Source organism: Pteronotus mesoamericanus, unplaced genomic scaffold (genome assembly GCF_021234165.1).
Source record: "Pteronotus mesoamericanus isolate MK-2021 breed Mesoamerican mustached bat unplaced genomic scaffold, CSHL_Meso_final scaffold_99, whole genome shotgun sequence".
NCBI classification, from domain to species: domain Eukaryota; kingdom Metazoa; phylum Chordata; class Mammalia; order Chiroptera; family Mormoopidae; genus Pteronotus; species Pteronotus mesoamericanus.
Window position 1 is genome coordinate 14,754,866 of NW_026555330.1, and position 122,413 is coordinate 14,877,278.

The following is a 122,413-nucleotide window of genomic DNA, read 5'->3' on the forward strand; positions in this document are numbered from 1 at the left end:
TTTCCTGCGCCCCGGCCTGGGGACTCCTGTTGGCACTGAATTAGTGACAGTGACCTTGGTTGACAGATGAGCCCTGAATTCAATTCTTTCTATCAAGGTACTTTGCACTGGCAAACACTTTTTTTCAGTAAATATCTGCAAGCACAGCAGAAACATCTCCCTTGGCATTTTAAAAAGAAAGAAAACAAAAGCACTGTGTGCCACTGGGCCTCGGGTGGAATTCACCAATTCGGTAGAGCTGGAATATCTGCTGACTTGGGAGTTCCCAGGCCCTTGGGACGCCCAAGTGACCTGACCTCATCACGGCCGGAAATCCGACCTCCCCAGACATTAACTTCCGGAATATGAGCGTCCGCTTGGGCGGGAGCTGCGCAGATTCCAGAGTCCTCAGACACTGGACTTCCGCCTCCGGCCCTGAACCCCGCCCAGCGCAAGCAAGCCCCGCCCAGCAAGACAGTGTACACGTCGAGTTTGAGTCTCCTCAGTGCCCGTAGTTCCTGAACTATGACCGTGTCTCCGGGCTGGCCAGAGGCCATCACGCATGCGTCGTTCCTTTGAATGGGGACCCTCCTCATCCTGGCAGCGGCGGCAGGGGCGTTGGCAGTGGTCCTGGCCCTGCGGCTATGGCTCGTGCTTCACTCACGGGTCATCGTACCTCGGAAGTCTGTCAGCCTCATGGTGGTGGCCGGGTCCGGTGAGTAAGGGGCGGCGACCATCGGGCCGTGGTCGGGACTACAAACCCCAGAGTGCACTGCGGCACCGTCCCCTGGCCGCCTTAGCGCTTTGTGCGCATTGCACGCTGAGAGTTGTAGTTTCCCTGCGTCACCGGACCCGACCCCCAGCCCGGCCCAGGGGCGGTGGGCGGCTGCTGCCTGGCCCGGCTTTAATGACAAAGGAGTGCCTTGCAATGCTCTGTCATTAAGCCTTTCTTCAGCGTATAATAGTCTAATAAATTCTTCGTGAACAGAAAGGACGCAGGTGCCTTTTGGTGCTAACGTGCAACTTCCCTGAAAAATAGACTGCTGGTTTGCACGATCAATCTAGGCATTTCGTGTTTAGTTTAGGAATCACGATCCAGGAGGCGAGGCGGACTGTCACATTTATAAGCATACACAGCCCGCGAGGAGGAAACATCTACGTGCCATCCGTAGGACACCCGCACTGAGCACGTCCTGCCACAGCGAGAACAGCAGGCTGTCCCGGCAGGTGACCGCCTGTAAAGGGGGTCCCCAGCCCCGCGGGCGCTCACGCCTTGGAACGACAGCTGCGGCAGGGAGCTGCGCCACTCGCTGTGCGCAATTAGGAATGTAGAGGAATCCACAGAAAATGGCGGGGAACTTGCCAGAGTGAGATGAGAACTAGGCGGCCCGCGTGGTAAATAATTACAGCGGCCAACGCTCGCGCTCTGGCCGGGATCGGCAGGGGGGGCGGGGCGGGCGGCGGGTGCCACCAGCGCCGCGCGCCGAGCGGCGCCACCGACGAGCGCGGCGGGCGGGCCCGGGAGGCCGCCGGGTCCCTGCGGGTCCGGGGACGGGCGGCCCTGCCCCTGCGGGGAGGGGGCCTTGCGGGCTGTGCGCGGATCCGCGCTTTTGAATGAGATCGCGCTCGCGCTGCGCTGGTCACAGACTGACGTGACTCCCGAATAAAAGGGGCCGGGGGCGCGGGGGCGGGGGGCGACAGAGCAGGAAGCTGTAGTCGTGGCCCCGGGGGAGTGGGCGGCCTGGAGCAGGGGTCGTGGGAAAGGCGCTTTGGTTTGGGGTGTATTTTAAGGTAAACTGGGAAGGTTTCATTCCCAAAGAGCACATCTTAATCAACTGAAGTCGGAGACCAAGCCCATCCTTTCAATGACTTTATTCAGTAGGAAGGCGCCGTTTGCAACGTAGGTGTTCAGTGAAGGTTCCCCTTATTTTAAAAATGGAAAAGACAGCTAAAGCGAGTTTAACGGGCGTTGTAATCGCAGTGGAAGGTGTTGTGGATGTTCGATTTTTGTCCGTAATTTTCCGAGCTGAGAACAAGTAGCTACGTGGCGCACCACACACTTGCTCGAGACTAAAAACGGGAGTAAAGTGAGTGTGAACTGGGCGTGTGAATCGCTTGCCCCGGTAAGAAGGTGGGTGACAAGCTGAAAGCTGAAGTGTGATCCTAATTCCTCAGGCTCTCAGTTGCTCCGTGCTGATCGTGTTTCTGTTTCTAGCTCCTTCTGGAATCCAGCCGTCCTTCCCCTTCTCCTGTGAGACAGCCTGTCTGTTGGGAGGACCCAGGTGCTCCATCTGTGGGACATTCCTTCCCTTTTGTTCACTGTGTCGCTCCGGGGAGCTCTTCCTGACAACCGCGGGGGAAGTGGTGGGGGGCGCGGCAGCGTGGGGAGCGGGGTAGGGAACGAGGAAGGTGAGCACCGGGGCAGGCGAGCACCTCACCTGCCGGAGGCCGAGAGACTGGAAGGAAAGCAAATAGGTCTGACCCGGCTGACGAGGAGTTTGCTTGGCTTACGCAGCATATAGTTAAAGTGGCAGGTGGTTGTCCTTTTGGGTGTTTGTTCCATGAAGGAAACTCAGTGAACACAGTTGATTTTTTTTGTTTTTAATTCATGGTTTTGAAATGAAAACATTGAAATTTTGGAGACTGTACGATTTCAGAAATGGAGTGTGCAGTGTTGGGCGAAGCTGGTAACTGTTGGAGGGCCGGCGCTGTGCCGAGCCCCGTCGGGGCGAGAACTACAGAGGCAGCGCCCATGACACGCACACACACACCCCCCCCCCCGCCACCAACGCGACTTCCCAACACAGGCACCTTCAGCGACCGTCCCCCGTTTGAGCCCGCTCTCTGGCCTACTTTGCCCTCATCTCCTTGCTTCGCCTCCGCCTTCACCGGGGGTCTCCCCAACTCGCTCCAAGGCTCAGTGTTTCATGCCCGTGTGCTCCCCCTCCCCCGTTGTAGTTTTTCTATCTGTCCTGCACCCCTCGGTGTCTCTCGGTGCGTGTCCTTCCCCCACCCAGGCTTCTTGATAGCGCGACACTCCTCAGACCTTCCTCGGCACCTACTGCGAGCGCTGCTTTCGTTTTTATACATTAGGGATCCTCTTCCCTACATAAAAGTAGTATTCACACAAGGGCACAGGCTACTGTTTCCCGTTGTTCCTTCTGCTTTTGAGAAATGCACCGATGGCAGCGTGAGTGGTCGAAGAGCTCGGCCGCATGGCCTCCTCATCTAAGGCCTCCGCTCTGCTTCCAGGCGGGCACACCACGGAGATGCTGAGGCTGCTCGAGCGCTTGTCCAGCGCCTACTCGCCCAGGCACTACGTCGTCGCTGACACGGATGAGTTCAGTGCCCAGAAGATACATTCTTTTGAACAAAGTCGAGCTGAGAGAGACCCCACTGCCACGGTAAGTGATCGTTTCTATTTCTAAAAAGGTCTCGAGTTGTGTATTGAGTTTCATGTTCCCTGGAAACAACCTCATGGCGCCTCAGTTAAGACGTGGGGCGTTGGAGGAAGGAGTGGAGGGTGACATCCAGACTTTTGTCCCGCGCTATCAGAAAACGCGCTCTATGTGCGTGAGCAGGACCCCAGGAGGGAGTGGGGTCTCCCCGGGGAACATCTGTGACCGTCCCAGCACAGCATGGGCTGTGCGGCTGGGTCCACCGTTGATGTTCAGGGGGAGCCTGGTCTGGGGTACAGGTTTGGGAGCCACGTGTGTTTACGGGATGGCACTTACTTAGAGGAAGAAAGTGGGTGACGTTACCCCGGGACCGAGTGTAGTCAGAGTGCAGCACAGGGCGAGCCCTGAGCCCCAAGGTGCCCTGCCTTTCCATGGCAGGGGAGCGTCACCGTCACCGAAAGGTCAGCTGCCAGGCGACGCTGACCGCTCCCTCTGGGCTTTCTTCGCATTCCTGGCAAGGAGAGAGTCCCCTTCTTCCCAGTTCAAAAATGTCTTTTGAAAGTATGTAGTTCTGTCTCTTACAGTATTTCAGTCTGCCTGTGGGAGGAGGCCTTCAGGGTCGTTTTCCCCACCTACCAGGACTGCAGTCAGAGCCGTACCAGGCTGGGGGCAGAGGCGCAGTGCCGCCTCGCGCGAAGTCCCCGCGGGGCTCCGTGTGGGAGCAGCGCCCAGCCCAGCCCCGTCCCTCCCTTCTCCCGGTGCGGCCGCAGGTGCAGCAGCGCGCCCTGGCCCTGCACTGCGCTCGCGGGGCTCAGCTTTGAATGACTCCTCGCAGCTGAGTCGCCTTGGCCTCCTTGAGGGGCCCACACACCCGCGCCACTGGGAACCGGGCCCTGGCGGGGGGCCGCAACCCTGCCACTGGGAGTGCCGCTCCCGCGCGGCTCCAGGGACGGGCCAGCCCACAGCGTGACTGCGAGGCTGCCCTTCCCTGAAAGTGACCGCCTCCCTGGAAATCAGCAGGCGCGGCGTGGCGGCCCGAGCAGCAGAGGGACTCCCTCTCGGCTGCTTTGTGGCTTAGGCCAAGGCGCAGCTACCAGCGCAGTCCTCCGTGTCGCCGGCTTGCGGGGGTCGCGGGGGTGCGGGCACCCCCGGGCGTGCCGCTGCGCGCAGGCGGCAGGCAGGTTCAGCCCCGGGCTGCGAGCCTGTGTCCTGAGTCCGGCCGCAGCACCGCCTCCTGGGCGGCGGGGCCTCGCTCGGACCCCTCACGGGTCCTCTCTTCCGCTGTAGCTTTTTAATGGCATTTAAAGGCTTTAGGTGCAAGATTCGCCTTATTTATAAGTACACAAAAATGAAAATAAATCATTAATTTCTACACTTAAGATTTTTTTTATTTGCTCTTAAAGAGAGGGAAGGAAAGGAGAGAAGCATCGTTGCAGGGCGCCCGCACCCCAGGCGTGGGCCCCGGCCCAGCGGAGCCGCGGCCTGTCGCTCTGCGCGGCGACGCCCCGCCCGCCGACGCCCCGCCCGCCGAGCCTCGCCAGCCAGGGCCCTTCTGGGCTCCTTCAAGCCCTGCCGTTAGCCCTCGCGTCTCTGAGGAGCTTCACGTCTTAAGGGAAACAGGTTTCCCTCGGGGGAACCTCTCAGTCCCGCCCGAATGAAGCGACTAGGAAGGCAAGTAGCAGAAAGCTAAGCAAAATGCTAAAACCCCGGACGTTAGCTGCGAAATTACCTAGATGAAAAAATACCGTGAAAAACCTTCTAAAGAAAGTGTGATTTCCCCTGGGATGAGCTCTAAAGCGAAGAGTGGCTGAAGCTATGCTTCCCAAAGATCAGCCTGCCGCCCCCGCCAGAGCCAGTACCCCCGGGGCCGCGTCCTGGCCGGCGGGTCTCCCCCACCAGGAGGCGGGCGCCTCTCCCTTGCTTCCCAGGCAGTGCCTCCTCTGTCATCCACCCTCTTGGCAACGGCTGTCGGAGCAGCGCTGACATCTTTAGGTCCTGTCACCAAAGGAAACGGCGCGGTGACTTGGAGTAGGACCTGAGAACGTGAACGACGAACGACGGGGCTCCATTCACAGGCAAAACCCCAGCTGGGGTCGGGGAATGGATCTGAGGGTCGAAGGTCAGAGCCACCTCCCTGGCCCAAGGCCACCTGCCCAGACTGCCTGCCCCCGCGACGCAGCTGGGGGGACCTGGACCAGTAAGACACTTGCTCCCTCACTCAGAGCAGCGACCCAGTGCGGGATCTGCGCGAGACAGGGCTCGCCCATAGGCCTCGCCGCACCTCCTGACTCAACGCAGCCCGCAGTTCACAGGCTGGGTCCTCAGTGGCTACTTAGTTTCTTTACTCTTTCCTTTCCAAACTGCATGTATGTTTGTTCCTTAATGTAACAACTTTGGACCGTAAGGAATTACATAAAGTAAAAAGTGGGACTCCCCAGCCCCACCTGGGTCCCACGCTCTGGAGGCCACCGTATTGCCAGCTCGCGGGTGGGGCGGCGCCCTCGTCAGGCGTGGGCTTGCAGCGATCCCTGCGCGCCCCCTCCCCGCCCCGCCCCCCGTCGTGGGCTGGGCTTCGGCCTTGGACCCCCGGGCCTGTGCTGGTGGCCGGGAGGGGTCACGGAAGGACTGAAGCGCTGCTTCCCAGCTTCCCACGGCCTCGGGAGGTGCTTCCTGAGGCCCCCAGGTTGTGCAGCATTTTTATATCTTTACAAATTTCCTACCGAAAGTGTGGGTGCTACTATAATTAGAAAAAAGCTTGAAAAGAAAAAAAGCCCAACCAAGCGATGGGCTTGCCCAGGCCCAGCCGCGCCCCCTGCACTTGCTGGCTGGGTCCCGGTGGTGACCGGGCAGACCCTGCGAGCACGGGGCGGGGAGGGCCCGGCAGCCCGGGCCCTGCGAGGCCGTTCCTCGCTGCTCGGAGGGCCGCCCGGGGGGAGGTTCGCTCAGGGGAGGGACGCGATCTGCTGGCCGATTCGGACGGACCGCTGGGGCGGGAGGGTTGCAGGGAGGCCGGGGACAAGGGACCCCCCAGGAGACCGGCGGCAGCCCGGCGGCGGCGCGGGCGGGTTTCCAGCCTTTGCTGAAAACGGAGTTGATACGATTGCGGGGAGGGGGGGGCGTGAAGAGAAGGGAAGCAGAGCGCGACAGCCTGTGGTCGGAGCGGTCGCGTGGACGGAGCGGCCACCGCGCACCTGGGGAGGCCGTGCCCGCTCTCCCTCCCCGGCCCTGCTTGGCCGGGCAGGCGCGGGGCGGCAGGACCGCGGCCCAGCCGCCTCCGCCGCGCGCTGTCGTCCCGCGCGCCGCCGCCAGGGGGCGGTGCGCGGCCAGCATTGAGCCGATCCGGGCGGGCTGTTAGGGGGCGGAGGGGAGGTCTCATCTTTGTGCAGAGCCCTGGACTGACCCCACGCACCCTCTCTCTCCCGAGGGCGCACGAAGGGGGAAGTCCCGGTCCCGGGAGCAGGGCCGGCCCGGGAGGAGCGGGGCTTCGCCGCAGGGCAGCGGCCGGAGGTGTGGGTGACGATCCCTGCGCGGAATGGGCCTCCAGAGAACCAGGGGGAGCGGAGCCGGGACAGAGGCGTCAAAGGAGGTGGCGCCACGAAAGCCGGGGTGGCAGGAGCGGCCAGTGCCCTCCGGTGTCCCACCGGCCCGGGGGCACTGGAGGGACCGGCAAGACGGCGGGCACCTGTGGCTTCGGACAGAAGCAGGGGCAGGGGGAGAGCGGACTCCCTGGCTGGGGTGTTGGGGGTCTGCCCCAGAAAGGCGGGGAGGGGGGTCCGACCGGGGAAGGCAGCGTGGGGACAAGGGAGGAAGCGGAGCGGGCAGGCCACCTGCGCACAGGGAACCGGGGAAGAAGTGGGTTGCACTGCCAGACAGGTCAGACCAGTTGTAGGGACCGGAGTCTCCCCGGATCCCGTCGCAGAGTGGATTCAGTGCGCGGCCTGAGCGACTTAAATTAAAGGCTGTGCAGAGCGAGTAGAGAGGTTGCCCCTGGTGCATGGATGATGGTTGATTTTTGGTCTTGTCCTCCAACATTTCCTAAGATGACGATTAGAAAACAGTGAAAGTTATTTTTTAGAAGCAAAGCTGAGAAGAGATAAAAGCCTCAGTGGAAGTAACAACCTACTGATAGGAAATCGTTACTTTCGAAATAACCCAAACACACGTCGCAGGCGCCAGTGATCTGGGGCCGGCCTTCCGGCTGTGGGAAGCAGGTAGCTGGCCCGCGGCTTGAGTCAGGGCGTTGCGTGGGTTTGCGCCCGCGGGCCGCGCCGTTCGGCCCCCGCGGGCTCCGCGCAACCCCGCCGGCGGCCACCAGGGGGCGCCCTGACTCCGCGCAGCGCGCCGGCGCCGGTCTCCTCGTTCCCAAGCGGTTCTAGGAGCGCGTCGCAAACTAGGTCATTGCGGCTGTGGGGTCTTCCCCGTTTGTCGATTAGGTATCACAACCCGCTGCTGAATATACTTCCATTTTTAGAAAGCGATTAATGTATATGGGCACTTTTCCTTTTATAATAAACCTTAACTCTGTTCACTTTTATGTTGAGGTAAAAAAGAAAGACACCTCTAATTTGGAAGCTTATTCTGAATGAGTGAATATCTGAGTAAGAAAATCTTCATAGTTTGTTGCAAACAGAGATCCCGATGTGGCCATTTCAGTGAATAAATGATTATTTTCAAAACAATACATCACATAGACATGTGCCCAGTTCTAAAGTATTTTCAGTGGCTTACCACCTGAAATGCCTTCCTAAATCTTTTCTTTTTTAAAAGATTTTATTTACTTATTTTTAGAGAGAGGGGAAGGGAGGGGGAAAGAGAGAAGAGAAACATCCATGTGTGGCCGCCTCTCATGCGCCCCCTGCTGGGGACCCAGCCCGCAACCCCGGCCTGTGTCCTGACGGGGAATCAATCCAGCGACCCTTTGGTTCACAGGCCGGCGCTCAGTCCTCTGAGCCACAGCAGCCAGGGCCTTCCTAAACCTTAATTGTCCCATCCTCCACGTCCCCAGGAAGGGCAGGTTAGGCTAGACTTCTAGGCTCAGATCTGAATCGATGGAGCTGAACACACACTGCACTCGCTCCGGCCTGCTCCCGTGCCAGTTCAGTGGCACGGGGCTCCTGCCATGGGCCGCGCTACTGCACACCCTCGCCCAACCCTGGCTTCGCGCCGTGGCTTCATGACCAGCCCGAGGACAGAACAAGACGGCCTCCGTCGGCCTCTGAGAGACACGCAGCCTCTCTTCCCAGGAGCCCAGCACACACCTGCCCGATGGCCTGGTCAGGCGATGTTCCCACCGAGCAGCCCGTCGTGGTGGCCGGGCTCGGGGTCGTCCCATGTCATTTAAGCCCTTCCGGGCCCACCCTGGGAGCTGGAGGTCGGGGGCGAAGGGGGCGGGCTGAAATCCCACCCAAGCCCTCGGGCTGCGGCTGTGAGAGCCCGCAGGGGAAACCAGGCGATTGGGGGCCACGGATGGGACCGAGGCCGGGAGAGGACGAGCCTTGTGAAGGCTGTCAGGCTCCCGGGACACACCGCTCGCTCCTCTGCCCGAGCCCAGCACCTCCAGGCAGGGAGGGCCTCCCCGGGCGGCAAGGGGGCCGCGGGCGCCGGAGCAGGGGCTCGAGGCTTTGACCTGCCAGGCCGGTCATGCCATCGCTGTGGCTGGTCGGGCGTCCCGGCTCCTGCGGGACCTCCGTGCTCCACAGCGAGACCCTGAGGCTGGAGAGCCAGGCCCCCGGGGGGGCGGGCTGTGCCTCACTGGGAGGGCGTGCGTGTGAGAGCAGCGTTCCGGCGTGGCCCCCGCCGGCCGCCGTGACTTCAGAATGACTGGCGGGGCCATCCGATATCCTTCAGTGTGTGTTACGCTTTGCATTAATAAAAAACAGTTATGAAAGAAAGCTGAAACCATTTTTGGTTGAATGAAATTTTACCGTTTCAGTCTTGTCTTGTTTCCAAGAGCCTGCAGTAGTGCAGCGTTTGTTCAATAATGTGCGCGTTGTGCGATCCCGCGGGTGGGGACGGCAGAGAGCGGCTTCATAGCCCCCGCGTCTGCGCTGCTGTGGTTTATGATGCTATCGGGATTCCTGGGTGGAATTATTTCCATCTAAATCACTGGAACCCTCTATTTAGTTCATCACAAATCTCAAGCCAGATATGTTTGTGGTTTTTAGTGGTGAGGTAATACTGGAAGACACTTTGAAAGTTACAAGTTGTCACCCACTGTTAGCATTTAACTCAGGGTTTCACTTCAGAGAAAGCAGAGGCCTGGAAAACTCATCTGCCCACGGCGCTTTCTGCCCCTTAGGCATTCTGCCCTCCGTGTCGGTCCTCCCGCTGCACGCTTGTTACGTGCCGGTCAGAGGTGCGTGTGGAACCCTGCAGGCGGTGGGCACACGCGGTACAATGGGGCGTGGTCCCTGCCCCCCTAATCAGGGGCGTAGGGAGGAAGGTAGATGGGCAGGCGGGTGGACGGATGGCTGGACAGATGGACAGATGGACCAGTGACAGGGGGTTTCACTGACTATTTGATAGAGAAGAAGAGAGAGCCTCACTCTTCGCTGCTCTTTTCTGTTCCCGCCGCTGAGGGGAAGAGGCGGGGCCACGCCGCTGGGCAGCCACATCCTGCAGGGTGAGCTGGGCCGCAGGGAGCTGCGGGGAACAGCGCCACCCGGCGGCTGCCAGGCGGGAGGGCAGCGGCAAAACGGCAGAGCTTGCCAGGGGGCCTTGGGGTCTCGGGTTCAGCAGCAGCGTCTGACTATTTCTAAGGCTCTGTTTTTATTCTCTTTTTCCCCAGGAAGGCACGGGGCCAGGGCAGATGGGGCTGATGTGCACACCCCCGTGCGGAGCTGGGGAAGGGGGCCGCGGTGGGAGGAGGCGGCAGCTCGGGTCCCCAGGGACTGCGGGAAGGGCGCCCGCCAGGGGCGCTGGGGCTGCAGCCGTGCAGGCTGGTGAGCTGCAAGCAGAGGCGGGAAGGGCCCGGGTCCGGGAGGGCGGCGGCCCAGAGGGCGTGGGGCGCCGGTCGGCCGGGCGTGCGTGGGCACGCGGGGCCCCTGGGCCGTGAAGCGGAGATCCAGGGGGCCTAGACAGGGCCCGCGGCACAGTGCAGACCTGGGCCCTGGCTCCTTCGCCCGCAGGCCGCCGCCTTGGGAAAGGTCCGGGCCCCCATCTGGGACGTGCGCAGGTGGGATTAGTTGGCCTCCTGCAGCCCTGAGACGAAGAGTCGGTGCCTCCCGGCCCCGACCCAGGCTGGACTCGGATCCTGTGGCCGCAGGCGCCGCCTGGTCCGAGGGCGCTGGCCGCGCCTCCCTTCGGCCCGTGGCCCGCTCACAGGCCGTGAACGTGGGCCGGGGCGGCCCTCGGGGCCGAGCTGCGGACTCACAAAGCCCAACGTCTGCCGCGGGCCTTCCTCCCGATGCCCGAGGCCACGGCCAGGCCTGCTGGGGGCTCTGACACTCTGTCCCGTTCCTTTGTCTTCAGTCTTTTGAGTGGCCATTTTTTTTTTCCATTGACGTCTTTATATGCTGCTATTTGATTATTTTCTACAACGGTATAAAGTAATAACAACCCCTCTTAAGATGTTGCCACAGCCTGGCTCTTGGTGTTTCCTCCAGGTGACACGGGACATGAAGTCCCCACACCAGCTCCTGTGCGGCGAGCCCAGCCAGCCCACGGGCCCGGGGCTTGGTCCCTGCTGCCTGTCGGCTCTGTGGTGAGGGAGCGGCCCGGCGTTGCTCTCGAGCCAACACCCGCAGCCTCGTCCCCATCCTGGAGCGACGGTGGGTGGTGGTGAAGAGCGGCAGCAGCTCCACGCTGAGCCCCGCATTCCTGCTCCGGGTCCCGGGGGAGGGGCACGGCCGGCCACCATGATCACGTGTGGCTGGGAGCGGCCACCCACGCAGCCGTCCCGGTCACGCAGCCGTCCCGTTCTGGGGCTGTGAGTGCCAGATGCTCGCGCACACCGCCCTGCCGCACAGCCGATGCCTCAGACGCGGCCTCGCGAGCTTCGGAAAGGCTCTCTTCTGCGGGGGCAGCGTGCTCCCAAGGCCCGAGGGGGACGCGATGGGGAGCGTGTGAGGCACGCAGCCCTGCACTCCCCGGCGTAACCCGGGTGGTCGCCCGGCTCCCAGAAGGCCCAGTCACTGTCCTCTCCTGCTCCCCAAGCCTGTGGGTGTCCCTTCTACGTGAGAGAGGGTGCCCTGTGGACAGTAGGACTTTGTGGAAATGATAAAGTGTGGCCTTTGAGGGTGGGACCCTCCGGTTTCGGGTCGCTGGCTCCTCGGAGGCTGACCGCTGGGTAACGAGCGCCCCCGCCCCCGCGGGGAGCCCCGTGTGGCAGAGAGGCGGGGCACCCGGCCAGCTCGGCGCGGCCCCGCCGGCGTGCCAGCCAGCACCTTCTCGTTCCATGAGAAACCCACCCGGAGCCACCCCGCTGGGCCACTCCGTCCCCAGCCCCCAGAGGCTAAGAGCCGAAAGCGCCGCGGCTCTGAGCTGCCGAGTGCTGGGTGGCCCGAGAGGTAACGCGTGCCCTCAGACTTCGCCTCCAGGAAGGGGCGCTGGTTCCTCCGGTTCCGGAGGCGCGTGCTCGCGGCACACCCCAAACGTGGCCACAGGGAACCTGGAGAGCGGAACTGCCCCGCAACGCCGCCGCCGCGCAGCCCGTGGCAGCCGGGTCCTGGTGTCCGCCCTGCAACACCAGTGTATGTACACGTGTGTGCACAGACACACGCGTGTGATTTGTTACCACACACTGGGTCATATGAAACAAACCGCCCTGCAACGTGCGATTCACTTTAACCACTTACATTGGCCTCTCTGTCATACACATTTGTGTCATCTGTGTCATTTGTCACGGCAGCTCCTTGTGTGTCACTGTATGGACTTCTCTGCTCCCCAATGGTCGAGGCGTGGGCTGCTCTCCGTGTCCGCAAGCACAACAGTGACACAGCAGTGACAGGCCGCGCAGCCGGCGGGCCGACGCTCTCTGTGGCTGCTAAAGCGCTGCATCGACAGCGGACGCAGAGTGCGGGGGTCTGCCCAGGCGGCCCTCCCCACGGGCGCTGGCGACGCGCTGGCCCCGGAGGGCGAGGGTCTGTTTCGCAAGCCCACAGCGACGCCGGGGACGCAGGCTTCGCCAGGCGGCAGGGCAGGCACGTGCCACTGTCTTCCGGGCCTAGTGGCGAGCCCGCCGGCTGCGGGTGTGCTGCCTGCGTGTGCCTTCTGTTTGGAGTGGCCGGTCCCTCTGCCTTGTCCATCGTGGCCTGAGGTTGTGCCTTACGTACTGATTTGTAAGAACTCTTTGTATATCAGCATGTTATGCTCTACTTAAAACATCTCTTGTAGGAAATTTCCCCCAAGTTACCGTCAAAACTGACTAACATTTTTGAATCCTGTTTAGAAAACTTTCTGTCATAACCCAGTGTTGTATAAAGCATGAAAAAGACTTTTTAATTTAAGAGCCGTTGGAATGAACATCAAGAACAATCGAGAACGCATGGCACACAGATGTCGCCTGTGTGGCTTTGCTGTCGGCGGCCCAGCTGATTCGGGGTTTTGCTCTTTCCTCCCAGGCGTCCGCATACTACATCCACCGCATCCCCAGGAGCCGCGAGGTCCGGCAGTCCTGGCTGTCCACGGTGTTCACCACTTTGCGCTCCGCCTGGCTCTCCTTCCCCCTGACCTACCGCGTGAAGCCAGACCTGGTAGGTAAGGCCGCTTCCCCGCGGCTCTGGGGGCGGTGTTGTGGGCGGACCCTGCTCTGCCGGCCTGCGCCGGGAGCGATCGCTGGGTGTGCGCTGCTGACAGAGGACAGATGTGGTGGCGGGCGGCCGGGTGGGCGCGCGGGTTCCGGGCGGCCCGGCCCCGGCCTTTGGCCCCCTCGAGCGGCGAGAGGGACTGCTGGGCCCGCGCGGGCTTTTATCTCATTTTAGGCAGTTCCCTTTGGGACCTTTTTCTTTGCCTTAAAACGAAAGGGTTGGATTGGATGTCTCTCAGTTTCCTTCTAACTTAGTCTAAAATTTTATGAGAGCTATAAACTGGCCTGTAAAAAGTAGAAGGATGTTTCTAAAGGAATAAGGGGGAAAAGAGAGAGTATGGAATACTTATTTCCATTTTGAACGGCATCAGTTTGAACACTTCGAACACTGTCTGGTCGGCTGCCCCGCCACGGCCGGCGTCGCCAGCGGAGCCCCCTCCTGCGGTGAGGCCCCCCAGTGGGGACCGGAGGTCACGGCCAAGGGCCTCTCTACTCCGTGGGGGCCAGGCGCCCCTCGCTGGCCTCCTGAGCCCGGCCAGGGCCCGCCCAGTCGTCCTGTGACCTGTCACAAAGCACTGTCTCTTTCTTACCTCTTTAACAATCGGAGGGAAAACCCCGTTTAGCAGGGACGGCGGCACCGGCCCTCCCCTGACCGCGCGTCTCGCCGGCCCGGCGCCCCTCGGCCTCGCCTGGCTGATGCGCGTGCCCGAGGCGGCGGCCTCTGAGCCCACTTGGCCACCGTCCTCATTGCCACAGGGCGCGTGCGAATAACAGAGCAGCTCGCGGCTTAGTCACTGGAAAGCCCATCCGTCCCGCGTCCAGGGGCGACGTTTGCTGAGCCCCGGAGTTCATGAGATCGGCGACGCTGTCCCCGTTTCAGGGGTTGCACACGGGGCTCGGGGGCACGGAGCCGCCGGTGCAGGGTCAGTGCCCAGGGGGAGAGCGAGGCCGGGCCCGGGCCCCCTCACTCCAGGGGCTCGGCCTCCGCGTGGCAGAAGCCCCCGCCCCACCCCTGCCCCCCGCTCTGGCCCGCGAGGCTCCCCTGTGAGTCCCCGCGGAGGCCCGACACCTTGCATGGGCTCTGTCCTCACTGCGGCGGTGACAGGGGCTCCTTAATTGTGTGCGTCTGTCGCAACGCAGACTGTACGTTGAAAAGGGCACATTTGACTGTAGGTAAGTTGTATCTCAATCAATATACATTTTAAAAAGATACACTGGATTAAAATAGGTATAATTGCCAAAACTATCAGAGCACTTGGCTTTCTGTAGCCTTCTATACAGCGCTGAACGCTCTGAGTGCAGGTGAGTTGGGGGACTGTCGGCTTCCTCTCCGCCTTTGCTGACGCCCCTCCCCAGTTCTCCTGGCAGCAGTGGGGGGCATGGGCCCGTTAGCCCTTCAGAGCCGCGGCCGAGGGGCCCCACCGACCTTGGTCCCCAAACCCTCCCTGTGCTTCCTCTCCGCCAAGGGCAGTGTGCACGTCGGTCGCGCAGGGGTCTGAATTCTAAACGTTCTTTGCAGTTCCCTGTTTTGCACCTCAGAACCCAAGGATTTGTCCGCCGCTGTGTCTTCTTTAGTTTCTCCCAAACGCAGGAGTCTCTGAGGGAGTCGAGACAGCGGCCAACCTCCCCCTCCCCTGAAAATGCACTAGGAAGAGGCGCCCGCCCGGGGGAGGGCGGGGGAGCCGAGGCCGTGGGGGGCGCTGAGCCTGCAAACTCTCCGCGGGCCCCGGCGTTCCCGCGGCTCTTCCCGGAGAGGGGCCTGTCACGCGCTGTGGGGTGGCCTGGGGAGAAGGGCCAGGACCGGGCGCTGCAAGTCAGCACGGGGACAGAGGCGCCGCCCCCGAGCCGGCCCCTCCCGGGCCTCGCGCCCGCCCCCGGCCTCCCCGCAGCCCGGCCGTTGAAGGAAACGTGGGCAAGGGGCTCCGCACACATACAGGAAGCCTCGTTTCATTTTTAATCGAGTGAAAAGTAAATTTCAGGTTCTACATGTATAACGAATGGGGGAGAAATGGACCATTTCAGCCTGGTGCTCGGCCTCTGCCTGAAGCTGAAGCTGCTCTCATTCGGCGAGGCAGCTCCCGACGCATCTATGGCTTGTGCCCCGCGCTCCGCGTGAAAGGGGGCCGTGTTTCCCTGCGTCATTTTTTTCCGCGTTTCATGCCCGGCCTGAGCGGTGAAATGTCTAAGTTCACGGCGGCAGCCAGTTGACAATGGATCGTGGGTTATTGTCCACAAGCATTACTGTGATTTTTTTTTAATTGGGCATTTTCTGCGGTGAGTCACAAACTGGGTGGCACTGATTACCGCTGTTGGCCTAGTATATCACATTTTTATTGGCCTATTGATTGACATGTGTTTGAAACATTAACGAGAGTCAATTAACTTGTAGATAAGGCAGAGGGCCCTGCGGGAACTCCATTTCCCCCCACTGCTGGCCTTTGGTTCTCTGTGCGCACCGACCTTCATCTGGTTTTATATATTCTGGTGATCAAAAACCTTTATGACATGTGCAAAGGAAACTTAGCTAGACAAAGAAAGGTCAGCTGACCCCAGATGCCTATCTCTAAGTGGAATTAAGGGAGAGTAAGGTTTTCAAGCCAAGTCAAATAAGAAGCAATTGACCACAATCGTCCGTTGCTTTGTGATTTCCACGATGAATGGAACCGACCGGTAGCGTTTGGTCATGTCTGTTCAGTGCCTGCCCCTCTGAGCAGCCCCCGCCCACTCCGTGGCCGCCGCCAGACTCGGGGGGCCGTTCCGTGGGGAGCGGACACCGAGCCTGTCCCCTGGGCGGGAGACTGGTTTGTGTGGAAATCCTCCCACGTATCTGGTTTCTTGGGGCTGACGAACTGCCTTCCCAACTGTGTGGTGAGCGGCCAGCTGTGCCCAACACGCTGGCTGGTGACAGCCTGGCGCTGCTTCCTTCCAGAAGTGACGTCTGTAATTTAGACGGCACGGCTTCTGGTTCACATTCGGGGTGACCTCAGCGCGTGGCGGTCAGAATTGGGCTGGGTTCTGTCAGCCAGAGATTGCTTTAATTGCTTTTGTTTTTCCCCTTTGGGGGACTCTCCGAAGCTTGAAACCGGTCTTTCTCTCCCTTCTCAGCGGGTCCTTTTCCACTTGGCACATGTGACGGGTTTCCTCCTGCAGAAGCCAGTATGGCTTTGCCTCCGCTTCGCTCTGTCCTTTCGCTTTGCCTGCATCATCCCCAAGTTGCCTTGGCTCCAGCCCATCCCAGCGGCCTCTTCCTCCCCAGGTGGAAGCTGGCACGGTGCCCTAAGGGTGGCGGGGCAGCAGAGAACCCCGCTGTGAGCGCAGGGGTGGGGGAGGGAGCCTGGAGGAAACAGGGCTGTGTTCCCAGGCGGTGAACCTGCAGGGACCCGGCCGTGCGGGCGGGGCCAGAGCTGGGCGGGTGGCAGTGTCCAGAGGCTCGGCAACTCCGGGCCCTGGTTCCCTCCTGGGCCGGGCCCTGTGCAGAGGCTCTCAGGGCTGCCTTCCAGGGCCTGGGGGCGGGCAGAGATCTGTGTTCCCGGCCTCCGAAAATCAATCAAGCGACCTGTTGTTCAGTACTTTTCAAGCCTGGCTGTGGTCTGGGGGCAGAGGGAAAGCGGAGTGCACAGCGAGCAAGATAGCACAGTGGTGGGGGGGGGGGGCTGCAGCCCGTCCCCAGTGGGCAGGGTCCCCAGTGGGCAGGGTCGGGAAGGAGGCGGCCAGCTCTGGGGACCCAGGGCGGGGAGGGGGGGGGTGTTCAGTGCCTATGAAGAGGAGGGGCCCGCTAAGAGGGCAGGAAGGAGGAGCCAGACAGGCCTTGAGAGCTCAGTGGTGGCCGCTCAGGTCCCTGAAGTCCTGGAGGCAGAACAGGAAAAGCGCTTTGCTTAGGGCCTCTCAGTTACCCCTGGCACCCGCCCACCCCCTCCCCGGACTCGGGACACCTCTGAAGGGTTAAATGCTGTCTCTGCCAAAGCGATCAGGAGAAAATGGCAGAAGCTCCTCGCTCCTCCTAAGCAGAGTGCAGTCGTTTCCTTTGCACCCTGAGATGAGACTCACACAACAGGCAGTGAGCCCTGCCGAGTGCTCAGCGTGGTGGCCTCCGGCGCCTCCGCCCTGCTGCGCCGCCTGCCCCCGGATGAGGCTCCAAGGCAGTCTCACCCACAGCTGCTTTACTTTCATGCCCAAGGATCATGGAACCGCTTAGGGTTCTTTCTTACTAAATTTAAAAAAAGAAAAGATTACAACTTAGTGTTTGCTGACAGCCTGTGGGGACAAAATGCCGTCTTCCTCGTCGCCCGTTTTGAATTTCTTGTCCCACCTACGAGTCGAGGGAAATGCGCCTTCTCAGGCCAGCATTCCATCTGTGGGAGTTTGTTTTCCGGTCACTTCCGTCCCTCCTGGCCTCCTGGTATAATTCTTCTTTGTGTAGCCTGATACCTCCTGGTCATGCTACACAAATAAGAACTATAAGAAACAGGAAGACGAATTTCTCCTGCTGGTGTTGGACTGAGCGAGGCTCCGTCAGCCGCAGGGAGAGCTCCCCGTCTGCCCCGGCCGACCCGCCGGGCCTGCCCCGCAGCTCTGCCCTTCCCCAGGGCCCAGGGGCAAGTGCCTGCAAACCTGTCCGACAGGACCTACAGCCAGGGACAAGGACACTGTGACCGCCACAGATTTACTAAAGAAGGAGCGAGCACACTACACATTTGCACGCTGTGCGGCTTACAGAATTTGCGAGCATTACTGTCGAGAGTGAGAAGGTGGCGATTAGAAACAAGTAGGATGGAGCTTGTGCGAGTATTGCACGCGCTTCACACAGCGGGAAGCCCCCCGCTGGTGGGACGCAGCCAGGCCGGGAGAACACGCGGTGGCCGGCCGTGCCCCCGGGCGCGTGAGCGCAGGGCCGTACGGCGCGCGTGTGACGTCAGAACGGGCCCGCGGCGGACGTTGCCGCAAAGAACGGAACGTGTGGCGGGGCGGCCGCGGGCGGGCAGAGGGCTGTTCCGTTCGGTAGCAAACACCGCTCTGCCTTCTTAGGCTCCCGGTTTCCCACTGCTGAAGCCGTCCCTGCAGAGCGTGGGCAACGCACTGTTTGACATGCACGTGCAGCCGACAGTCCGTGGAAGCAGGTTTGCTCTCGTAGGCTGAGCACCTGCTTTCCCTCCTGCCAGCTCCCGGGGAGCGCGTAGGTTCTCCGGGCGTCTGGAGTCTGTGACCGTCCCCTCCTCCCCACAGCGCAGGCTGTGAGCGCTGTGGGGGCCCAGACCCAAGCCTCCCGGCCTCGTCATCCCTGCCCACATGGCTCAGCGCTGGGTCAGGTGCCCAGAGAGGCCCCCGGTGCGTGAGCGGGCGGTTCTGCTTTCCCACCGTCGACCCCACGGACAGGCGAGCCGTCCCCGGGGTCAGCGTCGCACCCTGGCCCCTCCCTCGCTATGCGCCCGGGAGCCGGGACTCGGAGCCCCGCCTCAGAGCCGCGCCTGCGGCAGTGCACGTCTCTTCGGCCTGCGGGGGGCTAAGCAGCGCAAGCAGCCCGGGGGGCTTCCTCTGTGGCCGGTCCGCCGGAGCTCCCGCCACGTTCTTACGGGAAATGGCGTCACTGAAGTATTTGCAGTTGCTAAGAGGACCTGCGCCCACTAGCGTAGCATTACTTTCTGGTGCCTTTTTCTGGGATTATACAACCTAGATATCAGAGCAAGAGGTTTTCCTGTAAAGCTCTAGTGTTTGGAGTTATTGATTCCTGGATTTGGTGTTATTTTATAGACTTGGTGACAAATAGCCCTGACCAGCATGTGCAAAAGGTCACCGTGTCGATCGCGGTCAGAGCGTGTGCGTGGGCTTCCGACCAGGGCCCGGTCAGGGGCATGTCAGGGACTGCCGATCGGTTCTCTCTCACATCCGCGTGTCTCTCCCTCTCTCTCTCCTTCCCCTCTCTCTAAAAATAAAAAATAAAATCTTTTTAAAAAACCCTCATTGACAAATTAGAAATTGTGAATGTTTATAGGTAAATTATTCCCAAGCACGTCGTTATTCTGCTCTAACCGCTGGGCACCGAGGCCGGAGCTGGGCACGGGCCGAGGACGCGCTCACAGGGTCGGGCGGCGGGCGAGGCCCAGAGGCCAAGGCCGGGGGCGGGGGCCTGCGGCCTGGACCCTGAAGGGACTGGCTCGGGGCCAAGGAAGCAGCCGTGCGACGGAGGGGAGGCAAGTTGCCGCCCAGGCCTCATGGGGAGGCGAGCGCAGGCGGGCGAGCCCTGTCCCGGTCCCGCCGCACAGGCAGGGGTGACGGTCGCGCCTGGCGGAGCAGCTCCAGGAGGCGGAGCAGCTCACGAGCCCCGAGAGCCCAGAGCGCAGGCCGCGCGGGTCAGGGGCAGACCGGGCACCGCACGGGGACGGCCCGCAAAGGCCGGCTCCCACGGGCTCGGGGGCCCGGGAAACACCAGCACTGAGGCACTGGGTCGCCTGCTGGTGTGGAGGACACCGTCCCGGACCGACGGGGGAGAAGGCTGCCTCGCTCAGGTCTACCCTGTGTCCCTGCCTCTCTGAGTGCGCTCTAGGGCGGAGTCCCCAGCGCAGCCACACAGCACTGGGAGGGGTCCCCAGCAGGGCCACACGCTCCGAAAACTTGGCCAAGCCCGAAGGCCAGAAAAACCTCGGAAACACCTTCGCTCAGGCGGGCAGGGCTGTTCAGTCCTGCACGCTGCGGGCGGGCCGGGGGCGGCCGCGCCGGGTTCCGTAAGTGAGCGGCAGGCCACAGACGCACGGGAAACAGCTCGGAGGGCGCAAGCACGCCCGGGGGGCACGTGTCCGCCGAAGGAAGGCCACAAGCCAGGCGGGGCTCGCGGGGACCACATCCTTCAACCACAAGGTCCAGCCAGCGTGTCTCCAGTCGTGGAACTGTCTGCTGTGTTTCTCTCTTGCACACACATACCCCGAATTTTGTTTTTTGCTTGCTTGCTTTCTTTCTTTTTAGAGGGAGGAGAAGGGCACAAGGAAGAGAGAGAAGGATCAATCGGTTGCCTCTCCTGCGTGTCCGGACATGACTGGGACCGAACCTGCAACCCAGACATGTGCCCTGACCGGGAATCCCAAGGGTGACCTTTTGCTTTGTGGGATAACGCCCAACCCACTGAGCCACACGGGCGAGGGCCACAGCCAGAATCTTATAAGTGTTTCTATGCATCCTCGTGACTGAGAACTCAGGGACCAGATAATCCTCCACGACAATGCGTCAGCCTCTGTTTACACTGGAAACTGACCCGTGCGTAAGTCGCCTGCGCGTGGCCAGCCGGCGGTCAGCTGGGCGGGACGGGCCGCGCACGGGGCCCTGTACCAGCCGGGGAAGGACCGCAGCGGACTCGTCCCTCACAGACCGAGTTCTGTCGCTGCTTTGAATTCAAGCCAGTCCTCCCTGTTTGGGCAGGACAGTCCCCTTTCCTCATGTTCACCGTGTCCCCGTTTTACCTGCTGAAAAGCCTCTCTAACCGCCCTCAGCCCAGTGGTGGGTCAGTCTGCCACCGACTCTGAAAGCACGAAATGCTCCTCACAACGTCAGGGTTCCAGGCGCTGGGCCCGGCCGGCGGGGGCGGGGCTTGAGACCCCGCCGTGTGGTTTTACCTCGTCGCCTGATGTCCCTGGGCCCCCCAAACGCGGGGGCGACAGCGTCCGCCTGGCGGGCCGCCGCGGGTCCGGGTGCAGCCCCTCCGCTGAACGCCCTCTGAGGAGCCTGCCTGTCAGGGTCGGGGGCTGCCCTTCGCCTCCGGGGACGGGAGCTGGAGGCCGCCCGCGCGCAGGGCCGGTGGGGGGACGCGGGGCTGCCGGGCGGCGACACCTCCCTGACAACGTCGCAGCGGACACAACGGGCACAGCGAGCGGCCCGGAAGGCAGGGAGCGGCGCCTTGACCGTGTGTCCGGAGGGCAGGACGGCTCCAAGGCCCCGGGTCCTCCGCGGGGCGCAGGGGCGGCCGGCCTGGCCGTGATCTGCAGCGATGGCTGGGGCGGCCTTGGCTCTGCCATCCAGGCCAGAAACAATAAATCAAGTCTTAATTTGATGTCGTATTATTGTCCGTGACAGAGCACAGGGCAAGGACTCGAAAAGCCAGTCCCCCGTGGCCGCTCAGCTCTCCGCCAGCGCCGCCCCCGGTCGCCGGAGGAGCTGGGCCTGGAGCCCGCAGCAAGCAGGGTCTTCCTCGCGGGCGTTGAGGCGGCAGCGGGGCGTCGCTGGGACGTGAGAGGACCCGGGGGCCGGCGTCTGCGTGTCCCTGCCGCCTGTTTGCCGGCCCTCGGCTCAGGCCCTGGCGGGGGCGGGGGCTCCCCAGGGGCCGCGGACGCCCAGGTGGCCACGCGGGGCAGCACAGCCGGCCAGGGGCGTCCTGGGCCGCACAGTCCGAGCAGGGAGGCCGGACCCCTCCGCCCCTGGACACCCGCGAACCCCGCTTCGGGGAGTCGGGCTCCTCCGTCGCTGTCCACGTGGGCATCACCCGGGCGGGCCAGGCAGGGCGGAAAGATGGCCGGACGATAAAGAGAACGAAGCACGTGCGGATATGGACACACTTTTCACAATGCCCCCAAATATAACAAGAGCCCCATGTGCCACACGAACATGTTCTGTAGTAAACATCAGCGCACGTGGGGGGACACGCGTGGCGGGGAACGCACCGAATGTTGACAGACCGGCGAGAGCCCGGGGCCGCTGCTTCTCCGCGCTGCTCTCCGGTTCTCGCGCGGAGCCGGAAAGTCAGTCTCGCTGGAAAGAGAAGCCACGTGGATCCTCTGCCGCGCTCTCAGACAGCGCAGCGGTCCCCAAACCGCGCCCAAGCTCAGCGCCCTGGGTGCTCCGTCGCCGGCCCTTTTCTGCGCAGTCCCTCCTCCCTCCCTCCCCCGCTGTTCCCGCTGCCCCTTGCTCTCAGCTGTAAACCCTTCCCGGTGGCTCCACTCCCCGAGCCGAGCCGGGCAGAGCTCCCTGCCCCCGCCCTCCTGCCCCGCCCTGCGCATTTGCCCAAAGGGCCGTGGGGGTGGCCGCCTCTGAGGCTCCCTCGCCGTCCCTGCAGCTGAGCCCAAAGACCCCGCTCGTCCCTGTCCTCGCGGCCTTGCAGGCTGCAGCAAATGCCGCTGACTGGGTGCTCGCCTGCGGCACCCTTCAGGGCACCGGAGGGTCACCGTGCGGTGGCAAGGCCAGTGGTGGCGGTGCCAGGCCCCGTCCTCCGAGGGTCCGGCGCCGCACACGAGGCGCCCACTGGCGCGCCGCTCCATCTCGCGGCCTCTCACTGGGCCGCGTGCTCCTGCCTGGACAAGTGACTTCCAGGGAATTGGAGGCCCCGGCTGGTCACACTGGGGCCACACGTCCTCTCCTGAGAGTCGGGTGTGGAGGCAGCTGCCCCCACACACTGAGAGCAAGAGCCGGGGACACAGCGGCCCTTGGCCGCCGGTCACAGCGCAGCGGACGGGAGGCGCCCTGTGGTTCCGGCCCCGCGGATCTGGCAGTGGGAGCACCGGCTGCGGGTGCCACAGGCAGAGAGACGCCCCTGCTCGGGGCTCCGGGTGGGGGAGCGAGGGAGCCCGCACCGCCCGCCCACCCTGACATGCGCGGCGGCTACACGCTGCCCCCGGACGAGGAATCACTCAAGGCGTAGAAATGCTTAGACAGTCCCTCCTCACGGGTGGCTGTTTTTAATGCAAAATGCCTCATTTCGATTAGTGTTCTGTATTTTAACTGGCCCTTCAACTTTTTTTAAGGTGCTGTGCAACGGGCCCGGCACGTGCGTCCCCGTCTGCGCCTCCGCCCTGCTCCTGGGGCTGCTGGGTGTGAAGCGGGTGCTGCTCGTCTACGTGGAGAGCGTCTGCCGCGTGGAGCACCTGTCCCTGTCCGGGAGGATCCTCCGCCCCTTCTCCGACTACTTCGTGGTGCAGTGGCCAACTCTGAAGGAGAGATACCCTACGTCCGTGTACCTGGGGCGGGTCGTCTGACGGCGCGACGTGCCCCGTGCAGCCCCGCGTCCCCGCCGCTGACTGCACTGGGGGAGCCGCGTGTGCGCCGGGCAGGCGCCCGGGACCCCGGGGTTCGGGGGAGAGTGCGGGAGCCCAGGGAAGTAGCTGAGAGCTCTTACGAAAGAGGCGCGAATAAACCATTGTGTAGTCACACCTCTGGGTACCGACTTTCTTTTCTACATCGAAGAACCTATCGCTGCCTGCAAGGTATCTTCTGACTTGTTTTAATCATATTTTTTCCTAAATCTAAATATAGAGTCTGTATCATTTGCAAAATTGCTTTTTCTTTTCCAACCAGCACTCTGTGGTGTAGAAAGGAAGGTATTGCTTCTCCTTTGTTCCCATGCACGGGCTTCCTTTCCTGTGGGACCCGCGGCCCTGGGGAGCCTTCCAGTGGGAAGGAAGCAGCCACAAGGCCGGGCCCCACCCCCCAACTCCGACCTCGGGCTCCCGGCCAGGACCCTGAGCAGAAACCCGCCCCTTTTCCTGTCCTTCAGTTTTGCTGTGTCGGTACTTGGCCTCCATCCCAAATACCTTTTGGAATCTCTTGTTTAATTGAATAAATTAAAAGGTGACCATTGCTGTAGCATTAAAAATGTGGTTCTGTTGATCTGGCATCCAGACTCTCGGAACAGTGTTCAAGGATGTTTCCAGAACACGAGGCCCGGCCCCACGGGGCTCTGCTGCTTTGAGACGCTTGGGCTTCGGTGGGCGCGTCACGCTTGTGAGTGCTCGCTGAATGCCAGGGGCCCTTCTGCGCACTCTTCAAGTCCCTCTATAGTCCCGGCAGCCGCTCGGGGAGGCGGGGACGCGCTGTGTCGCTGGTCCTGCTCCCAGGGACGCCCTGTGCACAGCTGGCGCGGGTCACACACAGCGGGGTCCCAGCTGGCGCGGGCCTGGCCGGGAGCTCCCTGGGAAACGGGAAGCCCAGCCTGCGCCCCTACGCTCTGTCCCTTGAACAAGGCAACCCAATGAGAAGACCCTGGGTCATATTGGAAGTGTTTACTTTTTCCTCTTATACCCTTTTAACAAGTGGGGCATGAACCTAACAAAGAAATGCTAAGGCATCACTGAAGAAACTGACTTTGAGTGAAAAGAGCTGCCTGGCAGGACATAGAGGGAAACGCTCAGGCAGCCTCCGGGTCCCCCCACCAGCCTCCTCCTCGGGCGGGGCCGGGCGGTCTGTCCGCAGGACATCGTCCGGCTCCTGGCTGGAGAGCCGCGTGGCCGGAGCCCACGGTGCTCAGGCCGCAACAGCTGCAGGGGAGACGCCGTGACTTGTTCTAGGGGTCTACGTCCCAGACGTTCTGCGGAGCCTTTGCGGGGGCCGCGTGTAGCCTGAATGTGAGAGAAAGACACGCGTGTCCTGCCGTGGAGCGCGGGCATGCCTGCCGGGCCCAGGCTGCGGGCACAGGCGCGGGCCAGGCCCGGGCCCCCGCGTGCTGCTGTTCGGGGCTGCCCCGGTTGACCCGAGCCCTCGGCGCGGCCTAGCGAAGGGGGCAGGCCCCGTGCTGGGGCCTGGGAACGGCAGCGCCCCGGTCCCCACGCAAACCAAAGGAGACAGAAGCCAGCTTGTCCTTCCCGGGTCCTCTTGGCTCACTCAGGGACGCAGCTTTTATGGGAAGAGACTACTCACAAAAAGTTCATTACCTCAGTCTTCAGACAAGAGGCAGGGAAACCGCACATCCTGCCTACACCTACTTCCCCGGAAGATTTTTATCTGCGGCCAGAGCCGTCCTCCGGGGCCCGGGCGGCCGGCCAGCCCAGAGTCCGCGCTCTCCCAACGGCGCGCCCGGGAGCCGCCCCAGGAAGCCGCAGCCGAGAGCGGGGCCCTGTCAGCAGGAGGGAAGCTGTGCGATTTCAAACGCAACAGGAGGGGGCCGGCCGGAGAGCAGGCGAGCCCAGCTGGCCCCCAAAAGCCGCCCGGCGCGCGATGCGTGGCCTGCCAAGGCCGGTGAGGATGCGGGGGCACATCCGCCTCGCAGGGCAGTTGCTTAGGTTGATTCACCGCTTTCTTTCATCTGCGACGTCCCAGCCAAAGCAGCTTGAAAGCGGCGTGTCAGGCAGCCGTTACCCAGAACAAAAACGCCGTCGTGCGTGTGAAGGGCGGTCATTCTTCCCCGCACAGCTCGGTGTTCGGGGCCCCCCGTCCAGTCCCTTGGCCACCACCTGCGCGGCCTCCCCAGCACCTTCCTTGTTTCGGTGGCACAGGCTGGAGGAACTGAGGCACAGAGGTTAAGTAACGCATCCAAGATTTTACAGCTGGAAGGCGGCGGAGCTGGGATTTGAACCGCAGCGTGGCCAGGGCGCCGAGATGGAGGGCGGGCGCCGGGGACAGGCCTCTGGGCCAGGGGCGCTCAGCTGCGAGCTGCCTGCCGGCTCTCACCTTAGACACTGCCCTCCTGCGGCGCCTTCTCCTTCCCAGTGACCTTTCGCCTCCCGCGAAAAGTCGGCCGGGACTCAGCCACTTCTTCCCGAAGCGCCTGTGTGGCGCTGTCCCCCCGGGGCCAGGTCGGTGCCGACTTGCGCGCCATCCCTGTCGGTGCCGTTTACGTAGAAACACCCGGGAAGGAAGGAAGAGGCGGCTGCTCCCGCGGCCGGCCGCCCCGCCTCAGCTCCGCCCGAGGCGCGGGCGTTAACTGGGTGGAACGGCTACGCCTCCCACCCCAGTACCTGCGCTGGGACCACGGGTTCCCCCGCATGTGGTCTCAGGGCCTCTTTGCACTCACAGGTTGTGGGGACCCACGGACCTCCGTGTGCGTGGGCCGTGTTTGCCTGTTTACCACACAAGGAATTACGGCAAAGGCTCTGAACAGAACCCACAGAGACGCGTCCCATCAGCCGCCAGGGCACCGATGGCACCGCCTCGCACGGAGCGTCCAGGGACCTCCCGCGTCGTGAGGCTGCGTGGGGAAGGGCAGGCAGCATCTTAGCGCTCTCAGGAAGGCAGCTCTGACTCCGCGGACCCCTGAGAAGATCCGGCCCCCGCAGGGCCTGGGCCAGCCTTCGGGAACAGCCGCTCCACAGAGCGGCGTGCCGATGGCCTCCTCTCCAGCAGCCGCGACGGTCAGGGCCTGTGTGCTCACTCCCTCTCGCGGCGCGAGACCGCCTCCCGGCGCCACGGCGACACACCCTGCGGGCCTTCCCTGCGGCTCTGCTTGGGGTCCGCGGGGCCGAGGCCACGGTGACAGCCAGGCAGGCTCTGCCCCCAAGGCCTCAGGTGGCCACGTTGGGCGCACCTGCGGGAACCCCCCTCCCATCAGCACAGGCTCAACTGCTTAGGGACCGTCGTGCGTCGACCAAATGCCTTTGGCCGCATTGATGTCCCACGATGAGGGGAGTCGTGTCCCCTGCCCCCCCTGCGTGACACGCGTGGGTCCTGCCCACACCTCAGCAGAGGGGACTGTGCGGGTGTGCACATCGCCCGTGGGTCGCGGCGGGCCGCCTGCGACGCGGCCAGCCGCAGCAGGCCGGGGATGTCAGCTCTGTGTTGGGAAAGTCACTTCCAGCCTTTCACTGAGACCGGCACGCCCCCGCCTCGGAATCCAAGTCCTCTGGCTCCGTGCCTCAGTTTACCAGGCTGCCATGAGGCGTAACACGGGCGCCTGCCTGTAGAGCTGCTGCGAGTGTCAAGCTGGAAGACACAGTTGCCACCCTGGCTCAGAGCCCGGCACGCGCTCGGGCTCAGCAGCCTCGCGTCTCCGTAACCACGGGGCGTCCGCGGGATGGAAGGGGCCTGAAGGACGGGCCTCCTTCCACTGAGAAGCCCCTTGCCCCTTTCAGTCCGGCGTGAAACAGCGTCCCCACACCCTCCTCACTGTCCCTCGTGGGAGGGCCCCACCCACACAGAGCCAGGACGACGAGGCCGGGCCTGCTCCCCGGCTCTGTGTCTGCATGCCTCTGTGCGCACGGCGCCTTCCCAGGGGACCTGGCTGCCGAGGGCGGGCACGGCCTGACTTGGGCGCTTCAAACGCTCGCCCTCTGCGTGCTGGACTCAGGGACGCACCTGAGGACCCTGCCCCCAGGCCGTGGGACCCAGGCCGCCCCGAGACCCCTGTATCTGCGCCCTCCCGCCGCCTCTGAGCAGGCTCGAGGCGCTGAGGTCCAGGCGCCGGACGTGGGAGGGGAGAGGCCTCCAGATGGCTCCAGCCCTGTCGTGGGGTCACCGCCAGCCCCTCTGGTCCCCGCAGCCCGCACTTGGGCACCAGAGAGAGAGAGAAGCCCCCTTCTGCGCCCATGAATTCCTACCCCAGGGTCCATGAGCAGAATTAACGGCTGCTTTTTTCCATTAGCGAGTTCTGGGAGGATTTGCTACAAAGCAATAGGTAATTAGCACAAGAACCTTCCAGAAGGAGCCAGTCCCTCCCCGTGCAGTTCCTTTGACCTGCAACTAGGAGAGGGGCCGACTTCTCACCCCCAAAGCAGAAGGAGGAAGAGGATCGCTGGCCAGGGAGGCAAAGGCCCTTTGTTCCCTGCTCCCCAGCGGCCGGCGGCGGGATGCAGAAGCCGGCGGGTTTAACCACATGCACATGGATAAGCAAACGGCTGGACTCCACTCCAAATCTCTTTTCCTTTCCCGTATGACGGAGGGCTTTTTTCCACTCTAATAAACTTCAGCATTTAAACAGAAGTCATGTGTCCCATGAATGACGATCCGCAGCAAGAATGTAGCGAAGGAGCGAGCCGCCGAGCACGAAGCCTCAATTAACAGCCAGGACATTCGACTGGAAATCGGAACAATGTTTCTGGCAAAGAACTGTGAAATCCTTTTCCTGTGTAACTTGGAATCCTTTTCTCCGCCTCACCCCTCCCCGCCCCCAGCACAGTCTATTGAGAAGAATGATTTGAAATTCAATGGCTATCAAGAGAACTTTGTCAAGTTCTGAGTTGACTGAAGTACAAGAATCTTTCAGCGACATCGAGCGGGGCCACCCTCCCCAGCTCCGGGTCCTCCTGTGACTTGCCGAAGCCCAGAAGACGCAAGCCGAGACCGTTCCGCAATCCACCGCGCAGCAGGAGGGGCGGCCGGAGGGTCTGGAATGACAGTCTTCTCTCTCGAAAATGAAAAGGGAAAAGAAGTTTCACTCTTCAAAGGAAAGGGAAGGAAAACAGGACTTTTATGGAAACACCATATACAGAGTTGGCAGGAGTTCAGCAAGCATAAAAAGAACCTAAAATGTCCCCTTGTTCAGCTCCAGCCCCTGGCAGCCAAGTTCAAGGAGGCTCCATTTTCAAGCCGATTTGCCGAGTCCTCGGGACCCGTGAACGTGCCAGCCCCCCAGCTCCCCGCCCCCGCCCCCCCGTGGGCCCTGACGCCCCGATGGGAAAGCCGAGTCCAAAGAGCCAGATGCACCCGGAGCTTAGCGTCCATCACGATCTCACGGGAAACGACGCATCGATGGCTGGAGTGGGGAAGGGTCCGAGGTTCGGCTCCAGGGGCATCGCCGGGGCGGGGCGGGCGGGGCGGGTCAGCCCTCCTGGACGCCGGGGACCTGGGGGCGGGGGTGCACAGGGCACCTCGCCCCAAACTCGCTCCTTGCTCCCCCACCTCACGCACGGCGAGTGTTTCCACAATCAGAAGCTTTGACACTCCCCGCCACGGGAGAGCAGCCGCGGGACGCGTGGACTATCCGTCAGGCGAACCCAGGAGGTGTTCGGAGGAGGGAAGGACGGACACGGTCAAGGCACCTTAACTTCACGTCCACTCACGAGAGATTCAGCCTGCCGGCCGGAGGCCCAGGCCACAGCGGCCTTCTCTTGGAACTCAGCCCGGCCGGCCTCCGGCGCCTGCTCTCAGGGACAAATGTCACCTTGGCCCGTGGCAGGGTGCGCTTCCCGTCATGCGGTAAATATTTGAGGTGACCAGCGTCACGTTGACAAGACCATCTCGGGGACTCAGGGACACTGACTCCCAAAGGCATCGCTTTCTCCAAGGACACAGGCCCCGCCCCCTCAGGGGACTGATAGCACAGGTGACAGCAAGGTCACCCCCAGGACAGGACAGGAGGTCGAAGGCGGGGCCACTGAAAGCCCCTGCCAGGAGGACTCTGTGGGCAGAGCCCCAGGTAGGGCCTCGGGGGGACCCACGGCGGCTTCCTCCCCCCAGGTCCCCACACGAAGGGCACGGAGGATACCCTCCTCCATGAGCCTCCAGGCAGCACATCAGTGACAAGGACAACACTGAGAGCTAGTGACGTGCCAGGGCCCCACACGGGCACACTGCGCCCTCAGACCCCCGAGACGCACCCCTGGCACGTCCCTCCTCGGGGGCAGCAAGGAGCCCCCGCCCACGCCCACGCTCGCTTCTGGCGCCTGCTGTCTGGACCCCTGGCCTCGGTGGCCCGCCCTCCCCCCGGGCCCGCGCAGTGGGGGCGGGGGGAATGGACCCCAGCTCGGGCCCCGCAGGGCGGGCAGGACGAGGCTGGGTGTGCTCACCTTCCCGCCCGGGGCCTGCGGGCGGCTCTGGGGCGGGCCTGCCCAGGTGGGAGCCGTTCTCATCACCTTGTCTGCTCACGGAGACGAACGCCGAAACGTGGAAGCCTTGAGTGCTGGCCTCGGGCCGCGGTGGCCGGCGTCTGAGCCCGGGCACACACCGCTGCCCTTGGGAAACCCCAGAACGAGGGCCCCTGGCTCCCGTGGGGCACCCCTCGAGTGGCCTCCACTCCGCATGCGTCACGGGAGCCCAGTGGTGACGTGGCGACGCCGCCTCCAGAAACCCCCTCCGTGGGAAGCTGGCCCAGCAGAAGAGCCTTCGCTGCAAGACTCTGGCCGTCCATCGCAGGACCCCGCTTTTGGTTCCGAACCTCCGACCCGCCGCGGCCAGCGGGCGGCGCCCGAGCTGGGTGTGGCCCTGTTCGGCGAGGGTTTGGCGGTCGGGTAAGCAGGCCTTCGCTGTTTCCTTTAACTCGGAAACCAGGACATGCCTCTTAAGGTGTTGGGGCGCGCGCCGGCCCCCCAGGACGTCCGAGGCGCGGGGAGCGAGTCTACCTGAGCCCGCGGCACCGCTAGTCATGATGGACATCCTGCGAGCGGTGGGTCATTTGAAAGAGCAAAGTCTGAACCACGCTACAAAAAGAGCCTCACCGTGGTTTTAGAAGGACTGTCTGACCTACTTAACACCGAGCCGTCCACTTGGTGATGGCACAGGTACCTGAGCTCGGCCGCAATCTGAGCGGCGGGCAGGATCGGCGCCTGGTACGTGCCGGACGCACCCTGCCTCTCGAGCCGGGGTGGGCTCCGCAGCCGCGGTGACCCCGGCCGGCGTGGCACCGTGAGCCGTCCTGGCCTGCAAAGCTGGTGCAACCACGATCGAGACCTGGGTTCTGGCCTTGGCTCAGCCGACGGCCGGGTCTGCCCTCTCTGAGCCCTCCTCTGTCCCTCCAGGCACAGCACCGGCGCCGCGGGCTTCCTGCGGTCAGCCGCCTGGACCCCCGGCGGGAGGCCAGGCCTTGGGCTGGCGGAGCTGATTCGCGCAGGAGACTGAGGGGCGGCGGATCGCATCGTGCGGGCGGCGCCACGGGCTTCCCGCTTCCTTAAACACCGCCTTCCCCCAGCTCCCTCTTCCTTACCAGCTGCCCGATTTCTGTTTCTGTTTCCTTTCCCCTTAAAAAGGAAAAAAATAAAATAAAAAGAACCCCTCTGCCCTTCCCTTCTCAGGTCGCCCGTCCGATGCGTCTCCCTGGGCCAAGCCTGTTTTCATTCACTGAGCGTTTGTTTCGGGCCCACAGTTCCGCGGGACTGTTCTTGGAGCTGCAGGGGACCGCGGCGGCTTGACCGCCCACCCCTTCCGCAGGCCCTGAGCGAACCTGGTCCCAGCGTCTGGAGCTCCCGCCCGGCCGGGGGCGGCCTGCGGGGCACAGGGAGCACGCTAACTGCTAGTGACATTCTAGAGTTACCTGTCAAATGAGAGGTGAGCACCTCTCGCTCTCAACGGGCCTCCCAGCCCCACTTGAGGGACGATTCCAGGACCTGCCCCGGCCGCGTGGCTCGGGAGGGCGGGCGGCGTCCCTATACCGGAAGGTGGCGGGTCCGGTCAGGGCGCGTACCTGGGCTGCAGGTTCAGTCCCCGGGCGGGGCGTGCACGGGAGGCGGCCGGTCGGTGTCTCTCTCTCACATCGGTGTTTCTCTCTCTTCCTTCCACCTGACAAAGGCCTTTCTCTGACGGAAAACGCCATTCATGGCGCTGGTTCAAGGAGTGTCCGTCCGCCCCTCCCCGTGCTTCGAAGCCACGGCCTGAAAACGCCGCTCCAGACCCCGGGGGGACAGTCCCTTCCCTCTTTCTCTCCAGTTTCCCCCGCGTCCTCGTCCCACGTTATTGCTCCGGCCGCCTGTCTGTCAGTCTCTCTCCGCGAAGCCTCCTGGGAAGACGCCTTTCTCTGCAGAGCAGCGAGACCCCCTGGGCGGACCCCCGGAGAGCCGGCCCCGGGCTTTGTTTCTGTCCTAAACACAAACGGTGAGCGGCAGCCCCTCTGTGCGCGGCCAACGTGGCTTCCCGCCGACGGCGGCGCGAGAGAGCTCGCCCGGGCCCGGAGGCCCTGCATTCTTGGCGCTCCCGGCGTTTCTGTGGAGATTCTGACCGGTTTGAAACGTCGAGACCGTTTCAATTCCGGGCCTGGGGTTGTGAGAACGTGGTGTTCCTTCCGCCACCTCGCAGCGCCTTCGAGGTGACCGTCCGCCCGGGCGAGGGCCCGCGGGCCGCCCCCCGAGTCCCCGCTCACCACGGGCCGAGCGGACAGGTCCGGGGCGACGCGTGTGTCCGGCGTGACCCGGGGGAAGGGAACGGCCGTTCACACAGAGGACTCCCCGACGCGCTTCCGTCCTGCTGCCGAGGCGGGCGCCGCGGCCTGGAGCCCGGGGGTGTTCCGCCGAACCCGCCAGCGCCACGGTTTTTAGGCGTTTACCAGATTGTAAATGGGGTTCATCTATTCCGTGCACAAATTGCAAATTACATGTTTTGGAAAACTAAGGGCTGGCTCACCCTATCAGCAGCTATGAAATATATCTGGCATTTGTACATCCAGCCTATTTCTTTTTATCTTTTTTTTCTCCCAATAACTAAGCCAGGAATTCTTCAACTAGGGCCTATGGAAATGGCTGCCACTCTGGGGCATTATTTATGCCTTTCCTGGAATGATAGGCCATAGGTTTCTTTCTTTTTTTTTTTTAAGTTCTCTGAAACCCTTCTCCAAAAAGGAGCCCCAAACTTACATTTAGCATCCTGGGTCTCTCTACAGGTTTGTTTGTTTGTTTGTTTATATATCCATTTATTTGTTTATTTTAAAATCCTGTTTTTCAATCCGAGGCTTGAAATGTAATGGGAAAACAAACAACTTTATCTCCTTTCCTCTTGGGCTGGGGCAGCCACCCCAGGCGTCCAAAAACGAATAGGGCATGTGTGTGCATGTGTGTGCATGTGTGTACATGTGTGTGAGCGCGTGCGAGCGCGTGCACAAAGCCTTCTCTGGGTGCAAGGAAAAGGAAAAGAATCAAAGATAGTGGAGTGAAATTTTTAAAGAGAATGATTGTTGGGTGTTTTGGGGGTTTTTGTGTTTTTTTTTTAACAGAACTCCACCTCGGAGCTTTTTCTCCCCTCCGGCCTCCGGGCAGCCGCCCTGCCGGCTGTCTGTCTCCTTCGTGGGTTCCCCATGGGCAACCGCGAGAGGCCGGGGTCCATTACGGCTGCGGGAGCGACGCAGCTCGCACACGCCTGTCACAAATTACGCGCTGACCTATGCTTAGTGGTCAGGCTGACACGCAAAACAATCAGACGGCATCTGAACATAAGTCTGAGATACAAAGTAAACCCCTCGGGGTCGAAACGGAAGACAGAACGTCAGGAGGCGCAGTTCGCCTGCGTGCGAACGTGCAGACTCCGCTCACAGAAGGGCTTGGCTGCCCTTCTTCTACAGGGAAGTTACAACTCGGCGCCAGGAACCTGGAGTTCAAGGCGGGCGGTTCACAAGTGGGCACCCGCGCTTCGTGGTTAACAGGCGAGGACCCAGGACCAAAGACACGGAGCCAGCGGGTCACAAAAGCTGCGCCTGAACCTTGGGTGTTCTGCGCCCCAGGCCTGCCGGCCGCCTGTTCCCACCCACAGACCCCGAGGGAGAACCCCTCGCACGAGGCCATCAGGGAACGCGCAGCGAAAACGCGCTGGCCACGCCTGGAATTCAGAAAACTGTTGTCCGCGCCGAAAGACACGCCTGTCGCGGAGCAGCGCCCGACAGGAACGCCGCACAGAGCGGAGGCCGACCTCGGCCCTTCCGGGTCTTCGGCCAGAGCGGGTTTTAAAACCGGCTTCGTGGGCATCCCTTTCTTCATCGGAAGTTATCCTTGCCCTGTGAGGGCTGTGGAGCGAGAAGAGCGAAGGACGTTGCCTTTTCAGAGCTTGGGTTCCTGCGGGTTTGCGTGTCCTCCCTGGCCGGAGTCGTCTGTGACTCGTACGCTTCGAGTTAAAAAGGGTTGCGCCCTGGGGTCCTCGTCGCGTGTCCGCCGGCAGGACAGCAGCGCTGGGCGGCTGTCGGCCCTCGGCCTGGGGACGGCACGCAAACGGATAGAGAAGCGGCCTCGCCCTCTGCAGTTACGGCTCCTTTCTTTCTGGGTTTTTTATTTATTTATTTATTTTTGTGCCTTCAAGGAAAAATGGAGACCAAAAAGTCCACTCAAGTCCAGCCTAGGACTGGGAGGAACGGTGGCATCACGTGGCCCACCCTGCACTTACTAACCCCGAGGACGCGGCCGCCGAGGGCGGGGAACCCCGCAGTGCAGCCGGGACCCAGGGGGCGGCTGACCCGGCCTCGTGCCCCCAGGACCGGCCGCCACCCTGAGGGGCTGTGTTCCTGCCACAGGCGATCCCACACGCATGTCCTCTGACGTCACTTCCCCCTGGTCCTTCCCGGGTCGCCCGGGGTGTCCCTCGGGGTCATGGTCACGCGTGGGCCTCTCTCATTGCGCTTGTTGGGCGGGGGCCCGAGGCAGAGCCGGCGCCGCCTGGCTGTTCCAGGCGCCCTGCCCGGCCCCACAGACAGGGGCAGCCTGAAACAGCGGCGCTGCCTCCTCCTGTGGGGGGGGACGCTGGCCCGCGGTCCCAAGGCCGGAGGCGCGGGGCCGAGGCTCACACCTGCCCGTGTGACCGCACGCTCCCCGGGCCCCGCCGGGCGGGGGTGCGCCTCGTTCGCCACTGTTCTCCGGACGGGGGCTGGCGCGTCGCTGGGCGGGCGGGGGGCCTCAGTCAATGCCTTTGAGGGCACACGGCAGATCCGATTGCAGCGAAGCACGAGGACTTCACAGCGGCCACTGTCACCATGTCGGACACGTTGCGGGGACGCAGCAAGCCGGGCCACCGAAAACTCCGCAGCCAGCAGGCGTCCTGGCAGCAGGGCGCTCGCGCGGCGGGCCGGGGACCAGGCCGCCTCCGCCCCGCACCCGCGCACGGGCGGGTGACCGAGCTCCGTGCCTCAGCCCTTCCGCTTGCAGGGCGGCGGTTATACTTGTGACTGCCCTGTGAGGCCGTTTGGAAGATGAAGGGAGTTCGTGATGTAAAGCACGTTGTCAGGAGTGGGAAACACGCAGTCGAGGGCTTCGCCGACCGACACTCGTGTCTCGGTAGCCTTCGGGAAGCCGCCGCTGCCCGTCCGCAGCGAAGCCCAGCGCGCGCAGCTGACGCCCGGGGCCAACACTCCGCTGCTCCGCTGGCCCGGGCAGCGTTGCCCGGCGTGGCTGCCGAGGCCTGCACCTTGGCCCCTCCCTCGGAGCTGGGGCAGCTGCAGAAATCGCAGGAAGGGGAGCAAAATAAAGGCCTCAGCCAAGAAACGCAGGGCTGGTTCCCCTTCGCTGAGGGGTGTTGTGTTTTGTTTTGTTTTGTTTTTTTAAGTGTATGGGAAACCTCCGGAGCCTGCACGTTGCGTGCCAGCGTGGTCTGGGTTTAACTTTCTAAACACCCGGGCAGCGTTTTCGCAGCTTCCCCAAGCAGACACGAGTGGGCGTGGGCGGTGCGCCGGCCCGTCCCTCCCAGCCATCTGGTGCGCATCCACCCCGCGTCTTCTAGAACAGTCCGAAGTTTAAGTGTCTCTGGCAGCTTCTCATGGAAATAAAAGAACGCGGCGAGGGAAGGGGAGCCTTCACAGGCCCTCTGGCCAGGCTTCCACTTCCTGCTGACTCCCAGCTGTCTCGGCCGGTCCCCGGCCCCGGAGCCGTCCCGAAGGAGGCCTGCCGCGTCCTGTGGGCTGCTGGGGTCGCCAGGCGGGGTCGCCAGCCCTTTTACTCTGTGCCCCTTTGGAGGAAGACATTTATACAGTCCATTTTTCATCTGTATTTCTGCATGTTCTTTGAGACTGGCTGTACTGCAAACACCTACATTATAAATGACCACCATGTTTGCTGCTTTCGTTTTCACAATGAGACCCACGACTGTGGTAGCAGAAGAGAAAAATAAACGCTTTTAAGCCATTGGTTTATTGCCATGGAGCAAGCGGACGGTCTGCCGTCAGCGGCCGGGCGGCGAGGAGCGGGGGCCCCAGGGGGCCGTGCGGCCTGCGGCACCGGGAGCGGCGCTGTCCTCGCCTGCGCGCTCAGGCAGGCGGACCCGCGACGGGGGCCTGGGAAGGTCTGGCCTCGCCCCCACCGGACGGCTGCACACCGCGCCCCTGACACCTGCCGGAACTCAAGTGCCACACAGATGTGGGGGTGCTAACGTAGGTTCACAGCGGGAGGCATGAAAGACAATGCGGTGATTAATAAATAACGATACAAGAACAGACTCTGTGTTCTGCCTCCTCACAGCTGCAAACACGCTTTTGTCCCACCCCCTATGTACAAAATCTGGATTTTCACACGACTAAAGATGAAAGGGTCCCCCAGAGAGATCCCTACACGTGGCTGATCTCAGTAGGTTTGCGTGTCGCTTGGGTGCCTTCACTTCCCCACAAGGCAGCGGAGGAGGTAAAGGGGCCTCGGTGAGACAAAGCAGGTTGTGCTCCAGTGCGGGTGGGCCTCGCCCGATCAGCCGAAGACCTCAGGACGCCAAAACTCTGGCCTTCCGCCGGCGCCTTCCGGCACGGCAACAGCAGCCCTCCTGCCTGCCGGCCTCCAGGGTCCGGGAGCCGATTCCTTCTGACCAGTTTCTCTGATTGTCCGCCTGTCTGTGTGTGCAGATGCGCATCTGGGTGGCTGAACGCGGGAGCGAGCCGAGGCTGGGGTTCACGTCAGGGAGCCGTTCCCCTTTCTCCTCTGAGCCTCCCTTACGCCCCAGCCCCCGAGCCCTCCGGTCGCGCCAGCAGGAAGGACGGTGTGGTTAGAGAAGGCGCCTCTGCTGCACAGCCCCTCGGCCGGCTGCGACCCGCGGCCCCTGCACCCGCTTGCCGTGGCTGGGGACGTGACAGGGCTCCGGGCTGGGGGGGGACAGGGGCGCTGGGCCGTGTGGCAGAGGGGAGCCGCAGCCGGCCCCCCAGAGGGCTGCGGGACCGGCACCGGTGTCTGGCCGCTGCGCCGTGGGCTGCACACACATTCGCTGCTCGTGCGCGCTCCCTCCGCCCCCGCCCACACCGCACCTCCTGCTGCGCGTCCTCGGGTGGCGTCCCCTCTGTGTGGCCTTCCCGAGGGACTGTGCTCCTTCTGAGCTTCAGACTCTCGCAGGACAGCCGGTGGGCACAAAGCGGCGGCGAAACGACAGCAGCAGGCGGCGCGGACCCAGGACGCAGCGCACTCGGGGCGGCTGGTTCCGCGGAGGCGTCTGCGGAGACGCGCGCGTGGATGGGCCGCCACAGGAGCGCGATTTCAGTGGGCGGGGTGAACGGCGAGGGGAGGGGCGGGGGGCAAAACCCAGGGGCCACCAGAGACGGGACTTGAGGTCAGACAGGCCCGCGAACCAGTCTGACCGTGGGTGGGGCTGGGGAGATGAATGATTTTTAAAAAGGCAAATTAAATCTGCGTTGGCTTTGGACTGAATTAGCAAAAGCAAACAAACAAACAACCCCGTCAGCGCGTTGGTGTCATTATCATCGTTAACTGAGGTTGTGCCACAGGGAGTGAGCACCGCAGGCGCGGCCAGGAGCCTCCATGAAGGGTCCGGCCCCCCGGCGGAGCGGGGCTCACGGCCCGGCCCGTCTGCACGGACAGTCTGGGGGAGGCTCCGCTCCTGCGTCCCGCTGAGAGCCCGGGACAGGCCGGCACCGAGCGGGGACCGGCCCGGGAACCCTGGGAGCCCTGGGCCGAGGCCGGTGGGCCTCCCGGGCGGAACACACTGGTAACAGCATTGTTGGACTGATGGTCAGCAAATCAACATGCTTCTCATAAAGACTCGGACACGCGGGATTTGGGGAAATGCTCTTGAAGGCGCGAAGAATAAAAGTGCTGCGTCCTGCGCTCGGTGACCGTCCCCTGAGACAGGAGGGCTCTGTCCCTGGCCAGGCCGCTCCAATGGGGCGAGCAGCTGCGGCCCATCTCCGGGTCCTCTCCCTTTGGAGGCCCCGCTGCTGCCATCTCGAAGGCTGGAGTCGGGGCTCGGGGTGAGTGACCTCGATTTTGACACCGCTCACATGTCCTGTGTGTTCTCAGAGCTACATGGGAATGTATCGCATGGGGGAAGTTCCTAGACTGTGGCCGCAGCGTCAGTTCCGCAGGGATTAAGGCAGTGCCTCCGCCTTCCAGGAGGATGTGAACAGGCCTCGCTGACCTTGAACCCTGCTCCCACCAGGACGTGCAGGACGCAGCCTGAAGGCGCCGGGGCGTGTGCGCGGTGCCGGGCGTTGGAACAGGCGAACCAGTCGGCGCGTTATTTTCCATCCCTTTGAGGAAGGGCAGGTTTCCCATTAAAAAGCAAGTTCTTCAGTTAAAAAAAAGAAAAAAGGTTGACCAGAATGAGAAACAAGCTTCACACACTGAGAAAACTTAAGACACTGAGGAAGGAGCTTCAGGCACGGCTGCTCCCGGGCCTGGGCACGGGCGCGCGCGCCCGAAGTGGAGCTGGGTGCGCTGGGGTCCCCCCCGCGGCCACACGCTGTCCCCGCACGGCTGCTGCGGCCCCTCAGGGAAGGGCCCTGCCCACGCTCGGCGTTTCCCTCTTTGGGTCCCCCCTTGGGACATTCTGGACCCCCTTGTGACCTGCCCTCCCTGTTCCCTGAGTGACTTGGGGGCCTGCCGTTTGTAACCGGTGAAAAGGACGGGGACAGATGGAAAAGGCGCTGCCAAAGGAAGCCATACATCGAGGGTCACCGGCTGCGCGCCGGCACCGCGGGGACCCCGCGGCGGGAACCAGGAGGCGAGCTCTGCCCTGGGGGAGCAGCATAAGGAGGCTCACCGCCTGGGCCAGGCCGCCCTGGTGTCGAGGGAGGGCCCGCCGAGGCGGGGGCGGGGGCGGGGGTTGGCACGAGAGACTGAAACCGAGAGCCAGGTGCCAGCCGGAGCCAGGTGGCGCTCCTTGCCCCGTGGAGGTCGCGAGCGTCTGTCCCTGCTTTCTCTGCTTGTCTATGTGTAAGACGGACGATGACCACAGCATCACGTCTAAATTTAAAGGCCTCAGTTGAAGCGATACAACCAGGCAAGAGACTCGGCCGCCCCGCCTCGGTCCCCCTGCCCACCCGGCTGAGAGCGCGAGGCAGAGCATACCCCCCCGCCCCGGGCGCCCCCGTGGGGCCTCGGCGGGGGTGGGGGTGCTTCTGGGCTGAGAGCAGCCATTTGAGAGGCACCGGCACAGGAGTGTTACTTCGGAAATAGGTAACTGATAGGTTGTAAATGCGTAGCACGTGCATTAGGCGGCCCCCTGAGGGAGGAGGGAACCTCCGACCCTGGGAAGGAAGTCCCCCCACCCCGCCACCCGAATGAGGCCTCCCGCGGGGGTGGGGGTGGCCGGGCGGGCTCGGCAGCACCATCGTCCTTCATAGACGGTCCAGAGCTCTTGTTCTGCCCAAGAGGGTGACGGTGCCAGGAAGACGGGCCCTGGGCCAAGCCTGCTCAAGGAGCCCTCGCTCCTGCTCGCCCCTCGCGTTGCTGTAATTAACCTGAGATGTTCGGGGTGGGGGTGGGAGGGAGAGCAAGGGGCCCAAGACCTGCACTGAGGGGACACGGGCGGGTGTACCCCCCGCCACCGCCGGAAAACACTGTCACGGGGTGGGGGCGAGCGCGCCCTGCTGGGCCCGGGGCTCTTCGTGCTCAGCAGCTCCTCTTCCCCTCCGTCTCTCGCGCGCCCGGTGCCCGGGGACCGGCAGCCGGCCGCTCACGCGGTGACTCGGGAGCCCCAGCAGCCTGGCGGCCCCCTCTCCGGGCAGCAGCTTCCTCCGTCCTCTGTGAGGAATGTCCAGCACCCGCCTTGCGGAGCTATGTGGACGGTGCTCAGAACAGGGCTGGGCAGGGCGTGCGCCGGGGATGGCGGCTCTCATTCTCCCTCGGGCCTCCGATAACCGGGGTGCTCTCGGCCGGCACACACCCCTCAGGCCCCGCCGTGGCGCCGGGGAAGAGGCCAGCCCGGTGGGAACGGCCCGAGCCTCCCCGCTGAGACTCCTTCAGGCCGGGCGTGGCCCAAGGGGCCGGACTCCAACAAAGTGGGCTCGGAGCGGAATTCTTATTGGCTTCGCCACACGCCCTTTTTGCTTCCTTCCTTCCTTCCTTTCTTCTTTTCCTTCCCTTCACACGGTCACAGATGGGGAAGACTTTGTTTCCGATGTAAGGCGCGCACAGTGGAGCAAGAGCAGCTGAACAGTGACAATGTAGTACGATGAGGCCCCGGGGCAAGGTCACAAACTCAAAGTCGCGGGAGCCCAGAGGGGGCTCACCCAGGGTCGGGGGGCTTCATGGAGGAGAGGACTCTGGCCCAGGGAGGGGCCGGGGCAGGCCCGCAAGGACAAGGGACTGGGGCTTTCTGGACACAGCTGTTCCGCTAACTCCTAAAGGCAGGCCATGGCCCAGAACACACAGTGCGAAGCTGGGACACCCCAGGGCTGGAGAGCTTTTGATTGTTTTCCGTCTTCCTGTTTTCCAGGCTAGTGACCAGGAGCCCGTCCGCCTGAAGGACGCTTTATAAGCCCACGTGCTCGGGGCTCAGCCCGGAAGCGCAGGGGAGCCCCACAACAGGGCAGGTACCGCTGCCCTCGGGCGCATGTGGCAGGGGTACATCAAAGGCAGAAGGGCGAACTTCTTGACTTTTCCTGAATCGGTGTAGATGATAAAAACCAAGCAGGGGCAGGCCTGACTTTGAGGTTCGCGCGGACTTTGCCTTCTGGCTGCCTTTCTGGAGCCTCAGAGGCCGGCCCACAGTGAACGTCCCCCAGGCATCTGGCGAGCGAACAACCCAGCCGGATGGAAAGGGGTGCGTATTTTAAGAGCGCCACTAGCCAGCCTCCACGCATCCTCCGGGGCCGGCGCTGGCAGGGCCCGCGTTTCTGGCTGACATCTGACGAGGCTGCGCAGCTACCGGGTTACACATTAACCTGCCGTTTGATGGTTATAGAAATGACTCAGCAGTTCTCCGCAGGTAATAGTGCCATTTTCACTCATAAAACCTAAGTGGACTCCTGCTTTGTACCCAGAACTCGGCTGGGAACCAGGAAGGAGCAGACAGAAAACGTGGCCTCTATCCCATGGCTTTAATTAAGATAAACCAGAAAGACAAGGACGCCACGTCAAGGAGACCGGAGCCGGCTGCCCGATGTCCCCCACCGCGGCCTGCAGGCTGCGTGCAGGTGCCGGCTCAGGCGCAGCCGCCAACTCAGAGGAGACCCCGCCCTGCCCTCTCCCACCTGGATTCCGGGCGCAAACGCTCCTCTGCGGAGGGACTCAGTCCCCGGAGACGCATCCCTGAGTCTGCACTGCGGGCCTCACTGAAATATTCCAGCTCCTTCATTCCTCCCCCAGGTTTTCTTGCCCACGATTTCTCTGCCTCGTCACCTCTCGGCGATTTATCGCTTTCAGTTTCAATGGTATCTCAGCCCTCAGCCTAACCGCTTCTCGGGGTTTTCACCTGATGTGCACGACGAGCGCTCTCTGTTTAATTTGCAGACACCAGTTGCAGAACCCAAGGGGTAGAAGTGTTTTCTTCCGCCCCTATAATGCGTGAACGAGGGCGGTCGCAACCAAGGCGGACTGTGCGGTGATCACCAGTGGCAGTCTCGCTCGTACACCGCAGGTGGGCCCCGATGAACAAACGGAGCGTGAGAGAAATAATTGAGCGTTAGCTTTTAATGAAGTAAGGGAAGCCTCGCCTTGAGAACATATACTTAAAGATAATAACATATTACCATTTCACCCTCCCACAGACAGCCCGGACTGGCGTGGCTCAGTGGGCTGGGCATTGTCCCGTGAAACAAAAGGTCGCAGGTCCGGTGCCCAATCAGCCGCGCGCCCGGGTTGCGAGCTTGGTCCCCAGTGGGAGCGTGTGCGGGAGGCCAACGGTCGACGCCTCTCTCTCACGTCGCTGTTTCTCTTCCTCTCCTTCTCCCTCTCCCTCACCCCCTCTAAAAATAAGTTAAAAAAATTTTTTTTAAATGTAAATCTCACACAGACATATGCTCCTCCCTTTTTTTCTTCCCTGTGTAACTTTAGGTAGGGCACTGGTAAAAACCAAGCAATTAAGGGGCAAGTTTTAAGAGCTGAAATTATCATTATTATTTTGCCTTTGGAATAGTACCTATAAAACACCCCCAGGAAGCAATTTCCTTCAAAACTTTTGGAAAAAAGACTAGGTGAGGGCAAAATATCTTTGAAATTGGTAATCATGACCCAAGCACTTAAAACTGGGAAGCTGGAGAAAGAAGCGGAATCGCATGTAGAGGCTGATTCTAAACACGCCGGGAACAGCGGGCACGGTGCTGCCTGCTGCGCGGACCCTCCGGAGCGACGGGGGTTCGGGCGAGCGCGCCTCCAGGATGAGGGGTGGCATTTGTCTACAGCGGCTGGGAATCGGGCCCCCTCCTTACTTTCCTTTTTCGGATGAATTATCAGATGCATCAACTGAAGAACTTCTACTTTAAAGTCATTTCAACACCTAATTTGCCCAGGCGCATTTTCCTCTCTATTCAGGAAACCAGCGCAGAGTGTGTTTCAGGACCTCGGTTCTCACCGTTGCCCCGAAGGCCCACTCCCCGCCCCCCCCCCCCCCCCCCGCGACCCCCAGCCGGGCCTGGCCTGGCCCTCCCGCCCCGCCCTCCTCCCTCTGGCTCAGGGCCGCCCTGGCTCTCCACGCATTTGCCTTCTCGGCTTCTTCTGCCAGGATCACGCCCCCCACCCATCTCCCGGCCGGTCGGACCCTCCCTGAGGCAGCTCTGACGCCCTGAAATGACAGTCCTTACAGCACTCGCTGACCCCGCTGCAGGAAGTGGCCCCCAAGAGGGACTTGACGGGCCCATTCACCCTCGTGTCCCCCAGGCCCCCGAGAGCTCAGGAACGAGCGGAGCGACGCCAAGGCGGTGGGTGGCGCGGCAGCGTGCCCTCAGAAACGCGTCCCCGCGCCCGCCGTCCGCGCGCTGCTCTCACCCACGTGCCGCGCTCAGTGTTTGCTGAGCGGCTGCTGTGGGCTGGGCGTGGGGCCGCGGGGCGGTCTTGCCCTCACCGCGCATGCAGCCGGATGAGGAAGGGAAATTCGGCCAGCTTAGCGTTCTGTTTGCTGTGTTAATGCTTTTATCTTAAAGATTTGATTTATTCTTAGAGAGAGGGCAAGGGAGGGAGCAAGAGAGGGAGAGGAGCATCCACGTGTGGTTGCCTCTCACGTGCCCCCCTACTGGGCACCTGGCCCACAACCCAGGCCTGTGCCCCGACTGGGAATCGAACCGGCGACCCTTTGGTTCACAGGCCGGCGCTCAGTCCACTGAGCCCCACCAGCCAGGGCTACTGCTTTTAATTCTACTGCATGAAATGCCTACTTTCCAGATGTCTTTGTTGCCAAAAGGTAGGCGCATTTATTTCCAGAAACAGGTGGGAAGCCACTTCGGGCACCATCTGGAGAGGCTGTCTGTCGCCCGAGCAGTTGGCCCCACGCTGGCCTTCAGACCCCTGAGAACACGACTCCTCGGGGCGGAAAAGGCCGCCCGTCCAGAAGGAGCTGGGCCCACCCAGTAAACAGGTCACAAAGGAATGAGCTGCATTAGTATTTTGATACCATCTCAAGCTGTCCAAGGTCTTCGATAAGCAGCAAGGGAGGCTGGAATGTGACCCTGGAATGTGAATCATTCGGTGCTTCAGAGGCTGGGAGTCTGGCTGTTAACCCTCCCTCAGCAGCCGCAGAGGCTCTAGGCCACACCCTCGCCCAAAGCAAGGGCAGCTTTGTAGAGGCCACGGCCTGACGGGGGACACCCAGAGAGGCCCCGAGGCCCTCCGGTCCCCGCGCCCCGGAAGGCGGGTGGAAGCGGTCCCACGGGTCCCCTCCCAGGGGAATCGCATCGCGTGGCACCAACGTTGCCGCGCCCGCGCCCGCGCCCCGCGAAGGTCGCGGTCGCGGACGCCCGCGAGGCCTCTCCGCACGGCTTCTCCGGGTGGTGACCCTTCAACGCCAGGCCGCCGCCGCTGGCATGACAGCGCGGGGACTGGCTGGGGTGGCTTCCAGCAGGGACAAGGCGGGACGGCGGCGAGGGGAGAGAAGGCCGAGGAGGAGCGGGGGCCCGGGGCCCGAGAGTGGCCGGACAGAGGGCCTGGAAAGGGAGGTGGGAGGCGGGTGGCCCGCACGGGCGGCCGCCGCCCCGAGTCCCGAGGGAGCGTTTGGCTCCCTGTGCCTGGCCAGCCGACCTGTCCTCTCCCAGCCGCCTGCCCCCTGGGGTCTCCCCGCCCCCATCCCCGCCTCCCGCCCTTGGGTCTCTGCTCGGCCTGCTGCCTTCAGGGGGCATTAGGCCCCTTCGCGTTGTTTGGTGGCCGCCCCCTGAAAGTTTTCATCCCCCCCAACTAAAACTCTGTGCCCATTCAACAGTGACGCCCATTAAACGAGACTCCCGTTTCGCGTACCAGTTTTGTCAGGACAAAACCGAGGGCAATTCTCGAGCATTCCGCAGGCAGTGACCTTTCAGTGAGCCCATTGGCACGCCCAGCGCCCTGAGGCAGGTGACGGAACCCTGCGCCGGCGCTCCGGCCTGGCTGTTCCCACACGGCCGGGTCGCAAAGAAAAGTGGGTGAAGTCACAGCCAACACCACTCCGCCGGAAAAACTGCCCAAACGGCTCGCTACTAATTGCGGGTCAAGACGTCATCGTTGCGCAGGAAGAATGACCTAATTATGTGACTATCTGCTGACTTCCCCAGCGAAGTCGCCTCAACTCCTTTCCTCCCAGCGCACCCCCCACCCCCGCCCGGGCCCCCGCTCCCGCCCCCGCCCCGCGGAGCACTGCACCGGTTAACAGCCGTTTTCTGCGCTTTCTTTCCAAGTCCGTCTGTCCCCGTGCGGGTGGCTCAGCTGCCGAGAGAGGGACGGTGCCTCTTCTCAGGCTTTGGCCACACCGGGTCCCACGGTTCCCCTGGTGCAGGAGCCGCTGTCCGCCCACAGCACCCTCATCCTGGGACCTCGGGGGCGAAACTGTCCCCCAGACCAGAGGAAGCACGTGCTGGGGGGGGACACGGGGCACTGAGGGCGCGGCCTGGTCCCGCCCGAGGCCACGCTTCTTCGCCCAGACGTCCCGATTCAGGGACCCCAGGTTTGCAAGCACGGCCCCGCCCCCCGCGGACTCCGGTCCGGCTGAATTCCTTCTGAAAAGCAGCCAGTGCGAACCCAGAACAGGACTTGGGGTGCCCCCAGTTTTGCATAAGCCCCGACCGTTCCCGGAGCGGCGGCAGGTAAAGGCTAAACCGACAGGTGCGGGAGGCTGCGAGGTGCGGGAGGAGCAGGTGTTGCAGGGGGGCCACTTCCCGGCCCCGGGGCTGCGGGGCCGCTGCCGGGATTTCCTGCCGCGGGGGGCGGGGGGGCGGCGGGCCTGCAGCCGGGGACGCGGCGGACGCGGCGGCCTGGACGACCACGGGAATTCCAGGCTCGGGCAGCCCCAGGCGCTCCCACTCGGCCGGCAGCCCCGCCCGGAGGAGGGGCGCTGGCCGCGGCCGCGGTGGCGTGAGCGCGGGAGGGCGGGCGGGGGCCGGGCCCGCGGGGCCCGAGCGCACCGCCCCTCGCCCGCCAGGCGGGAGCAGGCGGCGCCCCATTGGTCGGGCCGGCCGGCCCAGCCCTCCAGGCCGCGGGCGGAGGCGGGGGCACTGCGTGCGGGACTCCGGGGCGGGCCGGAGGCTCCGCGGGACCCAGTCGGACCGAGCTGCCCAGGGGAGCGAGCTCCAGGCGTCTGCGCGGCGGCCACTCCCGGGCCAGGAGCGCGAAGCCGAGTGCGAGACCGCGAGTCGAGCGCAGCCCCTCCGCGCCGCGACCACCATGACCCACTTCAACAAGGGCCCTTCCTACGGGCTCTCGGCCGAGGTCAAGAACAAGGTGCGCCGGGCTCGGGCGGAGTCCCTGGGGTCGGGCGGCTCCCTCGCGCGCAGGCTTCGCGGAGCGGACACGTCGGGCGGCGGCAGTGGCCGCTTGCCCCGATCCGGCCCCCGGCTCCCTCCTGGCTTTGTTCCCGCGCCGCGGGCCGGACGAGCGGCGGGCGGGGTCCGGGCAGCTGGAATCCGGCCGAGCGGGCCTGGGGCCCCCGGGCCCGGCTCCGGCTGCAGGACGCGCCCCTCCAGGCAGGGGGCACCCCTGCGCGGCCGCGCGCCCTTAGGTGGGGTCGGTGCGCGCAGCCGGGCGCCCTCTCCCAACCCGCGGGCCAGGGAGCCGCGAGCGCAGTCAGGCGGGTACGTGGCCAGCCGGGGCCCCCATTGTTCGCGGGGAGGGAGGCCCCCGAGCGCCCGTCCCCCCGACGCCGGCCACCGCCGGGAAGCGGGACCCGTCGGGACCCTTTAGTTTCCCGGATGTCGGTGCCCCCGGGGCGAAGTGCTGCTGCTTCGGGAAACCGAGACAAAGCCCGAGCGCGCCGCTCTGGGTGTTCTCTGCGGGGACGGGAGGTTTTTTAAGGAAAACTGAGAAGTTGGTGGCCGGGAGGCTGTAACGGTATCGGGGCGCCTCCGCGGGTCGCTTTTCGGGGCCGACCGCCCAGCGGTCTGCCGTCGGCGGCGCCTGGGCCGGGGGCGCGCTCCCTTCTGCCACCGGCCGCGCAGGAGAACGCGCCGGGTCTGCCCTGGGACTCTGGGTCTGGGAAAGAGATGAGAGGCGTCCCCCTCCCCAAATCCTCTCCGCCTTCCTCCCTCCCCGCATTCCAAGTCCATGACATCAGGGGCTTCTGGGGGGGGGACGGACCAGCCAATCGGCGCGGAACTGCGCACAGAACGCTCATTGTCTCGGTTCTGCTGTTCTGGCCAAAGCGCCACAAAGGAGCGCCGCTGTGCTTCGTGCCGCGTCGCCTCCGGGAGCCGCGGCGCCTCCGGCGGCCGCCGCACCTCAAGGGCCCGGCCCGGGCGCGGCGGGGGCGCGGTGTGCGGCGCGCTCGGCAGAGCGAGGGGCGCCCGGGTGCACCCCGAGGAGGGCTGCGCCGTGCCCGGCCCCGCGGCTGTCCAGGCGCCCCAGGATCACGCGGCCGTTAGGACCCCGAGCCGCCTTTTGAAGCAGGGGGGAGGGGGGACCCACTTCAGCCCTCTCCCTAAAACCGAAACCTTCAGGCCCTGCGCTTTTTCCGTCCTTGCCCCGAACGTCTCTTTAAAGAACAGAAAAGCAAGTGCTTTGCGTGCGAGGGACCACAAAACTCGCGCCCTGGAAACCGCGGAGACCAGCGTCCAGGGTCTCACACGGGCTCTGGGGACCCCTTTGGAGGGGCGGGCCTGGCTTGTGCCCAGCAGCCCGGCCCCCCGGCGGACAGCGGGCTGCCATGACCCTTCCGCCCTGCAAATGGGGTCCGTCCCTTGGGCACCCGCAAGGCACTGGCTTTCCTTGGGTGTTGATATCCATGTGAAGTCCTTCTTGTTGACTAATAAAGGGACTTCTTTTCCTGCTTGCTGTTGGAGGACAGACAGACTGCGGCCAGACCACTGAAACTTCTCCTGGAACCCGAGTGTTCGGAAACTGTGGAAAGTTGGTTACAACTACGGGTCTGTCCCTTTACGCCCCAGGCTCTCTCTTAACAACCCCTTTCATGTTCCTGGCCTTTCCCCACAGCATCCTTTGTAGGCCGGCTTGGGGCTTGGGGCTTTGATCTTCGCAGCCCCGTGAGGTGGGGTCACCCAACCTCATACACAAACAGGCCCCGAAGCCCAGAAAGGGGGTGACTTGCTCAAGAGGACAGAAGACGTGTGGAACTCCGAGAACATTAACTCTGACGGGGTGTCGTGGTTTAGAGCCGGCCCAGGGGAGTCCCGCTGCGGCTCCCGTGGCCTCCCCGATTGCACCCCGTTTGTGTGGCCCCCCCCACTACTCCTGGACACCGTGATCGGGCTTGGAACTCTGCCTTTGTCCTGGCTCGCAAGTGCGGTGTCCTTGTTGGCCGGGCATTTGAAGGGGGCCTTGCATTTTAGCTGAGGGTCCGCGGAGCAGGAACTTGGGCTCTGCTTTCCTGGGAGGCCTTCACGTAACGCTTTCTGTGATGCTTAAGGATAAGTCACTCACGGGCGAGGGCCCGGTGATTTTTCTTCCTTCAAACGTCATTTAACCGAGTAGGCAAAGCACAGGCCCCCGGGCAAGGCTGTGTGGGAGGGCCTTGGGGCCACGCAGATGCGGTTCCAGGTTCCAGTCCCCAACCCCCCACCACTCCTGCCCTGTGTGTGGCGCTGGGCAACGGACTTGCTGTCTGTTTTAGTTCCTAGTCCGTAAATGGGGGGAATGGCAGTTAACCCCCTGAGCCCCACGCTGTGGAGGCGGCTGGCCCGTACTGAGTGCTCAGTGGCCGCTGGAAGGCACCGCCTCTTTAACTGTTCCAGCCTGTTACACACGCCCGTGGCCGTTCACTGTCGATCTGTGAGAGCGGGCTTCTCTGCATTCCAAAGGTTTTGATCTTCGATACTTTTAATTAGTAGAATTTCAGGGGGAAAAAATCTGTAAATTTATGATACTTGTTGGACTAGGTGATAATACCTGAGAGAAATACAAAGTTACTGTTTTTCTTTTACAAATGGGCAAGAGGATGTTCAAAAACCGCCTACAAAGTGGAATCCTGCAGCTGGGCACGTGAACAGTGTCTCTAACAACAACAGAAGGGCCAGCGACCGGCCTTCCGCAGGGATCCCGCTGGCGGCAGGGTGGGGGGGACAGCGGCTGGAGCGGGGGGTCCAGGAGGTGGAGGAGCACCCCTAAACTCGGGAGGTCCAACACTGATTATTGGGGCTCTGGCTGCACCCCAGGACGGGAAGGGAAAGGGGACGCCTGCGTGCCCTGTGAGCGGGGAGGAAACCCAAAGATCCTGAAGGAAGCACCGCCTTTCCGGACACGTGGCCACGAGCAGGACGGCACAGCCCCGGTGCCTTGTCACGCCGGGGCTGCTGAGGCACAGCTGACGCCGGGGCCGCTTTCCTGCAGGGCTCGGGCGTGGGGGTCTTCGGTGTCGGGGGCAGTGGAGGAGGGGCAATCTGACGGTGTGTGTTCCGAGAGGAGCGGAGGGCATGGCCCGGGAGCTCCCCGCTCCCAGGGAACCTGTGATCGGTGCACAGAGCCCTTAGCTCGGCGCCGAGCCCTGGTCACGAATCGGCACCTCAGCCGCTGCAGTCCGTTTGGAAGCCTTATGACCAAGGTTGTAACAAGCCACTGAGGAGGAAGTTAAACAATCCTGTAGCAACACTGCAGCGGCCCCAGTGTCCCGTGAGGCCGGCGGCCGGCCGGGCCTGTGCCGATTGGACCCCCAGTTGCTCCGTGGGGGCCCCTGGTCTAAGGGACCTCAGAACTTGGCTGTGAATTGTACCCCAAGGATCTGCCCTGCTTTGCTGCTGGAACTCGTCGTCATAATGTTCAGATGGGCTTCGGTGGGGCTCCTTTTTCACCTTACATACAGTTCAGAGCTGGGGTTTAATTCGAAACCTCTGTTGTCTGTCTCTTTCCACCAGCGTTAAGGGTCTCTCACTCGCTGATGCGCTCCATCAGGGCCCCTGTCGGAGACGAGAGCTTCACACGCGGTAGATGCTCAACACACATTCGTGGATTTAATGAACTGATTCCTCGGGAATAATAGTGTTTCCGTCTTCAGACGCTGGAGGCGCGCCCTGTTCGAGGGGTCTGGGCAAGGGCTCTGCTGTCAGTGCGCTGCCTTTGGTGGATGTGGCGGTTTTTATAGCTTTTTTCTTCAGCAGTTTTTTCCTTTAATTAGTGTGACATTGAAAGCTTATCCCTAAGACCATTCCTTCTCAATTACTGAGGTTCTCCCTTAGGTGCCCAAGTTAGGGAGGAAGGTGGCAGCCCCTCCGGACGGGGCGGGTGGTGAGGGCGCGCTGCGCGGCAGTGAGAGCGGCCCGTGCCGAGTGCCCGGGAGCACCTGCCGCGGTGCTCAGGGCTGCCCCAGACCTTCGGCATTGCCTGCTGCCCTCTCCGGACATGTGCCAGCTGCCTCTCTTCGCCCTCCTGGATTCCATCAATAAACGTGACAGTGAAGACCTTGCTTGGACTGTCCTCAGCCGGAGAGAGACCCTTTTCCCTTCCAGGCGGGGTCGTGAGGGTTAGTGTTTCACTTTAACAGTGTCTCACGAGCCACGCTTAAAATGACCCGTGATGTGGAAACGGCAATAATCACCGTCGATGGTTTTTTCTGCCAGTCGTCCCATTCTACCCAGGAGAGGGAAGACATGCTTTATTTCTTTTCTCCCGTGACTGGGGGAGGGGCGTGGCTTTAGAATTCGGGGGCAAGGTCCCGTCAGTTCCGGGCGTTTGGCTCCCACAGCCTGCGGGCCGCAGATGCGGGCCCTCCGCAGCCCTGGACGCGAAGCCACCGGGCCACAGACCCCTGGCTCGTGCCCACTGGTGCTCAGCTTTCTGTTCAGGGTCTGCGGAGCCCAGGATAGGTCAGGCTGATTTGTGGGGCCTGGAGCTCCTACAGTTTTGGGGTCGTTGTTACAGAAAACTACAAACATACCTCACACGTGTTAGACAAACACGACCACGAAATCCAGGTGGACCGGAGGGGCTAGCCGGTTGGTCTCCTCCAGGGGTCTGTGAGAAAAAGAACGTGCACCGTGGGGACCACCCGGGTCGGAACCTCAGCCCAGGTTCTGACTCAGGCTTCGGGCGAGTGGCCTGTGTGTGCCTCGCCGGTTACGCAGGGTGGTAGGGAGGGACCAGGAAGCGCGCAGGAGCCGCCCGGCCTGCGTGACAGAGCGGCCGCGTTGGCTCAACCCTGCCGGCGGGTCTGGCCACCCGCCTGAGCCCTGTCACCCTCCAGATGTGGCGGTGGTCCCCAGGCGCTGGGCAGCCATGCTGAGACCTCGTTGTCTCCGAATGAGGCCTCTGCAGAGGGGACCTGATGCCCGAGCAAAGCCTCTCCCCCCGCCTTGGTGTCAGGACTGTGGCCTGTCCCCAGGGCCCCTGTCCATGACGCCGGCCCCGCGGGCAGCTTCCGTCAGTGACATTCGGGGGCCACTGGCCGCGTCCTCATTCAGTCCCCGCTGCCCTCGGGGCGAGGACTTTATTTCTGGGCGTGGTGTTATTTGGCTTTTTCTCCCCAAGAGCTGGATTTCTGTTACCCAAGCTACACCTTCCATTTCTCGGGTAAGGGGGCCGGGGATTCGCCACAGCGGGCAGGGAGACAGCGGGCGCCGAGGCCCCTCCCGGCCTGTGTGAGGCAGGTCCACAGGGAGACCGGCGGACGCCGTTTTCCCCGGGGTGGGGCACTTCTGCTGCACCTTCCAGGCGACCTGGGGCGTGAGGGGGTCCTGCTGGGCGGGCAGCCAGGGCACGGGGTGCAAGTGTGGGGGCCAAGGAGGCCCTTTGAGGACCAACCTGGGCCACAGCCTACGCCCGCGTTGGTGGCCGTGTTCCTGTCTCGCCCAGCACGCTGCCCAGGGGTCCTCGCTGCAGGGAGGCCCAACCGGGCTGCAGGGCTGAGCCGCCCCTCTCACTCGGCCCGCGGGCCTCGCCTCCCATCAGCCCGGCCTGCGAGGCTCCTCCGGCGGACGGAGGGGGCGCCTGCGGCTGCGGTCGGCCTCCCTCCCCTCCTTTTGTTTTACGTGGAAGGAAGTAGGAGAGAGAATAATCAATACCATGTGTGCTGAGTCTCATAATTCAAACATGTGATTCTGCTTTGAATGCAAAAATAGCAGCCGCGATCATGCTTCCAATCGAGTGTGGAGACCATGCTCAGTGAACTTCGCCCGCGAGCGGGCGGGGCCCTTGGTCCCGGGCACCGAGCTGGGCCCCTGGGGCTGCTCCTGAGCGTCCGCAGCCCATGGGGCTATGTCGCGCCCATCTGGGCTGTTCCTGCTGAGGACCCGGCGCCCTGCGTCTGCTCTTTTATCACCTTTCCGGAGGCCTCCGTGTTGTGTGCACCACCCCCCGCCCCCGCCCCGCCCCGGCCTGTGCTCTGCCGGCCAGGCCTCAGTCCGCCTCCCTGCTCTTGGCCTTGGCTTTGAAACGTCCCCTTTCTTCTTCCGTGAGAGGTCGCATGACACCCTGTAGCCCATCCCTCTTCCTGAACCTTCCAAAGCACACGTATGGCCGGAGACCGCTCTCTAGGGCCGGTGGAGACATGGAAGCATTTAGTCCGAGACGTCAGCGTCCCCACGTGAGCGTGGGAGCCGACCAGAGGCCGCAGGCCCCGGGCTGGTGGGCTCTGAGCCCTGCGGGACCCTGCGGCTTCCTCAGGGCGTCGGTCGGGGCAGCGCTGCGGCGGCTCTGGCGCCCGAGCTGCTCTGTGAGGTGGACGCTCTTGACGGTGAGCCGAGTCTGAGCCGCCGCCCTGCCGCCCCGGCCCTGCCCCGCGCGCAGCTGGGACACCCCGCCCGGGCCGCGTGCCTGTGTCGTCGCGGCGCGGCGGACACGGTCCCTCTCTGGGCCGGGGGTGGGCCCACGCCGGGCCCAAATGAACCCCTGCCGCGCCCGGGGGCCCGAGGGCGGCCGCCTGCCTCGCGGAGCCACCGTCCCGCCCAGGAGGCCTCTCGTTTACCCCTATTTTGTGAAATATTTGCTATGAAGAAGGCAAATAGCGCCAGCGCCCTCGGCGCCTCCTCCGCGCCCACCCCGGGGGCCGCCGGGAACGACGTCGACCACGTGAACCGTGAACGGCGTCCAACCACGGGAACCGTGAACGACGTCTGACCACGTGACGCGGGGAGGGCCGGGCCAGGTGCGTGTGGGGGAAGCGCGTCACGTGTGACCTAGCAGCTGTGTGTTACAGGCCTGGCCGTGTTACAGGCATGACCAGGCTGCGGTCTAAACACCCCGTGGGCTGCGACGCCCGCCGACGGGAGGGCTTCGCGTCAAGGAAGGCCCCTCGGTGTGAAAGGGGAACGAAACTGCGCCGGCGCAGCCGTGCCCAAATTCCGATTCCTTGGTTTTAGCTCTTCACTCTCAAGTCTTGAGTCGGGGGCGTCGGGGACCCTCCTGCGCCGCTCACCCCCCCGGGTGGGGGTCGGCGGTGAGCGGGGACTGAGGGCCGGGCTGGGGGCCTCTCCACGGATTAGTGGGTAATGGAAGTCGTTTTTAAAATAGAAAGGGCGGGCGGCCTCAGAGAGACCCCTTATCCAAACGGCTGTGAGGTAGCGTCGAGGGACTGGCGTCCGAGGCCTTGAGTCTGAAGGAGGCGCCCCGTCTGGCGTGCGAACGGGAGCGGCCGGCCAGGCACTGACAGGACAGCGCCGACGTTATTCCAGGGGCGGTTTTCGTCCGCCAGGTCCCGCGTCCCGCCCACCTGAGCGGCTGTGGAGACAGGGGGCTCCCGCACCCCGCGCGCCGGCGGGCGGAGCTCCTAGACGTGCCCCTTGAGGCCCGGCGTGCGTGCGGGGCGGGCGTCTCCCGAGGGGACGGGGAGGCAGGCCCGGGAGGAGGGCGCCGCGGGCCCGCGGGCGGGCGGGAGACGGGGGGCCTGCGGCCCAGGCGCCTTGTCCACAGCCAGCGTCCTGTTCCGTGGGAGCCGCCGGCGCGACGGCAGGGACAGGAGGCGGCCAGGCCCGGCGCTGTGTGCCTCGGCCCTGCGCCTGGGGTGGAAGTGGTGTCACGAGCGGTGTGCGTGGCCCTGCAGCGCGTCTGTCACCAGCCTTCGCAGCCTCACCTCCAGGGGACCTTTGTGCTGGGCACTTTCTCCCTCCCGCCCAGTGCCTGCATTGCCGTCCGCTCGGGGGAGTGTGGGGCCCATGTGGGAGGCGTGGACTCTGCGTGTTACGTGTGGAGGGGGCGTGTGGCCCTGTCCAGGCTCCGGCCCGCCCGCGAGACGGGGACAGGGCGCCGCGCGCCCGGGGGCTCCTTCCCCGAGGAAGCCTGGTCCCGTCTCCGCGAGCACCCGGGCCTGGCTCTTCGGGCGTCCTGCCTCTGGAAGCATCAGTGGAGGACGCGGTGGCTTGTTGGTGTCTGAGCCTCGCTCCTGACCTCACCCTTTATTCACAGCCCCTGTTAATGCCAAGTGCACCAAACACCCTTTTAATCTAAAAAAGGGCTCAAAAAGTAAGTGTCATACACGCCTTCTCATGCGTGTCTCATGAGGTAGACAGTGGCTTTTTAGGAAGTGGGAAGCGGGGACATCCGTCCTTCCTGCTCATGGACACGGCGCGCCCTCTCGTTGCCCTGGGGAGGCAGAGGTGGCGCCCGGCGCAGCGACCGCACCCAGGAGGCCCCCGGTCGCCCCCAGCCGGCACCCGTCCTGCGCTCGGGGCGTCTCGGCTCCGGGCCCGCCGGGTGCAGGAAGCTGCCTCACGGTGGCGGACGCCTCTGCCACGAGCAGCAGAGGCGCGCGTGGTCGGGATCCCGTGCTGCGGCCCAGAGGAGCCCGAGGGTGACGAGCCCCTGGAGTGTGGCCGCTTCTCCGCGGCTCAGAGGAAGGGACACACGGAGCCAGCCTCGGGCTGGGCAGCGGGGAGCTTGGGTGGACGGTGGGCGATCCGGGACGGACAGGTCTCCCGGGTGGGTGGGGGTGAGTCACAGGTCCCGCTGGGGGCGGGGGAGGTGGGTCTCACGCCTCCCCCAGGTCACAGTGGACTCTGGGACCCATCTTGTTAGGTGGATTTGCCGGGCAAAGCATTGAGGAGGAGTGAGCACAGATTCCAAAGCTGCAGAAAGGTTGCCGCCACATTGTCCCATGTCATTGTGGGACAAGACAGGAGCATGTTCCAGTGCGGCCCACGGGGCTCCCTCGGGGTTACCTTAGGGCACCTAAGTCCCGCCGGGCGGGGTGGGGCTTCAACACCTGCAGACGCCGACGAGGAGTCCCCAGGTGAGCGCTCCGTTAGAGTTTATTTTACCTGGGACCTCAGGTGGGGTCTCCATAGTGACGTGGATTCAGGCCCCGCAGCCTCCTTCCCTAGTGAGGATGTGCTGTCGTCCAGCCAGCCTTCCTGGGTCCCATCCCGCGTGCATCGGTGGCACGCCTGTCACTTGTCCGTCTGCCAAGAACTTCCACCTGTTGGTCCCGGAATACATTGCTCCCCCGTGTCTGGCTTCGGGGACATGAAGCAGGAGCGGGACAGAGCCACGGCCGGCTGGCCGTCGGCCCCGCCCAGTCTGCTCCCCCTAGAGACCTCTGCCAGTGTGTCTGTGTCCCCTTCGAAAGGGAGGGACCCAGAGGTGACCCCAGCAGTGGTCACCGAGAGCACAGTGGGATTAGGAGCGAGCTCCCGTGTTTGGGGGCAGACGTGATCCCCTGCTCAGGGAGACGAGGCCCCTCCGCGTGGCGGGGGTTCAGAGCCTTGCTTTTCCCCGTCTGTGAAGTAGGGCAAGACAGCTGCCTGCGGTTTTGTGTTCACGAGCTCCTCTCACTTGTCATCCTCGCCTTGGGTACCCCTCGGGACTGTTGCGATCGATAAGGTGAGCAGTAGCATCTTACAAAGAATGGCACACCTGCGCCCTCAAGGTGGTTTGGTTTTGTTTTTGTTTTTGTTGCTCACTGAGTCCACATTGGAGACACAGTCTAGAACTTTCAGAACTTTGGGGCAGGGTTTTGCATATTTTGACTTCAATAACTTGTTCATTAAGCGAGGACCTTTCAGAATCTGAGCTTGTTTTCCACTGTCCCGGTTTTACTTTTGGTCAGTTGAATAAGCACGCCCGGGCGTTCCCACATCGTCACCCAGCACCACAAGAGAACGGATCTCAGCCCGAGCCTGCAGGTGCGCATCAGCAGGCGCTCCTGCGTGACGTCGTCCGCACGGGGCGAGGTCGTCCCTCCTGACCGGCCGCGTCTCAGGTTACTCCGCTGGACTCCGGGCACTGCGGACAAAGGCATCTTTTGTCAGGAGGTGGAACCAGCCCGGGCTTGGCGATCCCCCGAGACGGCCGGGTCGGCAGATGAAGGGGATGCGCCACCCAGGGGAGCCAGCAGCATTCAAATGCAGGGAGCCGCCCAACCTGCGGCATCTTCCTAGCCCGGTGACACTTTCAGGGCGTGAGACATTACTCATTGTGTTGGGCACCCACTTGGGCCAGGCTCGGGCCCTTGGGGGACACAGGCAGGGGCTCTGGGTGGGGCTGCCCCGACCCCAGGCGCCACACAGGCTCTGCAGGCGTCCACTCCCGTGCGCGTGGCAGCGGGGTCTGCAGCGGGCTTCTGGGTGGGAGCGGGGGGAGGGGAGGGGCGGGTGCGTCCCAACATGCCCGGGCTGTTCCACGTGCGTCGTCGTTGGGTGCCACCTCTGAGTCGGGACTCTGGCAGTCCGGCCTGAGTGCCGACTCCCTCCTTGTGCCCGTCGGACTCTGAGAACCCACTTTTACCTGGGTCTGTTCGGACCTTGTCGTCGGGGGGCTGTTATCTGGGTCAAGACAGAACTCGCATTGTGTTGGAGCTGCGCTTTTCCTGGCGTTGGTTTCTAGGCTGTTTGCTTCAGGCTCTGGATCAGCTCCTCTTAAGTTATGAGACAGGCTGTCGTTGGCAGCTTCGCGGCGTCTGCGCCCCAAGCCAGCCTTGCCGTCCACGGGACGGCACTCACGTGCAGGGAAGACACCGCAGTGGCGCTGCCCCCGCAGGCCAGCCCCTCCACCCGCGGATCCGCTGCACCCGAGAGGCGCGACTTTAAAGTGCCCCCGGGCAGCGCCCTGTTCACGCGAGGCAGCGTGATTTTCCACAGTTCCCCCCGCCTTCTGAGTCCTGGCCAGCCTTGTCATCAGGTTAACATGAGACAGGTCCCCAGGAGAGAATGACCCAACGTGTCACATGTGTGCAGGTGCCGTCTGACTGTGGGGCCGGGCAGGTCCACGTGGAGGCTTAGACGCCACCCTGAGCCGAGGAGAAGGGATCTGTGGGGGGGCTTCACGGGGGAGGAAGACCGTTCACGTGGAGAGGGGGAAGCAAATGTTCGGCAAACGATGGTTGCCGGGCCGCCGGCGCGATGGGGCACACCGAGGACTTTGACCGGCCGGCCTCGCTGGGTCCTTCCCGGCCCATCGCGCTATCTCAGGGTCGGCTGCAGCAACCCTTCCTGGGGCGTCCTCTGTCTAAAGTCTCTTAAAAGGCCCTTAGGGGGAAGGTCAGAAGTTTGTTGTTTTTTTTTCCACCCAGGCTTTTGTTTCTTAAAAATAACCAGCTTAAAACAGTCTGTATCCCAGAAGGCATATTTTGGGGAGGCAAACTCCGCAGTCCTTTCCCATGGGTCTGAGCAGGTTCAGGCCCGCGAGGGAGTCCCGGCCCCCACAGTGCCCTGGGGGTGGGGGGGCACCAGCTGCGCCTGGCCATCGCTGTCCCAAACAGGAGGCAATTTTCTCTGCAGTTCCCACCCTGCCCCCACAAGGTACAGACCAGCAATCACCTGAAAAAGAATGCGGAACAGGGACGCGAAGACATTCTCGCTGAAGGGAAGAGCAGAGACGGGCAGGGTCGGCATTGGCCGTGGGGGGTGGGGAGGGACAGGGCGGGGGCCGTGGCTGAGTGGCCTGTGCACGGTGACCTTCCCAACCGTAGACGCTCAACTGAGCGGTGGCAGGGGCGCTCGGTGAACCGAAACCTTGCCCTTTGCGCACACGGCGATGCCCGCGCAGGGCGCCGGCGGCACTGTGTTTCAGGCACTGGAACCGGCCGCCTTGCCTGTGGCCCTGGTGTCACCTCAGGCTGCTGGAAGGAGGCCTTGGAAGGAGGGAGAGGACCTGCAAGAAATGGGGTCAGGGTTAAGTTACCAAGCTGGGTCACGCGGTTTTAGAAGTGTTGATGTTTGACTTCAAAGCATGTGACGACTGTTGTGACCCCCTCATGAAAACTTGAACATTTGCACCGGCTCTGTGGGGGAGGGGCCCAGGTGGGTGGCCATGTTAAAGCCTGTCCTCCCTCATCTGCGACGTCAGGGGACGGGGAGTGAGGAGAGGGAGGGAAGAGGCCTGGTGTTTCCCCTCTGAGTCCCCCGGCTTCTAGTCTCCTGCTGTTTTCAGCACCCGTCTTGATTCTCTCTGGGGGCAAATGTCTTTCCACCTCATTTCACCTTCGCCGCTGCTTTTGGGGCAGGCCACTTGTTCCGCTGGCCCTGCACGCGGGTGCTCCCCCATTACCTGCCCGCAGGGCTCTCAGGGAGGCCCTCTACCCTCAGAGCGTGAGGGGCCCGGTCCGGGGCCTGGTCCGCCCTGACCCCCGGGAGCCTGCCGCAGCTCAGCGCTGGGGGGCGGCGGAGGCGGGTGCTGGAGAGACCCCTGCTTTCTACCGTCTCAGCCTCTCGCAGGCCCGCTCGTGCCCTCGCGGCCCCTGACTGCGGGGCCCCATCGGGCCGACCGCCGAGCAGCAGCGGGCTTCCCTGGGGGGGTCACGGGCGAGCCGCTCGCCAAGGCTTCTCTCTCCCGGGGGCCCCGGTCCCCCCAATACTGTGTGCTCTTTGACCAGTGAGCGTTGCTTTAGAAGCCCTCAGTAGGGAGGACGTGGGGAGGCTCGGGCGGCGGCGCTGAGCTCCGCTGCGGGCAGACGGGAAGGCAGAAGCGCCCGGAGCTGGGCCCCGAGGACAGGAGCCACCGAGGCTGCGGCGCGTGGGTGGGGCGCTGAGCGCCGTCCCCCAGGAGCTTCTTTCTTGGTCTTTATTTTCTCTGCCTTTTTTAACTGAATTTATTAGGGTGACATCGGTTCCTATGTAAGTTTCAGGGGTACATTTCTGTGATGCGGCACCCGTTTGTCGCACAGTGTGACCGCCGCCGGAGGCCTCGTCTCCTTCCGTCACCGCGTATTTGACGCTCTGCCCCCTTCGGCCTCCCCTACCCCTCCCTCCCGCCCACAGCCACCGACCCCAGGCCTGTGTCTGTGCGCAGGTTGTTCCTTTGTTGTTTTCTGTTTTCTGTCACATGTGTGAGAGGAATCGCGCAGCTCCTGTCCTTTCCCGTCTGACGTGCGTTGTCGCACGTGACAGGATTCTTTGCCTTTTGATTGTATTGGGGGGGGCACACTGCTGGGCTCTGCTGTCCCGGAGGGGCGGGGGGGGGGGACCAGGCAGGAACTCTGAAAGTCGCTGGGAAGGTCAAGTATTGTAAAACAAATCCTGAGGCAGAGGGGAGAATTGGTGCTTCTAAACAACTTGGAAGAGTGGTTTTTAAACAGATTGGAGTGAACTTTCCACGGGTAGACGAGGGTTAATGTGAGCAAGCCGTCCTGTTGTGAGGGAGAAAATGTCAGCATTTTGTCTGCAGTTCTGAAACTCTCCCTTTTTAGATGAAAATACTGGACACACTTTATTTGCCAAAGCTTACCTTTCACGTTTCCTTGCTCTCTGTTCCGCGATCAGAGAAGATGTGTCGATCAGACGCTTCAGCAACGACCTGCGTCGCGGGGGGGTGCGGCCCGCGGCCGATTTTCTTTCAGAGGGAACGTCTGGCCCTCGCCCTCCGGAGCAGGGGGCTGCGGGTGGGGGCCGAGAGGCCATTTGAAATGGATTTTTTCCCTAGGTGATTTCATAAGAATTTTTTTTCATTTTAAACTTTTTGTTTTTAAAGTACACATTCCTAAATCTTGAATTCTACTCACCGGGCGTGACTGCAGAAAGCCCGCTTGTTTGAAAGACAGGCGGCGTTAGGGCGTGAGGGCCCCATGTGAACAGCGGCAGCGGTCCCCTCGGCCGGAGCCCTGCCGCCGAGCGGCTGAGCCTGCTCCAGCTGCGCCGGGTCAGCCGCCCGGAGTCAGCCTCCCCGAGCCCGGCCCGCAGGCGGTGGGCCACGTTCGAACCCAGGCCCCGCGGCTCCAGCCTCGCCTGTCCCATTTGATGAGAACGGCCCATGGAGAAGGGGAAGGTCCCCTCTGGCGTTCCTGGCAGGATGTCTCGCGTCAGCTCTGTGACTGCTTGGTGGGTTGGGCACGGCGTCGAATCTTTCACATGCTGAACAAAGGAAACATAAATATGCTTTTATACTTTTTGGTTGAATAAATCATTGGTGTCATTCGGCCAAGAATTACCACCTCCCCCACCCCCAAAACACCCCAGGGCCCTCCAGTGTGACTTTCACATCTGCATTGGAAAAAACAGAGGGAGAGGACTTGGTTCAGTTTTGCTGACAGACGACATTGTTTGCACGGCTCGGGACGGGAAGCAGCCCCATGCACCCCGTGAACTCGGCTTTCCTGTTGTGTAGACGGGAAGTGGATCTGAAGTGAGGCGAGACCCCCCCCACGCCCCGGAGCAGCTTGGGGGAGCCGGCTGGGCCGCGGTGGGACCGCCGCCCCGTCTTGTCTTTCGTTGGCTCACATGCGTCTCATCTTGGAAGTGCTTTTGGAGAAACCTCAGCCTGCGTTCCGTGCCCGATGCTGGGATTCTACCTTCTCTCCTTTGCCTGTTTCCTTCTATCCACCCCCCGCCCTCCCAAAATTTATACAGAGAATTTCCTTTTCTAGCCGCTAGTAACAAGACTCCTGTGTGAAAATACAGTCAGGTGTTAAATCCTCTCCTACCACCTCCCAACGCACACATCAGCCTGTTCCAAGGGCGCCGCGCGAGAGCAGGCACGTTGGGGGTGTGGGGCGCGCCTGCCGTGGACGCCCTCCTGGAGTCAGCGTATGCGGGGGACGCCAGTGGCAGCTCCTTCCTCTGCAGGGGCTGCCGTGTCCTGTGCAGAACCTTCCAGCACATGGGCCCAGGCGGGCAGGAAGCCAGAGGAGGCGGGTGTTGAGGAACAGGCCCCGGGACCAGAGATCCGCCCCGGGCTCCAGCCTCCGGGCTCCAGCCTCCGCTGTGCCGGACCTCCGGGCTGAAATTCGATCCGGGGACCTGGCAGTGTTAGCTGCCTTGATGTGAAAATGTAGGCTCATTGAATTTCCGTTGTGTAATCTGTAAATAAATTCTGTTATTCTGTCAAAGGGGGGGAGCCATTTTTCTAACTTGGGAGGGAGGACCCCAGGGTCCCGACTCTGGGCCCCGGGCACAGCCTGGCATCGGTGACGCTGAGCACCTCAGTTGGAGGAGGGGGGCTTCGTCTGTGCCCTTGCGCTCAGAACCTGAAGGGCCTCTAGTCGTGTTTTGTGGTGGCGGACCAAACGTGCCCCTTTCTCCTGCACTGTGACGGAGCCTTCGCGCCTGCCGCTGGCCCCTGGCGCTCACTGTCCACAGGTGGGGCTGGCGTGGTCACCTGGGCCCACGGGCAGGCTCAGGGCCCAGGGACAAGGGATCGCCTAAGAGCGCGAATGTGTGATTTTAAACAGTATTTTGTGTGAAGTTTGGTTTTTTTAATTGAGGGTTATGGTCCTGCTACACAGGGACCCTCCAGAACGTGCGCGCGTGTCGGCAGGCGTGACAGCACCACGTCTGTGTCAGCGAGCTGCCTTCCCTGCGTGGCCTTCAGTAGGGAAAACTTACACATTTTCTGTATTGAATGGTTGGGTGGCAGAGCATGCCAGGGTCGAAGGGGGCAGCGTGACTCCTGCGAGGCGTGTAGGGGGACACGGGCCGCGTGCGTGGCTGGAGCCCGGGAGCACCAGCAGTAGGAGCGGGTGCGTGTCTCCACGGGAGGCGCGGCAGTGCCACGGCTTTGCGGGCAGTGGATGTGACACATCTCAGACAGTTGCAGCGCCGTGTGGAAGGGCCATGTGTCAGAGGCCTGCCACCCTCCTGTTTGGGGTGTGGCTCCCCTCTAACAGCGACGTGGCTGGTGCCACATTGTGAGGTGTGACAAGCCCACCTCACCTCCTATGTGTTGAGGGTGGGACTCTGTTCTCTGGTCCCTGTTTTCTCCTCAGTCCCAGTGGCTCTGGCTCTACATGTGCTGATCCGTGTTTGAACACTGAGTTACCCAAAAATGTCCTTCTTGGCCACGGAAGTTTCAGGAGGGTGTCCACTTGGCCAGGGACCTCGCCGCATGTCGCGGCCGCGGTCCCTGCGGCAATCACAGCAGGCACATTGCGGGCTGGCATCCTTGGGCCGCCGTGAACGCGCTCGGGTGGGGTCCTGTGTTGCAGATCGCCTCCAAGTATGACCACCAGGCGGAGGAGGACCTGCGCAGCTGGATCGAGGAGGTGACCGGCATGAGCATCGGCCCCAACTTCCAGCTGGGCCTAAAGGACGGCATCATCCTCTGCGAGTGAGTCTGCGCGGCCCCTGCCCCGCCCCTTCCCAGTGGCCCACCTGGGCGTCCCGCCATCTGTCACGCCTCCTTGGCTGCTGCCCGGGGCATCGGCTCAACGTCCCGGCCCTCGTCCCTGTGTGGCCAGTAAGTAGCTGTCGCGCTTTCCCTTCCAGACTCATAAACAAGCTGCAGCCGGGCTCCGTGAGGAAGGTCAACGAGTCCTCCTTAAACTGGCCTCAGGTAACACCCCCCAACCCCCCGCCTTCACTGGTTACTCTTGAGGCGGTGAAAACTCCATCACCGTGGCAAAGTAACATTTTGGCAGGAGCTGGCTAATTTTTGTTCTTACCACGTTATTTTTAATGCTTCCGTAATTACTTAGAATGAATTCTCTGGTCACCAGATGTGTAGCCTAGTTTTCTTATATTTAGCCTGAGAAGATTTGACAAGTTTACCCAGGGAAATACCACCTAGAGCGTAAGGATAAATGAGGGGAAAGCAAGGGGGTTTGCACGGCAACTCACGGGTGGCCACACAACTCGGCAGGGGCTTAGCCGTCATTCATGAACGCGCACGGTCCAGTAAAAGCGCACAGTGTGGCTTAGCGTGTGTTTTGAGATGTAACCAAAGAAGCATTTCGTGGCCACCAGTTTAAATTTAGATCAAAATTACAACATGCTAAATTGCTGATTAACATTTTATGTCCCTTTCCCAAAGAAGATTTCAGGCCCAGATAACTGATACCGAATTCTTAAATGCACGCGAGGAGGGTCCTGCCCTTGAACTAAGAAAACTTGGGTGCTTGGAGAGACTGCCGCGTAACCTCCTGCGAGGCACTCTGGTTCCTCACCCTGTCCTCTCCCCGAGCGCCACGCTGCGTGCGTGCGTGCGTGCGTGCGGGCGGGGCCCCCGCCACGCAGCCTCCTGCCCCGGCTCCTCGTGACCCGCGAAGCCTGAGAGCGTTCGGGCGCCAGGAGGGATGCAGTTTGGCTGCAGACGCGACGTGACACTTTCTCTCTCTCTCTCTCTCTTAGTTGGAGAACATCGGCAACTTCATTAAAGCCATCCAGGCCTATGGCATGAAGCCCCACGACATATTCGAAGCAAACGATCTTTTTGAGAATGGAAACATGACGCAGGTTCAGACGACGCTGGTGGCCCTGGCCGGTCTGGTGCGTACAAGCCTTCATCGCACACCCCCACGGGGGTGATGAAAGGCGCCGGCGCCCCCTTGGGAGTGCAGGCGGGGCAGGAGGGGCCCCGTCCCTTCTGTGAGCACTAGCTTTGTGGAAAGGCCTTAACTACAGCCCCTCGTTTGGGCCGCACCTCGCGCAGCCTCAAGCCACGGACGGAATCGGTTCCTCGCTGTTCCTTCTGTGAGCCCCTGCGGTAGAGGCTTCCCGGGGGTGCACCCCTGCACTTAGTGGGTCTGCGTGTTTCTGTCCAGGCTAAAACCAAAGGGTTCCACACCACCATCGACCTCGGCGTGAAGTACGCGGAGAAACAGACTCGGCGCTTTGACGAAGGGAAGTTAAAAGCTGGCCAGAGTGTCATTGGTTTGCAGGTGGGTGTGCGCGGTTGCTAAATGTGTCACTCAGTAGCGTTAATTCTCGCTGCGCGGAGTGTCTGTTGTCAGTGAGGAACAGCGGGACCATGACGCAGGTTTTGGGGGCTGGAGGTGCGGTTCACATGGTTCGAGTCCACAGACAGCCCGCGCGGCAGTGGGAATGCTCAGACGCCGCCGTCTGGTTTCCCAAGTACTTCCGCGGAGCATGACTTTCGGCCCCGGTCACGCGAGAGGCAGGCTTACACGGCCTCGGTGCCCCAGCCGTTCAGACAGGGACAGCGCCGCGCAGTAGCCGGGCGCTGCTGGGGCTGTTGGTTTAACTTCTGGGAAATGCCTCGCTCAGGTGCTCTCTTCCCTTCCCACTGTTGCCTTGGAGGTGGGCAGAAAAATGCTGCGGCCCAGGGCCCGATGGGCGGCGGGCCTCACTCCCCGGCCCCCGTGGGGCGCGGCGCCCCCCCCAGGCGGAGTCCGTGGGGGGCGGGACTGTTTCTGCTCAGGCCAGAATGGTGTCCGTGGTGGGAAATCGGATACCTGAACTCCCAAGTGGCCTGGTGGCGGGGGGTTCCCTGCGTGTCGGTTTACAGACAGACACCGACACCCAGGGACAAGCCAGCAGGACCCCCACGCGCGCTGACAGCCGGCGCCCGGGTGGGACAGTCACAATGACAACCCCTCCTTCTTTTTGCTTATATATGTTTTCTGAATCATTTCCAACAAACGGGTTTTTACTTTTAGTAAAAAAACAAAATCCCCTTTACTTCACACTTTTAAGGAGAACAGACCAGGTACGAGCTGTGCTGCACACCGTCCGCTGCCGCCGTTTGGCTCCGAAGCCTGGGGTTATCCCCTGGGAGCGGGGAAGCGGCCCCTGCCCCTCCAAACAGGCGGGTTCACGGCCTCGCCTGCCCCTCGGGCTCCAGCCCGCGGGCCTGGGAGCCGGGGGGCCGAGACGTGGCTCCTTCCCGTGGACGTGGGGGCGACTCTGACGCAGCCAAGCGCCCCTGGCCTGCTGGCACGTGCTGCCCTGCCCTATGCAAGTCGTACCTGGGCTGGAGGGGTCTGATGCCTGAGGCTGTTCCGTCCCTTTCAGTCACGGTGGTCTGTGCTGCTGGGGGGGCCGGGAGCGGGGGAAATTACTTAGTCACCACGTGGCCGCCGTAGTAACTTCTGGTGTCTGTCTATCCCTCCCTGAGTCCCTTCTCTGTATGGTTAATGATGCATTTTTTCGGTCCAGGGAACTGTGTAAGAGTGTCCTTTGTCACGGGGCGCCTTGACCTTGAGGGGAGGACGGAGGAGACTTGTCCCTGCCAGGCCTCCGCACAGGGAGGGGCCGGCCCACCGTCTTGGCAGAACAGAGCCTTGTCTGTGTCGTGAAGCTGCTGACGGCTGGCGATTAGCGCTGATCTTGTTTTTTACCTTAAAAGATGGGCACCAACAAGTGCGCCAGCCAGGCGGGCATGACCGCCTACGGGACCAGGAGGCACCTGTACGACCCCAAAATGCAAACGGACAAGCCTTTCGACCAGACCACAATCAGCCTGCAGATGGGCACCAACAAGGGGGCCAGCCAGGTGAGCGGCGGTGGGCGGCCGCGTGGCCCTCGCCTGGTCCCGGGGACGGCGGGGGACGGGCCGGGTTTGGCGTGCTGCGTTGGCAGCACACTCCTTCCAGGAAGGGGGTTTTGCTCAGAAAGCAAAAGAACGAAAGGCCCTTTTCTCAGCCGCCAAGCGAGGTGTGGCTCGCGCCCTTGCTGGCGGTCAGAAGGCCGGCCCTGCGGCCTAACCAGAAGGGGGAGGACTGTTGCCGTGTTCTGGCTCCCAGTTCAGTCGACGCTTGGCCTCCTGCTGCCGGCTTGTGTCCTCAAAGGGGCCCTCATTAGCTAATTACGTAATCAGTCACCTAATCCAGGGAGAGTCACCGGTGGTCTTCTAAGGACCGTTTCGCCAGGTTCCTGTTACACGTTGGGGGAGGGTCCCAGCCAGCAGGAGGGCCCCCAGGCGAGGATGCCCGCGCTCTGGCTCCGCGCGAGGGGGGCGTCTTCGTGTTCAGGGCAGCCTGCAGCACCACACGGGGGCCCCCACCCACTGGCGAGTGGGGCGGGCACGAGGCCTCCTGTGCGACCAGGGTGGGCTTGAGGACGTGTCTCCTCAGTGAGCCCGACGGGGGAGCCGGGGCTGTCCACCTTAGGGGATGTGTCCTGTGTGGCCGGTGCTCCCTGAGCCCTGTGGGCAACCTCAGGTCCTTGAGGATGACTCAGCGTGGCTTTTGCTGAACGTATGGTAAACGTTGGCACTGGTCACCCAGCCCACGGGCAATACTAGGCATATTCACACGTAGCTCCCGGGGCTGTGGCAGGAAGCTTTGATTTCCCATTCTTTATGTCTGATCCTCCCCAAAACCCAAAGGAGGTGGCATTTCCTCTGCTGTCCCTATGAGAAACCTAAAACCAACAGACACTTGTCTGAGGCCCCGAGCAGTTGCATAGCGGAGCTGGGACCGAAGGCCAGGTGGCCTCGCCCCTGGACCGAGCGCCTGCCGTGTGCCTGCTCCCGTTCAGTGCGTTCTCGGCAGTTTCCGAACAGCCCCGGGAGCAGGTTTCTGCCGCTGCTTTAACCCTTGTGCCTGCCCCCATTCTAGGCGGGGATGCTGGCACCGGGCACCAGGAGAGATATCTACGACCAGAAGCTCACCTTGCAGCCCGTGGACAACTCGACGATTTCGCTGCAGATGGGCACCAACAAAGTCGCCTCCCAGAAGGGGATGAGTGTGTACGGGCTCGGGCGGCAGGTGTACGACCCCAAGTACTGCGCCGCCCCGACAGAACCTGTCATTCACAACGGGAGCCAAGGGACAGGCACCAACGGCTCGGAGATCAGCGACAGCGACTACCAGGCCGAGTACCCAGACGAGTACCACGGCGAGTACCAGGATGACTACCCCCGCGACTACCAGTACGGCGACCAGGGCATCGACTACTAGTCAGAGGGCCGCAGGCAGCCTGTCGCCCTATGCAGCGAGAGCCACGCTAGCCTTGAGTCATGTTTATCTTGTCTTCCTGAAACTCTGTCATGCTTGTTGTACCCGAAAGAAACACTGCCTTACGTACATTCCCTCTCCCCCTGCCTCCGCCCTCCGCAGCCGCCTTCCCGCGCTGTAGCAGCCGAGCCCCCGCCTACCCAGTAACTCGTGAGTGAAGGAAAGAGGAAAACTGTGAAAGAGGCCTTCTCTTGTACAGCCCAGCCCTTTTCATTACAGACCTGTGCATCTGTACAATCTTCTACTGAAGCCGGTGTTTTCGAACAATAGGAAGCCCCTCCCCCCTTCTTTTCCTTCCTTCCAGCTTAGTGTCTGGTGTCCACGTGGAAGACTAAATTCATGCTTCTAGCTAAAGGCGGTGTCTGCCAACTAAAATGAAGATGCAGCGTTTTTAGAAATTTACATATCGATATTTCTACAGTATTGTTTGCTAATTTTTAAATAAAGTCATGATCCGTGTGCATCTGTGATCACGTGTGTGCTCATTCTCTCACGTGAGCCGGCGAGGTCTCCTCCGAGGGGCGCCTCTCGGGGGCGTGGACGGACGCGGCCTGCGGGCGCGGGGCCTGGGCGGTGCGTGTGCCCTCCATGTTTGTGCCAATATTTCAGTGTAGACTTGCTCTGTTTCCACTGTATTTATTGCTGCATTTCTCAGCATAAACTTATCCCATTGTATTTTTTATAAATAAATATTTTTTGAACATCCATGTGAGCCACCAGCTGATTATTTTAAGAAGTGCCCTCCCCCAGGCCCCGCTCCGGTGCCTGTGGACAGCGTTGCCCTATTCAACCCACACAGCGGCGCCCCGGGCGGCGGATGCGGCCCCGCCAAAGGGGGACCTGGTGTGGCCCGTCCTGTCCACGGCCAAGAGTCCAACAGCTGCCAGGCCCTTGCTTGTTCTGTTGTGACACAGCTGCCCCCAACCTACCTTGCATGCGGCTTCCAGTAATTGTAGACTCATCTTCAGAAACACCGGTGGAGGGGAGGGTGGGATTCTGCACTCACGTTCCGGGGTGAATACGTGTTAGTGAGAAGCACCCGGGGCAGGGTCCAGAGGTGAACACTGTGTCGCCGCCCCCACGGCCACATCAGAACTTTAGCCAATGAGAGAACAGGCATCCCTGAGAACCACCGGACGACTGGCGGAGCAGAAGTCCTGTCACTGAGGAGGGAGAGGAGCCGTGACAAGACGGGGGCGGAGACACGGAACAGGCAGGTCCCGACCCACATGGGACATTAAGAACCGGGCGGGGGGGGGCGTGTCTCGGTGGCAGAGGTCCCCGCTTCCCAAGGAGCAAGGGGCCCCCGCCCACACCTGGCCCCCGAATGGGACACCGATCGGGGAGGGGAGTCCCAGAGCACCTGGCTGTGAGCAGGGATTGTGTCCCAGGGAAAGGGCGCCGCACACACTCAGGCCCAGCCCGGACGGCCACCTCGGGGGGAACTAAAATGACTAACTTCTGGGTGAGGGCTGGGGGGACGGGTCGGGGGAACTGTCCCCACGGACGGAAGCGCTGGTGGGCACCACAGGCCCTTTGCTGGCGAGCGCTGCACCCAGCCGGGCCCGTGCAGGCGGACACCGCGCCTGTGCTGCCCGTTACCTCGGCCGCCACCCCTGCTGGGCCCCGAGGCCCCCTCCGTGCCTGTGCGCGGCCCCCCCTCCCAGAGCCCGCACACAAGCTGCCGGCCTCGGCTCCTCAGCAAACTCCCTCGAAGGGCTGCGAACACCACACAGCAGCAGCAGGCCCTGGCGAGCACGGCCGCTCCCGTCAAGGAGCCCCAAGCCCGGCACAAGGGGCGACTGACCGCGGGTCACTCCGCAGCTCCTGGCGGGCGGCCCCGAGCCCGGCACAACAGGCGGCCGGCCTTGGCCCGCGCCGGAGCCCCGCCCAAGGCTCCAGACCCAGCGCCCTGGCACCAGCGCCCCTCCCGAGCAGCCCCACAGCTGACACACCTGACAGGCGGGCCAAGCTGACGCCAGAGCCCTTCTGAAGTAATTCCTGCTCCGTGGGGGTCGGCCCTCAAACAGTGACCCATCTGCTGTATTGGTGACCGGGCCACCAGAGCCCGTCAGCCTGAGAGAAACCCTGCCCCCAACATGCCGGCAGCGACCAAAGCCCAATCAGGATGGGGGCGCACGCACAACCTACACGCGGGGCGCCCCAGAGACCCTGGCTCGGGTGCCTGCGGGGGGCTGCTCCACAGGGCCCCCTGGGACACCTACATAAAACCACCCTTTCCAAGCTGGGAGACGTAGCAGCTCTACCTAATACACAGGAACACGCACAGGAGCCCGCCAACGTGCGATGAAAACGCCCCAAGATGAAACAGCAGGGATGAAACTCCAGAAACAGGACTAAACAAAATGAAGACGAGCAATCCATCAGACGCAGGGTTCCAAACCCTGGCGACAAAGATGCTCGATGAATGTGGAAGAAGAATACACGAATACTGAGAACTGCAGCGAAGAGGTAGGAAATATTAAAAGGCACCAATCAGAACTTGAGAATGCAGTAACTGAGCTGAAAAGCACACACGAGGGAACCAACAGCAGATTAGATGACGCAAAGAATCGAATCCATGATCGAGAAGGTAAGGGAGCAGAAAACACCCAATCCAAAACAGCAAAAAGAAAAAAATCTGTAAAAAAAGAGGACAGTTGAAGGGACCTTTGGGACAATATCAAGCTTAACAGCATTCACATCACAGGGGTCCCAGAGGGAGAAAGGGATCGAAAACTAATATGAAGAAATAGTGACTGAAACCCTCCCTGACCTGGAGAAGGAAATAGACAAGCAGGCCCAGAAAGCACGGAGAGTCCCAGACAAGATGGACCCAAAGAGGCCCACACCAAGACACATTGTAATTAAATTACCAAAGGCTCAAGACAGAGAATCTTAAAAGCAGCAAGAGAAAAGCAGTTAGTTACCTACAAGGGAGTTTCCAAAAGACTGTCAGCTGATTTCTCAACAGAAACTTTGCAAGCCAGACGAGACTGGCAGGAGATATTCAAAGGGATAAAAGGGAAAACCTACAACCAAGATTACCCAGGAAGATCATCATTTAGAATTGAAAAGGAGGTATAGTGTCCTATACAATCAAAAGCTAATGGAGTTCATCGCCACTAACCAGCATTACAAGAAATGTTAAAGGGACTTCTTTAAGTAGAAAAGATAAAAAAACATGAATAAGAAAATATAAGAAAGGAAAAAAAATCCCTCTGACAAAGGCAAATAGTAAAAGTAGCGGATCGCCAATTAAAGCTAGTATGAAGGTTAAAAGACAAAAGTAGGAAGATCATGTATAAATACAATAAATAATACAAAATTAAAAAGATTAATAAAACCAAGAGCTGGTTCTATGGAAAGATAAACAAAAAAGATAAACCTTTAGCCAGACACACCAAGAAAAAATAGAGAGGACCCAAGTAAATAAAATCAAAAATGAAAGAGAAGTGACAATCAACACCACAGAAATACAAAAGATTATAAGAAAATACTACACGCAACTATATGCCAACAAATTGGACAACCTGGAACAAATGGATAAATTCTTAGGAACATACAACCTCCCAAGACTGAATCCAGAAGAAACAAAATGAAATCAAATCAAACACAGTAATGAAATCAAATCAGTAATAAAAAAAAAAAACTCCCAGCAAAGCAGATGTCTTCACAGATAAATGCTACCAAACATTCAGTGAATATCCTCAGACTATTCCAAAACACTGACGAGGAGGGAAAGCTCACCATCTCATTCTATGAGGTTACTACTATCCTGATTCCAAAACCAGTAAAGATGCCACAAAAAAGGAAATTATAGGCCAATATCCCTCATAAACCTAGAAGCAAAAATCGTCAACAAAATACTAGCACACCAAATTCAGCAATCCATTGAAAGGATCGTACACCATGATCAAGTGGGATTTATTTTCAGGATACAGGCTGGTTAAATATTGACAAATCAATAAACGGGATACGCCACATTAATAAAATGGAGGATAAAATTACATGATCATTATCAATGGATGCAGAGAAAGCATTTGACAAAATCCAACGCCCATTATGATAAAAACTCTTAGCAAAGTGGGGACAGGTGGAACATATCCCAACATGAAAAAGGCCATGTATGACAAACCCACAGCCAGCATCATACTCAGCGGGGAAAACCAGACACCTTTCCCTTAAGATCTGGAACAAGACAGGGCTGTCCCCTCCCACCACTTTTATCAACGCAGCACCAGAAGTCCTAGACACAGCAGTCAGACAAGAAAAGGAAATAAAAGTCACCCAGATTGGAAAGGACAATGTAAAACTGTCATTATTTTCAGATGACACGATACTACATAGAGAACCCTAAGGAGTCTACCCAAAAGCTATTAACTGGATTCAGTAAAGTTATAGGAGACAAAAGTAATGTTCAGAAATAGGCTGTATTTTTATGTACCGATTACAAACTATCCAAAAGAAAAATTAAGAAAACACTCCCATTTACAATGGCATCAAAGAGAATAAAATACCTGCGAATAAGTTTAACCAAGGAGATAAAAGATCTATATTTGCAAAAGACCTTGTGGAATTTAATTGAAGACACACCTGAAGAGGCCTATACCGTGCTCATGGATTAGAAGAATGATCGTCGCAACGATGACCCTATCACCCAAAGCAACCTACAGATTCAACGTGATCCCTACCAAAACACCAGTGACTTTTTTTTCACAGAACTAGAACAAATAATCCTAATATTTATATGGAACTACAAAAGAGCCTCAATAGTCAAAGCAATATTGAGAAAGAAGAAATAGTATCACATTACCTCGTACGAAACTATACTTCCAGGCCATGGTAATCAAAGCAGCCTGGTACCAGCATAGAAACAGACACACAGATCAGTGGAACGGAAGGGTGAGCCCAGAAATAAACCCACCCGTACACGGTCAATTAATACACGACAGAGCAGGCGAGAAGACACAGGGCGTAAAGGCAGTCTCTCCAATAAATGGCGCCAGGAAAACTGGACAGATACATGCAAAACAACAAAACCACACCACCTTCTTACACCATCTACAAGGGTAAACTCAAAATGGATTAAAGATTTAAATAAAACTCCTAGAAGAAAACAGGTGATAAGCTTTTTGACATCGGTCTAGTAATTTTTTTAATATGTCACCTCTGGCAAACACAGCAAATCAAAAGTACACGAATGGAACTACCTCAAATTGAAAAGCTTTGGCATCACAAAGCAAACCATCAACAAAACAAAAAGGCAACCTACTGAATGGGAGATATTTGCAAATGATGTGTCCAAGATGTGTAAAGAACTCACATAGCTCAACATTGGAAAACAAAACAAAACATCCAGTTACAATATAGGCAGAGGACGGGGACAGACACTTCTCCAAGGAGGACATACAGGAGGCCAAGACATATGAAAGGACGCTCAACGTCACTGATCATCAGAGACGCAAGTTAAAACCACAGGGAGATACCACCTCACACCTGTCAGAATGGCTGTCATTAATAAATCAACAAACAACAAGTGCTGGTGCGGACGTGCAGAAAAGGGAGCCCTCGTGCAGCGTGGGTGGGCGTGCCGGCTGGTGCGGCCGCTGTGGAAAGCGGTGTGGGTTTATCTCAGAAAACCAAAAATGGAGCTGCCCTTCGACCCAGCAATTCTGCTTCTGGGTTTTTATCCAAAGAAATCCAAACCACTAATGCACAAGAACCCATGCACCCCCGTGTGAACTGCAGCGTCGCCTACAGTGGCCTGGCTGGGGACGCGACCTCGGAGCCCGTCAACGGACGAGGGTCAAAAGGCTGCGGTACATTCACTCAGTGGAGTCTCACTCACCTTAGAGAGGAGTGAGACCTCGCCACGTGCAGCAACGCGGGTGACCCTCCAGGGTGTTACATGAAGTAAAATAAGCCAGACGGGGAAGGGTAAGCAACATGGTTTCACTTATGTGTGGAGGATAAAAAACCAAAGTAAATGAACAAATCAGAAACAAACTCGTAGATACAGAGAACAAACTGATACTTGCAAGATAGGAGGGGGTTTGGGGGGCTGGATATAAAAGGGGAAGAATGAAGAAGTACAAGTCGCCAGTTATAAAAACAGCCCCGGGGATGTAAAGTGCTACACAGGGAACACGTGAGTAACAGTGTAGGAACTACGTGTGGCGCACGTGGGAGCCAGACTTACCGGTGACAACTCCGTAAGGTACACACATGTCTAATCGCTACGTTGTCCTCCGGAAACTATATAATACTGTACGTCAACTATAATTGAAAAATTAATTTTAAAAAAGAATGCAATCCATAGAAATATAGCACACAAAATGATCAGATGAATACAATTTTAAAATCACTTATAATGCCGTTACTTTAAACAATCTATTCATTTCTACCTTCTAGTGAACATCCACTTTTTATAAGAGAAACGTCTCGGATCAGGCACAGGATATGCTGCTGGATATTAAACTAGGGTTTATCATGGGAAGTGCCAGCACACCCTAACCTCCAGACACGACAGAGGAGGCCAAAGAGTTAAGTGGGTTATAACGACAGGCAAGTCCGTTCGGTGAGAGAAAACTGGCGGCTCGCACACGGGGATGTTTTCTCAGGCGAGTGACCCCTCCCGATAGGACAGGCTGGGGGTGGGGGTGGGGGCGGCGGTGAACCGCGCCTGCCCGCGTTGGCTGAGGCAGATAACGAGGACGCAGGGGGCCGGGTCCCCACGAAAGCCCTGTCTGCTGCTTCTCAGGCCGCAGGGACTATTTCCAAAACACTGCTCTGGGAACCCCTCTGGCGCTGCTGCTTAAGACCCAAATGGTCATTTATATTTGTTCGGGCCGACCCGGGCCCCGGCTGTCCCATGTGTCCCTCCCGGGGCTCGGGGGCCTGCGGCACTGCCTGTCCTGCAGGAGCCGACCCGGCCCCGGCCTCCCTTGGGACCATGGGTGACGGTTCCCCTTCTCATCTGACTGGAGTGGGGCCACCTGTCAACACGTGACAGGTTCCAACACGTTTAAAGCTTTAAAAAGGAGAAGCCCCCCAACACCTGCTGTGGCCATGGAGGCTCGGTCCTGGGTCGGGGTCTGAGCGACTCCCAGACAGGCGGAGGTGGGAAGCCGCTTCCCCAGGACACCTGCCGATTTGGGAGACGGGGTCTGGCACTCCTAACCCGCAAATGGGGCGCCTGCCTTGGTCTGCGACCGCGCTGGTCGGTGGCGGCTCTGGCTGTGGCGGTCAGTGCCTAAGAGGTGCAGGTGCCCTGCAGTGTTATAACCTACTGCGCCCATGTGGGGCCGGGAGGGGCCAGGAGGGGCCAGGAGCCCTGCTCTGGGCGGGGCTCGTTCCAAGGGCCTCTGCCGGGGTGGCTCGCCGGCGGCGAGGGAGGGGTGAGCCCTGACGGGGCGGGCACACAGTGTGCTCTTTGACTGGCGCTGCAGACATGCTCTGGAAGGGCTGTCCTGTCCCGGCAAGTGCAGCGGAGGGGCGAGCCACACGGCCGCAGGGCGGGAAGCGGGAAGGCGGCCGGGCGGGAAGGGCCGCTCAGGCGGGAAGGGCCGCTCGGGCGGCGCTGACCTGCGGCCTCGGCGCAGCCCCTGGCCGGCTCCCAGCGGGGTAGCTGTCCCGGGGCAAACGCCCACGGGCCGCCTATCTCCCGACGGGCCGGAGCTCCGTTCCTTCTTCGTGCCCCGCGCAGCGCCTGCCTCTCCGTGACCTCGAGCCGTTTAGCTTCTCGATCCTTTTCACAAAACTCTGAGAAACAGGAGAGGGAGTTAGACCAGGGTCATGGCCTGCACTGCTGGCAGCGTTTCCTCGGCCGTATCATTTGGGGGAATTTAGTCCTTAAAAAGGTTTTCCCCTGTGGCATTAAAGTATTTGGGGTGGGGTGGGGGTGTGTGTGGAGGAGATTCCCGAGTGGATTTTAAATCAGAAAAGCGCAAATCAGGAGAAGACTGGGCCCGCGTCCTGCCACCATGTCCGACTAGGCCGGAGTGCCATCGTGGCTTCACACCTCGCGTGCAGGCGGGAGAGGACGTGGCCCTCTAAAACCGCAGAGGTGCCCGGTGAGCTTCGGCGCCCGGCTGGACGGCAGAGCGCCCTGCACACTCCTTTCAAAAGCTAAGGGGCTGCAACACCTAGGTTTTACAGCGGGGAATGGAGAGAAGAGTCAGACGCCCCTGGCCCCAGGCGAGGGGAGGAGAGGCCAGACCGCGTCAGCTGCTCAGAGGTCCCTGTCTGCACAGGATCGGGCAGGTGACGGCTGTGCTGCGTAAGCTGCGGGGGACAGCTGCCTGCTATTTCCAGAAGAGGAGGCGCAGGCTGTGCTCGGGGTGCGGCCTTCTCGTGGGGGCGCGCATGGTTAGCAAAAGGCCCCAGCAGCGGGCCTGTCCCCATGCGCCCCCGGCAGACGGCGGCGAAGCCGTGGTACGTGGGCTTGCAGGGCAGCTCTGGGACAAGGGCCACCGCTGGGAGGCGGACCGAGCCCCGGGTTCCGATGGGCCTTGGGCTGCTCCGGTGGCCAGCACGCCGGGTGGCCAGCTCGCTTGGTCAGCGCTAGTGGTTCCACTTCACCTCTCTCCAGGGAGTGCCACCAAGGACGCAGCTCAGCCTCAGGGGCAGGGCCCACGCCTCGCTCCCTGGAGGGGCACCGAGAGGCCCCACGGGCGGACTGAGGCCGGCTCCCGGGCAAAGGCCGCGCGTCCGGATGCCCATGGGCGTGCAGACGACCGGGGAAGGGGCTGTGTGCTTACCAGGAGTTCCGGGTCCATGAAGTAGGGCTTATCGGACGAGCCATCGTTTGTCTCCAGGTCGACGGCAAAACACAGGAAAAGTGCGTCCAGCACAGTGGCGAACACAGACAACGCACTGCGCGCCACAGAGGTGGCGAAGAAGGCGGCCAGGAGCAGGGGCGCCGCCCACACCTGGAGTTCGCGGTGGTAGTTGAAGGCCATCAGCCCTGCGAAGACCGTGCAGCACACCACCAGCACCTGGCACAAGGAGAGAGCGCGCACGCCTTCGCCGACTGGCCGGGCTCACGTGGGACAGGGTGCCATCGGGGGCCCGTGGCGCCCGCATGCGCGTGTCTGCGGCGCTGTTGGGCACCCCGCTGGAAGGGACGCGCGCCAGAACACTGGGGATGATGAAGTGCATTGGAGAAAAACGTGCCAAGCGGTGACAGCAAAGGGGCCTGGTGACTCGGAGGGCGGGGAGGGGGGTGTGCCTCTGTCCCCCCTGCCTAGGGGTCGTATTTATCCCACATAACGATTCTTTTCCCCTTTTACACCACAATAAGCATCTGCACTGAGAAACTTCTGTATAAACGCCATTTTTTAAATAACAGCGCAACAACCCATGGGGTGGCTATACCGTGGTTTTCCACGTGGCCATGTGGACCCCCGAGGGCTGGACAGCGAGGCCTTCCCAGCGATTGGTGGGAAGAGGACGGGGTTACTCTATATGCAACTCTTCTATTTCCAGGGGCGGGACCGTGGGCCGCAGGCACCTAGTTCTTTGACAGACAGAATGCAGCCTGCCTGGAGTCCGCTCTGCCCTCGGGGACCCGCAGAGATGCGCGACCGCCGGAACGCTGCTTGATTAAAAAAAAAACCCAAAGACACCCTGGTTGTCACACGCTTGTTAGAAGCTCTTAGCAATTCTGCGTTCATTACAGGAAATACGGGAAAAATGGATTGTTTCCCAAAGTAAAATAAAAAAATAAGTCTGTTATAAAGGTGAAACCTCCTTCCAAAATATGTTAACAGGTAACGATTAGAAAATGTTATCGCCCATAAGCCTGCCAAGCTAATGCAAACAGCATTACCCACTTAACGACAGCTCCTTTGACCTGTTTAGAAAGGCGCCGTCAGTGTGTGCTTCCGGAGCTACCGCCACGGGCACGGTCGCCAGGGCCCGGTTGAGCCTGAAAATACGTGTGCCCTGAGCAGACACCTGTCAGCCCCAAGCAGGCCGGGACCGGCTGCGGACGGCCGCTCACTATGACAGCAATGCGCAGGGACAGCCAAGTGCCACAGCGGCACGGCGCGCTGGGTCAGGAGCCAGGCGTCCCCACGTGCGGCGCTGCCAGGCCGCAGCTGGAGACCAGGCTCTCGCCCGTGCGGCGGCCCCAGCGCAGGGCGGCTGGGAGGCACGTCCGGCCTGGGGCGGCGGGGGGGCGGGACAGGGCGGGCGGCACGTCTGCGGCCAGGAGCCCGAAGGGCAGTCCGGTGGGAGTGGGATCGGGCGGCTGCGGGGCGGGGCGCAGAACGAGGCCGGCGGGTGACAGTCACGTGGAAAGTGACTTGGGGGGCACGGTGTAAGAACCCCCAGGCGGCGCCGTGAGGGCCGTGTTGCCGGCACTCCCGCCCCCTTCCCCGCGCGCTCCAGGGCGCCTCTTGGGGCGAGTTTATAGACACGGGGCCCGCAGGGCTGGCCCCTCACTCGCAAGCTCCTCTGCCCCACGGGGTCACAGGCGGTCCCTTGAAGAAAACGACTCGGGTGACAGCAGAAAGGTGGCCCTGGCCCTGCTTGGGACACCACCAATCCCGTCTCTGCAGAGACCGAACACCTTCACACACAGCACGGGCAGCCCGCCCGGTCTCCCCGCCGCTTCACGTAGCTCGTGACACTCCCCACCGAGGAAGTACCCGCTTCCTGAGGGGGTGGCATTTTCATTGCACATGTGAGCACGTGGGACCCCGAAGGACGGAGAGACTGGGTGGAAGGACAGGGTTCCAAGTGCGGCTCCAGCTACCCGCGGGGCCCCAGCCCGTGACCCACCGGGACGCCTCCCGGGGTTGGCGATAAACTCGAGGGAGCAGAGCATCTGGCTGAGAGCAGGCGCGCGAGAAACGTCTGTTCCCATTCCAAGCCTTGTTGTATGACCTAATTTTTGGATCCCAAGTGCCTTTATTTATTGTTTTAGTGAAGACGCCTCACCTTTCCTAGAAAAATGATGAAGTCTCCAAAGCGGTTAACAGATGTGAAATGATGCGACTTCTTGGCCAAGAGCCTGCACGCGTCCTTGGCTGATGTGCAGAAGTCTGTCCCATTAATGGCTGTGGCCGTGTACGCGTGCTGGAAGGAAAGACAGCAGTTAAAGGGGCGATTCGTACAGTGACTGTTTTCAAGACGCTGTAACGTCAAGGCAGAATGTTTGCAAAGGGTAAATGGTCACTATAAACCCACGTGCCCCTTCACTCTAAAGCCGGGTATTCCGCAAGGATGTTCTCACAGAGTGGCCGTAAGACGGGGGAAGGGGAGTGCGGACTCTGGGCCAGTTTAGGACCAAGCATCCCACTGCAAACACACGGAAATGAGGGATGAAGAACACGGCGTTTTCTAAAGCACAGCAGGGTCCGAGGTCAGGGCAGGAAGTTCCCAAGCTAGGAACAAAGCCGACCCCAGGGGTCAGTGAGCATCGGGCACCTCAGGGGGACTGGGCTCCCTGCACAAATTCAGGATTTATACTCAACTTAAACTCAACCAACCAGCCCGGGAAAGCGGTGAAGAAGTGCCTCCGGCCGGCTGGGCCCACTGAACTCCCTGCGGTCTGCGGGGCGAGGAAGACGGGGCCCCGTCCGAGGCCAGGAGCAGGGGGCCCCGTGGACCACCGTCCCTGGGGACCACGCAGCGCTCACAGGGAAGGTTTGGCCACGACCCAAGGGGGCCGGGGAGGAAAGCCCGCCACCAGGAATCCTCGACAGGGACGTCAAGTTGCAACTTAAGTGGGTGGCCCCACCGCACAGCTGACTCGTTTCCTTCAGAAAAGAGGCGTTTTCATGTTAACGCATGGCTTTGATCGTTTTAAGTTTCAATAAATATACATTCTATCAGGGCCGTGGTGGGGGGCTACAGCATAGTAGACTACTTCCTGTATTTTGTTATTATGCGTAAGTGTGCAATGAACATTCTCATTTCCTGACTGTGGATAATTTCTTGAAGATAAATGTCCAGAAATGGGATTCCTAGGTCAAAGAGGGCGTGTGTGCGTGTGTGTTCACACGAGAAGATTTCTTAGGTCATTTTTCAAAATACTTTCCCATTACGACTACACCATCATTTCAAAAACATCTATTTCTTCTATCCCCCTGGGAATGTTTAAGAACACTTCTCACACAGCAGTTTACAACAAAGAATTTCAAAAAGGTTACGGGGTGTCCCACCTTTTGGCATCTCTGGGCCACACTGGAAGGAGAAGAGTTGTCTTGGGCCACACATGAAATACATTGCAACACGTAATCACAAAAAAATCCCCCAATGTTTTAAGTGATTTTACGATTTTTGTGCTGGGCCGTGTCCACAGCCGTCCTGGGTTGTGGGGTTGGATGCCCCTGAAGAGCTTTCTTGGAAAAAACAAAACGATGTCGACCTGCTGGGGGTTTCTCATTCCTTTTGGTTTGGATGAAGATGAAAGTTTTCATCTCACGATATCCTTTCACGCAGGCACTTTCCTGTGGTGAGGAAAGCAGCTTGGCATCCATGACAGTATTTCGGTGCACACGACGCAGACTGCGTCAGGGCGCGCGTCGGCCGACGCCGGGGGCTTCGGCGTGGCGTCGGGGGGAGCCCAGCTTCACTGAGCCCCCCTCACCAAGCCACTGCAGGGGGTTTGGTGCCTAAAGACAAAAGCTGGGGGCCCACCTCCTGGCACGGGGCACCCCGCCCGCTGCAGTGGAGAAAACCTCAGTCAGACGGCGGAGAAACCGCTCCGAGGGACCCCCCAGAGACACGGCTGGGCTCGGCCTTTGAAAGATCGCGGCAAAGCTGGCTGGCAGCCCCGGCCGGGTGGCTCAGCCAGTGGAGCGTCGTCCGCACAGAAAAAGGTTGGACGTGGGTTCGATTCCTGGTCAGGGCGCATACAGGAGGCAACCAACTGATGTTTCTCTCCCTTTCCCTTCCTGTCTCTCTAAAACCAATAAAAATACCCTCAGGTGAGGATTTTTTTAAAAATTTGCTTTTAAAATCCCCACTGGCTGCTGGTGGGAAGCTGTCCCCAGTGTGGGGACCTGAGTCTCGAGCAGGGAGGTGGAAGCTCACTTGCTCACTATTGAACGCGCATCTTCAGCCAGTCGTCCGATGTCCCCAGAGCCCTGGTGACTGGGAGCACGTGGGGACACGGGCGGGGGAAGGACCGCATGGTTGCCCCTTCACACACCGGAAACCAAGATCAAGGGCATTTCCGCAGGTGCCCCTGAATCAGAGCCTTTCTCTTTTTCTTTTTCTTTTTTCCCTTCTAACCTTCTGGAAGCTACCTGTCCATTCTCCTTAGAACAAGATGCTCTTTGAAGGCGAAGTGGTTCCGGCAGACACAGGCCCTGGAGCCAGACAGTCTCCTGGTTCAGATCCCAGCCGGACAGGTAAGTGGCTGGGCCTCTCACACCTCCGCCGGCTCCTCTGCAGGGTGAGCTGGCGCGTCCACTCTGCCACAAGGGGCGTGGGAGGAGGGCAGCTGCTTCCTATGCGGCACTCGCACACGGCCTGCCCCACCCTGGGTGCAGGTCACCCAGACGTTCAGAGCCGGGAAACAGAGGCAGCTCCGCCCAAGCCTGGGAGGGGCGGGGGAGGGCAGGCGCCCAGCCCCACCCCCACCCCCACCCCGTCCAGGACAGGCAGGGCTTGCTCCCCAGGACCCAACCCCCCAGGCCCCGCACGGGCTGACCTGTGCCTTGGCTCTGTCCCCAGCCACCCCCCCGCCCCCCAAACAGAGGCTCTCGGGGTCCTTCCCGATCCACCCACAGTTCCCGGGACGTTTGGCTCCCTGACTACAAGGATTAAAGGATAAAATGGAGCCTGTCCACGCCCAGGATCCTGGCCTGTAGCTGTTTATCTTGTTTATCTTCCATTAGTGCAACGTAATGCCCACAGAAAAGGACCTTAATGGCTCTGACGCCCAGTCCTACGCGCCTCCCACCCCGAGGGGGACACACACAGACCTGGAGCTCCTGTCTGGACGCACAGTGGGCGGGGCTGGGGGACCGCAGGGAGGCAGGGCCTGAGGTCTCCGCAGCCCCAGCGTCAGCCCCTCGCACCTCTTCCGAGGGGAGCCGCTCCCTCGCTCACGCGTCCGGGCAGGGGGCGGGCTGCACGGAGGCCCCCGTAGGGCACCTGACCTGCCTGGGCCGACAGGGCCCGGCGCACAAGCCAGGCCACCCGCAGACCCAAACGCAGGGAGGATCGGGGGTAGTGAAGATCGGCTCACATGTTCTGTGGCTCGTGAAAATTATTCAGAAGATCCTGAGTGCTAACCTTTTCTTTTTTTTACATTTTGTTTATTTTTAGAGAGAGGGGAATGGAGGGAGAAGGAAAGGGAGAGAAACATCGATGTGAGAGCGGAACATCCATCGGCTGCCTCCCACACAGCCTGACAGGGGACTAGACTCAAAACCCAGGCATGTGCCCTGGGAATGGAACCGGCGACCTTTGGTTTGCGGCACGACACCCGACCCACTGAGCCACACCTGCCAGGGCTGAGGGCTAACCTGTGAGCAAGGAAAAAAGGAGGCCCTGCTACGGGCTCATTTATGAGCAGACACAGCTCGCTGGGCGGTCTTTCTGTCCCGGAACCGAACCTAGAAGCACCAACTACAGGGTCCGGCGGAAGGAAGGCCTGTTTGGCGCGGGGGGTCGGGTAACGACATGGGCGTCATGGTTTGTAGTTTTAACTGGAACATTCCTAAAATGTCACGCGGTGTGCTTGAGAGTGACACTTCTGTGTTACAGAATTACACGCTGATGACGTTGTAATAAAAAAGGGGCGTTATTTGAGCCGGACCCTGTAGATACAGGGACCGACTCCCAACCCGGCCGGACTGTGGCGGCACCTTCAGGTCCCACTCTCGTTCCCGGCCAGAGGCAAGACCCCCGGCACCGGCTGCCTCGCCCCCAGACACACGGGCTGTCCCCGCCCTGGGGCTGTCCCCGCCCTGGGGCTGTCCCAGGGGCAGGGACGGGACAGCCACTGGGACCAGAGTGCAGGCTGGGTGACGGACGGGAGGGCAGAGCTGAGGAGCACTTCTCAGAAGGGACCGTAGTGGGTCCCCGAGGCTGCTGTCCTGTGCAGGAAATCAGGGGGGGGCGGGGACCAGGGGGCTGAGGCAGCAGCAGGAGGCAGGGGAGTCAGGCTCGGGCCAGGCAGACGTGTCTCTGGCTTGGGAGCCACAAGCTAGACCTCAGGGGGCAGGACAGGAAGTGCCCCACGGAGTGACGGCCAGCCCGGGAGCTCTCCCCACGGCCCTGTGCGGCTCAGGGCGACCTCCCTCATCAGCGTCCTGCGGGGCTGCCAAGCCGGCTCCTCCCCGGGCTCACCCCCAGGCCCCCGAGGCCTCCGCAGCGGACACTGGCGTCGCCTGAGTCACGCAGGGAGGCTGTGTGGCCGCCCGCCCCGAGCTCGCTGGCCCCTCAGCAGCTGGACGCTGGGCGGGACCCACAGGAAATGAGCTCTTCTGGTTGGGGGGGGCGGTCTCAGGCACTCTGGTCCCCCCAACCCCCTTCCAGAGATGCTCAGACTGACAGCGGCTTCCTGGCTTCCTGGCTCGTTTCTGCGTCTCGTTTACTTGATTTTGCCCCAAGGGGCAGGCACTGTCCCCAGAAATGACGGGAAGCGCTCCCTGGCTCTCTGACGTCCCGAGGGCGGGCGCGCACTCGTGGAACCCTCCCACCGACCCGACTGTCCGAGGGCAGGACGCGGAGGCACAGAGGCCCGGTGGCCAGGCCGCCCCCCGCGCAGCCCTGCGCTCCCCTGCGCCCTGCGGGGCGTCGCCTACCAGAGATGCCCTGCGGCTCCCCCAGGCCCCTCTGCAGGACAACGTTTACCTGGGTCTGTACTTTGCTTGTCTTTCCAAAGGTTTGAAATGGCAGAGGTGCCCTCATGAGACGGGCCATTAAAAACAGTCAGGGAGGCTGGGTTCTGAGGACGTTGCCTCCAAAGACCGGCCACCAGGGAGTGTCCCCTCGCAGGGCCCGCGGCTACTGGCCACCCTAATGCAGTGTCTGCACACGGTGCTCCCAGGGGGAACCGGGTTCCCTCCCATTCCTCATGCAACTCAGTGACATCATCACCACCCCCATTCCAGAGAAAATTGTAATTATTAAAGAAACACGTAAGAGATTTAGGAGACTTTCAAGAATGGCGCCAATGGACTTGGAGAGTTACCCCAGAACACCAGGCGCAGCTCTGACACACACAGACGCTTTTGGGCTCCGAAGTGCAGCCCAAAGCCAGCACAGTCCCGGCCCGTGTCCTCCTCGTCCCGGCGGCCGTCCATCCATCCATCCATCCATCCGTCCGTCCCCCCTCTACACGGAAGGGCCCCTTCTTTGGGTGGAGGAACGGTGACCCCGGGCTCTGTTGACTCTTCAAGAAGGTAAACAGAGTTTCCCTCCGTAGAGGAAGGAAGGCCTTTGCCAGAAACCACGCTGTGAATGGCCAGCTTTATTTCTGAAGGTTTTCCTAACGAAGGCCTGATACTTATTAACTCCACATGAGGACTCCTGAAACAGCCCGGGAGCTGGACGGTGAACACGGAGCGCGGGCGTACACGGCCATTCAGCACAGCAGGAGCTGCGGTGGAGCCCAGGCCGACACAGTCCCGCACGGCACCGTGGGGACCGGCAGGCCCGCAGGCTGCGTCTGTGTCTTCACCGTACACACAGGCCCGGGGCCGCTGTGCAGCCTCGGGCCTCGCAGGGCCCGGCAGGCCCCGGGCAGGGCTGTTCCAGAGTTCACTGGCCCCAGCTGCCCAAATCCAGTGGGGTGGTGGGCGAGTGCGGAGACTCCAGCCCCCGCGGCGGGGAGACCAGGTGTGCGGCGGGCGACGCGCCCTGGCTGAGGCCGCTGGGAAGGCAGGCACGTGGCGGTGCTGGTCTGCTGGCTCTTCGAACGTTCGCTGACATTTTGCTTATTTTTTAGAATAATGGTTTATTCTTTTCATGCTCATTATTTAAAAAATCAAGCACCGTAGAAAGAGACCAAGAGGACAGCAAGGAAGTCACCGTGGGCCCCGTCCTCAGGAGTCACTGGCCCCAGGGCCTCGGCGGCAGCCACACACACCATGTGGGGCAGTGGGGGTGGGGGGGGGGCGTGCAAGCTCCTTATGACCACTCAGCCCTGCGCTGCCTGGTCCTCCAAATCGGGGGACAAACGGTTGCTTGACTTCAACAAGAGAAATGAAACTAAGAGACACTGCAAGGGTTATCAGAGCTCAGTCATCTCACGGGTGACGACAGTGACACCCTTGTCACCAGCTAGCATTTCTCAGCGCCCACCTCCACGTGCCAGGCCCCAAACTAAGAGCTTGGGGAACGCGATCCCTTCGACCGTTTACACGGAGCCTGGCGCTATTCCGCCCCCTCTGCGGTGAAGGGACGATGGAGTGAAGGCGCCGAGCCCCCTCCCCTCACAAAGGGAACTCGCGCTACGGGGCAGGCGCTCCGAGCCGGGCACCACGCCACAGCGTTTAAAGGCGTTCGCTCATTGAACCCGCTCTTGCACCAGGGAAACCGGAGCCGAGGGAGGTGAGGTGGCCCGTCCCAGGTCCCGAGAGGAGCCACCTGCCTTCTCCCCGCTCCGTCACACGGCTGTGAAGATGGACACGTGGTCCCGTCCCAGGACGGGAGGTGTGAGAAACAGGGAGGCCTCCGAAAGTGTGGACATGCGTCTCCTGAGAGCGGGGGCGGGTCGGGGGGGCTGAGGCCCGAGGGGAGAGCGGACGCTCGGAGAAGGCGGCTGAGGGCGGGGGACGTCCGCCGGCAGTGAGACCCCCGGTCTCCCGCCCCTGGAAGCGTGGGTTTGGCCCGCGTCTGCCGACAGCGCTCTGCTTGGAAGGTGAGCCAGGGCCGCTCGTGCTGTATCACCTGACATACCTGTGCGTCTGTCCCGGCGTCTCAGCGCCGCTCGGAGGGCAGGGAAGAGCTCTGCCCTGCGTGACCCTGGCGGAGGCGCCCAAGCCCTCCAGGCCCCAGATGCTGCTGCGGGGAGCAGAGGGGCTCCACGAGCTACCCAGCTGGGGGTGACCTTGGGTTAGCATTTCCAGGGACCCCCTTTAGGGTCACATGTCACATCGGTGCCCGGGGCGGGGGGACAGACTGGAGAGGTGGTGTGGGCTGTGGGGGAGCGAAGCACAGGCTGGTTCAGCCGTCCCCATTCTCTGTGGGAGCCTCCGACACGGAGCACACACCCCCTCAGCCCCTCGGTTTACCGGGCACTGGGGCGGTCGGCGCTGTCGGCCAGGCCTGGGGGAAGGTGAGCTGGTCCCCTTGGCTTTTCCTAGAGTGCCTGTTGCCACCTGCTGATTGGCTGTCACCTTTCTTCCTCACCTGCTGGACTCTGTCTCTCAGTGGTCGGGAGGGTGGATGAGGAAGGGGGAGGGGCCTGAGGGTCCACACTCAGCGCCATCCCCCCCGCCCGCCATCCCCCGCCCCCGCCCCGTCCCGTGGCACCGCGCTCCTCACACTCTCTGACCCCACGAGCCACCGCCTGTTTAGGAAGCAGGAGAAGCACATCGCCTCCCTCGCGGGGTCACTTGTGAGCACACAGGAGGGGCCTGTTACCACGGCGCTTGGCCCACACGGGCCGGGGTTCTTGTCTTCAGGAGCCGCGCACCTCGGAGGATGGAGGTAACAACGCCCAGCCCTCGGCTGCCTCCGGGAGGGTGTCCATGTCTGCGGGGGGCTCCCCTCCCCTCAGTGAGCGGCCGCTGTCCGCAAACAGCAGTCGCCTCCCTGGAAGGCAGGGGCACTCAGGTTGGGCAGGACTTCAGGGCACAGGCTAAGGCCGCAGCTGCTTGCCAGGGCGGCCCCAGGAGGCGGCGGAAGGGCGAGGCCCATGGGGAGGGGGTTCCGCACCTCCCCTTTGGCACCCTGACTGCCACGGCAGGCCTGCGGCGGGTGGCAGCGGGGCCCCGGAGGGGCTGCGAAGAGGCGGCAGGACCACGAGGATGTAGCCAGTCTCCTCCAGACAGCCTGGGGCCTCTGGCAAACAGGTGCTTCGATTCCTTTCTATCTAAAGCTGGGCGGCCGCCTTGCGTGAAGCAGCTGGGCCTTGGGGATTAACCGCGTCTATAAACGGGCCACAGTGCAAGCTCTCCAAGCGACACGCACGTGTCTCTCTTTCCCCGACATGCACGTGTGGCGGCGTCTCCCTGGCTCTCGCCATCAGCTGGCCGGCCCAGAATAGCCCTGAAACAGCCGGGGGGCGGGGGGGAGCAGGGAGCGGCGCAGGGAGTGGCAGGATGCGGAACCACCGCCGCCCCAGAGAGGTGGGCTGGTGAGTGCCCCGCGGCGAGGCTGCCTTCTGCGGCACGTGTTACCAAAAGAACCGTGTCCTCCTCAGACACTCCCACGTCTCCACACGTGAGCTGGAGAAACTCCACTCAGTCACGACTGTGCCCCTGAGGTGCACAGGTGGCCCTGGGGAGCAGAGGGAAGGGGGGCTGCTGGAGACCTGCCAGCTGGCTCGGGATGAACCGAATCCCGACACAGAAAAGTCACCGAGCGCCCCTGCTTTTGATGCACCGCGCGGAGGGGCGGGGGAGGCCCTGGGCTGTCGGAGTTGGGCTGCCACAAAGGCTGAGAGGACAGAGACCAGCACTGTGCGCAGAACAGAGCGCTGCTGGCAGGCGTGGGGGCGGGGCCGCGGGGCGCACAGCGAGTCTTCCTGGGCGCTGGGCGCTGGACTCGGCCAGGTGATCGGGGCCTTTCTGACCAGTCTATTTGGGAGTCAGGAAGCTGGAGAGCCAGGGTGTTTCCGATCACAGGCCGGGAGGCAGCAATCCGAGCCTCGGCTTGCACCTTACACCTAGGTGGCCGCCCCCGCGTCCTGCGCCGAGCCCCTGACGGCTCCCGGCCCTGGCCTCGTGGCCGGCACCACGGCCCCGGCAGAAAGGGGGCGAGGGCGCCGTGGACCATGCCTTGGTCTCGCCAGGCCCTCGTCCCCGGATTTGTCCCCCGTCGTCCTCGCTCCACCCCAGCAGTGCTGGGAGCCTCACTGTCCGGGGCACGGGGGGCGATGCCCCCCAGTCCACTCGCCGCCTCGGTCCACTCGCCAGGGTTCGGGGGCTTGGCGTCAGAGAGACCGGAAACCCCGCCGATCTCCTCGGCCCCCGGGTGAGTCCTTGCCTTGGATAAGAAGTGAGGCGTGGGGAGAAATGTCCCTGCCGCGTTTGCTCCCCATTCTGCCACACAGAGCGCGTCGCCCCTGCCAGGCAGCAGGGCGGTCCCCACACTCCCCGGTCTCGGCTGAGCGCCACAAGAAGGGTCAGAAGCCCGCAAGAGGACTTGGGGTCACTTAGGTGGACCCCTCCGTCTGCGGAAGCCCCGCGAGGCGGGAGGGTCTGCCCCAGCCCCTGGGAGAGGGCAGAGGCCCACCCCGGCCCCCGGCAGGCCTTCGGCTTGCCCCTGCCCCCGCTCCCACGGCCGGGCTGCGGGAGAGCAGGGGGCTGGAGAGGAACGCAGTGCTCGCCGTGATAGAAAAAGTCCATAATGAATTTAACAATGGCCAATGACCAACAGACGTAAAACGCGAATTAAGAAGAGACAACCGCGCTTGAGCAGCACAGCCAACGGAGGGCCGCCCCTGGTGGGCCCGCAGCCCAGCAGCCTCCCCAGGTGGCAAAACTCACAAGCGCTGCAGCGTTGCCAGGCAACACAGGGCAGCCAGAGGTCGTAACACAGTCAGGAGCCCGAGGCCTCAGGAGGCTAAGCAGAGCGCCAGCCTTGGTCCCTAAACACCACATCTTAGAAGCTTCACTCACACACTCTGCAATTTACTGATGGCCAAGAGCCTTGGCCGTGGCTGGGAATGAGGGAAGGGCCTTTTGGAGTGTCTGTGCCACTCTGGAGCCTCCGGGAGCCTCCTGGGGCCCGCCAACGTGTCCTCAGTGGACGGGAGGCGTTTGCACGCGGCCGCTGCGTGTGGACATGCAAGAGGAGGGCAGAGGAGGCCGTTCCTGTGCACGGGTCAGCGCACACGGGCCCACGGGCCACGTGTCCCCCAGGCTGCTGGACACGCGGGGAGGGAGCGGAGGTCGCAGACCCCCCTGCCTGCAAACCCCCAGAACCGCCTGCCCTCTGGAGGCTGTGGCGCAGACTTGCCTGCGGGGGACGCGGCCCACCCCACAGGCCCTTCTGGGACCAACAGTCGCATGAGCCGCCCTTCACCCCCACGAAAGGTGTCCCCATGCCTTTCCCATCCTCCTCCACAAAAACCCACCTGTAATGAGCCCGCTGGACCACCAGCAAACCCCCTCCCCGGGCCCGGGCTCGGACAGGTGGCAGAGAAACCCACCCCAGGCAGCGGGTACAGGCTCGGGGCCCAGAGGCAGGCAGGCAACAACTCGGTCTGAGCTCCGCCTCTAACCGTCCCCTCACCTCCCGCAGCCTCAGCTCGCTCGTCTGCAAACTGGAGAGCTCCGAGGGCCGCTCGACACTGATACCAGGGGTCGAGCAGGCCAAGCAGGACCAGCGCTCAGCGTGCCACCAGCGCCACACAGGGCGCGGAGCCCCTGGCGGCCGCAGTCAGCGGGTCGCCGCTGGGGCACTCCACGCCCAGGTCCGGCAGGCCCCAGTCTCCCACAAAACCTCCCTCACTGCCGCGTCCAAGTCCCTCCCCGGTTCCCTGGTCCCCTTTGCTGGCCTTCGCTCCGCGCTTAAACACGTGCCCCTCCGTGCCGATATCGGGGCGGCTCACACAACGCCTCGGACGCCCCACTCCCCAGGCTGGCCCACTCCTCTGAGGCCTGGCTTTGCTCCACGGTCACTGTTTCGCCATAGTCCCCGCCCCTCGGCCTGAGGACAAATGTTTGAGCACTGTGTAAGGAAATGGTTGCTGAGTAAATACATGTGCGAGGCGTACAGTTCTGTTCAGGCGCACACATCTCTGGTATTCATGGTGCAGATGGGCAAGTAACAGGAGTGGGGCTGCACCCCTCCCCCCCAGGAGTGAGTGAGTGCCTGGCCTTCGCCTGGGGGTCCACAAAACGTAGCGGGAGCCGCCTGCCTCCCCCCAGGACCGGGGAGCACGGACTGGGCGTGAAGCGGCAACGCTGAAACGGGACCCGCACCTCGCGCCGAGTCCGGAGGGGCATCAGGGTGCTGAGGGGGCCAGGTGGACCCCAGGCTGCCCGCGCGCCCGGCTCCTGCCGCACGGGACAGGGGGCATGGCACGGGCCTCAGCCTTTCATGATCTGATTTCCAGAGACATCGTCCCCGAGTGACTCATTCCGGGGCCAGGAAGTGTTCCAAAAGGCCAAGCTCCTGGTCTCACTTTCAGCTCCCTTTCTTCTGTCCGCTGCCAAGTGAGGTCGATGACTGTGCTGACCACCGTCCTATGAGAGTTACCTTCACCCTTAAACTCCCTTACGTCGCTCTGCCTCCCAGCAGTCGATTTAGAGGTGACGTGGTCTCCCCCCATCGATATTCACACCGTTCTTTCCCTTTCTTTTCCACTCTCCCACCCCTGCCTTCTCAATCTCTTAACTCTCGGCCTCCCAGCCTGACGCCGTCAGCTGCAGGGGCCTCCCAGTTACGGATGCTCTCACAGCTGGTTTGGGTTGTTGACCCTGAGCAGGAAAATTCCTGCCAAGAAGGACCCTGATGGTTAACTGGGCTTCAGGTCCATAACCAGAGCGCAGCAGCCCTCGCCGGCAGAGGCCCGCAGGCAGGACGCACCTCAGGGAGCAACCGCAGCCCGAGGGGCCGGCCTCCCGCACGCACTGTGCTCCTGCCAGCTCGGCCCAACCTCACACGGGAGTCCCTACAGTCCCATTTCAACCAATCGGCTAAGACCTGCCCCAGCCAATCAGAGCTGCACAGGCATATCCTCATTTGCATCTTTACTGACCAGTGGTTCCATATGCCAATCGGGAGGCACAAATCTGACCAATCAGGACAGTACCATTTGAATTTATCAAACTGTGAAAATTTGAACTCTTCATTTGCATAGAAATGGACCAATCAGAGATTAGGGCAGATACTTTCTCCATATAAGCCCACCTCCCTTTTGACGGGAGGGCACTTTGGTTTCCTCCCGTCTGTAGACTGGAGGCCATGTGTCCCTCCTTGGCATCGGACTGGTAGCAGTGACGTTTTTGTTGACAAGGTCAAGGCGTCATGCACCAGCACCATGATCAGAATCCAAACGATCAATCGCCGTGTGCAACACTGGTTCATTACAGGCTGGATCACGGTCAGCGGAGCCTTTCTGTGACCCAGGGACAGCGACTCCCACTGCACATCTGTTGCAAGGATTCCTCACCTTTACAAAGGTAATTACAGTGCAGTTAATACTAAGCTTCTTACGATCTTGGATACCTTTTGAACTCCCAAGGGGAAAGGTTCTGGGCCAATATAAGGTGATAAAAGTGAAGAATGCTGAAACTAGGTCCCTCAGGACAACAGGGCAGCAAAACGAACATGACCGTGGCACGAGACTGTGGTTTCCCAATGGGTTTCAGCAGCAGGGTCCCGACCTGAAAGGACACCGTCGGTGGAAGCCCACTCCTCAACCCGATGGAAGTGGCGCCGCCCTGGTGGGGAGGCAGGCGGGGCGCTGGCGGGACGAGGCCCGGGCCCACCTCCCTCCTCCTCAATCTCCGCCCATTTCTCCGCTCACCACCCACGAGGAGTCCCCAGGCTTCCACGGGGGTGTCTGGAAACTCCGCGTGAAAGGGGGACACGGAAGGAACCTCTGTGTATGCGCCACAGCAAGGGGGGCTGGTTGTGCAACCTCAGGGCCCGCAGGGGGCCACCGCCTTCAGCTGCGGATGTCCCGCTGCCCTTGCCTTCCCAGTCTCCCTGTGTGTTTCTTGGCCTTGGTTTTCACGCATACGTGTATTATCACAGTTGTATAATACACGTATTATTACGCATCTCCGAGCCTCTGTGGAAGACGCTGGCCTCTGAGCTGTGCACACAGAGGTCAGAGGGAGAGGGGGCCCCTCCCCCAGGACAAGGCAGCCACAGGTCTGGCCACACCCGCCATTCTGGAAGGTGCTGTGGTATTTTACTGTGTTTTATGTGTGCTGGCTTGAAGCAACCCAAATAGAAACTAAATACACTCTAACATGCACTCCAAGATTCTTAAGAAGAGCCTTTAACATAGAGCTTTCCCACAGGAAGACTCCACTGTCCCCTGAGCCGTGAGCGGTGTTTGCAGGTCCGCCTGTGCGACATTTAGCGTGGACGGCCGGACTCTCCCTTGACCTCCACCAGCAGGCTTTTAGGAAGAGGGCACTGAGAAGCAGCCGTTCCCTATGTGAGATTCCTGGGGACGTTCAAATTATTAAACAGCCTGCTTGCTCACTTACAAAAACACTGATTTGTGTAAATCTGACTAAGGGCTATTAAAATCTCCTAAATTATCCACGGAAACATAACACGTATTCAAGTTCCCATCAATTTGAGAGACTCTAGAGAGAAAAAATCTGAAATCCAGACAATGACAGTACGCGATTTCTCTGATTTTCAAAGGAATGTTGATGGCTTGAGTGGGAAAGGTCAAGAAACACGTAAAAATCAGGGAGGCAACTCTCTTCCTAGTTCAGAAAAATTATAGCTCCTGCAGAAGACACTGAAAATGAGCTCTCAGCTGACAGATTATAGTCATCATGCCAGGGCTTCGAAAGCCTCTCCCCGTTTTTATATCTGAAAAGAGAAACACACTTCTTTCCTCATGTGAAGAAATGCTTTGACGACCCAGGTTCCCTGGGCGGGGGCTGCGGACTCCAGCCCACATCCAGCGGACAGCCCGCCTTCTTCTGGCCAGAGCGGAGAAGAATTTTCACATTTTTTAAATGGTTAGGAAAAAAAGGGTCAGAAGATTTCCTGACACACGAAAATTACATGGACTTCAAATGTCAGCGTCTGTCAATCGAGTGTTACTGAGGCACAAGCAGGCGGAGCCACTCCCATTTATGGCTGCTCCCTTGGCCCTGGCAGAGGTGAGCAGCGGTGCCCAGGAGGGTATGGCCCAGAAGCCAAAAACTTTGACACAGCCTGGCCGCTTCTAGAAAAAAGTTGCCAATCCCTGAGCTAAGAGACAGAGTCACCCTCCTCCACTGCCCCATGGGCCCCTCTTGTGTCCGGGGACAAGGCGGGGAGACGTACCTGGCTGACAGGGCCCAGGCATCTGTCCAGACAGCGGAGACAGCTGGAGCAGCACCTGCACACACACCTGGACCAGGCACTTGACCACTGGGAGCAGGAGCAGAGCCACAGGAACAGAGTCAGAAACCACCCGGGAAGGCAGGCGAGCGGCAGGCTAAGTCCACACGCCCTGTCTCTGCCTGGAGGCTGCACATCTGGGGGCGCTGTGGCAGTGCTGCTCACACTAAGCGGGCGGGATTCCGCCACTGCGTGCAGGCTCCGGCTTATTGTTATCGTTATTACCGTTATGATTAGTATCACCAGGGACCCAAGTTTCTCTCTCATGGGCTTACCTGTTACAACTGCTGTTGACCTCAGCAGAAAGGGAAATGGGTTGGTTAGTCCCTATTTACTATCGAAGGTAAAAACTAGGCCCTCTGGTTCCAGTAAAAAAACAAAAACAAACAAACAAAAAAAACCCTCTTTTCCTTCATCTCCCCTTCAGTGTTTCGGTTATAAACTGCTTTTTCAAACCAGCTTGTTGTCATGACAAATTCACATCCCAAAGACGATAAAACAAAGGATGCTTTGTAGATATTAGTTATGTGCTCACATTAAAAAAAAGAATCAAGTTTATGTTTTTTGTAAATGAATCCGATAATGAGATTTTCAGGGCTAAATTTCAAGGGATAAATTAGTTCTTTGAACTGTAACTTAGACTAGTGTATAACTCAAGAGTGAATGACTTACAGAAACCCTTAGAGGAGAGGGGGCTGATTGCATCCGACCCACAGCCCAGAGTCTGAGAGGAAAATGCCGATAAACAATCCTGAAATAGACCTCTCTGAGGACCCAGGAATAACGCAGCCTTATATGGGCATTTTCTCGTCCCCACGTTAGTTCAGATGCATGAAACTTGACCTGGAGGCTTGTCAGCCTGGTGGTGTGGTTGTGAATGAGCCATTTGCAATACAAAGGATGGAAGGATCGTGTGGGGCCGCGGGAAATGTTTAAACTGCAGACACACCACAGGCTGCCAGGCTGCTGAGCAAGACCGGGGCTTTCCCCCGGAGAAAGGACACATTTCTCCAACAGGCATGTCACTGGAAGGGCGTTTGGCCCCTTGGTCCTCACGGGATAGTGGGGGGGGGGGGGGGGGGATAAATAACCTTTTAAGCCAGCCCGCTGACTCCTCCCCCAGGCTTAGGGAAGGCGCTCTACCCCGAGTGGAAGACCCTCAGGGAGGGATGGCAAGTCCCCTGCTGCTCCTCAATCCGGGACTATTACCGCCACCCCCCCCCCGCCCCCCTGCCACACACACAGAACAGACCCCAGGATGTGCCCCTTCAGCGTGTGAACTATGTGGTGCCGAAGGCAACCAAGATCCTGCAGGCTCAAGAGGAACTTGTACCTCTCCCCTAAAGAACTTAAATTCAGGGCCTTGTCCCTAATAAGAGTGGTCATTGGAAATAATGTTTCTGATTCATCTACAGTCAGGAAAAACTGCTGATTACTGAACCCCTGGTCTTCCTATTGTCCCGCAATGACTTCCTCCCCTCCGAAGGCTCAAGGCGCCGGAGCTTGTCCTCAGCTCGGAGTGTCATGTCTCTGCCTCTGAGCTGGATCCTGAGCTTGGAGTTCCCACTCACGTAACTAAATTGTCATTTTCTCGTGTTCATCTGTCTATGTCTATTTTAGTTATTGGATCAGCCACAAGAGTAAATATATATTTATATATTTTTTATATAGAAATTTATATATATTTACGTAATCATATATATATGATCAAGAAATCCTCCAAGTTTCCTAAAATTGAAGGATAAATTTCAAAATGCAGGAGCCAGCGTAGCCGGATTTCACCTGGAAGTGGAAATGCCTCTGCAAGTCACCAACATGTATGTATTTTTTATCCCTTGAAATTCAGCCCTGAAAGTCTCTCTATAGAATTTATTTCCAAAAATATTAAACTTAACTCTCTTTTACTGCAGGCTCATAACCAGCACCTACAAAGCACCATTTCCACAGAAGTACAAGGGAGCGCAGGGGCGGGGAGGGGTGGGGCGGGGCGGGGCGGGGGTGGGGGGCGGGTGCGACTGTGTTGCCGGCATTTCCAGACACGGAGGCTGGGGAACTTTTTCTGAGATCCAATCAATGATACGCTAATCTCAAATCTTGATTTGGGACTTAAAAATATCAACAATTCAGACGTCTGCTTAAAAGAGCTGGTAAGAACACCCCTGAGTGCAATAAGGGGCCCCGTGTAAAAGGCCTCCAGTTTGCCGAGACTGCCTCCCTGGGCCCCCAGGCTGGAGTCAGGTTTGTGAAACTCTGACCCAGCCCCTGGCGCGGGCGCGGGGGGCGGGGCAGGGCGCTCAGCGCTGCCGGGCAGAGCCCTGGGCGCAGTCCAGCCCCGCCCTGTGCGGTGGCAGAAACACCCTGAGAACAGCTGTTCTCCTGGGGCTCTGGTTCCTGCTGGCATTCGGGGCCACTGTGCTCGGAAATCCGAGCCGGGGCGGAGAAAAGCCCGGACAAAGGCCCTCAGTCTTCTGTCTTGGGGCTGGGATTTGGGTCACGCTGCCCAGTTCTCACTCTTCGCTCCCTCCCTCCCTCTCACACACACACACCAGTGACTCCCCACGGCGCCCCCTAGGAAACGCAAAGGCAGGGGATGTTTTAGCATTAAAAAACAAACGTTATCTTGTAGTGTTTTCTTCCTTTAAAAGAGAAAGCCCCTAAATGTCCAAAAACACGGGTTTAAATTTCCTCTGACAAATCCCTCCCATTTGTTCGGCATTTGAATAAGAAGCTTGCCTCTCCCCGAAGGGCCCCCTCCTGACCCCACCCCCCTCCCGTGTCGGGGTGGGGGGGGGGAAGCCCAGCCCTGGGAACCAGAAGCAGTTTGGGGGGGGGGTGCGGCGCGTGGCCTTTGGAATGGCCGCCTCCCAGGTCACAGGGCTGCCCCGGGACCTGCTGCAGGTTCCTGCAAGGTGAGGGTGCGGTTGCGGGGCCTCCTCACCTGGCCTCTCAGAGCATGAGACATGCACAGGACGGCAGCTCCAGGAATGCTCGCCGCAGGGATGAGGAGTGAGCCTTTGGCGGCTGTCCCCGGGTGGTAGCAGAAGAGGGTGGCGAGTGATGACAGGACTGGGCGGTCGGGAGGGTCGTTACCGTTTCTGGGAACAGGAAGAAAAGGCGCCCCTTAAAAACGACTGCTGCGAAAGGGTCGCCGCGTTCCGGTCCAGATCGGCCAGGGCACCGACAGCGCGCAGCAGCGGCGGCGAGCACGGGGCAGCGCCGGGCACTGGGGCGACTCGTCCCTTCTGGCGGCACTCAGCGCGACAAACATACAACAGAAGATGTTATAAAAGCCGCCGATGGGGTAAAACAAACCAGGTTCCCTCTTGACAACACCGATCCCCCCAACAGCCCCTTAAGGGGCCTATTACTCTCGTTTTAATTTTCAGAAGCTCCACTCTGTAACCATCTGCAAGGTGTGAATCACACAGGGAAAGGCCACCTGCCTTGGCTGGGTCATTGAAACCACTGCTGGTTACACGGGCAGGACGGTGGCTGGGGACAGGGAACCCCCTGCGGCGAGCGTGGGCTCGGCTGGAGGCCCTGAAACCGGGCTGACCCCCACTCCACAAAGGCCACGTCCTGTGACTCATCTGCAGGACTTGTCAGGACACAGCTCCCGAGAATGCAAATCCCAGTTGCACAAGCAGGGAGAGAAGTGACAGGCAAAGGACCGCGCCCCCCCCACCCCAAAACCTGAGGGTCACGCAGAGGACAGCGCGGCCCAGGCACGCGCCCTGACCCTCGGATTCCGCGCAGGCCCGCTCCAGAGAGCCAGGCCGTTCCCGGAAGCCGCCTCTCTGGGCCCAAGCACAGCCGGGTTCCTTCCCGGCAGGGGATTCTGCAGCGGGGTCGGGTTGCTCAGGGATGAGCTTCTGACAAGGGCCTCCATTTGACGGAGGAAGGAACGCAGCCAGAAAGGCCTCCAGAGTTGGCAACGGCCCTGCTTGCTGCTAATCACCCAGGAGAGAGGAGGGAGGGAGGGAGGAAGAGGGAGAGGGTGGCAGCACCACAGCCCGGTCACGGCCCACGCGTGTCCCCGGGAGGCGGCAGAGCCAGGGAGCCGCACCGATGGGGCCGCACTCTGATCGGATCCCCAGGCAGAGCAGACAGGCCGGGAAAATCTGACACGCCCTCCTCCCCCTTTTTTTTTTTTTCTTTTTCCTTTAAGAAAGAATGTTTACTTTTCCATTGAGGAGGTTTGTGTGCCTTTGAACGTCTTGTGGTGCTGGGTTGGTGGGAGGGTCTGCTTCCCACCCCACGGGGACCTACGTGTGGGGCCCCGGCCTGTCCTCTGGGCGCTGCCGTGTGGGGTCAGGCATGGGCCTTCTGAGGCTTCACCCGGACGGGATGAACCACTGTCCCGACGGAGACTCCAGGGTCCCAGGCGCAAGCTCGGCTCTCACTGGGACTCCACAGGGGTAGCCCAGGGCTCCCCGTGGCTGCCTTGGGAGATTTCAGATGCTGGGCTATCACAGCACAAGAGAGGCAACTGAAAAAGAGGGACATCCTACAGGTGGCCCAGACCCTGGGGCCTGACGGTCTCCGCAGGAACTCTCCGGCCCCTGGGCTCGGGGGAGTGCGGACGGCGAAGGCCGGCTGGCTGCGTTAAATCCTCGGCCTGCGTGCGGGCGAGAACACGCGGGGAAGGAATCGTGAACCTCATGGAAAGTTAAAGATTTAAAAAAATGAAGCATGAGCTTTGAGATCAGGAAAAACCTTGAGGTTTCAAAATTAGACACAAAATCAAAAGAGAAAGTAGGACTCTTTAATAAATTGTAGTGCTAAAAAAAATCCTGCCTTTTATTTTTTAAATATTTTGGTTATGCTACCCTAATTGTTGTCCAATTTCCCCCCTTTCCCCCGTCCCTCAGGCAGTCCCGTGATGAGTGATGTTGAGCACCTTTTCATGTACCTGCTGGCCACCTGCGTGTCCTCTTAGTACAAACGTCCATTCAGTTTCCTCTGCCCATTTTTCGGTTGGGTGGTTTTTCTTTTGAGCCATAGGAGTTTTGCATATTTTGTATATTAGCCCCTTATCGGATATCTGATTTGCATATATTCGTTCCCTTCCCAGAGGCCGCCTTTCCATCCTGCTGTTTCTTTTGCTGAGCAGCCTTTCCGTTTGGTGCAGTCCCACTTCTAAGTTTTCGGGTTTGTTGCCTGTGCCTTTGGTCATATTCAAAAAATGGAGCCCAGTCCAAAGTCAAGGAACTTTCCCCTTGAGTTTTTTCCCAGGAATTTTACAGTGTCTGTCCTCCTGTTTAAGCCTTCAATCCCCTTCTAATTAATTCTTGGGAGTGGTGTAAGACAGGGGTGTGGTTTCGCTCTCCTGCCTGTGACTGTCCGGTCTTCCAGCCTCATTTCCTGTAGAGGCTGCCCTTCCCCCACTGGCTTTCCTTGGCTCCTGTGTCAAATATTAGGTGACGGTATTGGTGAAGCGTAACTCTGAGCTCTTGACTGTGTTCCAGTGACCTCTGTGTCTATTTCTATGCCAGTGCCATAGTGTTTTGATTACTATATGCCTGTAATATAGTTCGATATCAGAAAGTGTGATACTTCTAGTTTTTCTCCGGATTGTTTTTGCCTATTTGGGGTCTTTTGTGGCTCCATTCAAATTTTAGAATTGTTTTTTTCTACTTCTATGGAAAATGCCATCAGAAATTCGATGAGGGTTGTATCACCTCTGTAGATAGCTTTGGGTGGTATGGACAGTTTAACAATATTAATTCTTTCGATCCATGAACACAGGGGATCTTTCCATTTGTTTGTGTCTTCTTCAATATCTTATCAAAACCTTTTAGTTTTCAGTGTATAAGTCTTACACCTCCTTGGTTAAATTTATTTCTAAGTATTTTATTGTTTTTGATGCTATTTTGAGTGGGTTTATTTTTATTTCTCTTTTAGATATTTCCTCGTTAGTGCTCAGAAAATGCTACAGTATTCTGTGTGTGCATTTTGTATCCTGCACCTTTACCGAACTCATCAGTTAGTTCTATCAGTTCTTGGGTGGTGTCTCTCGAGTTTTCTATACATAAGATCGTATCATTGGTACATAAATAACTGATCCGAGTAGTAGTGAATTCTGATTATATTCCCTTTCCTGTACGGCTTCTGGGTTCTCCTGAGGTCAGTAAATGCTTTACATTTTTTTTATTTGCTTGGTTTTCCACGGCCTTTGGCAAAGCATACATCTTCCCTGCACGTGGTCAAGCACACCTGGATTCCCCTGGCTGCTGCTTCCCTTGGAGACACCGGCCTGGAGCCCACCCCTCCGGCCCCCGCCTCCGACAGCCTGTTGCCTCCATGGCCACGCGCCGCCCGCTGAGAAAGCGTCTTCCCCTCTCCACTGGGTTCAAGCCCATTCCTGAGTCCCATGAATGGCTGGCTCATTCATTGCAACACAGAACATCCTTCCTGAGAAGCAACGTGGGAGGAAAGCCCTTTGACATGTCCCAGGCCCGAACAGGACTTTTCTCTCCTTTGACTGACAGTGTGGGCAGGTCGGGAACTCCAGGCCGGAAACCCCCTCTCCGGGGGCCTCGGGCAGCCTGGCCCCGCCGCCATCCTGGCTGCGGCTGAACGCCAGGGCCCGCGCCAGGCCTGGATCCTCAGCCTGCGATCTGCTTTTCCCATCTGGAAGCTTCTAGGGTCTTATCTTTAGTCCTGCCCTCCAGCTTTGAGAAACTTTGATGATTTCATCCCTTCTTTTTCCTTTGTTCTCTGTTTGTGGAACTCACACTAGTCAGATATTGGCTCTCCTAAACTTATGTTCTAACTTTTCATGCTTTCTCTCCTACCTTCCATCTGTTTTTCCCTCCGCCTCTATCTCCTAGAAGTTCTTCAATTTCATATTTTCATCCTTTAATAAAAAAGTTTTACTTTGTAATCATATTTTTAATTACTAAGAGGTCTTTCTCGCTCTCTATTCCTTTCTCCTTATTTACGGATGCTGTATTGCTTTGTTCTAAAGATAATATGTTTTTTATTGGTTTTTGTAGTTTTCTTCTGCTGCCTGCATGGCCCCTGTTTCCCTAAACTGCTTTTGTTTTGTTCAGTTCGATCTTCCTTTCTCCGGAGGTTTTCTTCAAACGTCTGGTAATCACTGGTTGCCCTTTGCATGTAAGAGGCGGTGCCCAGGGGTGAGCTGGAAGCTCTGCGAGGGGGTGGGTGACTGTCACTGTCCGTTCAGAGTCAGAGGACCAGGTCATGTTGCTGGGGAGCCCCACGTGGCACCAGCTGGACCTCCCCACTCTGGGTTAGGCAAGTTCTCCAATGAAGAATCCTCAGGGACACCCACCCGGCTGCCGCCTCCGGGGGGCTGAGCTGCGGAACGTGGGCCAGGGATGGTGCAGGGAGGGGGCCGCAGCTCCCGCTGGGTCAGACGCCCCCCATCCAGCCCTCCTCTGCCCCCCGCTGGCGTGGACTGACTGCTCCGCAGGAAGATGCCCGGCTAACCTTCAGAAGCGCGTTCACACGCGAGTTCCTGAGCCGCGCGAGGTTTGGGGGCTCCGATCGGCCAGCATCTTACGTCCACCCCCATCCCCACGCAGCACGCGCAGGCAGGCCCCTCGTTCCGGCTCCCTCCCCACAGCGGTCAGCGCCGGGTGGCCGTCTCTGACCCGCTGCATGGCCTCTGCTGGTCGCTGTCCTGTGCACGCCCACGCCTTTCTCATTCTTCCGTGGGGACGCGGAGTGGGGGGCGGGGGTGCGCACACGCGCCGCCCTCACAGTCCCAACCAGGAGCCGCCACTGGAAATGCTTCGCTTCCGTGGCTCCGTGGTAACCCGGCTGCCGCCGTCAGCCGGTCTGGCTGGTACAATCGCTGCTCTGCAACCCAGCCGCAGGGGACGCGCCCCGCCGGCCCCCCGACGCGTAGAGCCGAGGGCTACAGCCCCTCTGCGCCTCTCGCACGGCGAACGACACAGTGACGGGGGCCCCAGGAGCAGCGCCGTGTTCAGCCCCCCGGCCCCTTACAGGGCAGGAGGTGACTGCCCGGGGCATGCGCCACCCCTGCGACACTCTCTCCCCCAGGGTCTCTGTTCACCTGCTCACCGGCTCACCTGTTCACCTGCTCACCGGCCGAGGCGGGAGACGCAGCAGCCCCACGGGACTGAACTTCCTGTTCTGGGTCCAGCCCCGGCACTGCCCTGGCCCCCACCCCCAGGCGCCACCGCTGCCCCCGTGGAGCCCCGCACTCTGGAGGGGGGGCGCCGAGGGCAGGGCGTGTCCCCCATTATTCTGTGGGGTCACAGGGCAGAAACACTTAAGTACGCGTCGCTCCGTGTAGCTAATGCACTGGCACTTACAGGACATCGGTCACGCTTTACAGTCAGACACAGGTGCCTGAGGGCTCCGTTATTTTCCAAGCGCATGTTCCCCTCGTTTTCCTAGGACAGATGCGGGTCCCCAGAGGTTACTTCAGTGCGTCCCAGACAGACCAGCACTTTTTTGCAGGGCGGGGTCCGCGAGGCCTTTCGGCTGCCTCTCGCCTCCATCTAAGCAGACTGTCATGTCCCTGCTGGGCTTCCTTCTGAAGTTCCTATCTCCACGTGAAGGGCCTGGGCCCTGGCTGGGTGGCTCCGTTGGTTGGAGCGTCGTCTCGTACACTGAAAGGTCGCAGGTTTGATTCCCGGTCTGGGTGCGTATGGAAGGCAACTGATCGATGATGTTTCTCTCTCTCTCTCTCTCTCTTCTTCCACCCCCCGCCCCAATCAATAAATATGTCAGTCGAGGACATATTTATTTATTTTTTAAAAAAGAGCTTGGAACGGTGGCAGATTTAGGGAACACCACTTCTTTTCGCCACTAAATAAGTATCCAGACAAACTTTTAGCTTCACTTAGTACTTGCCAACCCAACCCCTTTGACAGGTGCTGTCAAAATTCCAACTTTCCTCGCGAGACGCACAGCAGGACGCACAAGAACAGACGGACAAGAGCGAGGGCTGGACCTACCTGGTGAAATAGCAGGCGACCACCGCCCCAGCCACCGTCATTCGCTGGCACGCGAGGATGAATTCGCTGGTCCAGACGAGGCCCACGAGGTGGTACCCCCACAGGTACCGAATGCCGGAGAGAGGCGTGTACTCCACGTGGCCGGCTCCCGTGACCCGGGCGGCTCCTGAAGCGTGAAACACAAACATGCTTCGCATCCATGTTGCCCCCGGCCCGGAGGGCGGTCCGCCAGGACACACTTCCTCGCGCCTGGCCTTTGCCGTTCCGCGACCCCCGGACGCCCACGCCGAGGGTGACGCACCACCGCCGTTTAAATGCTCTGTAGCAAACACGAGAAACCGTGGACGCACTGAACCTACGAGCGATCCGAACACAGCAATTACAGGGGAGGGTGGGCAGGAGAGTTGCAAGGCGTGTGGCGTGCACTCGAATGCTCACCCCACTTCGTGGGCGTGAGAACTGAGGCCTGGGGGAGCCAAGGCCTCTGGGACACCACACCGCGCCCAGCGCGTGGGAGACTGGGAGGCCGGCCCACGGGCTCCAAGGCCCCCGGCTGCCCTACCACGGCACTTGGGGACACAAACAGAGCCGCACAGAGCTGTCGGGACCACACACAGAGCCTGCGTCACGGAACATGCGGCCCTTCTAAAGGGGACAAGGACCTTCCTTCTGTCTAAGGGATTCGTTTCAGGTTTCACCTCAAGAACAAAGTCTCCTGGCGCGCTTTAAATGTCCGCTGGGCCTCACGGTTACCCTTCCAGGTCCGGACCTCAGCCCCCCCTGCCCTGCGGAGCCGGGTCAAGCCGCTTGGAGCCCTGGCCTCCTCATCCGCGACAGCCCTTCCCTGGGGAGGTTTGAGGGACACTGCCTGGTAGGTGGCTACTACAGGGCCTGGTCCTGGAAATATCACCCAGGAGCCGATAACGAGCGTTACTGTTCTATTTCGGGAGCACAACGCCGCGCCGGACCGAGGCCTGCAGGGGACTCCGACACCACCCTGCCTCGCGTGGGGCTGTCCCCTCCTTCATTCGCCTTCATCTAGCAATCTCCGGAGCTAGCCCCACGATATGATCCCACTTTGTCAAAGCCTGTGCGACTGCCACAATCCTCCGCTCCGAGGTCTAAGCGCACTGCGCTGAGGGGCCCTCCGGTCCCCAACAAGACCCACCCCCTGAGCCACCTTTGAAGGCGGCGCCCTACCCCCTCCCGTAGCTGGATGCCGCTTTCAGAGCCATAATGCAGGTGCCTGACACTCCCCGCAGGGCCTGTGCGAAGGAAGCGGAGGCGAAGAGGCCGCGTGGGCCCACGGGCTCCGGACAGCGCTGTCTCCGCCCCTCCGCTCTGGGCTCCGTCCGACAAGAGCTGCATTGTGAGGAGCCGCGGGCAGCCTGCCCTGCAGAGGGACGCTGACATTTATCGAACACTGGGCTCTTTCTGGCGCGAGGCGCGCCCCTGTCTCAGGTAAGGCCCTAGCAAGCGCGCCTGCTTTCCAGAGCGGGCGGGTTTCGGAAGAGCTTCCCCAGCCCGCAGGGCGGGGATGGCAGGCGAGCCTCAGCTCCGTGGCGCCCTGGTGCCGGGGGCAGGAGCAGGACCAAGACATCACGCTGGGTTTGGGGTGGGGAACGCTTCCCTGGGACAGGAGGGAGAACAGGGGTGCCTCGTGCCGCCCACGGCACCGTCGCAGCCATCCCAGCTCAGCCCTGGAGGGCGCTGGACGGCAGGCAGCGGCAAAGGTGCAAGGTCGAGGCCCACGCTGCCTCCAGACCCTGGGCCGCGCGGCGCTGTGGGCTGGTCACCGAGCGCCCGCGGGAGCCGCCCCCTGTTCCTCTGCGTCGGCTGCAGGGCCGTGGGCCGGCTCTCCCTCACACGGGCTCTTCGTGGGGGGCAGGGCCGGCCCTGTGCCCCGTCGGGTGTCCAGCAGCGTCCACAGCCTGTACCCCCTCGATGCCAGGAGCATCCTCCCTCTACTCCTCCCGTCATGCCAACCCCAAATGTCTCCAGACACAGCCGGGCGCCGCCGCGGGGTGAGGTCCCTGCCTGAGACCCAGCGCTGTGAGCAAACCTCCTCTACAGCCCGGGCCTGGAAGTCCCCGGGCGTGTTCCCGCGTGCAAGGCTGCCCTCTCCTGGAGGGCCGCGCCCCTACACTCGAGAGCCAGGGCCACGGCCAGGCACCCAGTTGCTAAGGTTTGAAACAACGCAGCTCCTGCAAAGAGCAGCCACCGTCACCAGGGACCTGGACTGCAGAGGGAGGCCTGGGTGTGCGGGTCTCCTGATGGCACGGGGAAGGACACTGAGCTGAGAAGGGACTTGGCTCCAGGCTCAGCTTGCACACGTCAGAAGCCGCCCGGGCCTCGGGTCTCTCACTGCGAAGATGAGGAGGGGGGATGGGCAGGAAGAAGCCCGGGGTCACAGGTGTGGGCTGAGAGTCACATCTCTGCAGCGACCCCCAGTGCTGACCGGTCTCGGGCGTGGCATGGGGCCTTTGCACGCCCCAGCCTCATCGTCACCGGCATCACCTGCTCCTCACGGCCCTGGGGCTCCGGTCCCCACTGGCGGCTCCGGCTGCTGCCCAGGCAGCTGCCGTGAGGGTTGGAGGCGGAAGGAGCGTGGAACAGCAAGCACAGCACGCAGTTAGCCGTAACGGACTTGTGCGTACATGGGATTCCGGTTCTGAAATCTGCGACTGGTTATTAAGCATGTACCGCACACTGGGATTATGCTGAATGTCAGCTACGGGGGCTGGGGGGAGTGAAAGAGGCAAACAAAAAACCAGAAAGATGCCATCCGAGTGACTCTCAGGAACTCGCGGGTCCTTAGCCCACTCAGCCCTGCTTCCCGGCTGTTTTCCTTGTCTCCTCTGGCCCCAAGGCTTCCCTCCCCCTCGCCCCCCCACCCGACAAGGGCCTGCCTCGAGGCTCCTGAGAAAACAGAACCAATCAGAAGCCCCCGCGGGTGGCCACGCCCCCGTCCAGCTGCCGCCAACAGTGGGTCCTCAGTCTGATCCGCGTAGTACCATGAACTGTGCCTGACCCCAAGCCCCCCCCAACATTCTCAATGACCCGGAGGCATCTCTTCAGACCCTCCCGCTTTCTTGCTCCAGGAGAATACCCCTCCCCACAGCCTTCTTATCTCACATCCTCTTTAAACATCTGCCCCACGGCAGCTCAAGGCAGCTCGGCTCCCGCTCCCTGCCACTCCTGTTCCTCTGACAGCCCAGTTCCTCGCTGCACTCTCCCCTCGGTGCTCCGCCCACACTTCTCTGGGGCTGCCTGGGGTCATCTCTGCGCTGGCCCGTCCCTGGCGCTGATCCGGCCATCCCTCTCCTGCCCCGGGCTCCAGGGCAGCCGCTCTGGCCTCCCGCCCCGGCGACCCCCTTCCTCAGTCTCCGTTCCTCCCTCTTCCATCTGCATGACCCTTGAACAGCCGCAGCGCCCGAAGCGCGGCCCTGGATCTCCTCTCCTCTCCACACGCGTTTTGATCTCACGGTTTCCAATATCACCTACCATCTGTGCCCCAAGTGCCCAAATGAAGGCCTCTGGGCACACCAGACTCCGGCAGCTGCCGGCCTCCGGGGCCTCCCCGTCCAGCTGCCTAGAAGGCACCTCGATGAACAAGACCCAGGATGATCCAACTTCCCGCAAACACTCGCCTCAAAGCCTCGCCCCGCCGCAGTCTGCGGGGACCCCTCCCCCAGTTCCTCAGCACCCTCAGGGTGCACCCCCCCCCCCAACGCTCCTGTGCTGCTCAGGCCCCTCAGTGGGTGTGTCAGGAACCCTTTCAAAATAGATGCAGATTCTGACATGTCCCACCCCGCCCACCCGCGGCGGTGGTTTGTAACTGCCTGGTGACAGTCCCAGAAAACAGCACCCTCTTGTGTACACACACCAGAGCGCGAGTTGGGGCCTGCAAATCGGAGGAACCAGGGAAGGGGGCACAGACCGACCGGCCACCTGTCCCCACACCACGCGTCCCAGGCCGGCGGCGCGCTAAGGGACTCGAGCCGGAATCACGCCCAGCGCACCCCCAAGCTGCCCTGCTGCCTGTGTTTTGCAGCGAGGCTTTCTTGGTGAGGGAAGCGCCGAGGGACACACAGTCTGGCACAAGCTCCTCCTCCGGTCTGAGGCGCTCTTTGAAAAGCGTGGCTCTGGACCGTGGCTTTGAAAAACAGACACTTAGTCCTCCCTCTCGCCAGGTGCCTGGGAACCCACACGCCGGAGGACGGGGAGCCGGAGGCGTCCTCTGGGGCCCGCGTGCTGTGGCCCAGCGGGCCCTGCTGAGCAGGGTGGGCCAGAAGCGTGTCTCCACCAGTGCCTTCGGCTTCGGGAGCGGGTGGAGAACTGCCCTCGGAGAGAGGCTAAACCCAAAGGCCTTTGATGAGCTGCATTCTACAAGCTTTTTTTTCCATGTTGTCATTTTTCCTCAAGTTCTCTCAGTCTTTCCTGAACTTATCTCTCACGATGCATAAAACGAGCTCCGCTTCAAGTAAGAAGAAGAAAAAGAACTTCCCGCGTCCCAGGGACAGAGCCCTGGGCCCCGAGCCCCGTCACCGCGGGCATCAGACACCTCTTGCCGCTAGGGCGGTTTGGGCCGCTGCCGGCGACAGGGCGAGGGTTTCGGTGGGGACTCCGAGGGGGTGGCACCGCCCGTGGGCCTCACCTGCGGTGCCCAGGCTCAGGAGCACGGCCACCCAGAGCGCCCAGAAGAAAAGCAGGACGGCGACCGTCCACAGAGGCTGCAGCAGCAGCGCCGGACAGCGGCCGATGGCCGTGTTGGCCACCCGGAGCAGCTCGACCGCCAGTTCCATTCTCCTCCTCAGGACAAAGATCAGCAGGAGCAGGACCGCCTGGGGAGAGAGACGCTTGTGTCAGATATGCGGCGCCGCGCCACGCCACACGGGCGGGGCTGGGGACTGGGCGGGGCTCTCACTGGGGCCTCAGCAAGGCCTGGGGACAGACCCCCAAATGCATTCGGGGCACCTGCCACAGGCTGGTCCCCGGGCGAGGCCCTGCCGCTGTGACAGCCAACGGGACGCCGTGCAGCCTGTGGTCTGGTTGGAGAGCCGGAGAAAATGAGGCTCGGGTCCCAGGGTGGGGAGCTGACTGCCCCTCGTCCCCCCGCCCTGGCACCGAGAGGCCCAGGACCCTGGGAGGCCGGTGGAGGGCAGGGGCTGGGCGCAGCGGGGGAGGGGGAGGCCTGACCGCGCCTCTGTGCCTTGCCCCCTGCGCAGGACGTCACCCTGAGGACGCAGGCCGCCCTCCCCCCACACCCTGGCCCAGCACTGCCGACCCGCCCCCCGCCCCCGCCCGGGCAGGCCTCCAGGAGCGCCTGCCCCAGGGGCCCCTCTGGGCTCTAAGCCGCAACCCGGGCTCTTTGGCTGCGCTGCCTGCCTCCCGAGGGGAGCCTTTCCTGCCACTCAACTTTTGTTCTTCGCTGCCGTGAGTGGTTATATTGAGTTGATTTCAACATTGTTCCCAGGAAGGCCCGTCGTCCCAGAACACTCAGGAGATGGGACACGTCCCCACCCCAACGGCCGGCCTCGGTGGCAGACCAGGGTCTTCCTGGGATTCAGGCCACCAGGTGAGACTCATGGGTCTCTGCTAGGCCCCCACATGCGGGAGGGCGTCGGGGAGGACCACCCAGCAAGGTGAGGCTCCGAGGTGAGCAAGGAGGGAGGAGGCTGTGGGGGGGGTGACCCCCTGCCTCGGGTCTTCTCCTGCCAGTGTGGGAAGCTCCCCCCGCCCTGTCTCCCCCTTGTCTGGGAAGGCGAGGCGGGGGGAGCCCTGCAGACCAGCGTTGGGGACAGGGAGTGGCACCTGATCAGGGAGCAGAACCTGGCTCCCTGTCCTCCCTCCTCCACCTTGAGCAGGCGTGGGGGTTCAGGGCTGGTCACCCCAGGATGTGCCTTTGTGCTACGACACCTGCTCTGAGCTAAAGGCACCCCAGCCTCGGGTGCAGGAGGACCGTCGGCCCCTCCCTTGGGTCGGGGCGCCTCCCTAACCACGGACGGTCACAGAGAACCTCCGGCGTCCACAGGGCGGGCAGACAGCTGCTCGCTGGACAGTCACTCTCCCCGTCCCTGGCCGGGCTCCTGAGAGCCCCAGGCAGCCCGGGCCGGGCTCGCCCCTCCCCTCCCGCGGGGGGCCGCTGACGCGCACTGTGCGGGGTTCCCACACACAGGAGTTCCGTCTGGTTACTTTCTCCGGCTAACCTGTCTGTCCGGTGATTGGACCCGCGGGAAGAACACTGGGGGCAGAGGGGAGTGCAGGGGACGGGAGGGAAGCCGTGGGGAGGGACCTGCCACCTCCCTTCGCAGCCCCCTCTGATGCCCCGACTGCTCCCGCCATTGGCCGATTCCAGCCAGGGAGTCAGGGAGTCAGGGAGTCAGGGGGTCAGCAGGTCAGGGAGGCGGCAGCCGGCTCTCTGACCGCAGGGGCCCTGCGGCCGGACACGGGTGTGGGGACCAGGCGCTCCAGGCCCTGGGCGGCATGCGCCATCCCCCCTGGAGAGGCCTCCGCCCTACCGCACAGGGCGCAGCCCGCCCTCTGCCCGGTGGCCCCTGGGGGCCGAGGGTGGTTCTGCTGCGCTCCAGGACAAGGAGGGCACACGGGCGACAAGCCAGCCTTGGGGGGTGGCAGAAACAACGTGCAGAGGCGGCGGTTTCCTGAGAGTCCGAGGCTCCGAGGCGCCCCCTGCGGGGATGCTGGGTAAAAACCCTGGTGCGCAGCCGCGGAGGCGCCCCCGAGGGGGAGGGCGAGCCCCTTCTCGCGGTTCCCTGTCAAAACCCTGCGATTTGGATTCAGAGTTCTGGAGGCTCCGTGACCGCCTCCTGGAAGCATGTCTCTTACCGTGAAAACCGTTGACACAACCGCAAACCCCAGCAACCAGGTCATGTTGTCCCTTTCCGTGTCCAATGCCACACTGAGGTCGTTGGTGTAGTCATAATACAGCCACCATAAGACGCCACACACGACTGGAAAGCAAATGCCAGGGAGCTCAGCACCGGCCCCGGCATCTCCCCGCTCCCCGCCTTCCACCCCCGCACGGGGACCTCACACCCAGCTCAGCCAGTGGGTCCCGAGTTCCTGTGCTTCCGAGGAGCTGGGCAGGGGCAGGGGCAGGGGCAGGGGCAGGGGCAGGGGCAGGGGCAGGGCCACCCAGGCCCAGAGCGGATGCTCGTCTTCGGGAGACACGTGGCGGGGGCGGGCGGGGGGCGGGCAAACCCCAGAACACAGGTGCATCCCGTTGGCCCTGCCCACACCCTGGGCCCGGGTGCGAGCAGGGGAGGGGCTGTGCCAACAGGACAGCGAGAGGAACAGCGTTAGAGCCGAACCTAAACCCCCCGCGGGCTCTGCAGGGGCGGGCCCCACGGGGGCCTGTGCAGCGGGGCAGCACCTACAAAACACAGGCAGACACTGGGTGCCGCACCTGCTCAGCACCTGAGTGCTGACGGCCGCCTACGCCTCATGGGTCACTGGCAAGGTCACAGGGAAAGTGTCCCTCCCCAGCCTGGGGGCGCGTCCCCCAGCCCGGGATGCCATGTGCCTGGGGCCGCGGGACGCTGGGGGCTCAGCCCGTTATTCCGGGGAATGAAGCTGTGGCTGCGCCCGTGACCGGAAACTCAGTTGCCCCAAACCCGCTGGCGCAGCCGCAGCCCCAGGCCCCTGCCTCCCGGACCCCTCTCCCCCCGACCCCTGGGTGGACTCACAGCCCGGCCATGAAAGGGAAACGGCAGGCCCAGGAGGGGGTCCCCGGACCCGGCCCGGCTCAGAGCCTCTGCCCGACAACGTGCAGCCCACAGCCCCTACGCCCAGGGGGCTGCGTGCTCTGAGGGAGTCCTTCCAGCGGCTTCGGGCCAGCGCGGGGCTGCCCTCCCAGGGTGGGGGCCGGGTCCTGACCTGGAGGCTCCCCTCTGTCGCGTCTGCACCTGCGCCCCCCTCGGGTACCAGGCCGGGGTCAGGCGAGTGGACTCTCTAAGACCCTGTTTCGCTCAAAAATGGAAACTTTTGACTTCCACACTTAACAGAAAGGCCTTTCACTTACCCAAAAAGAAAATCAAGTGGAAATACTTACACAACGATCCCAGAATAACCAGCGCAATCAGAGTGCGAAGCAGAAGGCGGGGGATGAGTCGGAAGGCCAACAGCACAGCCAGAGACAAGGCTGGAAGGGAGCAGAGCGCAGGAAGTGCGGCGGCCCCGCCTCCGCGAGCCAGGACCTCCGCCCGGGCCAGCGCCCGGGCCAGGCCGCCGGAGGCCGAGGAGCCCAGCTTCTCACGGGCTGGCATCCCCCTTGAATTTATTTCTTAAAGCACGTATTATTCCCAAATACTTAAATCTTTCTTTTCATTTTAAGTCCAAAGGAGCCATTTTACTTTCTTTTTTCAATCACATTTAAGTGCTTTGACTTTGCACTGGGCTTAGGCAAAGCTTTCACTTAAACATCCTCGGATTTTTTTTCTCTCTTTTTAGAGAGAGAGGAAGGGAAGGAGGAAGAGAGGGAGAGAAACACTGGTGTGTGGTTGCCTCACACACCAATGTGGACCTAGCCCACAACCTTAAAGGGCTCAGGAAATGGGAAGCCAAAGGGCTAAGGTGGGTCGCCGCTTCTAGAAAGGCCTGAAGGAGGCACGTCCTGGCTGAAGGCCTTGCCCTGCCTACGGCCCGAAGCAAAGATGGTCCCCGCAGGAGTCGGGACATCGGCCAGGGCCGTCTATGTAACCTGGAGGCGCCGCCCGGCTTGCCCATGGGGAGAGGGCGCACTGGGCAGACAGGTGCGACTGGTCCCCCAACGACTGCACCCTTCACGGCCAACCCGTGAACTGGCCCCCTGCTCCGCACCTCCGTCCTCCCGTGGCGGCAGTAACTGGGGCAGACCGCGGTCACTAGGCCCGGCCTCGTGAGGCTCCTGTCAGGGAGCCAGCTGGCCTGCCCCAGTTACGGCCCCCTCTCCCTCTTGAACCTGGTGCACGGAAGGCTTCTATAAAGGGAATGTACAAAGGGAAGCTTTAAATGTAGTCAAGAGCGAATTTTCACTGTGCCGCTTCCGTAAGCACAGGAGGCCCCAGCAGGCCTCATGCGGCCGCGGATAAAAGCAGCTGGAGGTTACCTGACGCGAGAACACAGAGGCCGAAGACGGTGTCCCTTCCTGACATGACCCCGCTGAGAGTCCGATGGAGGGGGTCAGCGTCGTTCAGCAGGACAGACGCGAACCGGGAGTAGCACTCGGGCGTTTGAGGGGCGCACCGGTTCAGCAAGGGGAAAGGCTTGCTACAAACAAAAGGGTTAATTACGCACCTTTAAAAAAGGACGTTTATTTAAAATTCTCGGCCACCAAGAAAGCCTACGACAGGCTCTCATAAAGAGAGGCCCCACCCCGGCGCGCAGAGCCCCTGGGGAGCGGGCAGCTGCGGCCACCGTCGCGGCGAGCAGAGGCCTCTGGAGGGGGCGTGACCCTGGGGCCCCCTGGACGCCGGGCGCCCGGAGACACCCTGGGAGCGACCTCCCCGACACTCACCCCTTGGCCTTTCTCAGACACAAACCACCGACTGCAACACAAGAGCCCCAGGTCTCACGCTGAGGCCTCAGGTGCACCCCGGGCCCCCTCGTGCGACCTGGCAGACGAGAGCCCTCACAGAAACGACCAGGAGTCGCCTCCCCTCTTGCCTGGCCACTCCCTGCTGCACCATGTGTGGGGAGGCTCGTTTCCCCCACGAGGTCGCCTTGGTGCTTTCAGGAAGATGGCTCTGCACAAGTAGTCCCATTCCTGGGCTCTCTGTCCTGATCCACCTGTCCGTCCGCCTGTCCTCCTTCCAACGCCACTGTCTTAGTTACTGTGACGTTAGTCTAAGCCTCGCAACCAGGTGCTGGAGCCCTCGAACTCTGTCGTTCTTCAAGATTTTTTGTGATCCCAGGTCTTTGGCTTGTCTGTACTTTTTAGAACGAACCTGCCATTTCTCCAAACTTATACTGAGAGGATTGTGTTGAGTCTACAGAACAATTCGGGGAGAAGTGACGCCCTAGCAAATGTGCAAACTTCCGATCAGTGACTAAGGAGCATTTCTCTGCTGCTTTAGGTTTCCTGTGCCTCCCAGCGGGGGCTCCAAGCTCCCGGCAGAGGCCTCCCACGGCTTGTTACTCTACTCCTGAACATGCCACATGTTTGCCTGTTGCTGAAGACGGACTTGAAGGAAGCATTTACCGTTTGCTGTTGATAGACAGAAGTGCAGTTTGCTCCTGTCTTACAGTTTTGCTTAATCCGCCTACCAGTTATTCTGCAGATTCCTCCGGATTTTCTGGGTAAATAATTAGGTTGCCTGTAACTAATGAGGGCTTCACCCCACCCTTTCTTCCCCTTTTCCTGACCTGACCGCAATTCCTAGGACCCCTGTTCCAGCGCCGAACAGACAGGCTGGGACAGACGCCCCCCCATTTCCAACGTGAGGCGTGGAGCATGTAGCAGTTCACGTGAAAATGACACTCGCTGTCGATTTCTCTCTGACGCCCTCTGCCCCGCTGCGAAAGTTCTGAGTTATTCTAGCTTGCTGGTCTCTTATTTAAAAAATAAAAATAAAAAAAAGGAGCTCAGCAGTGTTCCGTCGCCTGCTGTGCCGTAACTCATTTAAGCAGCCCTCTCACAGCCCTGGCTTTCAGCCTTGCGCGACGGTAAACAACGCTGCGAATGAGCGGGCACCAACGCCCTCTCGCCCCGGCACGAGGACGTCCGCCGACTACATTTCTAGAAACAGAAAGTCTCGGTTACCGGGTCTGCACCTCTGCGTCGGTGAATGCTGATGGACCACCCCCAGGGCCCCGGCAGTCCAAGTGCCACGCCCTCGCATCCAACACAACGCACCATCCAACCTTCAGGAGGCTGTGCCGTCGACCAGGGGAAAACATTAAATCTCACATACAATTTTCCCTGTCTTGATGGAGGTCCCGCCTCTTTTAACAGTATGTTTTTAAAACACCGTGCTTTCTCTCTGAAGCACCAGTCTATAGTCTTATCTCATTTTTATGTTGAGATGTGGGTCTGTTCCATTTGATTAGCAAGGCATGTTGTACATAAATTAGACATTAACCTCTTTTTATATGAATTGCAACTTATTTGCCAGTTCATTTTGCTTCTACTGTTTTTGTCAGCCAGCAGTTAGTTTTTAATGCAGCCAAATGTATCAATTCTTAAATTGTACGTCTCCTAAGTTTTAAGTCAGTGAGAAGCCTGCCTTACTCTCAGGCTATAACAATTTTCCCATGGCTTCTAGCGCTTCCTGGTTTCACTGTGTCACTAAAACCGTTACCCCACCTGGAGTCGCCCCGCAGACGGCCCGAGGCTGGGCCCAGCTGCTCCCCCCCAACCCGCCTGCCGGGCCGGCCCGCCCACGCCCACGGAAGAGTCCATCTCCTGCCGCTGCCCTAAGATGCCGCTTGCATCCTGCGCTCGATTCCTGTTAGCGTGTGGACCTGTCTCTGGATTGTCCGTGGTCTTCCATGGACCTCTCTACGCCGGAACTAGTACCACGGTATTTCAGTTATGAAACTTCATATTTTAAAAACTAGAAAGGTTTGCCCCTTCATTGTTTTTCTTTCAAATTTTTCTTGGTCATTCCTTTTTTTTTTTTTTCAGTTTTGCTTACAAACTTTCGAATCAGCTTTTCCAGTTTCGGGAAAGATGCTGCTATCACTTGCACGCAGGCGAGATAGACGATCGCTCAGGGGGAGGCGACGGCTTCCTCGTGCCGCTGGGACATCAGGACTCAGCCCCTTCCCCGTGTTCGCGTTGTCCTCGCGGGCCCACTCTGGCTGCCTCCCCGCGGTTCTTCCCTGTGTTGGCCTTGCTTTTAGGGACCTTTGTGTTTAGCACATACTTTTTCTTTGTGTAAAATGAGTCTTTTAAAAAAACATACGAATGCCACAGATTTCAGTCTATGACCCTTGTTTCCTACCACCTAGAACACGTTCCCTTATCATTTGTAGTTTTTTGGTTAATTTTCTCACCACTGGTAGAGTAGCGATTCTATCTCCCACTTTCCAATTTCTAACCCTCGGTTTCCCTCTCTTTCCTGTTACTGAACCGTATTAATGCCGCTGTGCCCGAGCTGTTTGGAAAGCAAGTGGGTCCTGGACCGTCATTTGGTGCTTCTGACAAACAAGGCCCGACACAGACGTCCTGTCATTTGATTTGGTTTTTCCCCAAATACAACTCTCCGGGGCACCTCGGTTTGGTGAACACAGCGTGTCAACTGTGGCGCTTCCTGGGCATTGAATTGCCGGTGCTGGTGGAGACCACCCGCACTGCCTGGGGGGCGGGGGCGGCCTGCGGAGCCTGGGCCCCCCCGCCCCCAGCAACCAACGTGGGGCTGACCAGCTGCCCACGACCGGCCTCAGCGGCTGGGATGGGGGTGTGTCTCTTGGCTACAGACGCCGGTTTCTTCCCCGCGTGTGCTTTCCCTCTCCCCGCTGGCAAAGCTTGCAGGGAGTCACTGGGACAGCTGATCGCGGCTTTTGGCCCTGCTGGAATTCACCCAACCAAACGACGCAGCGACTGGTGTGGGTGCCCAGGAGGGAGGCGGGGCCTGGGACTGGCTGCGGGAGCTGCAGCCTCATCGATTTACAACACACGGGGCTCCAAGCGCGATGTGGCACGGGCACCAGCGGGGAAAGGTCTGCTGGTTGGTGTCTGGCCACAGGGACCCTGCTGCTCTTTAAAGCTCTTGCCCAAGAGCTCCTCACCACTCGAGCCTCCTGATGCTCAGCCACGGCTCTCACGGGGCACACACAGCCCCGTGACCGACAGATGGAGAGGAAACAGTCGGTCTGGTCCGAGAGAGGCATTCGGAGCACGCACTCTGGCCCCATAGCCACACTTCTCGGTTTTCACGCTTCTCACTCCTGGCCCGGCTCGTCCACGACAAATACGATCGTTTCCACCTTCAAACAAGCCCTTGCTTATGCAGGGAAAGGAAACGGAGCCTTGGGAGCACTCAGGGCCACTTCTATGTCCCTAACTCCGTCCGGGAAAGGCCGGCCAATCAGCAGTTTGTCTTTGCTGAAAAGGTAGCACTGGCAAGGCCTGTGTGGAAGGGTTCAGCTAGTCTGGCTTCAGAAAGAGCAAACGGTGACCCTGGGGCGCGTGGCAGTGCCCCCCCAACTTGGGTGCAGCCCGAACAGGCTGTCTGCCAGGCAGGACAAACTCGGCGCAGCCTCGCTGGCCCGCGCTGGGTCACAGATGCAAACCGGGCGCTGCCTGGGCCTGAGCCCGGCCACGCTGCACTTTTCTCAGCCGCGAACAGGAATGAAAACACCACCTACACTCAGAGGTTGCACGAGGTCCCGATACATGGATACACCTCAAGGGCTTTGGAAAGCACCTGCCTGGCAAGTCTCAAAGCGCGACAAAAGCTCGCTGCTATCGCCGCTATCAGCTGGGAGCCTCCTGTGGAGTCACCGCCGCCACCCGTTTACGGTAAGTGCAGGAGAAAGGTGGCCATGGTCGGGTTACACCCTCAAAAGCACCCCCTTTCCAGTCCTCCTGCGGGAACAGTCACAAAGAGTCTTCATTTAAAAATCCTTCTCGAAAGCCCTGGCAGGGTTGCTCAGTCGGTGAGAGTGCCGTTCCTGATACACCAAGGCTGCAGGTTCGGTCCCCAGTCAGGGCACATACAAGAATCAGCCAATGAAGGCGTGAATAAGTTGGAACAAGTCAAGGTCTCTCTCCCTCTTGCTCACTCAACATAAGTAAGTTTTTAAGAAGTAAAATGGAATCGGAACTATTTGTGTGAGCCCTACGCGTAAGGAAAGCCTTGTCTGGGAGACTTGTTTCATGCACCTGAGAGCGTGTGAAGGGGCACGTTTACTGGGTGGGGAGCACAGAACACATTGCCCCCTGGGGGTCCCAACCCAGAGGTGGAAAAGCGGACAGGTGGCGGAGTGCCTCGTTCTCCTTGTCCTTATTTCTCAGGGACTTTGCCCTGAGGTCTCATCTGCTTAACCCCATTCACAATCTCCCAAGATGGTAGGACAAAGGTGCGCCCGGGGGCCCTCAGTGCTGCTTGGCCTCCTGAGGACGGCAATGACATTCGCCGCGTGCCTCCCCCGCACGCTGACGGCTGCCCGCCTGCCCTCGCTGGCCCCGGAGGAGGTCCCAAGAGGCGCGACCAGCCAGAGGGCCTGCCTCTGTCCTCGCCCAGCAGACAGGCAGCGGCCGCGCCGCCCGCCTCCGCGCCCGTTTCTCACGGGGACACCTCAGCCTGCAGTGACTCTCCCGCGGGCGGCCGCACCTTGCTTCTCACTTTGAGCCCAGGTTGGCTCGGACAGCGCGTTCCCATGCGGACCGACCCCTCGCTTAGTTCTACGCCACCGACGCTCCCGCCGCCCTCCCCTCGCTGCCTCTCCTCCCCGGTCGCCGCCGCGTCCAGACTCTGCTTGGACACAGTCCTTCTGCGCCCCGAACAGCACAGGCAACCCGAGGTCGTGGGGCTTCGCGTTGCTTACGCCCGCTGTACTCCCTGCTTTAAAACCATACGTGGCAGCCGGGCCTCGCCTCGCAAACTGCTTTGAATGAGTAAGCGATGGAGGGGGACCCTCTTCCCCACGTTGCTGTGGAGGAAACTAGACGCTGGAGTGACGTCATTTGTCCAAGTTCACAGAGCTAAGAAGCAAAGCCTCCATTTACGCCTTGGCAGTCCGATACAAAGGTTCAATATCCTAACCGTGAGGTTACAAATATATCCACAAGAAATACGTGATTTTCAAGGAAAACAGAAAGACATTTCTGGATGAAGGAGCAGGACGTTACTATGTGAATAAATATGAAAACTCTTAAAAAAACAAAACAAAACCCACAAGCAACATCTGGTTGCAGTAGAAAAACAAAAGCCCACAATTTCTACTTTGCAACAAAAAGTTTAAGTAGAAAGAATACACAGTAACCGCTTCATAAAACCACTTGATCAGCAACAGCTCTGGCATTACCTCCATCCCTTGACCAGAACATGCATCTTTCTTGTATTTTCTCTTTATTCAGCAAGGTCCTACCACAGCACTGCCCTGCCTCCTGCAGACAGGGCTCTCCCAGCTCTCTCCTTTGCCCCGCCCATAATACCTACAGGAGTGACAGACAAGGCAGGCACCCAATCACCTTTACTGACAGACCAGGGGACAAAATAGAAGTCCTTACCTTGGAGGAACTGGGAGCCTGGGGCATAGGGAGTCCACACTTGGATTCTGGGTGTAGTTGATGGAACTCAAACTGTAAACACACAGCAGGGAGCCTGGAAACAGAAGGCAGACAGTGGAGCATCCTCTGCATGTGCCCATGGTCCTGGGGGCCGGTGAGAAACCACAGGCGTCTTACAAACTGGAGACAGAGTGACTCACTCAGACGGAAGAAGCAGGCCTGTGGGTGGCCCCGACACAAGGAACCCACAGACCGTCCGAGGCCCACGGAGGCCCTCTTTCTCTCTCAAACCCTGAGTTCACAGCCGAAGTGCTTGGCACTATCGTTACAGGATTGGTTATGAGACGAACGAAGGTCATCTCTCACACAGGCTGGGTAGTTTCAGAAGCAGAGAAAACGGGCCGAGGGTCACCTCCAGCTTCCCTCCCTTTCCTGTGGTTGTTTCGCCCTTAGAGCATAAATCAGAAACGCGTGCTCCGAGCAGGGGACGTCCGTCACACACATCTGATGCAACTCACGACTGTCCCGCTGCTCAGAGAAAGGAGCCACAGGCCCCAGCATCTCAAAGACAGAGCGCGCTCGCTGGCAATGCAGCCTGCAGCCCGTGGGCACTTCTCTTGGACTAACCGTGCCCGTGGGCTGTAGCCTCCGAGCCACCCGCCCTGCGCTCCACGCAGGACCATTCCCTGCAGCGAGCAGAGAAGAGCGAGGGCCCAGGTGAATCCGATACACCTGAATGGAACTGAACACGCTCAAGAGATCACGTGTGTGGCCGTTTCCACGCAAGAAGACGCCCCACAAAGGACGACGTCCGCCTTTCCTGGGCAAGCGGTGCCAGGCGCGCCCCACCGTGGTTCCCGCGCCGGGCAGAGCCCGCCCCCCAGTGCTTACCGCTCCTGTTGGCGAACAGCTGCACCTCCTCCAGGGTGTCGAGCTTCTCGTCGGGGCAGCGGGACACGCACAGGGCGGTGGGACCGGGCTGCCCAGGCTCCGCCTCCAGGTGGCAGGAGCTCAGGAAGAACACGTGTCTGGGGGCGAGAGGGAGCAGGAAGGCCGTAAGCGAGCAAGCCCTCGCAGTTAAACGCCTCAGCAGGACTGAGCGGTGGCGCCGCCGGGCCCTCCGGAGCGCCACCCCGCTGGGGACCACGCTCCGTGCTCCCTGCCTTCCCTTTCCCGAGCCAGTGAGGTCCGGGCGAGGACGCAGCCGCCACCTGAACACATCCCCGAGCAGCGGGAGGGCCGGCAGAAGGAGGCCCGCGCTCAGGCTGCTCTGCGAATCCCCAGAAAGCCTATCTGCACCCGAGGGCGTCCTTCTGGACTTCAGAGGCCAGCTGAGCCCAGAGATGTGACGCAGGGTGGGGGCGACAGGTGGTGCGACAGCCAGGGGGCTCCTGAGACCCCCACCGTCCCCTACTGCTGCCCAGCCCCTGGGCACAAGGACCAAGTGACGGCCATCACAGGTCACACGCGGGGCAGCAGCCGCCGCTCCGAGCCCCAGGCCCTGCACCCCGCCAGAGGAGCAGCCCGCTGGGGGACGGGCCGGGACAAGGGGCCCCACAGCCGTTTTCCCTCCAGCTGGGGGCTAGAAAGGGAGGTGGGGGACCGAATTCCTGGTAGGATGCATATCGAGTAGTTCATTAAAAGTTCAGGCAACTGCGGTACAACACGCCTCCATGTGCCATGGCAACCCCTGGAAGGGTCCAGGGGCCCCCAGTGTGCCCCCGTGTTGTGCAGTCGTCACGGCGCCTCACGGCGCACCCCCCGCCCCCGCCCCGCCCCGCTCCGGTGTCTCACTGCACCCTCCAAACAGCCTCGTGACGTGGAGGTGATCAGCCGCGGATCAAAACTCGGTTCCGAGGGGCTAAGCTCTCTGCCCAAGGCCACACGGCCGAAAAGTGGCGGAGGCTGAACTTGATCTTAGGGCTGCTGACCTAACACCCGCGTCCTTCCTGCCACACGCGCCCTGCCCCGTCGGGAGACAGGCTCCGGAGTTTTGAGTGGGAAAACCATTCCAGCTCGAAGTGACCGATTTACACCAAGTTTGAAAAACAGCCCTTCTGTGGGGCGGGAACGTACTGGAACACTTACTTTTTTAGGGTCATGTCCTGCCCCGAAAGGGGAGCCCCTTCCACCGGGGAGTTCTTCTTGCCGCACACGTTGCCGAAGCTGTCGTAGCCGAAGAGCAGTCTCTCTGCGGCTCCCGCCGCCACTGAGTAGCCCGTGATGAACATCTGGGGAAACCAGGTGGCACCTGAGAGCCTGGCCACAGGGCTGAGGAGGGTCCCCTCATCCTGGACGTTGGCCCAGGGGAGCTGGGCCGAAGACCGTCTTCCCCAGCACCCCTGCGCTTCTCTCCTCTGGCAACACGGCCGGCAAGGACGCTGCCGCGGTGACCCCGGGGCGCGCCGGACACCTCAGCGTCCACCTGAGCGGCCCAGCGCCGGCCGCCTCCCTCCCTGACTTCCGTCCGCCCATCCTGCCTCTCGCCCTTCCTCCTTTTTCCCAGGCTTCCTTCTTTCCCTCCCTTCCACCTCCTCCTTTTTGTCTTACGAAAAGCCCTTGACCCTCAAGGCCTGAATCACACAGTTGACACACACCCCCACGCCCTCAGGAATTCCATGGGACGAGAACACCTTGCAATGTGCTGTCACGTTTATCCAATTTCATGATGAATGGGGGATATTTGAAACTTCACCTCAACATGTCAGTCCCGTAACAGGCCCTGACAGGCCATCTGCCAGGCTGAGCATGGGCGTTCCCCTCACACAAATGTCCTGTCGCGAGCTTAGCGACCAGCGCACGATGCACAGGACACTGCCCAACACTCAGCACCGACCGCGGCAGTCCGGTGCGGGGTGGGGGAGCACTGTGCACCTCCAACAAAATCCCGGACGATGCCATGTTTCTGAGGGGCCTGTCCAGAGCCTGACATAGTCTCTCGGGGTCAGCCCTCATTATTAGCCTAGAAATCAAAGTAACAGTCGTCTTCGAGTGCCCAGTGCGAGCCAGGGGCTGTCCCTGGGGACCGGAAGATGAACAAGCCGAGTCCCTGCCTCTAGGAGCCCGGCCTAGAAGCCAAGCAGGGCGTGGGCACTGCAGGCATCCCGCTGCCCGGCGCCGCCTCAGCCCCCCGGGGCAGTCCAGGCGGAGGGGTCCCGCGCCCTCCACTTCCTGGGTGTGGGGGGGACAGCCCGCAGGCTGACCCCGCCGGGCACCCTCTCCTGCCCGCCCAACGTGGCCCCGCTGAAGCCCTGACTGGGCAGGGGAGGGGTCCCGTGCCGCCGCCCGGCTCACCAGAGACCTAATGAGGAAGCGTTTCCCACTTCCCCATGTTGCTGCTGTTCACGTCTCCTGTGGGAAGCTCAGGAGGAGGAACGGAAGGGGTTGGGGGTGGATGTGGGAAATCCTGAGCCCCTGCCACATCGCTATTATTTTAAACCTCCCAAACTTTGAATCTCCATCACACGACTGCAATTCCACGTGATGGGTGACTCAGTGTGCGCCAGGCATGGGGGGGACCCCGCGGCGGCCACAGCCAGCGGCGCGCAAAACGGAGTCTCGAAGGACGAGTCGGGAAGGGTGAGGTGGGAGAGGCCCTGGAGGGAAGGCGGAGGCAGCGATGGTCCAGACCTCGAGGCTCTGGGCCGTGGGTCCTCCGCCAACAGACACCCGCTGGCACCCTTTCCATCGCCTGGGCCGCCCTGGCCGGTCACCCGGCCCTCTCCCGGGGCAGCACCACCAGCAATCGCCCCGTCACAGGCCCCGTCACAGGCCACCGAGGTCAGGACGCTCCCCCCCCGGCCCCTGACGGGGGGGGGCCGGGGGGGCTGCCCAGCAGAGGCGGAAAAACACTCCCTGTGCGGTTTTAAATGTCTGCGGTTTGTCGCAGAAGAGACTAAAAGCCAGTCAGCGAAGCGCGGGGTCTCATTATTCAAACCTGAAGGGAGAACAAGGGCGTAAGGAAGCCTTCACATTTACTTTGCAGATGATGTGCCATTTCAGAGCACTTTTTGCAGCTCTGTGCCACCTCTCGGGGGTTCACTGTGGCACGGGCTGTGATGTCCCCGGATGGCGCCGGGCTGAGAGTTCGGCAGCGATGTGCTCGCGGGAGCCGTGGCGGGGCTGGGGGAGACCACGACATACAGTGACAAAGCCCAAGGTCAAAGCTGCCCGGTGCAGACAGGACAGAGGCTCCCTGCGTTTGCACAACGGCAGCCCCCACAGAAGGGCCGGCCACCTGTGGGAGGCTCCATGGGCCCCGAAAGGCACAGCACAGATTTTGGCTACACCTTTAAGTCTCAACCAGTCAGAGAGCAGGTGAGAAAGTCAACAATAAGTTCTTTGCCAAAGAAAGAGGAACGGAAGGGAAACACGGTGTTTTAGAACCTACTCAAATTTAACTCTTTTCAACAAAGGTAATTGCTTTATAATTTAATTATGAACCAGGTGGCAAATGCATGCCTCCCTCTGAAATGGACGGTTTCCTCAGTGTGGTCTTTGAAGACACTGAGAGCGGCTTTTTCCAGCTGTTCCCTGCAACTCTGAAAGCAGCAGCAAAGCCTCCGGATCCAGCCTCCCAGGAGCTCGCCCAGGACTGAGACAGCACAGTCTGCTGAGCTGCACCAACAGTCACATACCTGGGAGCTAGAAAAAAATGGGGTGGGAGGGGGAGAACCACCCACCCAACTAGAGGGTTCATAGTGCTGGCCCACTTCCCAGCCTGCTGCCGAACACAGCACCCGGGGGACGGTGTGTCCTCCGCAGCTAAGGGTAATTTTGTTCCGGGCTCACCTTGGATTTTCCTGTGTTAAAGGAACAGCAAACGCCTGAGGAGCATTTTAATTTGAGAGCTGAGATGGTAAAAAGACCTTCCACGCAGAGAGCTTGGAAAAGAGACCACACACGGGCTATAGCAACAATCCCGCTGCTGCAAGGGGTGACTCCTCCCCTAGCGGGGGTCCTCCGCTAGGAGGCCCTGCAGGAAAAGGCAGCCAGTCCAGGGGAGCGAGGCTGGGAGCGCAGACACCTGACCGGAATCCCCCAGGGTAGGTGTTTGCCTTGCCCAGTGGCAGGTGTCTCTCATTGCAGCCAGCTTTCACCTGGCGTCACCCCACCCCCCACCCCCGCTTCCCCAGGAAAGGCCCGACAGGCGATCTCCATCACGGCGCAGTTCCGTGGGGGCCCGCGCGCGGCTCCCTTCTAGGCCGGGCAGCCACACTCACCAAACCTGTCCAGAAGAGAAAGAACAGGAGCAACCACGGCGTGTCTGTGCATTTCCTATAAATCTGGGGCCTCCACTCTCTTTGCCTGGGGGTTCTCTCTGCAGAAGCCTTCCAGAAAAAAAGGGAAAGTTGGGGAAAAAAGGGGGGGAGGGAATAAGTCACTGTATGGCTGACCCAACCTTACCTGGAAACAAAATTTAAACTTACTCGAAGACTGCTCAGAAAAACTTTGTTTGATTTGTGCCCTGGCCATCTCGAGCTTTCAGGGGCCTTGGAAACACCTGCGGCCAGGCCCTGCCTGGTGGTGCACCTGGAGGCAGCCCCAAGTTCGTGCCCCTACGCCAGCCTCTCCCCAGCCAGCGCCCCAGCACAGTGGGGTCGGAGGTGCCCTCCACCTCCCCCGCCATGGTCCGCAGGGCTCTGCCCGCCAGGCGGGGCTTTATTCTCACGGATTGGGGCAGGTGCGTGCAGGAGGGGCCCGAGCCCCCGGCCCAGGTCTCTCCCCCGGGTCCCTTCCCTCCTCCGGGGAGGCACTCACCGGGCTCTCGGCGCCCAGGCACTGCATCCTGTGCTCCCGGCCGGGACTGGGGGCCGACGCAGCGCCCGTGGCGGGAGAACCCGGGGCAGAGCGGCGGGCAGGGACGCAGCGCCCCCTGGCGGCGGCCTCCGAGAGCGGGCCCGCCGGGGTCGCTCCGCAGAGTCTGGCCCTGCTGGGAAGGAGAGGCCCCCCCGCACCCCGCTGCCCGCCTGACCCCCCGGCCGCCTCCCTCCGCGACCAGCACGGGTCCTGCACGGTTGGGACAGGACGCAGGGAGCCTTAGCCAATCTGTTCGGAGGAGTGAAAACCGGTGCGGAGCGGTGTGATCCTCCGCTAACAGGTGAGTAGCGCTCACCTGTGCCAGATTCTGTTCTAACTGCTTTGCAGGCATTACTAAAGAATCCACAAGGCAGAAACGGTCGTTCTCCCTGCTCCGCCGATGAGGGAAACTGAGGCACGAGACAGACGACAAGAATTAAAACGCGGGGGGGGGGGTCCTCTGAATAATAGAACAGGTGTAACTGGAGAAGAATTTGTGATTGGACAGTTTCAACTCTCTAGAGGCAGCGGGAAAAGGTTTAAAGAAACAAAATACGGCAAGTTATTTTAATTTTTCTAATTAATATCGAGGCTAGAACGAGAACGGAAAGGGGGAGGTATAAAAATGGAGAGGAAGAAATATTTGAGACTAACATACGTTTTAAGGTTGAAAGGAAGAAATACACCTCAGGTAGAACGGGCAGGTCTCAAGCCAAATACATACATTTCAAATACATTTTCTTAAGTAGAAATTTCCTAAAAATCTGCTGGAGAAAGAAACTACCCAGGCAGCTCCCATCAGGATGTCGGCTGCGGGTCCGAACCTCGGATCCACCTGCTGGGCCGTCACGTGACTGCGCCCCGCCAGGGTCACGCCCCTTGCCGCGTCCACCAGCCCTAAAAACCTAACCTAAAAAAACTACACATATCCTATCCTTGAAACACCAAATATGTTTATATTAAGTTCACAATTCTAGAAGTAGAGCCTTGTTGATTGCCTTGAGAAGATTTGGGGGGATTTCTCCTTTCAGAAGACTTCAAGGCATCAATTTTCCAAATATCACAGAGAGACAGACATCCGCCTCCCCCGAGGGAAGAACACTGCCGCCTATGACGTAGTCATGCCAGAAAGTCCCCC

The 122,413-nt window shown here is 60.8% G+C and overlaps 3 protein-coding genes across 9 annotated transcripts; 2 read left to right on the forward strand and 1 right to left on the reverse strand.

The window, feature by feature from the left end:
- Window positions 1-460: 460 nt before the first annotated feature.
- On the forward strand, window positions 461-23,630 carry ALG14 (ALG14 UDP-N-acetylglucosaminyltransferase subunit). 5 transcript variants are annotated; one of them, XM_054565086.1, is made up of 5 exons: window positions 1,753-2,110; window positions 2,195-2,261; window positions 3,232-3,383; window positions 12,938-13,073; window positions 22,842-23,630. In XM_054565086.1, exons 3-5 carry the CDS (start codon window positions 3,249-3,251, stop codon window positions 23,309-23,311), a joined length of 741 nt encoding a protein of 246 aa, XP_054421061.1. In that variant the 5' UTR covers window positions 1,753-2,110; window positions 2,195-2,261; window positions 3,232-3,248; the 3' UTR covers window positions 23,312-23,630. The 5 variants fall into 5 exon arrangements, with proteins under 5 accessions (XP_054421059.1, XP_054421063.1, XP_054421062.1 ...); XM_054565084.1 differs by lacking the exons at window positions 1,753-2,110; window positions 2,195-2,261 and adding an exon at window positions 461-694; XM_054565088.1 differs by lacking the exons at window positions 1,753-2,110; window positions 2,195-2,261 and adding an exon at window positions 461-694 and having other exon boundaries at window positions 12,938-13,069; window positions 22,842-23,203.
- A 21,620-nt stretch (window positions 23,631-45,250) lies between these two features.
- Window positions 45,251-66,805, forward strand: CNN3 (calponin 3). Its single transcript, XM_054564694.1, has 7 exons — window positions 45,251-45,467; window positions 61,471-61,592; window positions 61,751-61,817; window positions 62,612-62,749; window positions 63,025-63,141; window positions 64,569-64,715; window positions 65,782-66,805. The coding sequence occupies exons 1-7, from the start codon at window positions 45,411-45,413 to the stop codon at window positions 66,121-66,123; spliced, it is 990 nt and encodes a 329-aa protein (XP_054420669.1). The 5' UTR covers window positions 45,251-45,410; the 3' UTR covers window positions 66,124-66,805.
- A 7,034-nt stretch (window positions 66,806-73,839) lies between these two features.
- On the reverse strand, window positions 73,840-121,278 carry SLC44A3 (solute carrier family 44 member 3). Of its 3 annotated transcripts, XM_054564692.1 has the most exons (15): window positions 121,237-121,278; window positions 120,699-120,806; window positions 117,565-117,707; window positions 116,368-116,504; window positions 115,477-115,570; window positions 109,408-109,568; window positions 108,373-108,462; window positions 107,148-107,272; window positions 104,959-105,145; window positions 100,302-100,467; window positions 94,286-94,442; window positions 91,291-91,377; window positions 77,128-77,265; window positions 74,943-75,179; window positions 73,840-73,944 (listed from the first exon to the last, which is right to left on the reverse strand). In XM_054564692.1, exons 1-15 carry the CDS (start codon window positions 121,261-121,263, stop codon window positions 73,840-73,842), a joined length of 1,962 nt encoding a protein of 653 aa, XP_054420667.1. In that variant the 5' UTR covers window positions 121,264-121,278. The 3 variants fall into 3 exon arrangements, with proteins under 3 accessions (XP_054420667.1, XP_054420666.1, XP_054420665.1); XM_054564691.1 differs by lacking the exon at window positions 120,699-120,806 and having other exon boundaries at window positions 116,452-116,504; window positions 121,237-121,263; XM_054564690.1 differs by lacking the exon at window positions 120,699-120,806 and having other exon boundaries at window positions 121,237-121,263.
- Window positions 121,279-122,413: the final 1,135 nt, after the last annotated feature.

Bases quoted from the DNA above. Each gene is read 5' to 3' on its own strand.
- ALG14 (XM_054565084.1), top strand. From the start codon at position 559: ATGGGGACCCTCCTCATCCTGGCAGCGGCGGCAGGGGCGTTGGCAGTG. The intron at 695-3,231 runs GTGAGTAAGGGG...CTCTGCTTCCAG, and splicing joins CATGGTGGTGGCCGGGTCCG to GCGGGCACACCACGGAGATG. The intron at 3,384-12,937 runs GTAAGTGATCGT...CTTTCCTCCCAG, and splicing joins AGAGAGACCCCACTGCCACG to GCGTCCGCATACTACATCCA.
- CNN3 (XM_054564694.1), top strand. From the start codon at position 45,411: ATGACCCACTTCAACAAGGGCCCTTCCTACGGGCTCTCGGCCGAGGTC. The intron at 45,468-61,470 runs GTGCGCCGGGCT...CCTGTGTTGCAG, and splicing joins CGGCCGAGGTCAAGAACAAG to ATCGCCTCCAAGTATGACCA. The intron at 64,716-65,781 runs GTGAGCGGCGGT...CCCCCATTCTAG, and splicing joins CCAACAAGGGGGCCAGCCAG to GCGGGGATGCTGGCACCGGG.
- SLC44A3 (XM_054564692.1), bottom strand. From the start codon at position 121,263: ATGCAGTGCCTGGGCGCCGAGAGCCCG. The intron at 117,708-120,698 runs GTGAGTGTGGCT...TGGTTTCCCCAG, and splicing joins TTCTCTTCTGGACAGGTTTG to ATGTTCATCACGGGCTACTC. The intron at 109,569-115,476 runs GTAAGGACTTCT...TTTTGTTTGTAG, and splicing joins AGGCTCCCAGTTCCTCCAAG to CAAGCCTTTCCCCTTGCTGA.